At 45.0% G+C, this 144,179-nt stretch overlaps 1 protein-coding gene across 3 annotated transcripts; it reads right to left on the bottom strand.

Moving 5' to 3' along the window:
- Positions 1–49,429: 49,429 nt before the first annotated feature.
- On the bottom strand, positions 49,430–143,100 carry LOC145342365 (beta-arrestin-1-like). 3 transcript variants are annotated; one of them, XM_080187888.1, is made up of 16 exons: positions 143,023–143,100; positions 121,051–121,084; positions 117,095–117,125; positions 116,777–116,837; positions 114,551–114,595; positions 111,142–111,338; positions 106,019–106,078; positions 97,883–97,950; positions 92,541–92,676; positions 88,773–88,857; positions 87,263–87,335; positions 83,696–83,833; positions 81,742–81,825; positions 79,619–79,642; positions 77,033–77,085; positions 49,430–54,042 (listed from the first exon to the last, which is right to left on the bottom strand). In XM_080187888.1, exons 2-16 carry the CDS (start codon positions 121,068–121,070, stop codon positions 54,026–54,028), a joined length of 1,092 nt encoding a protein of 363 aa, XP_080044014.1. In that variant the 5' UTR covers positions 121,071–121,084; positions 143,023–143,100; the 3' UTR covers positions 49,430–54,025. The 3 variants fall into 3 exon arrangements, with proteins under 3 accessions (XP_080044014.1, XP_080044012.1, XP_080044015.1); XM_080187886.1 differs by lacking the exon at positions 143,023–143,100 and adding an exon at positions 126,083–126,165; XM_080187889.1 differs by lacking the exons at positions 79,619–79,642; positions 143,023–143,100 and adding an exon at positions 126,083–126,165.
- Positions 143,101–144,179: the final 1,079 nt, after the last annotated feature.

Here is a 144,179-nt window from a genome sequence, read left to right as displayed (position 1 = left end):
TCTCCAGCAGGAATAGAGCCCACCCACTGATTTTCATCGCGATTCACACTGAGGCATTCTGCAGAGTGTGGGAGATTCATTTTGAAAATCCCACTGAAAAAAAAACAGTGGGATTTACTCCAGTTTTTATGCAAATTCGACACTTGGAATTTTTTGGGGAGAATCGACCCTGTTTTTTTCTGTTCCTTTCTTTGAACTTTCTCCGTACTAAAATATTGAAAATGTGTGCTGGTGTCGGGGGGATGCGGGGAGGTTGTTTGGCCGAGGTTCAAACATCATCCAGTTGAGCCATGAACCATTTTGCTTTCCGATTGGCTCAGGAAGACAGTACATCACAAGGATGGATGACCAATGGCAGGAGCGTGGGGGCCAGTCATGTGATGAACTCTCCAGGGATGCATTTAATCACAGTTGGAAACCCTTTATCACCAAATCCATATACGCGGCTACCTATGTGAACACAGGAAGGTTGGTCGATTAGACGACCATCGCAAGAAAATCCTGTTAAGCCCTTGTTTAACATTCAAGCATTTTTTCCTGTGAGACACTGGAGAATAATATGATGCCAATTATTGTCACCTTTCTCCAGTCTAGGGAGGCTGAGGCAAGTCGCATTCTTTCTATTGCCAGCCTTGCTACGAGTGGCAAGCCTGACACAGATTGGATATTGATCCCGTGTCCTTCTTAATTCTGAGACTCAGTCCTGCACTGGGCAGTTGTTTCAAGAACTGAGTTGTGCGTGTGCTTTCAATACAGATGGACTCCAATTAGCTCTGGATGTTAGGCAGGATTTTATTTTTACTAAGCCACAGGGAGCAGGATGCTGTTGGAAGAGGTGGGGGTGCAGTTATTGGTAGAATGCGGGGAAACCAGGGTGTCCATAAGACCACAAGATATAGAAGCAGAATTAGGCCATTTGGCCCATCAAATCTGATCCACCGTCAATCAGGGCTGACATGATTCTCTTCGTGTGGCGATGCTGGCGTTGGACTGGGGTAAACGCAGTAAGAAGTCTGACAACACCAGGTTTAAATCCAACCAATTTATTTGATAGTAAACTCACAAGCTTTTGGGGTTTGCCCCTTCGTCAGGTGAATGGAGAGTTCTGGCCTCAGACAGAGTATATAACAGAGCTCTTTCCACTCACATTGTTGGCCTCTTTAAGACTTGAATAGCAGTTTAGTTGTAAAGACTCGCATTCTAATCAGTAATCTGTAAACTGTCTGTGCTGTTATATACTCTGTCTGAGGCCAGAACTCTCCATTCACCTGATGAAGGGGCAAACCCTGAAAGCTTGCGAGTTTACTATCAAATAAATTGGTTGGACTTAAACCTGGTGTTGTCAGACTTCTTACTGTGATTCTCTTCCCCATTCTCCTGCCTTTTCCCCATAACTCTTGATCCCTTTATTGATTGAGAGCCTATCTATCTCTGTCTTAAAGACACTCAATGTAGTCTGTTAACATTGTGGACTTTTAATTCTGATAAATTCCCCTCCTGGAGGCCATTCGCTAATAGGGAATGCTAGAGTTACAACTGGAAACAGTTGGGTTGAGCATTGAAAGCAAGTTGGTGTTGGGATTCAGAGTTTTAGCACTTTAATCCCGCCACACGAGTGTAGCCCGTTGTTTGCTGGTTAAACATCCCTTCAATAAGCCTAGGAGATGGCATGGTGGCACAGTGATTCGCACTGCTGCCTCACAGCGCCAGAGACTCGAATTCAATACCAGACTTGAGTCGCTGTCTGTGTGGAGTTTGCACGTTCTCCCCCTGTGTCTGCGTGGGTTTCCTCCGGGTGCTCCGGTTTCCACCAACAGTCCAAAGGTATGTGGGTCAGGTTGATTGGCCATGTTAAATTGCCCTTTAGTGTCAGGGGAACTAGCTAAGATATATGCCTGGGATTATGGAGTTACGGCCTGGGTGGGATTGTGGTCGGTGCAGACTCAATGGGCCTCCTGCTTCACTGTAGGATTCTATGAATTGATCCCTGAAAGAATAAATCCTGTGCCAAGTCCAGCTTATCCGAGGCAGTGCGTGCATCACATTCCTCCCTGCTCCTTCAGCTTAAACAGGTCCTTGAGGGAAATCTGACAAGCACATTGATGATCTCCTGTGGATGGAATATTCATACCTGGATACATCCCTAATGTAACTGCTGCTGGTTACTCTTGTTTCAATTGATATGTGAACAGTTTTCCTACTCCATGCCACACTTTGTGAAAATGTTGACTCATTCCGAAAAGGGCAATCTCTGCTTGATCCATCATTAAAGCATTTAGAGTGTATACATTCTCCTCCCTTGTCATCATATGCTCCTTTTCAACAGTAATTATCTCAGCAGTTAGTCTTTTTCCCTTCCTCTTGCATTACTAATTATGGACCCCCTTGGTATTGCTTTAAGTGCTTCCCACTTTGTTGTCTTGGAGTACAATGTACTGCTGTTAACAGTTATGAAATATCCATGCCTCTCGCTATCACTGCAAGTACTGCTCTGACTCCAGTCGCTGCTGTAAAGTGGCACCACCCAGCAGCATGCAGTTAGGCTGCCCACTGCGCGCCAAGTCTCTCTCTCTCCAGTCAGGGGAAGGGGAGATTCGAACGCGTGCTCTCACTCGCATTTTGAGGCATTCAAAAATGTTTGTGGCATTTGTAATGCCAGCTGAGGGCGAATAGGACAGTCAGGTTCTTGGAGTCAAGCACACTTTATAATAGTGTGATTTAATTTGATTTGATTTAATTTATTATTGTCACATGTGTATTAGTGTACAGTGAAAAGTACTGTTTCTTGTGCAGACAAAACATGCCGTCCATAGAGAAGGAAAGGAGAGAGTGCAGAATGTAGTGTTACAGTCGTAGCTAGGGTGTGGAGAAAGATCAGCTTAATGCGAGGTAGGTCCATTCAAAAGTCTGACGCCAGCAGGGAAGAAGCTGTTCTTCTCCAGGGAAATTCTTAAACTTTGGTTCCGCTGTTGAAAAAGTTTATTTTGTACCAGTTGCAGTCATGCGACAGCTGGTGTGAAGTTGAAGTTATGCGTGCGATTATCACCTCAAAGTTGGCTCATGCTACTTCTATTAAACTATAATGAAAGGAATCGACTTTGCTATAATGTGGATCCTTTGTCGGTCTGACTTTTTACACTGAATCAATGCAAAAGCCCGCAGTGTAACTCACTGAGTTAGCTCCTATTGATGTTGTTTGTGATCATTCTCCCTGGCTAACACACTCTTTATTACATGGCAAGTTGCAGTTAATGGAACGAAAAGACATGCAAACGAATGCTCTGTCCGGCGTGTCCAGCTCAGTGTGTTCTCTCAAGGTGGCTGTGCATGCACATGGTGATTATATGGGTACGGCTCTAGTTCATAACTCAGCCTTACACTGGCTGCTCATTTAAGAAAACTGCATGCATTCAACAATTATCGCAAGAGATTTAGTGGTGATTTTAGAGGTGCTTCCCCTACTGGGATAATTAGTACTTCCACTGTGAGGAGTATGCCTTGAATCACAATATAAATCTATATACGAATACCATTTGAGACAAGGGAAGTAAAAGGATCTGTAGTCTGCCTTATCCTTACGTTGGTGTTACTGCTAAAACTTTTAACTTGGCCCCATAAATCCTGTTGTAATCAAAGAATGAAGCAGAAATTGACATGGGAGATTTTCCTTCTGTCTTCAACCTTGAGATGCACAGTTGCAAGGTGTGTTGACGTATTATAGGTGGACATCTATTTGGCCTGGTCTACATCCACACAAGGTTGCCTTGCGATTTCCTGGATTACCCCAAAATGATACTACAGACTCTTCATTACCTCTCAGTCAAACTGCCATTTCCCTCTCATTCCCCATATTTTTCATAACTAATGAAAATATGTTTGCTGTTTATCAATTGGTGATGTGGAGAATAAGACCGTTTGACTGATTTATCAAATTGAGCAATGAAGGCTGTGTTTACTTTCCAAAGGTTGAAGGGAAGCAGTGGACCATTAGGAAGGGCATGACAGGGCAGGAGTATGGTCCTGGGTGGTTGGAGTTAAGATGTCATGTGATTAGGAAAATGACCAATTAAAATGTATTATTATTTATTTATTAGTCACATGTAGGCTTACATTAACACTGCAGTGAAACTACTGTGAAAATACCCTAGTCGCCACACTCTGGCACCTGTTCGAGCACACTGAGGGAGAATTTAGTACGGCCAATACACGTAACCAGCACATCTTTGGACCACGGGAGGAAACTGGAGCACCCGGAGAAAACCCATACAAAACACGGGAGAACCTACAAAGACCACACGGACAGTGACCAAAACCAGGAAGTGAACCCAAGTGCCACCCCTGGTATTCAAAATTATAACTGGGCACTTAAGCTGGGACTTACCACAGATCAAAGGTTCCGCGGCAATCCTGGTGCTAAGCTGAAGCAAAATAGTCAAGACATGTTCAGTGTTTCCCTCCATGCTTCAGATGAACCATTGGCCTCAATGTCTGCAGGCTGCTGCTCTCAAAGAACAGGCAGAAGATCCAGTTGCCACTGATCAGCAGTAGAGATATAGTCCCCTTAAACCCAAAGTGACATTTGTGTGTCTGTTACACTTTCCCTACAAATGATTTCAGCACAAAACTCTGCCTTCAAATTTGTATCCCTGGGGAGGTAGTGGTCAGTCACCTTCTAGTAACCACCGGCAGCAGAATAACAGGGAGCCTCAGAGGGTATCTCTGGTGTGAAGCCGGAATCACAGAAAGACCAGGGCAGGGCATTATTGAACCATTTGGGATATTATAACAATCAATACAAAAGACCTGAAGCCAGAAACTTGTAGTAATCTATCCATTTACAGGCTTGGTGCACTTCCAATAGCCTAGTGGGAGTCCAATGGAGGTCTGGAGAAGAGAATGAGCCTTTATTAAACATTCATTTATAATTCTGGCTCCTATCAACTTGAAAGGTTTCTAGCAGCAGAAATCATTTTAATTATATATCATAAACTGTCACTAATGGGTCATCATAATATACTATTAGCTCTCATGTGATGTTCAATCATATATTTGTGGTATCAATAAAACCAGTCACTTACCCCTCTCTAACCCATTCTGTCCCTGTTTCAACTCTTCTGTTGATACCTACATTAATGTCTTTGCAACAGCTGTACAAAACTCAAAGCCATCTACGCTCCTCTCGTCCTGACCCCTTGATCATTTCCGATTTCAATCTCACCTGTCATGCCTCAGTGAATCGGCTTGGGATATATTATTACACTAAAATTGCTATATAAATACAAGTTGTTTTTGCTGTTGTAACTGTATCCAACCCAAATCAATGGAGACTGTCGTCAAGAAGCATTCAGCCTCAGTGTTGCTCTCCCTTAGCCTCCCTTTTTCTCACTCATTCCCAGGACGTGGGCATTTCCCTACAAGGCTGACCAAACCCAAGAAGGGGATTTCTCGAGTACAATAAGAGATCATAGTTTAGAAAGTCCAACGCTGATGGGCAGGATCGATAGTGTATGAGATTGTAGTAGGCAAGGAGTAATCTTCCTAAAGAACCTAAGAACTAAATGAATGTACACCAATGAAGATGATCCATGCCTCCAGAGCAAGATTAACGTGGAATTCCAAGATCCCCAACCATCTTTAGGGCCTGGTATCTGAAACATAGAAAATAGAAGCAGGAGAAGGCCATTTGGCCCTTCAAGCCTGCTCTGCCATTCATTCCGATCCCAATGCAGAGTGGTACTGGGAACCCCCCCACCCTCCCCCACCAATCGCCCCTTGGCCCCATCCACAATATGCCCCACCCCATTGGCACTGTCCAATGCTTGGTGGGCAGTGCCAAGGTGCCCTCCTGGGCATGAGTTTATCCCTTGGGCAGGGCAAGGGGGCACAGGTTGGCACTTGCGGGGGGGCTCCCATGCCCAGGGGGCACCACCTCACTGCCCCCCCCCCCCACTTCATTCTCCCGCTAGTTCCCCAAACGCGCGGAGCTACTCTAAACCCCGCCAGAATGAGGTACTCCTGGCAGGGTGGGTTATTCAATCGGGCCAGGCCAGTTCCCGATAATGACATGCAAAACATATTTAAACGACATTAAAAAAGATTCAAATCACTTACCTCTTTTCCCCCTGGTTTCTAGCGTGGTCTGGACTCTGACTGTTCTCCTGCTCTGGGAGATGTGGTTCTGGTGTATGTGCAAATCCCAGTAAAAGGCCGATGACGCGAATCTCCCGACCAGACCCATCAGAAAAGTTACGGGTTGCGATGGGCCCACTTTTTTCTGATTTGACCCTGTTTAACCCTGTTAGAATTTTATAAGTTTCTTTGACAATCCCTCCCTCCCTCACTTTTCAAAACGCCAATAAATACAATCCTAACTGAGATAATCTCTCCTCCAATGACAGACCTACCATCTACAGCCTGTTAAACCTTTGCTGCGTTGCCTCGAAAGCAAGGACACCCTTCCTCGGATAAGGACACCAAGGAGAGAGAGATAGAGAGATTATCTGTATCCCTGAGAAGATGGTGGTCAGACACCTTCTGGTAGCGGAGCAGCAAGGAGCCTCCGAGTGTTTCTTAGTGTTGGCGTGAAGCTGGGGTCAGATATAGACCAGTGCAGGACATTATTGAACCACTATTTTATGCCAATCCGAACACCCCACTGACACCGCTTATACTAATTCTCGGAATTACCGTGGTGGGATCTCAACTTCCGTTCTGTGGATTAGTAATCCAGACCTCTGGATTATTACTCCTGTAACATGGTCAAATCCATTGACTGAGATGTGTTTCATTATTAGCATTAGTTCTGTGTGAAAGGTTTTGTTTTTTAGCATGGCAGTGCACAGAATCTCCACCTGTCGACACCAGTGACAGGTGTAAAACCACGCGTTGAGTTTAACCAGTTTCTGCTCTGTTGCTAATCATTATGAATCCTTTTCTTGACATGCCCTTTATTTTTATTTGAATTTGAGATTTTTTTTTAAGCACATGGGGGATTTTAATCACAGCAGACAAGCCTGAGTGGTTTCTAATGTTGCATAAAAGCAGGTGAATCAAGCGTGCTAATGCAAGGTCTGGTTTCAGCTAACTCGCTCTCTGTATAACCAGAGGGGAAGGGAGTGGGAGCCCATGTGGCAGACTATAGTTCAAATGTGTGAAGGGAAATAGATCAAGCTGAAAAACATTACCACTAATGGCCATTGGCTCTCATCCATTTTATATTGAACAAAAGTGCGGAAGGTGCTCTCATTCTTTTATTGCTTGTATTAGGGGTCAGGACTTCTTTTTTTCTCCATTTTACTAATTGTGGGTTCCATTTCATAAGCTGCCAATGACTCAGTTGTTTGGTAAAAGATTTTTATTGCATTAAATACAGGGTCGCAATTGTTTAGTGTCAGTGAGGCATTGATAAGCAGTGCCACATTCAAACACAAATTATACATATCATAACACCCCTGACGTACTTACCATCGGGTGCCAAAACCACCACTTCCAGGATCCCAGCCCTGAGGAAATATGATACTCATAGAGGAACACAGCAATTACAAAACCATTTAAAGACATGCTGAACTCTGTTTTGCATGGGTCAAAATTAGCACGGCAATTTTCTTCCCTCCTTATCTTCAATCTTTTAAATTGTGTTGAGAGGCACAGTGGCGAGCCTTGCTGCCTCACAGCACCAGCGATCCATGTTCTATTCGGTCTTGGGTCACTGCCTGTGTGGAGCCTGCATGTTCTCCCCGTGTCTGCGTGGGTTGTACCCGGGTGGTCCGATTCCCTCCCACAGTCCAAAGATGTTTGGTTCAGGTGATTTGCCATGCTAAATTGCCTCTAAGAATTGGGGGATTAACAGGGAGAATATAAGGGGTTACAGGGATAGGGCCTTTGTGGGATTGGTGTTGGTGCAGGCTCAATGGGCCTCCTTCTACACTGTTGGGATTCTATGATTCTATGAGATAGTTCCTTGTAATTTTAACACCATTGGATTTGGTGATGAATGAGGCATCCATCAGATTTTGGCAGAAACCAATGTGAGTCGGAGCTTGTGGCAAACATTATAACTGACTCGTGAGTTAAGAACATATCTCCAACCTCTAAGAAGGCAACTGAGGATAAGTTTGAAAAATACATTATTAAAGTGCCTAGAACATGATGTTATCCCATGCTCACAGGAGCATGATAAGACAAAATATGACACCAAGCCACATAAGGAGGTATTCAAGCAGGTGCCTAATGGGCAAAGTATGTTTCAAGGACAGTCGAAAAGAAGAAAAGTGAGGTTGAGAGACAGAGAGGTTTAGGGAGAGGATTCCAGAACCTGGCGTTTAGGCTACTAAGGGCAGGGCCATTGATGGTGGAATAATTAAAGTCAATTTGGTGTAAAGGATGTTCACCTGGATTGGGTGGCATGCCTTATGAGGATAGGTTGCGAGAGCTTGGTCTTTTCTCCTTGGAGAGACGAAGGTTGAAAGGTGACCTGATAGAGGTGTATAAGATGTTGAGAGGTATAGATAGGGTGGATTCTCAGAGGCTTTTTCCCAGGGCTGAAATGGCTGCCACAAGAGGACACAGGTTTCGGGTGCTGAGGAGTAGGTACAGAGGAGATATCAGGGGTAAGCTTTTCACTCAGAGGGTGGTGGGTGAGTGGAATCGGCTGCCGTCGGGGGTGGGGGAGGCAAATCGATAGGGTCTTTCAAGAGAGTTCTGGATGAGTACATGGGACTCATGGGTTATAGGTAAGCCTAGTAAGCAGAGATACGATCGGCGCAACTTGTGGGCTGAAGGGCCTGTTTGTGCTGTAGTTTTTCTATTATTCTATGATTCTATGTAAACATTTGCAAGAGTATGCTTCGGATGTAGAATTAGGGAAGCCCAGATATCTCATAAGGTCAAAGCTTTGAGGTCAAAACATTATGTGATTCCCAGGAGAAATTAGATACAGCTTTTGCGGCTAAAGGGAACAGGGAACATGAGAGGAAGTGGGGGGATCAGGATATTGAATTTGATGATCAGCCATGATTATAGTGAATAGCAGCGCAGGTCGAAGGGCTGAAAGGCCTCATCCTGCTTCTAATTTCAATGTTTCTATGTTTCTATCACAGAGGGATTTCTAAAAATTATTTAATGGGATGTTGGCATCATGGACTAATCCAAAATTGCCCTTGAGAAGGTGGTAGTGATCAGCCTTCTTGAACCTCCACATCTGTGTAGGTACACCCACAATGATGTTAGGAAAGAAATGTCACAACACCAGGTTAAAGTCCAACAGATTTATCCGGAATCATGAGCTTTTGGAGCACTGCTCCTTCATCAGGTGAATGGCGAAATAGGTTTCATAAATGTGGCATATATATAGACAAAGACACAAAGGCACAATTATCTTCCATTATCTTGCAATCAGGACTCACCTGATGAAGGAAAAGTGCTTTGAAAGCTTGTGCTACCAAATAAACCTATTGGGCTTTAACCTGGTTTTGTGAGACTTCTTACTGTGCTCATCACAGTTCAATGTCGACATCTCCACGTCATGGCAACCAACTCCTGACCTGTGCCTTTAAGATAGTGGACAGGGTTTGGGGAGTCAGAAGGTGAGTTATTCACAGTCGAATTTTCAGCCTCTGTCATGCTCTTTTATTTATGAGACTGGTTCAATTAATTTTCTGGTTAATGTTAATGCCCAGGATGTAAATATTTGGGATTCAAGCTTGGTGATACTTTGTCTGTCAAGGGGTGATGATCGGGTTCTCTTTTGTAGAAGAAGCTCATTGCCTGGCACTTGTGTGACGCAAATGTTACTTACCACTAAAGTCTAAATGTTGCCCAAGTCTTGCTATGTATGGACATGGATCTCCTCACTATCTGAGGAGTCATAAATGGTGCTGAACACTGCAATCATCAGCGACCATCTCCACTTCTGACCTTATAAGAATATAAGAACATAAGAAATAGGAGCAGGAGTAGGCCATCCAGCCCTTCGAGCCTGCCCCGCCATTCAATAAGATCATGGCTGATCTGTTGTGTCTCAGTTCCACATTCCCGCCCTCTCCCCATAACCCTTAATCCCCTCGCTTATCAAAAACCCATCAACCCGTGTCTTAAAAATATTTAGCGAGGCAGCCTCCACCACCTCAATGGGCAGAGAATTCCAGAGATTCACCACCCTTTGAGTGAAGAAGTTCCTCCTCAACTCCATTCTAAACTGCCCCCCCTTTATCTTGAGGCTGTGCCCCCTAGTCCTACTGCCCTTTCTGAGCGGGAAGAGCCTCTCCACCTCTACCCTATCCAACCCATTCATCATCTTATACGTCTCAATGAGATCTCCCCTCATTCCTCTAAACTCTAACGAGTACAAGCCTAGTTTATTCAGCCTCTCCTCATAGCTCAACCCCCTCAACTCCGGTATCAGCCTAGTAAACCTCCTCTGCACTCCCTCCAAGGCCAAAATATCCTTGCGTAAGTGTGGCGACCAAACCTGCACACAGTACTCCAGCTGCGGCCTCACCAATGCCCTATACAGCCGCAGCAAGACCTCCCTACTTTTATATTCAATCCCCCTCGCTATGAAGGCCAGCATCCCATTCGCCTTCCTGACCACCTGCTGCACCTGCAGGCTGGGTTTTTGCGACTCATGCACAAGGACCCCGAGGTCCCTCTGCACCGTCGCCTGCTGCAGTTTTTCGCCCCGTAAGTAATAGTCCTTCCTACCATTCTTCCTACCAAAGTGGACCACCTCGCACTTGCCAACATTAAATTCCATTTGCCATTTCCTGGCCCATTCGCCCAGCCTATCTAGATCCTTCTGCAGACTCTCCACATCCTCCGCACAATTTGCCGTTCCACCAATCTTGGTGTCATCAGCAAATTTCGACACCATACACTCGGTTCCCTCCTTCAGATCATCTATATAAATGGTAAATAGCTGAGGCCCCAGAACCGACCCCTGGGGCACTCCACTAGTCACCAACCGCCAATCCGAATAGCACCCATTAACCCCCACTCTCTGCCTCCTATTTGACAACCAATCCTCTATCCACACTAACACCCTACCCCCAACTCCATGCCCCCTTACCTTCTGCAATAACCTCTTGTGAGGTACCTTGTCAAACGCCTTCTGAAAATCAAGAAAGACCACATCCACCGGCTCTCCTCTATCCACCGCCCTAGACACATCCTCATAGAACTCCAATAAATTTGTCAGACACGACTTCCCCTTAACGAAACCGTGCTGCGTCTGCTTTATCAAACAACTCCCCTCAAGATGCCTCGCTATTTCCTCCTTGATGACGGATTCTAACATTTTACCTAAAACAGACATTAAACTAACCAGCCTATAATTCCCTGTCTTTTGCCTGGCACCCTTCTTAAACAACAGCGTTAACATTAGCCGCTTTCCAATCTTCCGGCACTTCCCCGGAATCCAGCGAAGTCTGGAAAATAACCACCAAGGCATCCACTATCACCTCCGCCATTTCTTTCAGAACCCTTGGATGCATTCCATCCGGTCCTGGTGACTTGTCCACAATCAGTCCCTCCAGTCTGTCGAGCACCACGTCTCTAGTAACAATAATGTCATTGAGACCCTCCAGTCCTACCACCTTTCCATCGCTAACACCCGGCAAATTATTCACGTCTTCCTTCGTGAAGACAGAAACAAAAAAGTTATTCAAGACCTCAGCCATTTCCCCATCCCCTACCACTAAGTCCCCCCTCTCATCCTCTAAGGGTCCAACGTTCACCCTAGCCAGCCTCTTCCTTTCTATATATTTATAAAAACGCTTGCTATCCTTTTTTATATTAAGCGCTAGCCCAGCTTCATAGTTTCTCCTACCCTTCTTTATCAACTTCTTTGTCAATCTTTGTTGACATTTAAACCTCTCCCAATCCTCTTCTCGCCCACTACTCTTAGCTACTCTAAATGCCTCCGCTTTTAACTTAACACTTTCCTTCACCTCCTTCGTTATCCACGGCTTATTACCTCTCCTCCTACGGTCCTTTTTAACCATCGGAATAAATTTCTGCTGAGCACCAAGAAAGATCTCCTTAAAGATCCTCCACTGCTCCTCAGTAGACCTACCTTCCAACGCGCTCCCCCAGTCAACATTCTCCAATTCTTCTCTCATCCTACCGTACTCCCCTCTATTCAAACAAAGTACGCGTGTCCGGGAACCCACTTTCTCCTCCTCCATCTGCACCAGAAAATCCACCATACAATGATCGCTCTCCCCAAGAGGATCCTTCACCACAAGGTCCCTAATTCTACCCGCCTCATTACATAGCACCAGATCCAAGATAGCTCGCTCCCTCGTCGGCTCCAACACACTGTTCAAGGAAACTATCCCGGCAGCATTCCAAGAACTCCTCCTCGAGCCCACCGCGTCCAACATGGGTCGACCAATCAATATGCAGATTGAAATCTCCCATAATTATGCCTGTTCCATTCCTGCACGCCGCACTTATTTGCGCGTTAACAGCCCGCCCCACCTCCAGATCATTATTCGGGGGCCTATAGACGACACCCACCAGTGTCTTCCTCCCTTTGCTGTTCCTAATCTCCACCCACAACGATTCCACTTTCTGCTCTTTGGTTCCTATATCATCCCTTGCTACCACCCTGATGCTATCCTTAATCAGCAGAGCTACGCCCCCCCGCTTTTTCCTCTCGCCTATCCTTCCTAAACACTTGACACCCCTGGACATTCAGCTCCCAGTCCCTGTCACCCTGCAGCCACGTCTCTGTAATGGCCACCAGATCATATCCATTTGTGCTGATCTGCGCCACCAGCTCATCCACTTTATTCCGAATGCTTCGTGCATTCAGATAAAGTGCCTTCATCCCAGCCTTCACCTAGGCCCTATTTGCCAGAACACCACCAACCATACTCACACCCCCTACTCCCTTTATTATTGGGACATCCTCGGCCTCTTCCCTTACCTGTACCGTCTCCTTAACTGTAACCCCTGTAATGTCACCTACCCTCGCACCCTCCCCCCCACCAATTAGTTTAAAGCCCTGTCTACGGTCCTCTTTACACGATTCGCCAGGACTCTGGTCCCAGCACGGTTCAGACCAACCCCATCCCGCCCGAACAGGTCCCACCTACCCCAATACTGATGCCAATGCCCCATAAATTCAAACCCATTCCTCCCACACCAATCCCTGAGCCACCCATTCACTTCCTTAATCTTATCAACCTTACGCCCGTCTGCACTCGGTTCAGGCAGTAGCCCAGAGATAACCACCTTGTCGGTTCTACTCTTTAATTCCATTCCCAGCTTCTCATACTCCCTCCCCAGATCCTCAGTTCGCATTTTGCCTACGTCGTTGGCACCCACATGTACCACAGCGACCGGATTCTCACCCTCCCATTCCAGGTTCCTCTGCAGCCCAGATGTGACATCCTGGATCCGAGCACCAGGCAGACAACACACCCTTCTGTGCACTTTGTCATTGTGACAAAGGACAGTGTCAATACCCTTAACCCCACTATCCCCAATTACTACCACGTTCCTTTTCACCTTCTCTTTGCCTATGTCCTGCTGCATCACTGTACCGTGTGCAGTTTGCTCACCAACCTCACCTCCCTCGTTCTCGTCCAGACTGGAAGCAAGAACCTCAAACCTGTTGAGCAGCTTGAGAGGCTGAGGCTCCCCACCCTCCTTCCTCCGCTCCCCACCCCCCTTCCTCCGCTCCCCACCCCCCTTCCTCCGCTCAACAGCCCCCTCTTGTTCCTGACCCTTAGAGTTAGCCAGTCTAGGGGGGGTGGATGTCACTTGCACCCCATTGACAATGGCACCCTCTCTCCCCCTGATGAGCCTCAGTGTCTGTAGCTCAGAGGCCAGCTCATCTACCTTGAGCTGGAGCTCCTCCAGCAACCTGCACTTACTGCAGACATGGTCACTGGAAGGAAAGTCAGTTGATGAAGTAGCTGAAGATAGCTGGGCGGCACGGTAGCACAGTGGTTAGCACTGTTGCTTCACAGCTCCAGGGTCCTGGTTTCGATTCCCGGCTCGGGTCATTGTCTGTGTGGAGTTTGCATGTTCTCCTCGTGTCTGCGTGGGTTTCCTCCAGGTACTCCAGTTTCCTCCCGCCGTCCAAAGATGTGCAGGTTAAGCTGATTGGCCATGTTAAGAAATTGCTCCTTAGTGTCCAGGGATGCATAGGTTCGAGGGATTAGTGGGTATAATATGCAGGGATATGGAAGTAGGGCCTGGGTGGGATTGTGTTCGCTGCAGACTCAATGGGCTGAAAGGCCTCTTTCTGCACTGTAGGTTTCTATGAGAACACTATTCTGGGGAAGGGGGAAGTGATGGTCTAGTGGTATTATCAGTACTCTATTAAGCCAGAAACTCAGCTGATGCTCTGGGGACCCGGATTTGAATTCCATTATGACAGATGGTGGAATTTGAATTCAATAAAAAGATATCTGGGAATTAGGAATCTACTGATGACCACTAAACCATTGTTGAATGTCAGGAAAACCCATCTGGTTCGCTAATGTCCTTCAGGAAAGGAAATCTGCCACCTTACTGGTCTGGCCTACATGTGACTCCAGAGCCACAGCAATGTGGCAAACTCTCAACTGCCCTCCAAGGGAAACTAGGCAGGGGTAATAAATGCTGGCCAGCCAGTGATGCCCATGTCCCATAAATGAGTTAAAAAAATGGGTTTGAATTTATGGGGCATTGGCACCAGTATTGGGGTAGGTGGGACCTGTTCGGGCGGGATGGGGTTGGTCTGAACCATGCTGGGACCAGAGTGCTGGCGAATCGAGTAAAGAGGACTGTAGACAGGGCTTTAAACTAATTAGGGGGGGGGAGGGTGCGAGGGTAGGTGATGTTACGAGGTCTAAAGTTAAGGAGAGGGTACAGGTAAGGGAAGAGGCCGAGGATATCCCAATAATAGAGGGAGTAGGGGGCGTGAGTATAGTTGGTGGCATTACGGCAAATACGGTCCAGGTGAAGGCTGGGATGAAAGCGCTTTATCTGAATGCACGAAGCATTCGGAATAAAGTGGATGAGTTGGTGGCGCAGATCGACACAAATGGATACGATCTGGTGGCCATTACAGAGACATGGCTGCAGGGTGACAGGGACTGGGAGCTGAATGTACAGGGCTATCAAGTGTTTAGGAAGGATAGGCGAGAGGGAAAAGGGGGGTGCGTAGCTCTGCTGATTAAGGATAGCATCACGGTGGTAGCAAGGGATGATATTGGAGCCAAGGAGCAGAGGGTGGAATCGTTGTGGGTGGAGATTAGGAACAGCAAAGGGAGGAAGACGCTGGTGGGTGTCGTCTATAGGCCCCCGAATAGTGATCTGGAGGTGGGGCGGGCTGTTAACGCGCAAATAAGTGCGGCGTGCAGGAATGGGACGGCCGTAGTTATGGGGGATTTCAATCTGCATATTGATTGGTCGACCCATGTTGGACGCGGGGGGCTCGAGGAGGAGTTCTTGGAATGCTGCCGGGATAGTTTCCTCGAACAGTGTGTGTTGGAGCCGACGAGGGAGCAAGCTATCTTGGATCTGGTGTTATGTAATGAGGCGGGTAGAATTAGGGACCTTGTGGTGAAGGATCCTCTTGGGGAGAGTGATCATTGTATGGTGGAGTTTCTGGTGCAGATGGAGGAGGAGAAAGTGGGTTCCCGGACACGCGTCCTCTGTTTGAATAGAGGGGAGTACGGTAGGATGAGAGAAGAATTGGCGAATGTGGACTGGGGGAGTGCGTTGGAGGGAGGGTCTGTTGAGGAGCAGTGGAGGATCTTTAAGGAGATCTTTCTTGGTGCTCAGCGGAAATTTATTCCGATGGTCAAAAAGGATAGTAGGAAGAGAGGTAATAAGCCGTGGATAACAAAGGAGGTGAAGGAAAGTGTTAAATTAAAAGCGGAGGAATTTAGAGTAGCTAAGAGTAGTGGGCGAGAAGAGGATTGGGAGAGGTTTAAATGTCAACAAAGATTGACAAAGAAGTTGATAAAGAAGGGTAGGAGAAACTATGAAGCTGGACTAGCGCTTAATATAAAAAAGGATAGCAAGAGTTTTTATAAATATATAAAAAGGAAGAGGCTGGCTAGGGTGAATGTTGGTCCTTTAGAGGATGAGAAAGGGGACCTAGTGGTAGGGGATGAGGATATGGCTAAGGTATTGAATAACTTTTTTGTTTCTGTCTTCACGGAGGAGGACGTGAATAATTTGCCGGGTATTAGAGATGGAAAGGTGGTAGGACTGGAGGGTCTTAATGACATTACTGTTACTAGAGAGGTGGTGCTCGACAGACTGGAGGGGCTGACTGCGGACAAGTCCCCAGGACCGGATGGAATGCATCCGAGGGTTCTGAAAGAAATGGCGGAGGTGATAGTGGATGCCTTGGTGGTTATTTTCCAGACGTCGCTGGATTCTGGGGAAGTGCCGGATGATTGGAAAACGGCTAATGTTACGCCGTTGTTTAAGAAGGGTGCCAGGCAAAAGGCGGGGAATTATAGGCCGGTTAGTTTAACGTCTGTGGTAGGTAAAATGTTAGAATCTGTCATTAAGGAGGAAATTGCGAGGCATCTTGAAGGGAATTGCTTGATAGAGCAGACGCAGCACGGTTTCATTAAAGGGAAGTCGTGTCTGACAAATTTATTGGAGTTCTATGAGGATGTGTCAAGGGCGGTGGATAGAGGAGAGCCGGTGGATGTGGTCTTTCTAGATTTTCAGAAGGCGTTTGACAAAGTACCTCACAAGAGGTTATTGCAGAAGGTCGAGGGACATGGAGTTGGGGGTAGGGTGTTAGCGTGGATAGAGGATTGGTTGTCAAATAGGAGGCAGAGAGTGGGGGTCAACGGGTGCTATTCAGATTGGCGGATGGTGACTAGTGGAGTGCCCCAGGGGTCGGTGCTGGGGCCTTAGCTTTTTACCATTTATATAGATGATCTGGAGGAGGGAACCGAGTGTATGGTGTCGAAATTTGCTGATTACACCAAGATTGGTGGAACGGCAAATTGTGCGGAGGGTGTGGAGAGTCTGCAGAAGGATCTAGATAGGCTGGGCGAATGGGCCAGGAAATGGCAAATGGAATTTAATGTTGGCAAGTGCGAGGTGGTCCACTTTGGTAGGAAGAATGGTAGGAAGGACTATTACTTACGGGGCGAAAAACTGCAGCAGGCGATGGTGCAGAGGGACCTCGGGGTCCTTGTGCATGAGTCGCAAAAACCCAGCTTGCAGGTGCAGCAGGTGGTCAGGAAGGCGAATGGGATGCTGGCCTTCATAGCGAGGGGGATTGAATATAAAAGTAGGGAGGTCTTGCTGCGGCTGTATAGGGCATTGGTGAGGCCGCAGCTGGAGTACTGTGTGCAGTTTTGGGTGCCGCACCTGCGCAAAGATATTTTGGCCTTGGAGGGAGTGCAGAGGAGGTTTACTAGGCTGATACCGGAGTTGAGGGGGTTGAGCTATGAGGAGAGGCTGAATAAACTAGGCTTGTACTCGTTAGAGTTTAGAAGAATGAGGGGAGATCTCATTGAGACGTATAAGATGATGAATGGGATGGATAGGATAGAGGTGGAGAGACTCTTCCCGCTCAAAAAAGACAGTAGGACTAGGGGGCACAGCCTCAAGATAAAGGGGGGGCGGTTTAGAACGGAGTTGAGGAGGAACTTCTTCACTCAAAGGGTGGTGAATCTCTGGAATTCTCTGCCTGTTGAAGTGGTGGAGGCTGCCTCGCTAAATATTTTTAAGACGCGGGTTGATGGGTTTTTGATAAGAGAGGGGATTAAGGGTTATGGGGAGAAAGCGGGAAAGTGGAACTGAGCAGCGACAGATCAGCCATGATCTTATTGAATGGCGGGGCAGGCTCGAAGGGCTAGATGGCCTACTCCTGCTCCTATTTCTTATGTTCTTATGTTCTTAAAAAACTCCAGCACTGATGTCATGGGGCTGAGATTATTGTCATCCAACAACCACAATCATCTTTCTTTCTGTAGATATGAGTCCATGATGTGGGAATGTGGGAATATGAGTCCAACCAGTGGAGAGCTTTCCCGATTCCCATCGACTTTGATTTTTTTAGGATTCCTTGATACTGCACTTGGCCAATTGCTGCCTTGATATGAAGGGAAGTCATTCTCAGTCCATCTCTTGGATTCAGCTGTGTTGCCCATATTTGGATCGAGGCTGCAAGGACATCGGGAGCTGAGTGACTCTGGCGGAGCCCAAATTAAGCATCGATAAGACGGTTATTGCTGTGTAAGTGCTGCTTGATAGCCTTGTCGACAAACCTTCCATCACTTTACTGATAATTGAGTGTAGACTGATGGGGTGATAATTGGCTAGATTGGATTTGTCCTGCTTGCTGTGTACAGGATGTATCCGGGCAATTTTCCACGCTGCCATGTAGATGCCGATGTTATCGCCGCATTGAAACCGCTTGGCTAGGCGCACGGCAAACTCTTGAGCAGCGGCCCCCTAAAGTCTAAAGTTTATTTATTGGTCACAAGCGAGGCTTACATTTACACTGCAATTGAAGTTACTCTGAAATTTCCCTAATCGCCAAACTCTGGCGCCCGTCCGGGTCAATGCACCCTGACCAGCACGTCTTTCAGATTGTGGGAGGAAACTGGAGCACCCTGAGGGAACCCATGCAGACACGGGGGAGAACGTGCAAACTCCACACAGACAGTGACCCAAGCTGGGAATCGAACCAAGGTCCCTGGAGCTGCGAGGCAGCAGTGCTAACCACTGTGCCACCGTTCCGCACCTCAGTATTTCTGCCAGGATATTGTCAGGACACATAATCTTTGCTGCATCCAGTGTCTTCAGGATTGTTTATATATCGTGTGGCTGTGGGGCTGGAGGAGATTACAGAGATAGTAGGTCAGAAGGGACAGGAGTCTTCATCTAGGGTCCTCTGTGCCCCACAAAGATAGTTTGATTGTAGCACAGAGATTGTCCCCCACTCCACTACCTAGAGCAGTGAGACCCTTGGGAAAACAACTCCCATCTCTCTTAACAACTCCTGGCCTTTATCGATAACAATGAGTGATATCTGGGCTTCCTGATCTTTGTTTCTGCGAGTACCATGGGCACCCCGCACCCCCCCCCCCCCCCCCGCCCCCCCCCCCCCCCCCCCCCACCCTATCTCTCCCCAATCGTTTCTCGACAAACTGCTGTTTTCTCTCAGGAATAGTGAGCAGCTCAATTTAAGTTTAGTTTAGTTATTAGCATCACAAGTAGTTACTGTGGAAAATCTCCCAGTTGCCATATTCTGGCACCTGTTTGGGTACACTGAGGGAGAATTTAGCATGGCCAATGCACCTAACCAACATGTCTTCTGGACTGTGGGAGAAAACCGGAGCACCCAGAGGAAACACACGCAAACATGTTGTGGGGGGGGGGAATGTGCAGACTCCGCGCATGCAGTGACCCAGGCCGGGAATCGAACCTGGATCTCTGATGCTGTGAGGCAGCAGTGCAGACCACTGTGCTGAGACTTGGAGTTCACCACTCGTCTCTGGCATTCCAGCCCACTTGCCATGAAGTCAAATCATACTGATGAGATTACCCATCATTGTTAGACATGGAGGACAGTGGAGGGAGGGAGAGGAGAGAGATTGGGGCAGAGGGAGTGGTTGGCATGGATAGAGAGAATGGGAGGTGGAGATGGCATGGAAGGATTTGAACGAGGAATGGAATTGGGTGGATAGGACAGAGATGAAAGGAATGGGATATGCATGGCACGAAAGGATGAATGGGAATTGTGGAATGATGTGGGATGTGGTTTTTACAAAGTGCTATCGCAATAAATACATGATTTCACTGCACATATTCTGTGGGTACTTCTAGTTTATTGCAAAAAGACCTCTTTATGGGAACTGAAAATGTTATTCCAAAAGAACAGTAATTATACTAATAAATTAGTAAAAAGTAATCTTTATTTGACATATAATTGATTGGGTCAGAGCTGCTCGATGTTTGACAGCAGTATTGGAGTGACTAAATACTCTTGTAAATGGGTAAAAACTGCACTCAAAATCTTTGTACTTTCCATGATGTATATCTGCAAACAGAAATTAATCAAAATGTGGGTTTATGTCTGGCATGGTTGGGTGATGATTAATTGGGCCATTGAGGTTTCCTACAGCCCTATCAGAAAGACCCCGCCACAATTCAGCTGCTGGTACTCAGCACAAATGCCTTTGCTTCACTCCAACATGCCAGGAAGGTTTGTTGACGCTCTTCGCCTATCTCCACAACTACTGGGAGTGCAGTGCGGGTTGGGGAGGGGGCGCGGGGTTCACTCTGTAGGAGCTCCCGGACACCAGGGAGGATACTTTAATATCCTGCTAATAACTATTCTCCGACATGACTTGTATCATTGCCAAGGGGCGGTGGTTAGCTCTGGTCACACAGTGGTTGCTGCTCACGGCGCCAGCAACCCGGGTTCAATTCTGGCCTCGGGTGACTGTACGGAGTTTGCACGTTCTCCCTGTGTCTGCGTGGGTTTCCTCCGGGAGTTCCGGTTTCCTCTCACAGCCCAAAATGTGCAGGTTATGTTGACTGGCCATGCTAAATTGTCCCCTAGTGTCAGGGGGATTAGCATATGTGGGGTTACGGGGATAGGGCTGAGTGGGTTTGAGATTGATGGGCTGAATGGCCTCCTCCTGCACTGTAAGGATGCTATGACCTATGATCTTTTGCCTGTCATCATCATCCTTTTAAATCGTTTCCTCCTTCTATTGCAGAACTTCCCTTTTCTCTCCCTGCTTCCCATGCCCACCCACAATACCCCCCATCAAGTGGTTGCAAGCTGTTGAATGTCATTATTGCAAATGCATCCATGGCTTGGTTTTGGGAATGACAATGGGAGGGCACTCACTGGGGGGAATAATAATGGGAGGACACTCGGTGCATTCACTGTTGAACAGAAGAACATAAATTTCATAATACTACCTTAGCTGCTTCAACTTAATATGATTTAACAGTAACATTCAATTTCAAGATTAAAGTAAATTTTTTATAAAGCATAACCTTTGGAACAGGTATAAATTGTATGCTTCTGCCATCAAGTCTATAATTTAGTGACTTTAGTATAAAGCACACAGGCCCTGAACTCCAGCCTGCTGCAATTGAAGACATGAATGAGCTCAAACAAAATCTGAAAGTGGTTCTTCAGCAAATAGCAGGTATCAAAATACCCTTTCCATTAAACCATCCATTGTTTAACAGCAGGTTCTAAAGGACTAAAATTCTGTCGCTGCCCACTGCTGCAACTTCAACAGAACAACCTAGTGGAGCTGGAAAAATCAACTGAGAGTGTGTGGAAGGTAGAGTTAAATTTTAGTGGGTGGGATTGTGAAGTGAAAGCTTCCTTCTGCACTGTGTCATAGAGTCGTAGAGGTTTACAGCATTCGAAGGAATAGTGCTGGATGCCTCAAACTTCCTGAGAACTACTGTGTTGGTGAAAATTGAAATGGCTAAAATGAAAATCAGGGACCCCGAATGTCAAGGAAAAGTTGAACAGTTGGAAGAGAAAGTAAAACATCTCTCAGTGGAGCTTGAAGACTCTCAGAAAGAATCGGCAGACATGAAATTAAAGAATGACATCTTGTAGGATAGCACACAGCAATTAGGCTCTATTAAGGAAAACCTGTTCAGTGTAGAGTGTAAGGAATGGGTTAACTGCAACCTCCCACTTTACACCTAATTTGTATGTTAATTGTTTAATAATACTCATTGGAATATATAAATGGGTTACAGGTAACACTGGGCATTGGGTGTGTATATGGATTGTAAAAGAGAATAAAATAAGTTCATGAGGAAGCTGGGTTTGCACCATCTCTTATTACCGGACTGCAACTGAGAGGCTTAACATAGTGAACTAACTTCCACAAATAGAGGATCAGCTTGCAAGTGGAAGTTCAGATATCGGAAGGGATCCTGAGCCCGCATTTGCTGTCTGTAGGAAGCGTGGTGTGAGCTCAAAATGAGGAGAGTTCAGAAAAATTGTGATTCTTGCCAGTGAGATCGCATTTTCCGTTTTGAGCTAACCTCGTCATTGGAATGATGTGGAATATACCAGAGAAGAATGGGAAGCTGATTTGAATGTAACAGCGTACCATGAGTAAGCACTCATGCCAGATATCGAGCCTGTGCTGAACATTCAACTGGAGCCTGTGTGACACGTCAGGACCACTTACAACAGCTCTACGTAAGGGCGAAGATGGTGCTGTCACTGCCAAGAGGGACTTCGGAGGTGAGTGCTCAGGTGGCCAATACTTCTGTTGGGCAGTGCAACACTCAACAAACATCAGGGAGAGTGCTGGGGGCACACACAAGTGCAGCCTGGGGTTGGAAGGTGATGGTCACTTTGGCCAAAGGGGTTGGGGTTTTGGGGTGGGGCGTGTGTATGTCGCTCAGAGGTCTTACCTCGCCTTCATATTGGGTCGCCCTTGTTCCAAGGGGATGTGCTGGCTGTTGTGCTGGGTTATTGTTCAGACAGTATCTGAGTTGGTGGAGTTGCAAAACTGGGTGGGAGGTGACCACGAGAGAGAGGCAGTACTGGGTGAGATTATCACCCAGTGAGACTGGGTGAGATTATGGCCACAAAAGGTTTTGTTAATGAGGCTCCAGGTTCGATCAGTAGATAGTATTCACTCAATTTTTCTTGCTGGAACCAACACTCTGCCAAATTCTGGTAAGATCACCCCTCCCGTGAGTCTCAGCAAACTGCCTGGAACTGGTAAAGGAATTGTGGATGAGTCGGAATAGTTGATCGAATTAACAATTGAAACTGATGAAATGTTGCTACTTCATCATAAAAAGAGCAATGAAATTCATGAACTTTGACCCAATCTGAAGGACATGAAAGATGCAATGTGGAAGAGCAACAGAGCAGGAAAATTCTAAGAAACAGATTGAGGATCTAATGAATGAATTGAGTGAGTCTAAAGTGCAGTCAGTGACCGTGGAACAAAGACTTCAAAAGGAGCTGAATTTCCATCTGAGGTTGTTCAGCTTTTATAAGGGATTCCGTAGATTACTCTGAAACAAAGGCAAGTGAACTCACCAGAAATGTTGCTGAGCTGAATGAACAAAAATCACAAGTTTGAAGAAGAATTAGGAGAGTAAATAAGTATTTGATTAAAAGGGCGACATAGTGTCACAGTGGTTAGCACTGCTGCCTCACAGCACTAGGGATCTGGGTTTGATTCCCAGCTAGGGGCACTGTCTGTGCGGAATCTGCATGTTCTCCCCATGTCTGCGTGGGTTTCCTCCAGGAACTCCGGTTTCCTCCCACTGTTCAAAAGGTGGGGTGGGCAAGTAGGTACATTGGCCGAGCTAAATTCCTGGTGGGTAATGCTGACACTCGAAGGAGAATGAAAGAGACAGATTCCAAATCATTTAGGGAAGTTAAGGAAGAACATATTCTGACTCATTATGAGCAACTGAATGAGAGCTCTGCTATTCCTGAAAATTCTGTTTTTTGGCCTCACAAGAATGTAGAAATGTCCAATTGCTGATGTGGAGCAGACCAAGGGCCAATGTTTAAGTGGGGACTGGAATAGTTTGGCTAGAAGTGCAACATGCGATTTTATTGAAATGCTCTGTGTCTAAAACTCACCAATAGAAGTTTAAAGCTTGTTTTATCATCAATTTGTTTGAGAAAATAGCTTCAATTTTATGCCAGCAACACCAAAAATCCTGATTTTGTCCACATTTGTTTTTGATTAAAAAAAAACAAAAGTAGGCTCACACTAACACTGCAATGAAGTTACTGTGAAAATTCCTTTGAACATTCAGGCACCTGTTTGGGTACACTGAGGCAGAATTTAGCATGGCCAATGCACCCAACCCTGGCGCTGTGAGGCAGCAGTGTTAACCATTGTGCCACCGTGCTGCCCTTCGTGATCTTAATCTTAGACGTGCTGGTTAGGTGCATTAATCCAAACAGGCACTGGAGTGAGGCAACTAGGGGAATTTCACAGTAACTTCATTGCAGTGTTAATGTAAGCCTTACTTGTGGCGAATAAATAAACTTTACTCACTTTACTTTAGATGTGCTAAAGACTTGCATTAACACAAAGAGCAGTCAGTGACCATGGAACAAAGACTCCAAAAAGAATTGAATGCCCATCTGGAGTGGGGCTGGAAGCTACAAGCAGATAGTGGAGCACAAAATCTAGACTGGCCCTTCAGTTCAGGGCTGATTGGGGTTCAGATTACTGATGGAGTGCTGCTAGGGGTCTTGTCTTTACGGTAAGGTGTTACCCCCATCTGCCACTTGAGTGATCTAACCAACCCTCAGCACTGTTTCAGTGAGGAGTTTGGGAGTTCTCCGCAGGGTCCTGGCCAGTATTTATCCCTCAATCATCATCGCAAGAGCAGATCATTCAGTCACTTTTGTTTGAGGCAGCTGGTTGTGCGTAAACTGGCTGGTGTGTTTCCCACAATGAAACAGTGACTACAATTCAAAAGCACCTTAATTGGGCATAAAGTGCTTTGGGACATGATGAGAATTTCAGGCCACTGGCTACATTAGCGAGTGAGTCAGATGGTTGGCTGGGGAGAGATCCGACAGTTACAAGAGACAGGAGGGTGGGGAACAGGGGGAGGATTGAGAAGACACAAGTACTTGGGGTACTTTAATTGGGTACCAGATGACAAGTAGGAGAGAGAAGGCGTTTGAGCCATGCATTGAATGAGACACGTTGAAGAGTAACATATGATTTTAGCTACTGGGCAAAATTTATCATCAATTTGTTTCAGGCAATATCTTAAATTTCACAAACCAAAAAATGAATTTTGTCCAGATTTGTTTTTAATAAAAAGCAGCCTGTACTATCCGACATAGGTAAACAACACGATTAAAAATATTTCCTAAAATACTAGCACAGACCTCTGCTTTCCGCAAGTTTGACATTTCATGTAAAATAGAACCTGGGTTAATCCTAAACCATATTCAATAAAATGTCATGTCTGCTGACAGCTGTAACCTATTGCTTGTATCAAAGGGAAGCAACAGGCCTTTTTGCCCAAGTACGTTTCAGTAAAAAGGCAGCCTTTGATCTGCGTGCCAAACTGCAACTGCAAGGCCTGAGTCAGGTCAGAATGTACATCAGTGGAAAGAGCTTGAGGAGTTACATTTATAGTAAAAGGCAGGCTCAGCTTTTCCCTTTGGTAACGTTTTACAGCCTAATAGGAGATCTCTTTGTAGTCCCTGATGTGTTATCTGCCTCGTGGAACCTTTTTGCTCACTTTTTCCTTTTTATCAATACTTTATGATGTGAAGGGGTTTCGGGTTTCCTGCCTGCTGCCTTGTCTGGCACTCCCCTGCCAGTGTGAGTGGCACCCCCTGAGTTCCAGCTGCACAGTGCACTAGATTGTCCAGAGAGGAAACCCGGCTGCGAGCTACACCCCCGTTTTCTTGCCTCAGCCAGCAGCCTATGTGGAACGTTCTGATCTTCGGGTAAGCGTTCTCCAAGGCAGCCTTCATGTGACAACGCAGAATTGCTGAGCAGAGGCTGATAGCCAAGTTCCACACACATGAGGACAGCCTCAACCGGGATCTTGGGTTCATGTCACACTATCTGCAACCATGACTTGCCTAGGCTTGCAAAACCTCACTAACAGTCCTGGTTGGAGACAATATACATCTCTTTAACGTGTGCTTAACTCTCTCTCCACTCACATTGTCCGTACCTTTAAGACTTGATTACCTGTAAAGAATCACATTCCAACCATTATCTTGTAAATTGAGTTTGTGTCTTTATATGCCCTGTTTGTGAACAGAACTCCCACTCACTTGAAGAAGGGGCAGTGCTCTGAAAGCTAGTGGTTTGTGCTATCAAACAAACCTGTTGGACTTTAACCTGGTGTTCTGAGGCTTCTTACTGTGCTTACCCCAGTCCAATGCTATCTTCTCCACATCATGGAACATTCCACCCATTGTCCTCAGACTTGCCACAAATCCCATTTCCAAGCTGCCGACTGAATTCTCTCCCTGGCCACTGTCTGGGACGTTAAACCTTGCAACATTGGTGTTTGTTACAATCCAGGTCAGAAACTCCAAGGTATTTTATGAAGTCAGCCCAGGTCATAGGTTTTGTGATTTGTATTTGATTAGGGTAAGCATGAGGTGCTTCATTTCAGGTTTGATTCAAATGACCCACTGGGGAGCTTTTATCAAACAAAGTTAACATATAGAAAGACAATTAGCAATAACTTTTACCAATTACAAACAAAAAAAAAATGATATTGTCTAAACCTTAATCAACTAAATGCACTGTCCCAACACAGCATATACCTAGACTCATAGAATCAAAGAATCGTAGAATCCCTACAAGTGCAGAAGGAGGCCATTTGGCCCATTGAGTCTGCACTGACCACAATTCCACATAATAAGAACATAAGAAGTAGGAGCAGGAGTAGGCCATCTAGCCCTTCGAGCCTGCCCCGCCATTCAATAAGATCATGGCTGATCTGAAGTGGCTCAGTTCCACTTTCCCGCTTTCCCCCCATAACCCTTAATTCCTTTTGCTCCTAATCCCCTGACACAAGGGTCAATTTAGCATGGCCGATCAACCTAACCTGCACATCTTTGGACTATGGGAGGAAACTGGAGCACCCGGAGGAAACCCACACAGGCATGGGGAGAACATGCAAAATCTACACAGACAGTGACCCAAGGCTGGAATTGGACCAAGGTTCCTGGCGCTGTGAAACAGCAATGTTGACCACTGTGTCACCGTGCTGCCCTCCCAGAAAATAAGAATGCTCATGTGATGCTGGATTTTTGAGCACTGTAACATTTGCTGTGAGTTAGTCCTTTGGATGAAGAATTGAAACTCTGACTTCCTGGCCTGTAGCAACAGCCAACCTTGAGGTAGAAATAGAGCCACTGCCGGCCCTTAGCTAGCAAGCTGCCAACAACAAAATTATCACTCCAAAGAAGTAAGAAAGACTGCTTCCAAATTAGCCAGCAGCATTTCCAATACCAGAGAGACACACAGAAACACTTGTCAGTCTGGATGCTATATACCTTCTAACTAACCAGCAACCAAGGCTGAAATATCTCTTGTGAGAGAAAACAAACTGTCCCACCGAATCCGACAATCAATCTTCCCACAACTCTTCAAAAAGGATTGTAAAGTACCAGTAAGTGCATTAGGGCGAGATTTAAAAAATAAACAAAATCCCATTTAAGCAGCAGTAAAAAGACACCTAATCAGGCAGCTGGTGCCACACTGAAACAAAAGACCCAAAGCTGCTTATAACCGCAGAGAACATGATTAAAAAAATACATTCCTTAATGGCACTGTCGCATCAGCATTTGATCCTGAAACCAGCTTTCAACCCCATATGTTGTCCAGCACCTAGAGTGCCCACTTGTATCTCCACAACATTGTCTAGCTCTGCCCCACTGGCACCCATTTGCTGATAAATCTCTCCTCCAAACCTTTGCTATCTCCTAACTCAACTATTCCAATGTTCTCCTGGTCGGTCTCTCACTTTCCACTACCTAAACCTGAGCTCAAAATCTCTTCTGTCCGCATCCTAACCCACTCTGAGCCCTTCATAATTAAATACGCTTTCACCAATTCCATTCCAAGCATTCAGTTTGGCTACAGACTCAATTTTGAGACTTATTTACTGCATTTCTTAAGTCATTTCACATTCAGGGGCAAGTAACAACCATCCTAACCATAGGGAAACTTATTGGGGTGGGATCTTCTGGTCCTACAAAGTCACCCCAAATATTGATCATTCTTTGAGTAAAAATGCCCTCTAAAACAGCCAGTGAGCTATTCAGTTTAAGGGCAATTAGGGACGGACAATAAATGCTGGCCCAGCTACCGACGCCTAAGTGAATGAATAAAAAATAAAGTTGAAAAGGGGCCTTTGCAATTTCACATGTAATATTCACCATTCATAAATAAGTCACCATTTTATTAAAGATGTTAATTCTATGAAAACAAAGCCCTTCCTTTAAATAGTAAGCAGAGCTGGCATTTGAACATCTGAAGGATCCAAACTCACGCAAGAGCAGCTTCTTCCCTGCTTTCAAATTGGACCTACCTTATATTAAGCTGATCTTTCTCTGCACTCCAGCTATGACTGTAACCCTGTGTTCTGTACCCTCTCCTTTCCTTCTCCCCCTTCTCTATGAACAGTATATTTTGCCTTAAAGTGCACAAGAAAAAAAACTCTTCACTGTACCCCCAATGCTTGTGACAATAATAAATCAAATGGAAATCAAATCAGTTCAGGCTGGTCTGATAATATTTCTACATTTTCATTTCACTCTTTTCCCGCGGGAAGCTGCAAATCAGCTCATGATGCTGGCATTTAAGCCAGAGCTCTCTGGGTGGAAGTTTGCAGGCGCGTCTCTCATCGTTTCCCAACATTGTAAGATGCCTGAGGATGACCCTGAAGCAAGCTATCAGTTGGCACTGAGCCCGCCCTTCCCCCCCCTTTCCCATGCCACTACTGCCCTGTAAAATGTCCTGGAGCAAAACTATTCCAAAGGGAAGTTGGCGGAGCGCAGCACTCTGCACAAACACCTCGAGGAAATCTGTCTGGCAGAGACTTCGCAGCATCTGCGACCACTTCCAGATTCAGAAAAAAAAAGCATGACACATCATCTGGCAGGGAGCTTGTGTTTGGGATCAAATAATATGTTGCCTAAGTCTCGGGTTTCCCTGGTATTTTCTTGCTGTTTTCATCTTTGACGGTGGCCTCGATCTTGCCTCCAATGTTCCATAGTGCTCACGTATTTGTATCCTTCTGTGGTCAGTAATGCTTCTGCTGAGGTTTTATGACATGCTGATGAGAGACACAAAGCATTGCCACGTGAAGCAACACCCATTGCGCCTGCCAATGCACAGAGCTGGGCGTTGTCCCTTTGATTGGTTATTTAGATTCAAAAGGCAACTTTTATTGCCCTGGTTTGCATTCCTCCAATCCTGCAAGCAATTAGATAAACTGTTCCATTTATCTAAGTGCCGACTGATCTATACAGCATTTGTTGTTGTTAATTGAAATCTAGATGATCTTCTGATAGGAATAAGCACATTATAGCGATTCTACTCCAAGGTCAGTCTTGTAATGCTTCTGTCACTTTTTGATAGGAATATTTTAATGGCTCTGAAAATAAAAGCAACTAGAAATTACTGCATTAATTTGAAGCTTTTCAAACATATCATTGACCTGAATCACTTATCTCACCCCAGTGGCCATTCTTTACACGTGAATGCAGGCAGCCCACGCCAGGATGCTAATTGGACCATTGCGGATGACACACATAGCAAGTTTAAGCTTAAGTTTGTTAATTAGTGTCACAAGTAAGCTTATATTGACACAGCAATGAAGCTACTGTGAAAATCCCCGAGTCGCCACACACCTGCGCCTGTTCGGGTTACACTAAGGAAGGATTTATCACGGCCAATGCACCTAACCAGCATATCTTTCAGACTGTGGAAGGAAACCAGAGGCCCCAGAGGAGACCCACGCAGACACGGGGAGAATGTACAAACTCCACACAGACAGTGACCCAAGCTGGGAATTGCACCCAGGTCCCAGGCGCTGTGAGGCAGTCGTGCTAACCACTGTGTCACCCGGCTGCCCATAATTCTGAATTTTATTTTTAAAGCAAATTACATCCTGAGCTTAGTATTCCCCAATTAGATCGCTGGTGAACTACTTCATTGTTAAAATGAGGACAGAAGGGCACTGTTTTGTCAGGGAATGCTGACTACATAGGCTAAAAGATGACATCACTGTGCATATTGTGTGCATCCATTCAAGAATCACACATCTGTTGCGTGTGTATGTCATACACTTTGGTTGTCTGTGGGACATGGATGCCGTGAACACAGCCATCAATCTGTACTCATCTGAGATCTGAAACAAGTGCCTGTTCTATTACTGGTACAATCACTGTGTGCCAACTTCTGCGTTAGAGCAAGCATGCACTTATTGACTTCACAATATACACGTGAACCAGCTGGTACTCAAAGCTTATATCAGATGCATAACACTGGAGATAGTAATGGTGTTAGCCTTTGCCTACTGGGCAATATGTATGTATAGGAATGGACAGAAACAAACCCAGGGCCATCTGTGTCTGAGATTTGGTTTATTCTTACAAAAGCAAAGCACTGAGACATCTGAAAATAAATCAGATTTATTTTTATTTATTAAATGCTGGCCAGCATTTATTGCCCACCCTTTGTTGCCCAAGGGCAGTTACAGCCAGTCACATTGCTCTGGCTCTGGAGTCACATGTAGGTCAAACCAGGTAAGGATGGCAGATTTCCTTCCCTCAAGGACATTAGTGAACCAGATGGGTTTTTCCAACAATCAACAATGGTTTCACAGCCACTAGTAGATTCTTAATTCCAGACATTTTTATTGAATTTAAATTCAACCATCTGCTGTAGGAGGATTCGAAACCAGGTCCTCAGAACATTAGTTGAGTTTCTGGATTAACTGTCTAACGATAATATCACTAAGCCAGCATCTCTCCACGTGTTGGAATGTTCCGTAAGTCTAGCAGTGTCTGAACAGAAAGGAATGGCGTTATTAGCCTGTCATTTTGGAACTCTGGTGTCATAACAGAGGGTTGGGGTGGTGGGGGCGGGTACGGTACCCCAAAGATGTGCCATAGAACCATTTACAGACGTTCCCAGGTAAGGGTTTCAGTGCAGTTGTCCGAGAAGTTCAAACTTCACTTAATCTATGATGGGAATCCTCTGAAAGTACCAACCTTTGGATGGTTTGACTGCCTCACAGCAGCAGTTACCCAGAATAAGTTAGAAGAATTAAAACCACTTCTAATGTCTGGGTAACATTTTAGAGAGAATATGACTTCCTCCTTGAACCCACTTAGGATCTTTCCCATCCCCTGACTCCTGCATGGGACCCTGGACTACTCCTACTCCTACTCCTCCTCTATAACGTTGCCTGATTTCAAGAAGAAATTATATAAAGTTCTCGGGGCTAATGGGGTCAAGGGATATGGAGGAAGGGGGAACCAGGATATTGAATTCAATGGTTAGCCATGATCATAATGAATTGTGGAGCAGGCTCGAAGGGTCTTGCTTCTAATTTCTATGTTTCTCCACTAATACACACCCCACCTACCCAACTAATCCATCACTGGATTTCCCCCCCCCCCCCCCTCCGGAGCCCCCCACCCACCTCAGTCCCCCATGGAACCTCCGGCTCCCCTTTCCATGGGATACTCCCCCACTCCCTTGAGCCCCACTGTAGGACCACCCAAACTAGCCCCTCCCGCCACAATCGAACCCCCACAAGACTCACCCTATACCCTAACCCTAAATCCTAAATCCGCACTGGACTCCAATCAACCTTGCTTCCCGACCCCCCACCCCACCCCCCATCACTGACCACCCCACTGAGTGTCCAGCACCCATTCCCCCACGAACCACCTTACTGGTGGGAGGCACTGTGGCACAGTGGTTAGCGCTGCTGCTTCACAGCTCCAGGGACCTGGGTTTGACTCCCGGCTTGATCACTGTCTGTGTGGAGTTTGCACATTCTCCTCATGTCAGCGTGGGTTTCCTCCAGGTGCTCCGGTTTCCTCCCACAGTCCAAAGATGTGCGGTTAGGTTGATTGGCCATGCTAAATTGTCCCTTAGTGTCCAAAGATGTGTAGGTTAGGTGGATTGGCCATGCTAAAAATTGCCCCTAGTGTAATGAGATGCGTAGGTTAGAGGGATTAGTGGGTAAATATGTAGGGATATGAGGTTAGGGCCTGGGTGAGATTGTGGTCAGTACAGACTCGATGGGCCAAATGGCCCATTTCTGTACTATAGGGTTTCTATGATTCTATGATTTCACACGGCATCAGGGATTTGGGTTCGATTCTGTCCCGGGTGACTGTCCGTGTGGGGTTTGCACATTCTTGCGTGGGTTTCCTCAGGGTGCTCCGGTTTCCTCCCACAGACCAAAGGGTTAGGTGGATTGGCCATGATAAATTGCCCCTCAGTGTCAGGGGGATTAGCAACGTAAATACATGGGGTTACGGGGGGAATTGTTGATGCAGACTCGATGGGCCGAATGGCCTCCTTCTGCGCTGCTGGGATTTTGTGATTCTTATCCACCCCACGCATCATCCCCACTCCACCTGAGCACTCCAATGGCCATCCTTCACTGATCACCCAACACCCCACAGGTCACCCCTCTCACTGATCACCCCTCTCACTGATCAGCACCCACTCATAACCACACCCTACAGGGGCAAAAAGCTACAACTATAAAGGAGGCACCATCTGGAGGATACTGCAGTGCTCCTCCTTGATCCGCCCAGGTATCTGAAGCACATCTTGGGCAGCCTGATGGTGCTCTCCATCACTGCCCTTGTGGAGGCATGACCCACTGTTGTCTCTCTCCTCTGCCTCTGCTCTTGGCTGTCAGAATGGGGTCATGAGCCAACTCTTCAAGGGATAGCCCTTGTCACCCAGGGTCCAGCTGTCCACTCATGCAGGAGCCGCAAACAGCCTTGGTACCTGTGTGTGCCACAAGATGTAAGCAGGGTAACAGGTACAGAATTGCAGAATCTGTGTCCTGTGATCGCAGACAATCTGAATATTCATTGAGTGGAACTCCTTTTGCTTAACAGAAGCTCCTGGTTCATCTGCTAGCACCTTGATAGCCACGTGAGTGCAATCTATTACACCCTGGATGTGGGGGAATCATGGCGTGGCCTCTGCCCACTCCATATTGATGGTGTCGCCCATCCTTTGAAGAGATTGAATAGACTGGATCTATACTTGTTAGAGTTTAGAAGGCTGAGGGGGGATCTTGTAGAGACATGTAAGATAATGAAGGAGCTAGATAGGATAGAGGTAGAGAGATCCTTCCCGCTTAGAAAGGAAACCAGAACTAGAAGGCACAGCCTCAAAATAAGGGGGTGGGGGCAGTTTAGATCAGAGTTGAGGAGGAACTTCTTCACTCAAAGGGTGGTGAGTCTCTGGAATTCTCTGCCCATTGAAGTGGTGGAGGCTACCTCGCTGAATATATTTAAGTCACGGGTAGATAGGTTTCTGATAGACAAGGGAATTAGGGGTTATGGGGAGAAAGCGGGAAAGTGGAACTGATCCACTTCAGATCAGCCATGATCTTATTGAATGGCGGGGCAGGCTCGAAGGGCTAGATGGCCAACTCCTGCTCCTATTTCTTATGTCCTTATGTTCCTGTAATCAATAAACATGTAGACGTGTCTGAAGATTGCTTCAATCATGAGCTTGACACAATGGTGTGTAGCTGATTGAGACATGCTGAGATGTTGCCAGCACTCATCCAGCCTCCTCTCCCTCCAGCCCAGCTTTTCCTCTTCACAGGGAGCTCACCAGCTGAGTATATACTCTCGCTGTTAGATGAAATGCAGAGGACCAGTGCCTTGCAAATGATGGAGCGCTGTGCTGCACTCCTGAGGGAAACCATTCAGGGAAGATTTGGTCCTGAAGTGAAGAAAGGCGGGCTTCAAATGGGACCAAAATCAAAAATAAACTCTGGTCAACTCTGCACTCACACAGCAATTAACTCGCAACGACAGAGAAAATATTTGTGCTCTGGGACCTTATATCCCACCCTTGGATGAGAAAATAATAAACTACGCATCTTCTAAAAAAGTTTATTTATTTCTGTCACAAGTAGGCTTATATTAACGCCGCAATGAAGTTACTGTGAAAATCCCCTAGTTGCCACACGCCTGTTTGGGTACACCGAGGAAGAATTTAGCATGGCCAATGTACCTCACCTGCACATCTTTCAGACTGTGGGAGGAAACTGGAGCACCCAGAAGGAAATCCACTCAGACACAGGGAGAACGTGCAGACTCCGCTCAGGCAGTGACTCAAGCTGGGAATCGAATCCGGATCCCTAGTGCTGTGAGGCAGCAGTGCTAACCACTGTGCCTGTCTATCAATGAGCTGGAAATTGCAAGGGCTGTGAAAAATCACTGTCTGCCTTGTTAATTGACCCTTTTATTGTTGGTGGGTGTGTAACCCACACACGCGTGCACCTGCTGACCTCAAAAATGCACGCGTGTGCAGTGACATGGGCTGTACGCCTGACCTCATTTGATGCTATTTTGTATCCGGTCGGGTGATGCACGTGCTCAACTTCTGAATGTGAAATTGTGGCCCTTGTACTCTTTGTATATAACATGTTACGAGAGCTTTATTGGATAGCCGTGTTCTTGAAACGTAACTTTAGACAATTTATAAATTGAGCTGCTTAAAACGCACAAATCCGGGGTGGAATTTTATGATTTGTTTTCAAAGTGTCGTCTTCGTTGTGAAAAGTGGAGGCAGCCGGGAGTTTCAACCAGGGATTCAAATCCTGATTGTTGCCCAGTGACTCCTGTTACTCATTTAAAGGATTCAAGTTAAGGGAGAGGATCAGTCTCAGCCCCTGTAGTTAATGTGGCGGCATGTGTCTCAGTGCCATGTTCCGAAGAAGTGTTGCAAACTCTGGATAAGATTATCGACTCTGTACAGGATCTAACACTGACACACTCATAAGCTGTACAGCATCAAACAGGAGTGAGTTATCCTCTCTCCCTAGTCTGCGTTGCATAGGCGTGAATTGATGCCAAGTTGCACTAGTCATATGGAACCAGATGGACCTTTAATGAATCATGCACTATAATCTGTAGGTCCTTCTCATGCTTAAAAGCCTTTTGCACATACGGCAGCAAGATTGAAGATGTCAAATATTAAGTGCATTTTGCTACACATGTCTGTACTAACAGTCATCTCGCAATCATGGGCCCATCACCCCATCTAGATCTACCCATAAACTATTTTTATGTCCTCACGTTCGTGCATAGATTTACAGATATTTCCCCTGTGTCTCCATCTGATGAAAATGAAGAGTAATGGCTCTAATATAAAACATACAGGGTGGAATCTTAACATCAGCCAGCAAGCCTGCAATTCCTCCCCCCCCACCAATGGACACACAACACACAATGTACACACATACACACCCACACACACACACACCCACACACACCTACACATATACACACACACACACCCACACACACCTACATACATACACACACACCCACACACACATATACGCACCCACACACACGCATACACACTTCCACACACACACACACACACACAAAACACACCCACACACATACACACACGCAAACACATACACACACATACAAACATATACACACACATACACGCACCCACCCACCCACACACACAAACACATACACACACCCACACGCACCCACCCCCACACACACACTCACACCCACACACAAACACATACACACACACACAAACACATACACACACACCCACACACACACACTAGCGTGATTTTGCAACCCTGGCCAATGTCCTGTGACAGATCTGGAAATTTCTGCCTGCAATATTCAACCAGTAACCAGACCTCGCAAAAACTATCATTGACAGCTACTTTCAGTCTCCACAAACACAACTCATTCCTTTCCTATTTGCTCATCAACCCCACAGGTACAAGGTGGCATAGTGACACAGTGATTAGCCCTGCTGCCTCACAGCGCCAGAGAACAAAGAACAGAGAACAAAGAACAAAGAACAAAAACAGCCCGGGAAACAGGCCCTTCGGCCCAACGAGCCCGCGCCGCCATTTTAACATTACCAGTCCCCCCTCCACCCATGACCCTTATCTATGCTTATGGCATTCCACATTGTGGGAAAACTAATTTAGGGACAATTTATTACCTCCAATGAGCCGAATAGTACATCCATTGGATGTGGGAGGAAACCAGAGCACCCGGAGAAAACCCACGCAAGCACGGGGAGAATGTGCAAACTCCCACAGACACCGGCCCAAATCCATGTGTCTGCACAGCAAACAGTGATATTCACTGAGCTGTTGTGTTGCCCAGCATCTGGTCCAGTTTAAGCACACACTAACGACATGAAGTACTAGGCTATTCTCGAACATCCAAGAGCAGCCCTAGTACGACCCGTCGTGTGTATGCCCCTTATTGGACAACAAGGCGGACCAACTTAAAACCTGTGAATTAAAAGAGAAAAACATCAGTATCATTCCACATCCTTATACATTACCAGGGGTGTCCCAAGGCTACTGAACCTTATTTAAAACAGTCTCCTATATCCCTCCATCTCCAACCCACTCACGTGCCTGTCTAAGTAACTCTTAAGCAACTCCAGCATGCCACCTTGCTTGGCAGAGCATTCCATACCCCCACTACCCTCTGTGTGAAAAACCTCCCTCTAACGTCTGTGTTATACCTCGCCCCCTCACCCTAAGCCCGTGGCCCCTCGTGCTGTGCGTTTCTAGCATGGGAAAAAGCTTACCACTGTTTACTCTATCTGTACCCTTCATAATCTTATATACCTCTATTAGATCTCCCCTCAGTTAGAGACCTGGGTTTGATTCTCAGTTTGGGTCATTGTTTGTGTGGAGTCTGTATGTTCTCCTTGTATCTGCGTGGGTTTCCTCTGGATGCTCTGGTCTCCTCTCACACAGCAGGTGGGATTGTAGTCGGTGCAGACTTGATGGGTCGAATGGCCTCCTTCTGCACTGTACGATTCTATGATTCTACTGCTCTTTATGCAGTGTTTTATCAAAGGCTACTTAAAAGCCGAGGTATCAAATGGCCAGAATTCCATGCTCCCTTCTCCCCCACTATCCTCCCCAGTTGGTGGAGAGTATTGTGAAATTCCATGGTCGAGATATCTTCTGGATTTTTGACACCAGGATCCGATTACAATCCTGGGACACACAGGCCTATGGATGGGAAGGGAAGCCTGTTCTTGTCCTCAACAAAGCCCTTAATTGCCACTTAAGGGGCCTTTCCTGCCCAACCTCCATCTTTAGACTGGCCGGGAAGTGACTGTTCAGTTGGGGAACGTCCAGGAAAAGTTCCGATCTCGGACATGAAGGAAAGGGGAAGGGGAAGGGGGTGGGGATTTGAATCTCTGGCTGAAACCTCCGCCAGCTCCCTTCTGAATGAAGCCAATTGTAACACCCGCCAGCAGAATTCGGCCAATCAAAACAGATCTGGGACCGTGCCAGGGATGCTTCTGGAAGTGGGGTGGGTGCCAAACATTATTAACTGCCGTAGACATTTTATGCAGTGTCATTTCATTTATCCTTCTTAAAACACCAATGTGGGAGGGTGGGACTTCCATCAGATGGCTTCTTCAGACTGGGGGTGCCCTCCCCTTAAGACCTAGTGACCTCCATACCTCCTTCCGCCGGCCTATCCCCTGACACACCAGTCTGCCACCTTGCATAAGAACATAAGAAATAGGTGCAGGAGTAGGCCATCTAGCCCTTCGAGCCTGCCCCGCCATTCAATAAGATCATGGCTGATCTGTCGTGGCTCAGTTCCACATTCCCGCCCTCTCCCCATAACCCTTAATCCTCTTGCCTATCAAAAACCTATCAACCCGCATCCTAAAAATATTTAGCGAGGCAGCCTCCACCACTTCAACAGGCAGAGAATTCCAGAGATTCACCACCCTTTGAGTGAAGAAGTTCCTCCTCAACTCTGTTCTAAACCGCCCCCCTTTATCTTGAGGCTGTGCCCCCTAGTCCTACTATCCTTTCTGAGTGGGAAGAGCCTCTCCACCTCTATCCTATCCATCCCATTCATCATCTTATACGTCTCAGTGAGATCTCCCCTCATTCTTCTAAACTCTAACGAGCACAAGCCTCGTTTATTCAGCCTCTCCTCATAGCTCAACCCCCTCAACTCCGGCATCAGCCTAGTAAACCTCCTCTGCACTCCCTCCAAGGCCAAAATATCCTTGCGTAAGTGCGGCGACCAAAACTGCACACAGTACTCCAGCTGCGGCCTCACCAGTGCCCTATACAGCTGCAGCAAGACCTCCCTACTTTTATATTCAATCCCCCTCGCTATGAAGGCCAGCATCCCATTTGCCTTCCTGACCACCTGCTGCACCTGCAAGCTGGGTTTTTGCGACTCATGCACAAGGACGCCGAGGTCCCTCTGCACCGTCGCCTGCTGCAGTTTTTCGCCATGTTGCGACACCCCCCTCCAGACATTCCCTACCCTGGAGCATCTGTACACTTACCTACCTCCCCACATCCAGGAGTTAGTTCCAGGCTGAACCCTCACAGTGCTGTTCTAAAAGTTTCTGCCAGCCTAAAAATTCAGGCCAATATGTGCCAGGATGTCATCATCTACTGTCTGCTTGTCTGTGTCTACTGTCATCATCTTAGCTTTTATTGGTAGAGGGATTGAATTTCGGAGCCGTAAGATCATGTTGCAACTGTACAAAACTCTGGTGTGGCCGCACTTGGAGTATTGCGTACAGTTCTGGTTGCCGCATTATAAGATAAATGTGGAAGCATTGGAAAGGGTGCAGAGGAGGTTTACCAGGATGTTGCCTGGTATGGTGGGAAGGTCTTATGAGGAAAGGCTGAGGGACTTGAGGTTGTTTTTGTTAGAGAGAAGAAGGTTAAGAGGTGACCTGATTGAGGCATACAAGATGATCAGAGGGTTAGATAGGGTGGACAGTGAGAGCCTTTCTCCTCGGATGGTGATGGCTGACACGAGGGGACATAGCTTCAAACTGAGGGGTGATAATCATAGGATGGATGTCAGAGGTAGGTTCTTTACTCAGAGGGTAGTAAGGGCGTGGAATGTCCTGCCTGCAGCAGTTGTGGACTCGCCAACTTTAAGGGCATTCAAATGGTCAGTGGACAGGCATATGGATAATATTGGAATAGTTTAGGTTGGAGGGTCATTAGATTAGTTCCACTGGTCGGCGCAACATCGAGGGCCAAAGGGCCTGTACTGCGCTGTAATGTTCTATGTTCTACTGGCATCGTAACTTCCTCAAAACTAATCAGTGATCTTGGTGAGACAGGCTTTTCTTTTCCAGAAACCATATTGAAATTCTTTGATACGTTTCTCTGCTTTTCAAATTATCATTCAGAGCATATTTAGTTACCCTTTCAAACAACTTAAACCATCCCAGAGTCCCGAGAGACGTGAATGGAGCGATCTCTGAGATGCGGACAATCTAAGTGGGATTGAATGGGCGTTTATATAGAAGAGGGTTACTATCATTCTTGTGTTCAATCAGGGTGATACATCAAAGGATATTACAGATCATAGAATCACAGAATCCCTACAGAGTAGAAGGAGGCCATTTGGTCCATTGAGCCTGTACCGACACCAACTCCACTCAGGCCCTATCCCCATAGCCCCACGTATTTACCCTGTTGGTCTCTCTGTCAAGAAGGGTCAATTTAGCATGGTCAATCAACCTCACCCACACATCTTTCGGACTGCGGGAGGAAACCCACGCAGGCAAGGAGAGAACGTGCAAACTCCATACAGACAGTGATCCAAGCCGGGCATCGAACCCGGTGCTGAGAGGCCATGCCATCCATGTGTAGAATCTGATTGAATCAATTATTGATCAGAATCTTTGGGATTATCTGTTCAATGACTACCTTGTAAACAGTAGTCAACATCGTTTACCCTAACCATAGAATCCCTATAGTGCAGGAAAAGGCCATCTGGCCCATTGAGTCTGCACTGAGTCTCAGAAAGAGCATCCCACCCAGGCCCTCCCCTACACTCTACACCCGTAACCGCCCACATGGTTACCCTGGTTAATTCACCTACCCTACACACCTTTGGATACTAAGGGGCAATTTAGCATGGCCAAACCAGCTAACCTGCACGCCTTTGGCGTGTGGGAGGAAACCAGAGCGCTCGAAGGAAACCCAGGCAGACACAGGGAGAACGTGCAGACTCCACAAGCTTACACATTGTGGTGTTCTCCTGCTTGCTGTACGATATTGTAACAAAGAAGAGTGGAATAGAATGAAACCTAGAAGAGGGGAATGGGGGAGATGTGTCGCTTTAGAAGGGTGAATTACGACAGGCTAAATGTACAAATCTTGTAACCTTGAGAACAATATAGCCTTTAAAATACATCCCTTCTCGCCTGAAGCTTTGGCATCACTCTGAATGGAGTTACCGACAGGAAAGGCTGATCTGTTATCTGTTTTTTTTCTCGACTCCACTTAGGAGCTTTGCTTGGTAGATTGATTTGCTCAATGAATTTCTTGATGATGAAATCGACATTAGTGGCATCTAACAGCCGTGGCAATCCATTTAAAATGAAGTTGTCTCTGTCGGCTGCTCTCATTAGGCAAGGCTTCCTTCCCTGAGGTCTTGATTCCAGCAGAAGGCTGGCCTCCCCACTGCCTGAACGGTTCGGCAGGTCCCCTGAAAATAAAGGCAGCAAAGGGCTCTCGATGGCTGTCCAGATATCAGTCCAGATCCCCCTCACCCCCGTCACACCCGTCACCGACACGTCAACAAGATTCTGCCCAGCAAGTGTAATAATTGCGGTGCTGCAACCCAGGGTTCAGTCGACATCAGAGAAAATAATGCAGCTGAATGCAATAAAAGCCCAAGTAGTTTATTTCTGTATCAGCGTCGCAAGTGGGCTTGTGTTAACACTGCAATGAAGTTACTGTGAAAGTCCCCTAGTCACCACACTCCGGCACCTGTTCGGATACACTGAGGGAGAATTTAGCATGGCCAATAAACCAGAACGTCTTTCTGACTGTGGGAGGAAACCCATTCAGACTCGCACAGGCAATGACCCAAGCCAGGAATCAAACCCGAGTCCCTGGAGCTGTGAGGCAGCAATACTAACTGCCGTGTCACTGTGCCGCCCGCAGTTTTTGGGCTGGCAGGAAAAGAATGGTTAAGAGACCTGTCAGATTGTCATCAAGACCCAACAGCTTTATTCGTGGCCATAAGACCAGACAATGTAGGAGCAGAAGTAGACCATTCAACCAATCTAGTCTGTTCTGGTATTCGATAGATCATGACTGATCTAATATGATACTAATCTAATACTCCACTTTCCCATCTCAGCCCCATAACTCTTGATTCCTCAACCAATTAACAACCTATTTCAGCTTTGAACATGTTTAACAATCCAGTCTCTCCATCCTTCCGTGATAAAAAAATTCCACAGATTCACTACCCTCAGAGAAGAAATTCCTCCTCATTTCTGTCTTAAATGGGCCACTCTGAGGCTATGCCTGCTGTTCATGGACCCTCCCACAAGGAGAAGCCACTTCCTACCCACTCTTCCAAGCCCCCTGAGAATCCCTATATGTCTCAATAAAGTCACCCCTCACTCTTCTAACTTCCAATGAGTATGGGTCTAACCTTTCCTCCTAAGAGTGTCCCTCCATATATAGGATCAACTGTGTGAACCTTCTCTGCGCTGCCTCTAATGCCAGCTTATCTTTCCCTAGGTAAGGGGGCCAAAACTGTTCAGAGTTTTCCAGGTGTGGTCTAACTAGTGCCTTGCATAGTTTCTTAACAAAACTTCCCTGTTTTTAGACTCCATTTCCTTTGGAATAAAGGCCAACGTTCTACTTGCCTTCCCAATGAGCTGCTGAAGCTGAACGGTAGCTTTCTTTGACTTATGCATGAGGACCCTCAAACTCCTGTGTGCTGCACTGGGCCCTCCCAGCCACACCCGGAAGGCCCAAGTGTGACTCTAATCCATATCAGGTGGTTGAGTTTTAATGTCCCTTGATGTGGCTAACAGTTGGACATTCATGGCTTCGAAGAATATCCGCCACTGGACAACAAGTGTGGCACTGCCCATATCCTCAAACCTATAGCTAAGGAAGTTGCGGGGGGTGGGCGGGGAGCATGAGGGATACAATGAGTTCCGTAGGTTTGGATTCTTGGGCAAGAATGTTGGAAAAGTTAAAGACTGGGACAAGTACATAACGGGTAGCAGATTAATTGCTCGTTAGGCACCCACCCAATTTTCTCTTCTGTGCCAATGATATTGGATTTCTAAACATTAAAGATGTAGCGACAAGCAAGATTAGGAGTGTAACTGGACGGCTAAAGGAAAGCTTGAAGGAACAAAGGCAATCACAATATTGGCAAAATAAAGAAGGGCATAAAAGATGATGAAACGGAAAAATAAGGAGTTAATTATCTGACCCCATGCTTTAACTCTTTCATTACAATCCTACGGTGCAGAAGGAGGCCATTCAGCCCATTGGGTCTGCATCGAACACCCGGACCCTATCCCTGTAACCCCATATATTTGCACTGCTAGTCCTTGTGACACCAAGGGGCAATTTAGCATGGGCAATCCACCTAACCCGCACATCTTTGGAGTGTGGGAGGAAACGGGAGCACCCGGAGGAAACCCACACAGACACGGGGAGAATGTGCAATCTCCACACAGATAGCAAACAGAGGCTGGAACTGAACTTGGATCCCTGGCGCTGGGAGGCAGCAGTGCTAACCACTGTGCCACCATGTCGCCTCTCCACTGTGCTACAGTGCCACCCCTTTTCTTGCCCAGGAGTGCAGACGATTACCTATTTTCTTTGGGGAATAAATACAGATGCCAACACTGGATATTTTGATATAATTCTTGCCAAGTATGGCCCAGGTGGAGGAGATCCATTGAAAACCTGACAACTCTTCTTTCCATCAGGGGACTAACCAGTCACCTTCAACTGGGGAGGGAAGAAATCCTCAAACAGGGTCAAAACCTTTGTGAAAAAGATCATTATTTATACACTTGATACGTAAGCACCTCTGTAACAGAGCCGTACGCAGTCCTGACTAATCAGCACTGTTTAAATTCTTTATTATTTAACTGTTTGGTAAATGATATTGGTAGGCAGATAAAAAAACTTCCTGGAAATTGATACTCAATGATTGAAGTATTGATGGTTTTGTGAAGGGGTTCATGTGCCAGACCACTTGAAGAACATGGACCATATTTTACCATTGCATCACGCCCATTTTCAAGTGCGAAAACATGGTAAGGTCGGGTGTGGAGCCATTAACACGATCCGTGCCCGAGTCCGCGCAGATGGCCACTTTACCGAGGCCCGGGAATGGCCGCAATCTGATTCTCACCCGAAACGGACGCAGCGGCGATTTAAATGTATTTGGGTGCATTTAAATTGAATTAATGAACTGCCCGCCCAACTTTATCAGCAGCTCCCCCTTCGTCGCCTCGTGCGCCGACCCGGAACCGCACCGTAATGAGCCCTGCTGAACAAAAAGTCTGAATCGGGCGCTCCAGCTGCTGAAGGGGTGAGTTCCGAGCTTCCGACGGCTCCCTGACCCAGATCAGGACGGAGGAGTGGGGAAAGGTTGGGGGGGGGGGCGGGGGGGGAGAGAGAGTCGGGTCAGATCATTCTCTGCCGGGGGGGGAGTGCGAGACTGAGGCCAACTCATTCTCTGGAGGAGGCAGGGTTGCGGGTGGTGGGGGTGGGGGTGTGCGGTGGTGGAGTGAGGCCAGATCGTTCTCTGGGGAGGGGGGTGGCGGGGTGGGGGAGGAGCGAGGCACGTAAGATGTATCTCTGGTGGGGGTTGGGGGCAGATAGATCTCCGGTGAGGGGGTGGGAAGGTCCACCGCCACTCTGCAGGCTATCGGTGGGGGAGTGGGGGAGTGGGGGTGGGTGGGGGGGGGGTGGGGGGGGGGGGGGGTGTGTGGAGGGGGCAAGGGATTACGATCGGTCTGGATAGCGGGGGGTGGGATGGGTGGGGGGGTGCAGCGAGGTGGGTGGATAAGGGGGGGCAGTGATGCCAGTGGGGCCATTGCTCCCGCTCGTCGCTCCTGGGCCGCTCTCTGCAGCCCGGGAGAGATCCGACACCGGCGCGCTTTTTCAAATTGATTTCCAACTGCGCGTGTGCAGTTCAAAGCTCAGATCGTTTCGGCCGTGCTAAGCCCCGCCCACAGCCCGAATGGGACTGGCTGCATACTTTTTCAGGCTGGGTGCGTATGGGAGCAGATTCCCAAGTCGGATCTGCATTACGCTCAGATTCAGCACTTAGGATGAAAATGGTAAAAATCAGGCCCAATGTCAAACGTGAGAATCTGTGGCCACCTTGTGGGGATCAGCATGAACTGCAGGTTTATTGCTTCTCGCTTCTGAAGGTGCAAGTTACATGAGATATAGAAGCCTGCCTTTCACTTTCACAAATTGGTCTCCCCAGTGGCGCCGGGAGTACTACACTGTGGAACAATGAACCACACGGATAGTTGTAGCCCTAGGTTTCGTCTGGAGTTGTGAATCAGCTGAATTCAGTTTGGGTGCCGTGTGATGGTGGCAGGAGTTGAGCAGGAGGAGGGAGAATGGGAAAAAGGTGTGCTAATTGGGGTTCAGTTTTGATTTAATTTGATTTGTTATTGTCACACGCAGGGGATACAGTGAAAAGTATTGTTATTGCGCATTATACAAATAAAATATGCCATTGATAGAGTACATAGGGGACAAGGAAAGGAGAGGGTGCAGAATGCAGTGTTACAGTCATAGCTAGGGTGTAGAAAAAGATCAGTTTAATGCTAGATAAAATCTGGTGGCAGCAGGGAAGAAGCTGTTCTTATTGTGTTCCCAGACTTTTTCCCAACAGAAGAAGGTGGAAGAGAGAATGTCCGGGGTGTATGGAGTCCTAGGTTATGCTGGCTGCTTTGCCGAGGCAGTGGAAATGTAGACAGAGTCAATGGATGGGAGGCTGGTTTGCCTGATAAACTGGGCTACATTCATGACCCTTTGTAATTTATTGCGGTCTTGGTCTTGCGGTCTTACATTCACCTGAGAATTCAGATGGGCCCTTGTTTAACATCTCATGTGAGAGGTGACATGTCCAATGGTGCAATCTCCAGAGACATGAGAAAAGAAACACCCAGGGATTCTAAATTTGACGACTACCCTATGATCACTGATGGAAACTGTGTGTTGCGCACGTGCGTGTGTGTGTGTGTGTGTGTATATATGTGTGCATGTGTCTATGCATTTGCGTGTCTATGTGTGTGTGAGCATTTCTGTATGGGTGTGTGTGTGCAAGCGTGTGTGTGTATGTGTGTCATGTTTGTATGTGTGTGCATGTGCATGTGGTGTGTGTGCATCTGTGTGCATATGTGCGCATGTGTGTGTATGTGTGTTTGTGTGTGTGTGTACATGTGTGGGTGCATTTGTGTGTGTGTATGCATGTGTGTGTATGTGTGTGCGTCTGTGTGTGAGTGTGTGTCTGTGTGTATGTGCACATGTGTGTGCATGTATGTGTATGTGTGAGTGTGTGTGTGTGTGCATGTGTGTGTATGTGTGTGCATGTATGTGTGTGTTGCATGTGTCTGTGCATGTGTGTGTGTATGTATGTGTGTGCATGTGTGAGTGTATGCGCATGTGTGTGTGTATGTGTGAGTGTGTTTGCATGTGTGTGAGTGTGTGTGCATGTGTATATGTGCGTATGTGTGTGTGCATGTGTGAATGAGAAGTGTGTGTGTATGTGTGTAAATTAGGCTGAATCACAGGAAAAAAGAATATTGAAGAGAAACTCTCCAAGGGAAATTGACATCAAATTTGCAGCTTTAGCTAAATCATCTTGATGTAAGATCACATTTAGTCATTTAATTATTAACATAGACTAATGGGAAGGTGGTATTTATTTCATTTTATCATTTACCGTCAAACACAAACTCGATCACATGTACATATAGTTTAAATTGACCAGCTGTGGCAAATCTTTCCAATTGAAATCATTATCTTTTCAAGTACATTTGATACGATAAATCACCCAAATCATACCGTCCTATAAACATTTCCCATGTAATAACTAATCCATGTCACCTCATTTATAATAATCATCTTTGATTAATTCTACCTTGTGTCAAAAGAGCAAAATGTTCATGTCTAAGATAAAGTTTTCGGCTGGGGTTCTCCGGTTGTTCACGCCGGCAAGACTCTCTTCTCCTGCTGACAGCACACCCCCAGCCCTGAGCTTCCCGGCAGCGTGCGGTGGCTTCAATGAGAATCCCCATTGACACCATGGAATGGTGCGCTGCTTCCCATCACCAAGAAAAACACTGAAGGGAGGCCAGAGAATTTCAACCTAGGGGCTGCAGCTCTACCACCCCACTTGCCATGGAGTCGGAGTGGGCGAGGGTCCAACAGTAGGAATCTCCATTGACCTCGGACAGGGATTTTTGGTCTCACCTGAGTGAGGTCATCAAATCCCACCTTAAAGATCTAAAAGGTTATTAAGTGGGTGCACAAGCACTGGGAGAGATCATGTCCTGAGTGAGACACGGTCCAGGTCAGTATTTGTTGCTGAGGGCAAGAGGTTCTCTTTTGCCTTTTAACTTTTTCATCTTCAGAAAGAAATCTTACCCTGTTAGAGGTGTAGAGGCTGCTTAGCTGGTGGGTATTTCAGCTGCTACGAGGAATCAATGGAAATAAAGATATCACTGGGAACTGATAATTGGATTGGTCAGTAAGTGCTCAGTATAAGGAGCAGTGCGTGTAAAGCTGATGTTTTCAACAAGGGAAAGTTAATGCCTACATTGTAAGGTAATACAAGTAATCCAAAATAGAACAGAGTTAACACAGGAGAAGCAAAGTTAAGACATGGCAGGGCAGCTCAGTCAAGCGGAATGTGTATCTTGTAATATTAATGAAGTCATGGATCTAACGAGTGTCCTTGATGACCATATGCACAAGAAGTGCTGCCAGCTGCAGAAACTTGAGCTCAGAATTTCAGAGTTTGAGTGGTGGCTGGATTTACTGTGGTGCATCTGACAGGCGGAGAGTTACCTGGATAGCACGTTCAGACAGGTAGTCACACTGCAGCTGAAGGATCTGGAGGAAGAAAGGTGACCACCAGGCAGTCCGAGAGAACTGGGCAGGTGGGACAGGAGTCACCTGGAGTCCCACTCAGAAAACAGTTTTCCATTTTGGAAGGTGGTGTGAGATATATCATACAATCCTACAGTGCAGAAAGAGGCCATTCTCTCATCAAATTTGCACCCACAACAATCCTACCCAGGCCCTATCCCCCTCCCCCTACATATTTGCCCCACTAATCTCTCTAACCTACACATCCCAGGACACTAAAGGGCAATTTAGCACAGTCAATCAACCTACCCCGCAAATTTTTGGACTGTGGGAGGAAACCGGAGCACCTGGAGGAAACCCACGCGGATACAGGGAGGACGTGCAAACTCCGCACAGACAGTGACCCAAGCCAGGAATCGGACCCAGGTCCCTGGAGCTGTGAGACTGCAGCGCTAACCACTTGTGCCACCGTGCTGCCCGCATCGGTTCCTCAGAGGTGTGCAGTCAGGGCACCATAAGTCGCTCAGCTGTACAGGAGGGAGGATGAAGAAGGGAAGGGCAATAGTGATCGGGGATTCCTTAGTTAGGGGAACAGACAGGTAATTCTGTGACTGTAGACGTGACTCCAGGATGTGACTCTGGGAGAGGATGAACAGCCAGAGGTCGTGGTCCGCGATGGTACCGTGACTTAGTAGGGAGGGCGTGGGGTCTTGCAATCAGAATTTAGGGAGCTAGGCAGAAAGTTAACAAGTGCAGCCTCAAAGGTAGTAATCTCTGGATTACTCCCCGCAGCTGGAGTACTGTGTGCAGTTTTGGGCGCCGCACCTGCGCAAGGATATTTTGGCCTTGGAGGGAGTGCAGAGGAGGTTTACTAGGCTGATACCGGAGTTGAGGGGGTTGAGCTATGAGGAGAGGCTGAATAAACTAGGCTTGTACTCGTTAGAGTTTAGAAGAATGAGGGGAGATCTCATTGAGACGTATAAGATGATGAATGGGATGGATAGGATAGAGGTGGAAAGACTCTTCCCGCTCAAAAAAGACAGTAGGACTAGGGGGCACAGCCTCAAGATAAAGGGGGGGCAGTTCAGAACGGAGTTGAGGAGGAACTTCTTCACTCAAAGGGTGGTGAATCTCTGGAATTCTCTGCCCGTTGAAGTGGTGGAGGCTGCCTCGCTAAATATTTTTAAGAAGCGGGTTGATAGGTTTTTGATAAGAGAGGGGATTAAGGGTTATGGGGAGAGGGCGGGAAAGTGGAACTGAGCCACGACAGATCAGCCATGATCTTATTGAATGGCGGGGCAGGCTCGAAGGGCCAGATGGCCTACTCCTGCTCCTATTTCTTATGTTCTTATGTTCTTATGTTCTTATGTGTAAGTGAATACAGAAACAGGAGGATAAGGCAGATGAATGTGTGGCCGGAAGGATCGGAAGGAATGGAGGGATGGTGTTAAATTCGTGGGACACTGGGACTAGCTCTGGGGAGATGACACCTGTGCAAGCTGAGTGGGTTGCACCTGAATAGAGTTGGGTCTGAGTTTCTTGTGGGGTTTTTTTGCTGTTGGGAGGGCTTTAAATGAACTCAGCAGAGAGTGTGGACACCAAGGGGAAATATTACAGAAGAATACCAGGATGCACCAAATATTGGGAGAGGTTATAAAGCATTAGTATAGAGAATGGTGAGTTAATAAGTGAAGATGAAGCAAGGGCGAAAATAATGATGGACAGCACAGTGGCACAGTTGTTAGCACTGCTGCCTCACAGATCTTCCAATCTTCTTTAAACTCATTGCCAAACGACTGGAGAATTGCAAATGTAATGTCCTTGTTCAGAAAAGGTTGTAAGGACAGCACCTGCAATTATAGAGCAGTTAGTTTAACTTCACTGGTGTATAAGCTTCTAGGAACAATTATTCAGGATAGAATTAGTAGGCACATGGAAAAATGTGAGCGAATTAGGCCTCTTTTAAGGTGGCTAATTAGGAAGAGGCAGCATGACTTTCTAAAGGGGAAGTCAAGTTTAACTAACTTGTTGGAATCCTTTGAGGAGGTAACAGGAAGGGTCGATGAGGGTAATGCAGTCGATGTGGTGTATGTGGACTTTCAGGAGGCGTTCGATACAGTACCATCAACAGACTTGTGAGAAAAGTTACAGCTCATGAAATAAAAGGGACAGTAGCAACAGGAATACAAAACTGGCTGAATGAAAGAAAGCAGGAAGATTTTTTGGGCTGTATGTTTATCGTGATGTTCCCCAATATGATACCCAGAACTGCTCACAATGTTCCAAGTGAGGCCTAATTAGTATCTTGTATAAGTTCAGCATAATTCCCTTGCTCAGGGGCCTGTATTGAAACCCTTGCTTTTCCTGATATATATTAATGATCTAGATCTTGGTGTGTAGGGGGTAATTTCAATGTTTATGGATAATGTACAAAGCTGGAAGCATTGTAAATTTTGAGGAGGATAGTGTACAACTTTAAAAGGACACGGACAAATTGGTGGAGTGGCAGACCAGTGGCAGATGAAGTTCAATGTGAAGAAGTGTCAGGTGATGCAGTTTGGCAGGAAGTACACGGAGAGCCAACATAAAATAAGGGATAAAATTCTTAAAGGGGGTGCAGGAGCAGAAAGACCTGGGTGTATATGTGTATCGATCATTAAAAGCAGCAGGACAGGTGGAGAGAATAGTTAATAAAGCATAGATTATTCTGAACTTTGTTAATAGGGGCATAAAGTACAAGAACAAGGGGATTATGCTGAACTTATACTAAGATACTAATTAGGCCTCACTTGGGACATTGTGAGCAGTTCTGGGTATCACACGATAGGAAGGATGTGAGCACATTGGAGAGAGTGCAGAAGAAGTTTACAAGATAGTTCCAGGGATTTGAAACTTCAGTGAACTAATGCATTTTGGAAGGTCTAATATAGATAGGAAATATACAGTAAATGGCAGAACTCTAAGAATATTGATAGGCAAAGGGATCTGAGTGTACTGGTACACAGTTCTCTGAAAGTAGCAATGCAGGTGGAGAAGGTAGTCAAGAAGGTGTGCGGCATGCTTGCCTTCATCGGCCAGGGTATTGAGTTTAAAAATTGGCAAGTCATGTTGTAGCTTTATAGGACCTTAGTTAGGCCGCCCTTGGAATATAGTGTTCAATTCTGGTCACCACACTACTAGAAAGATATGGAGGCTTTGGAGAGGGTACAGAAAAGATCTACCAGGGTGTTCCCTGGTGTGGAGGGCATTACCTATGAGAAGAGGTTGGAGAAACTTAGTTTGTTCTCACCGGAACAATAGAGGTTGAGGGGTGATCTTTTAGGAGTCTACACAGTTATGAGGGGCATGGACAGAGTGGATAATCAGAAGCTTTTTCCCAGGGGAGAAGAGTCAATTACTAGGTTTAAGGTGCGAGGGGCAAGGTTTAAAGGAGATATACAAGGCAGGTGTTTTACACAGAGGATGGTGAATGCCTGGAACTCATTGCCGGGGGAAGGTAGTGGAAACAGATACAGTAGTGATTTTAAGGGGTGTCTTGACAAATACATGAATTGGATGGGAATAGAGGGATATGGTCCCCAGAAGTGTGGGGGTTTTTTGTGAAGGCGGGCAGCATGGTCGGTGCAGGCTTGGAGGGCCGAAGGGCCTGTTCCTGTGCTGTAATTTTCTTGGTTCTTTGTTCTTTTATGGGGAGGGATTGGAGAGATTGGAACTGTTCTCCTTGGAGAGAAGAAGGTTGAGGGGGGATTTGATAGGAATGTTTAAGATCATAAGGGGGCTGGCTGGTGTCGATAGGGAGAAACTGTTCCCACTTGGAAAAGGATCAGGAATGAAAGGGCACAGATTTATAGTGATCTGCAACAGAAACAAATGTGATGTGAGAAATTATTTTTCACACAAAGAGTACTTTGGATTTGGAATGCACTCTCTGGAAGTGTGGTGGAGGCAGGTTCAATTGTGAAATTCAAGATGGGCAACAGAAGATTATTTGAATAGAAACAATGTGCAGGATACAGGAAAAGGAAGTGGAATGGTACTTCATCACAAACTTATTTGGGGAGCCAGTGCAGACACGATGGGGCAAATGGCCTCCTTCTGCACCATAACAGCTCTGTGGTTGCACCCAATCCATGTCCATAGCTGCACTTTTCTTGGAGCCAACTGCATTCCAATCTGATTTAAAAGCTCCAGTGAGCTTAAACAATCCATTTGGATATTATCAGGGGAGCCAATTTTAAAGCTAAAATTAACGTTTATTTATTAGTCACGGGTAAACTTACATTAACACTGCAATGAAGCGAAATTCCCCGAGTCACCACACTTTGGCGCCTGCTCGGGTCAATGCACCTACCCAGCACGTCTTTCAGACTGTTGGGAGGAAACAGGAGCACCCGGAGGAAGCCCTCACAGACATGGGGAGAATGTGCAGACTCCGCAGGGACAGTGACCCAAGACGGGAATCAAATCCGGGTCGCTGGCGCTGTGAGACAGCAGTGTTAACCGCTGCGATGAAGCTATCACGCACTGACTCCAATTAGTGTCAGCATCGCATGGACTAAATGGCTAGTGGTCCGCCCACCAGCTCCAGTATTTACGGAGGAGCAGGGCAGTTTAATAACGTTTACCAAATCTACAAACTCATTTAGTTTTTCATTTCGGGAACAGGAGACATGGAAATTAGCTACTGATATTGCACTTCTTTTTTTCAAACGACAGACTGAATTTAATATAATGTTGTTGAAAAATGGACATTGTATGTAAATTCATTTAGTGCAGCACAGCTTAGAAAGAGACCTTATAATAGGAGGCATCAGAGGAGACTTATCATTTTCCAATGTCTATGCAAAGTGGTGAAGTAATTTTAAAAAATCACACAGAATGCAGGGATCTATATCTGGGATAGGAGAGTGCAAATCTGCACAAATTAGTTTGAGGTTTTACAGTACAGTCTATTAAATTATTAAACTCAGAATACCATAAAATATTATGTGTGCGCTACAGGGATGAGCAACGGAACTGATCTGAAATATTAGGGAGCTGACTTACGGCAAGCAATTGGAGAAAACGAGGGTCAACAAAGGTCAATGCATGGGTCAGTCATGTTTAAATATTGAATGTACAGACTAATAGAATCATAGAATCCCTACAGTGCAGAAGGAGGCCATTCAGCCCATTAATTCTGCACCATCAACAATCCCACCTATCCCCGCTTCCACACGTATTTAACTTGCTTGTCCCCCTAACACTAAGGGGCAATTTACCCCATAATTAATCAACCGAACCTTGCGCATCTTTGGACTGTGGGAGGAAACCAGAATACCTGGAGGAAACCCCACCCAGACACGGGGAGAACGTGCAGATTCCGCAAAGACTGTCACCCGAGGCCGAAATTGAACCCAGGTCCCGGACGCTGGGAGGGAGCAGTGCTAACCACTGTGCCACCGTGTTTCCCCAGGTTACTCGGAGCAAGCATGCAAGGTGGAACAAAGGAACATAAATTTAGTGAAAGGTCATTTTAAACCAAACTGGTGATAAGTTTGGGCTGTTCAGCCATGTGGGGCAAGGCAGTCTCAGAAAGTAGGAACATTCAGTAAGCTGCTAAAACTGGAGAGTGATGGAATTAGAGGGACAAGGGGCAGAAGTTATTTTTTACATCTATCACTCTTATTATCTTCATATCACTGAGATGGTATGAAGGGAAAGACCATCTGGAATGCTTGCTTGACATTAAACATTTCTTGTGAACCTTAGATAGAACCTTAGTTAGGCTGCACTTGGAATACAGTGTTCAATTCTGGTCGCCCACACTACCAGAAGGATGTAGAGGTTTTGGAGAGGGTACAGAAGAGATTTACCAGGATGTTGCCTGGTAGGGAGAGCATTAGATATAAGGAGAGGTTGGAGAAACCTTGGTTTGTCCTCACGGGAATGACAGAGGTTGATGGGTGACCCGATAAAGGTCTACAAGATTATGAGGGGCATGGACAGAGTGGATAGTCGGAAGCTTTTTCCCAGGGTGGAGGAGACAATTAGTAAGGGGCACAGGTTTAAGATGTGAGGGGCAAGGTTTAAAGGGGATGCACGAGGCAGGTTTTTTACAGTGCCTAGTTTTTTCTAGACGCCTAGAACTCACTGCCGGGGAGATAGTGAAAGCAGATACAATAGTGACTTTTAAGGGGCGCCTTGACAAGTACATGAATAGGATGGAAGTAGAGGGATATGGCCCCCGGAAGGATAGGGGTTTTTAGTTAAATTGGGCAGTATGGTCGGTGCAGGCTTGGAGGGCCGAAGTGCCCGTTCCTGTGTTGTAATTTTCTTTGTTCTTTATTTCTCACTTTGAAAGTGTTAATGTTTACTATCTATTGCTGATTGGAAAATGTACCTTTTGGTTAATGGTCCTTCGGCCACTAGTCATTTAAGGTGTACGAGGGCCATTCACTTTCTTCAAACCCAAAGTAGGCAGGGAATAGGATCAGGCCAGATAGCTGGGACCAAATTTGAATTCCCGTTCCTTCCTTGTTGATCACAATTTACTGAAAATTTGAGTAACTCATACCTCCAAATCTCACACCTCTTCACAGGAAAGGAAAATGGAAATCTGGAACTCTCACCAAAAAAGCTATTGAGGCTTGGACAATTGAAAATTTCAAAATGGTTTGCATTGCACAAATGTATTAAAAGAGATGGAACCAATGGAGTCAACGTACAGATCTGCCATAATTTAATTGGTGGAACAAGATTGAAGGGTCGCTCCTGATAGGATGTTAAAGTTTAAATTATATTTATTAGTGTCACAAGTAGGCTTGCATTAACACAGCAATGAAGTTACTTGAAAGTTTCTCCATGCTTGTTTAAGTACACAGAGGGAGAATTTAGCACGGTCAATGTACCTAGCCAGCATGTCTTTTGGACATGTGGGAGGAAACCGGAGCACTGGGAGGAAACCTGGGCAGGCATGGGGAAAATGTGCAGACTCTGCACAACAGTGATCCAAGCCAGGTCCCTGGCACTGTGAAGTAGCATTGCTGGCCACTGTGCCACTGTGTCGCTAGTATGTGTTCTTAGCAAGTGTTGTAGGATGCCTGCTGTATGCTTCAGAAATCTCCCAATAGCTTAGCCAATTTAAAATTAAATTTTTCATCAATTTAGCTTAAAGGTAGTTGGATGACAGCCCTGAAATGATGACATCCTTGGATGGGAAGGAAAAATTTTGCTGCTTTTTTCTAATAGCCTGATTTAGCATCCCACAACTATGTATGTTTCTACGGCCTTCTCTCTGCTGTCCAGTAGTTTTCCTGCGCTTATTTTTCCCCTTCCGTGGCTGCTTTTCCTTCATCTTCATCATCTTGTTCTCCATCAATCTTTTGACGATTGAACTCCTTAATCACAATGTCTTCAGCACTAGGAAAGGAGGAAAGAGATTGTCAGAAAACATGTATTTTGCTTCTTGCTTTAAATGCACCGTAGCTGACAATATGACTTTTCACCCCTGTTGCAACGTCGCTTCAAAATTGATTTTCGTGGTTGCTACTGGCACCTAATAAAAATTTGACGTTGCTCCATATATTTGAGTTTAGAAGGCTGAGGGGGGATCTTGTACGGACTTACAAGATAATGAAGGGGCTAGATAGGGTAGAGGTAGAGAGCTTCTTTTCACTTAGAAAGGAAACCAGAACTAGAGGGCACAGCCTCAAAATAAAAGGGGTGGGGGGGGGGTGCAATTTAGAACGGAGTTGAGGAAGAACTTCTTCACTCAAAGGGTGGTGAATCTCTGGAATTCTCTGCCCGTTGAAGTGGTGGAGGCTACCTCGCTGAATATATTTAAGTCACGGGTAGATAGGTTTCTGATAGACAAGGGAATTAAGGGTTATGGGGAGAAAGCGGGAAAGTGGAACTGATCCACTTCAGATCAGCCATGATCTTATTGAATGGCGGGGCAGGCTCGAAGGGCTAGATGGCCTACTCCTGCTCCTATTTCTTATGTTCTTATATGGGACCAGGTCTGGATAAGGCCCAATTTTGGTAAGACATGTTCAAAGTAGAATAACTTATTCCTTCTATGCCGAACAAGTGGGTTTTTTTTTTGCCCTGTCTTAAAAGAGCAAAATGCCAGGATTTTACGACCTCTTCCACATCCTCAGAATTACTTGTTTGAAAGTAACATTTATTTTACCTTCTCTCAGCAAAAGTTATTTTTTAAGTTTAAAAGTTAAAAATGCACCATCACATGTTTTCTGACATTAGTTACCAACTGCCATTGATTTGGCATGATTTGACTTAATTTATTATTGTGACATGTATTAGTATACAATGAAAAATATTGTTTCTTGTGCTATGCAGACAAAGCATACTGTTCATAGAGTACATAGGGGAGAAGGATTTGATTTGATTTATTATTGTCACATGTATTAGTATACAATGAAAAATATTGTTTCTTGCGTGCTATGCAGACAAGGCATAGAGAAGGAAAGGAGAGAGTGCAGAATGTTGTGTTATAGTCACAGCTAAAGTCTGACGGCAGCAGGGAAGAAACTGTTCTTGAATCGGTTGGTATGTGATCTCAGCCATTATTGTTCTGCCATATCCCCCGACAATAACTGTCTCTCCTGGGAAGAATTTATTGTGCTTTCCATTTCAGTCTTGTCTGCAGATTTTAACACCCTTTATCGCTCTAACCAAAGCATTGAACACAAGGGGTTCCTTAACAAAACCCCATGGGAGCAGCCATTGAGTTCAAATCACTCTGAATGAGAGCCCTTCACTCCTACTCTCTGCTTACCCTTTCTACTCAATTCATAATCCAGCTACTCTTCATCTAATTTCCACTCATTTCCTGTCATATTTTGTCAAAACGTTTTCTCTACGGCCATGAACGGTGCAGACAACTGCATTTCCCCAACTGCACTCAGGTTCCAGTGTTTTGTGTCTTTGTTTCTTTATGTCCTTCTTTGAAGTGGGATACAGAAAATTGAAAGTGAGATTTAAGGTCTGACAAAGCTGAACGTGCCATTATTCTACAGTACTTTATTCTAGTAAACCCCCTGTGTGTTGCACATAAGAAGTCAAATGTAGTCTTCAGATAAAGCAAGGTCCCTGGATAATTGGGCTGGGTTGTGCAAAAGACCTTAAGTCCCTGGCTTTACATGCCTTCTTTCTGTACAGTATTTCCACTATCAATGTTCATATCTACATTTACCAGGCAATATAGCCTTGTCGTGCTGTAGCACACATTCCTCACAGTGGAGACAATGCAGCTATTTATCAGTGGTTCGGGTGTGGGGAGGTGGGAGGCAATGTAATTATAGGATCACGTGCTTACACGTGCGATTTCTGTTGCTCAATGCAAACATGAGAATTTATAATAAAGAAGAAGCGTAGCTTTTCAATATGTGGTTTAAAACAGGGATTCTTTCTTCCTATCCTCCAGAGTGTTTCACTTTCATTGCAGCTGTGAAATCTATCCCTGTGACTTTGTGTAAAAATGGGACAATTGTTGGCTGGAAAATAATATCACATTTCTATTGTGATGTCCTTTGTGTATATAGATGTCATCATAATTAAATTCTTTCTGCCTGATGTGCATCTACAGATCACACTTTCCAAGCCATCATACGCGAAAGGGTGGGATTAGAAATGTCACCTCTTTGGGGGCATCAAACTCCACACAATGCCAAACCTGTAACTGAAGTTGGTTCAGTTCAGCATTTATCCATTAAGTATCCAATGATTAAATGTAAACTAAGGAACAGCAGTGTAGAGAGGTCTTATGGGGCCTTGGGTAACATCCCTCCCTCTGCCAGAGGTTGCAGATTCCAGTCCCAGCCCAAGACTTGATGGACAAGGAAGGTGCATTCACAACATGGTCAAACAGGTTGGATGTCAACCTGAAATTCCTTCCAAACACACCACGGTAAGAGCAGGAGAGACTCCTGGCCAGCCACGCATGCTATCAGCTTGCCCCTCAAGCTATTAGTCCCTGGTGACAAATTAGCGACCTGTTCTGTGAATTACTAGCTATGGAAACAGACAAACAGATATAGATTGCAATCAGTAAGGATAGGCAACAACACCTCCTCCACGATTATCCTCAACAACATTGCTCCACAGGCTGTGTTCACAGGCCCCTACTATACTCCTTATACACCTATGACTGTGTGGCCAAATTTCCCTCCAACTCCATTTTCAGATTTGCTGATGACACCACCATAGCGGGTCGGATCTCAAACAATGACGAGACAGAGTACAGGAAAGAGATAGCGAATCTGGCAAATGAGGCAATGGCAATAATTTCTCCCTCGATGTCAGTAAAAGTAAGGAGCTAGTCATCAACTTCAGAAAACTTAGTGGAGGACATGCAGCTATGTCAATAGTGAAGAAGTGGGGATAGTCGACAGCTTCAAGTTTCTAGGTATCCAGGTCACCAACAATCTGCCCTGGTCTCTCCAAGCTGACATTATATTTATGAAAGTCCACCTCTATTTTCTCAGGAGGCTAAGGAAATTTGGCATGTCTGCGAGGACTCTCACCAATTTTAACAGATGCACCACAGAAAACATCCTATCTGGATGTATCACAGCTTGATAAGGTTCCTGCTCTGACCAAGACCACGAGGAACTAAAAGGGTTCTGAATATAGCCCAGTCCATCACCCAAACCAGCCTCCCAACAATTGACTCTGTCTATACTTCTCACTGCCTCAGGAAAGCAGCCAGCGTAATTAAGGACACCAAGCATTTAGGGCGTTCTCTCTTCCACCTTCTTCGATTGGGAAAAAGATACGAAGTCTGAAAACGTGCATCACCTGACTCAAGAACAGCTTCTTCCCTGCTGCCATCAGACTTTTGAATGGTCCAATCATATATTAAGCTGATCTTTCTCTTCGTCTTACCTGTAGCTGTAACATTATGTTCTTCTCTCTTATGAAATCTATGAACAGTATGTTTTGACTGTATAGCGCGCAAGAAACAATACTTTTCACTGTATCCCCAGTACATATGACAGTTGTAAATCAAATCAAATCAAATAAATCTGTCTTAGCGCACCACTAGATGCAGGAAGGGAATTGGAATGCAAAAAGTGCCAATTTGAAATGAGTGACAATTATTTATTTTTCGCAATCCAGCAAGTACCACAAAATTAACTGGACAAAATGTGTGGGCTGAAAGTTTGCACTGGAAAAAAGAATTTGCAGACATGCGGGACGGACCTTTCCCATTCTGCCCACCAAGGGAATCATATCAGGCAAGACACAGACCTCGGGTGGGATTTTCCGACTTTGGGGTGAGCAAGGCCAGAAAATCCCACCCATGGCATTAACCTCTTTTCCACGCTTGAGTAGCTCCCCTACGTGAATTTAAGGGTCTTGAGACATTTCAAAGGACAATCCTCTTCAGCACCCTCGCAACTGTTAAAATACAAAGTTAATAGCCTCTAGTCAGGGAGCAACACTAAGGACACGCCTTTACAAAACATTCAACTCTTGAAATTTAAAGAAGATAAACTGAGAGAGCAAGAAAGTTAGTCAAGGACAGGAAACCTTGTAGGGGAGAATATGTTTGACTGCCGCAAGTAGTTCTGATCCAAAGAGGGAAAATTCTGTTATAAATAAAAGATGTGAGCTGGATATAGAATTATAGTGCAGAAGGAGGCCAGTCAGCCTATCAATTCTGCACCGACCACAATCCCTCCCAGGCCCCATCCCCGTAACAGCACATATTTACCCTCCTAATTCCTGTGACACTAGGGTCAATTTAGCATGGCCAACCAACCCAACCCATACATCTTTGGACTGTGGGAGTAATCATGATGTGGATGTGCCGACGTTGGACTGGTGTAAACACAGTAAAAAGTCTGACAACACCAGGTTTTAGTCCAACCGATTTATTTGATAGTAAACGCACAAGCTTTCAAGGTTTCCCTCTTCGTCAGGTGAATGGAGAGTTCTGGCCTCAGACAGGGCATATAAAGCACGGACAGTTTAGAGATTACTGCTCTGTGCTTTATATGCCCTGTCTGAGGCCAGAACTCTCCATTCACCTGACGAAGAGGGAAACCTCGAAAGCTTGTGCGTTTACTATCAGATAAATCGGTTGGACCAAAACCTGGTGTTGTCAGACTTTTTACTGTGGGAGTAAACCAGAGCACCCAGAGAAAACCCACGCACACACAGGGAGGACGTGCAAACTCCACACAGACAATGACCTAGGGTGGCACGGTAGCACAGTGGTTAGCACTGCTGCTTCACAGCTCCAGGGACCTGGGTTCGATTCCTGGCTTGGGTCACTGTCTGTGTGGAGTTTGCACATTCTCCTCGTGTCTGCATGGGTTTCCTCCGGGTGTTCCGGTTTCCTCCCACAATCCAAAGATTTACAGGTTAGGTTGATTGGCCATGCTAAAATTATCCCTTAGTGCCCTGAGATGTGTAGGTTAGAGGGATTAGCAGGTAATTAGGTAGAGATATGTGGGTGGGGAATGGGTGGGGTTGTGGTTGATGCAGACTCAATGGGCCAGATGGCCTCTTTCTGCACTGTAGGGTTTCTGTGACCTAAGGCTGGAATCGAACCCAGGTCCCTGATGCTGTGAGGCTGCAGAGCTAACCCATGGTCTGGATTAGTTGTGTTCAATATGAGAACGTGTTCTGAATGTGGTGACAAAAATTTCATTAAACCACTTACAAGCCCAGGCTCAGAAAACTACAGCCACAGATGACAATATTTTCCCATTTGTACTCTGAGTTGATGGGGTGTGCACTTCAAATCTACCATTTTTATGTTTTGAATCAAAAACCTTTGCTTTTATTGCTGCACAGATGTGGGCTTGGCACATTATCCAATTCAGCACAATGCAGGAGTGGTGAAACAGAACAGAAACAAGCTCATATAAAATCACTGAGCTAAAATTGCCACAGATCTACTGGAATGGTGCAGCTACAAGGAAAAGTCATTGCAGCGTAATTGGAGTGGGTCCAAGCTATACATGGTAAGAGAAAAAGAGGCAATGTGCAGAGTGCTGTACAACTTCATAGAACCATAGAATCATCGAAAAGTTACAGGAGAGGTCATGTCTCACGAATTTGATGGAGTTTTTCGAGGAAATGACAGATGATTGATGAGGGTAGGGCAGTGGATGTTGTCTGCATGGACTTCAGTAAGGCCTTTGACAAGGTCCCTCATGGCAGACTGGTGCAGAAGGTGAAGTTGCATGGGATCAGAAGTGAGCTGGCGAGGTGGTTACAGAACTGGCTCTGTCAAAGGAGCGGGTAGCAATGGAAGGGTGCGTTTCTGAATGGAGGGCTGTGACAAGTGGTGTTCCTCAGGGATCAGTGCTGGGACCTTTGCTGTTTGCAATATATATAAATGATTTGGAGGAAAATGTAACTGGATTGATTAGTAAGTTAGTGGACGACACAAAGGTTCATGGATTTGCAGATAGCAATGAGGAACATCAAAGGATGCAGCAGGATATAGATCAATTGGAGACTTGGGTAGAGAAATGGCAGATGGAGTTCAATTCAGACAAATGTGAGATAATGCATTTTGGAAGGTCTAATACAGATAGGAAATATACAGTAAATGGCAGAACTCTTAAGATTATTGATAGGCAAAGGGATCTGGATGAACAGGTACACAGGTCACTGAAAGTGGCAATGCGGGTGGAGAAGGTGGACAAGAAGGCATACAGCATGCTTGCCTTCATTCGCTGGAGTATTGAGTTTAAAAATTGGCAAGTCATGTTGCATCTTTATAGAACCTCAGTTAGGCCACACTTGGAATATAGTGTTTAATTCGGGTCGCCACACTACCAGAAGGATGTGGAGGTTATGGAGAGGGTACAGAAAAGATTTACCAGGATGTTGCCTGGTATGGAGGACATTAGCTATGAGGAGAGGTTGGAGAAACTTGGTTTCTTCTCACTGGAGAGACAGAGGTTGAGGGGAGACTTGATAGAAGTCTACAAGATTATGAGAGGCATGGACAGAGTGGATAGTCAGAAGCTTTTTCCCAGGGTGGAAGAGTCAATTACTAGGAAGCATAGGTTTAAGGTGCAAGGGACAAGGTTTAAAGGAGATGTATGAGGCAGATTTTTTACACAGTGAGTAGTGGGTGCCTGGAACTCATTGTCGGGACAGGTAGTGGAAGCGGAAATGATAGTGACTTTTAAGGGGGGCCTTGACAAGTACATGAATAGGGTGGGAATAGAGGGATATGGTTCCCAGAAGGGTAGAGGGTTTTAGTTAAGTCGGGCAGCATGGTTGGTGAAGGCTTGGTGGGCCAAAGGGCTAGTTCCTGTGCTGTAATTTTCTTTGCTTTTTGTTCACAGAAGGAGGCCATTCAGCCCATCTTGTCCATGCAAGCCTGAGGTCACCCAAGTGCCCTTTCTAATCTAAAAGTTCAAAGTTTACTTATTCGTGTCACAAGTAGGCTTACTTTAACACTGCAATGAAGTTACTGTGAAAATACCATAGTTGCCACACTCCAGCACCTGTTCGGATATACTGAGGGAGAATTTAGCATGGACAATTCACCTAACCAGCATGTCTTTCAGACCGTGGGAGGAAACTGGAGCACCCAGAGGAAACCCACACAGACATGGGGAGAATGTGCAAACTCCACACAGACAATGACCCAAGCCGGGAATCAAACCTGGGTCCTTGACGCTGTGAGGCAGCAGTGCTAACCACTGTGCCACCGTGCCACCCAGCAGAGCAACTCTGATAAGGGGTCACCCTGACTCAAAACATTGGCTCTATTCTCTCTCCACAGATGCTGTCAAACCCAGTGAGATTTTCCAGCATTCACAGTAACTTCACTGCAGTGTTAATGTAAGCCTTATTTGTGACGAATAAATAAGCTTTATCTTTTCAACCTTAAATGTTTTGTTTCAGATTCCAGCACCCGCAGAATTTTGCCTTCATCTCAGTGGAGAAGGAGGCTACTCAGCCCAGTACATCTGTACAGGCTCTTTGAAAGAGTTATCTATTTAGTCCCATGACCTGTTCTTTCTTCATAACCCTGCATTTCCTTTCCTTGTCAAGTATTTATCCAAATTCTCTTGGAAAGTTACTAGTGAACCTGCTTGCTCCAGCTCTATAGGCAGTGTGAGCCACTTTGAAATAATTTGCCACATCAAAAAGCTCTCCCGGTCTCTCCTCTGGTTCTGTACCTCTAGCAATTGGCTATCATACTTGCAGATGTAAACAACTTTGAACTGATGTACGTTTCACTCTCTCCAAGAGCCTGCTACTCCACATAGCCCCCAGCTTGTGAACAAATCTGTTTGTCAAACAAGTCCAGGCTTTTTATATTTGCCTGAAGCTGCTATTCATTTCAAGAACCCAGGCCATTATATCTTGCAGCATTATAACTTGAGCACTTAATCTGGGCTGACAATTGAGTCCAGTACTTAGGGAATGCTGCATTGCCAAATGCACTGCCTTTCAGATAAATTGCCTGTCTCCTCAAATAGACCTGTGAGATACCCTGGCAGTATTTAAGGAAAAGCACAGACGTTCTCCCTGGTGTCCTGTCCGACATTTATCTCCCAATCTAAATCACTGAAAAAAAAGGGTTACTTGTTAATTATCTTATTGCTGTTTCTGGATCTTGCTGTGTGAAAATTGGCTGCCACACCTCCTAACTTACAACAGCGACCATCGTTCAGAAGTACTTAATTGACTATGTAGCATTTGGGATCCCCTGAGGTTCTGCCAAGTATATATTTGTACATATCTACCTTTTTAAAAGAGATATGCACCAACACTCTGGACGGAATTTTATGAAAAAAATTCTAATTGCTGAGCGAGCGAGAAAATGGGAGAGTTTCAGACGCATTTTTTGAGCAAGTTATAAAAAAGAAATCTTACGATACTCAGTCAAAAAAAAGGACAGGGTGCAATTCTTGCCAGTAGGGGGTGGGGCAGAGCCTAATTTCACCAGTGAGGCCGACTACTGATCCCAAAGGACACAATTGCAAAGGCATTCGGATCTCCCAGTGTGCTGGGAAATCTCCTGTCACTCACCCGCCACTCCCCCTCTCTCCATTGATATCAGGGCCCACTGCTGATTACTCCCTGTGCCAGTCCTCCCCCACCCCCAATAACTACTCTGGGCATTGACCCCTCCCACCCCCTGATCAATGGCCTGGCCATCACCCCCCCTCACTCACCCAATCGCTGGCCCAGATATAACCTCTCCCACCCCTGATTACTGCCACCATCGATCAATCCCCCTCCCCTCTGCAGAGTTTGCTCTTTCCTTCTCCCATTGATGACGTTCCTTCTGTCTCCCCCACAGTCATGGCACCATCCTTACTCAGGTCCCATCCCATCAGGTCCTGCCCCTTCTCAGACTCTTTTAGGCTCCATCCCTCAAACTCTGCCCCCTTGGTACTTTCCCTGGCACTCCCAGGGTGTGAGGTGGGCAGTGCCAAGGTGCCTGGTGGGCTGTGCTAGAGTCCGTGGTGGGCAGTGGCAGGATGCCAAGTGGTCACTGCACGGCCTTACCCCCGACCACTTGGGGTTTCAATGGTTTCCGGTCCCACTGGCAATGTCTGGTCTTGGTTGGTGAAGATCAGACATGATCCTCACCAATGAGAATCTCAGCTGGTGAGGGGTAAGTTCAAATGAGCCCAGACTATTGCATCCTGGACTCACTAATGGCATGCCAAGCACATCATGAATATTTGAATTGGATTTGCACCCTTTCTAAGCAAAATGCCGAATTCGCTGGGAAATCAGCGCTGGTAACATTGCAAGAGGCGAAAAACTGGGAGCAATCCTGATTTTTTTGTCTCTTGCTCAATCGTACCAGCTCTCCTCACCGATTGAGTGGCGGTATGAGCTGGTAAGATTGCGGTTTTTATTTATATGGAATGTTGAATGTTCATTTTCTTATGGAACAATACCTCCTCCTAATTAGTGTCAACTTTGGTGAAGTAGATTCAAACACAATGAGGTATAATTCGCTTTGGCATCTGGCAGGATGTACCACTCGTAAGCCTTGCCCTTGTAATCTTAGGTTTTTCAATTTTTTTGTGTAGCCAGTCACTGAAAGTGCAAGCTGATATCATTGCAGTGAGGGAAATGGTATCTGGAGCCTGAGTGAAGAGGATAACCAACTGTAAATCTCCGTAACTAATCAGATTGAAGGATTGTGGGATTAACACTGCAACTTCTAAGAAGGAAGAAAATAGAGTGGATTAATGTAATGACAAATTGGAAAGAGAAATGAAGAGTGGAAGAAAGTTTGGATTAAAACCAGTGGAGAAAACAAGCTGAAAAGAAAACTAAAGCAGTTCCTTCTCATTTAACTTCTACATTTTTAAAAATCTCAAACAACAATTAAAACCTGCAGCAGTGAGAACCCATAAAAAGGTTGACTGGTGGTAATGAAGAGATATACCATTGTTAAAAGTTTGCTCAGACTGAAATGGAAAAGACTTGACATTCAATGGTGGTTTTAATTCATATTTCCCATGCAAATATAGCAACTTCCCTCCATATTGTGTATTTTAATGGGAAGATGGACACTGCGATAGATTTCATCAAACTAATAGTCAACTTGGGACAGGAAATGTTGTGTATTAAGAACAAAAAAACAAAGAAAATTACAGCACAGGAACAGATCCTTTGGCCCTCCAAGCCTGCACTGACCAAAGTCCAAAGATGTGCAGGTTAGGTTGATTGGCTGTGTGAAATTGCCCCTTAGTGTCCTGAGTTGCACAGGGTGAATATGAGGGTAGGGCCTGGGTGAGATTGTGGTCGGTACAGACTCGATGGGCCAAATGGCCTCTTTCTGCACTGTAGGATTTCTTTAACTCTATGATTCTATGACCATGCTGCCCAACTGAACTAAAGCCCCCTCCCCTCCCGGGGATCATATCCTTCCATTCCCAGCCTAGTCATGTATTTGTCAAGACACCCCTTAAAAGTCACTATCATATCTGCTTCCCCAACTTCCCCCCGGCAGCGAGCTCCAGGCACCCACCACCCTCTGTGTGAAAAAATTTGCTTTGTACATCTCCTTTGAACCTTGTCCCTCACACCTTAAACAAATGCCCCCAAGTAATTGACTCTTCCACCCTGGGAAAAAGCTTCTGACTATCCATTCTGTCCATGCCTCTCATTCTTGTAGATTTCTATCAGGTCTCCCTTCAACCTCTGTCGTTCCAGTGAAAACAAACCACGTTTCTCCAACCTCTCGTCATAGTTAATGCCCTCCATACCAGGCAACATCCTGGTATATTTTTTCTGTACCATCTTCAAAGCCTCCACATTCTTCTGGTAGTGTGGCGACCAGAATTGAACACTGTATTCTAAGGTGGACTAACTAAATTCGATAAAGCTGCAACATGACTTGCTAATTTTTAAATTCAATGCCCCAGCCAATGAAGGCAAGTATGCCGTATGCATTCTTGACCACCTTCTCCGCCTGCATTGCCACTTTCAGTGACCTGTGTACCTGTGCATCCAGAACCCTTTGCCTATAAATACTCTTAAGGGTTCTGCCATTTACTGTATATTTCCTATCTGTATTAGGCCTTCCAAAATGCATACCTCACATTTGTCTGGATTAAATCTGTCATCTCTCCACCCAAGTCTCCAATCTATCTACATCCTGCTGCATCCTCTGATGATCCTCATTGCTATCTGCAAATCCACCAACCTTTTTGTCGTCCGCAAATTTACTAATCAAACCAGTTACATTTTCCTCCAAATCATTTATATATATTACAAACAGCAAAGGTCCCAGCACTGATCCCTGAGGAACACCACTTGTCACAGCCCTCCATTCAGAAATGCACCCTTCCACTGCTACCCTCCGTCTTCTATGACTGAGCCAGTTCTGTATCCACCTTGGCAGCTCACCTCTGATCCCATGCAACTTCACCTTCTACAGCTGTCTGTCATGAGGGACCTTGTCAAAGGCCTTACATAAGTTCATGTAGATAACATCCACTGTCCTACCCTCATCAATCATCTTTGTCATTTCCTCAAAAAAGTAGATCAAGTTAGAGTGGCACGACCTCCCCTTCACAAAACCATGTTGTGTCTCACTAAAACGGCCACTTATTTCCAAGTGGGAATACATCCTGTCTCAAAGAATCCTCTCCAATAATATTCCCACCACTGACGTAAGGCTCACCGGTCTGTAATTACCTGGATTATTCTTTCTACCCTTCTTAAACAAAGGAACAACATTGGCTATTCTCCAACCCTCTGGAACCACCACTGTAGCCAGTCAGGATACAAAGATTTCTCTCAAGGCCCTAGCAATCTTCTCCCTTGCCTCTCTCAGTATTCAAGTGTAATTTTGCTTCTTTCTCTAGTCTGAAGTTACTGTCACATTTACACATTTATAATGGTGAGTGCCATTAGCCTCACCATTATTCTGCCAGTATGTTATGCCACAATAGCTGTTCTTCAGTGAGTGTAGAATTGTTCTTCATGTTGTGTAATAGCAACTCTCCATTTCTGACTTACCTGACATTGTCTGGAATGTAATTGAAGCAGTGAAAGAAAGGAAAATGCAGAGGGTTAGTAAATGACAGACAGCTGGGCACTTTGTACACATCATAAACTGGGTCAGATTTACAACACACAGTTACTCAACACCAAACGTTTCTGAAGCAGAGGCATCAGCCAGTGACAACACCAAACACCAGGTGAGATATTTCTTCTAGCCTGAGTCTACTGGATCAGGGGCGATACCGCAACTGCATCAAGTTTTGGTTTAATTATTAGTGTCACAAGCAAGGCTTACATTAACACTGCAATGAAGTTACTGCAAAAATCCCTGAGTCGCCACACTCCGTGTCTATTCGGATACACTGAGGGAGAATTTAACATGGCCAATGCACCTAACCAGCATGTCTTTCGGACTGTGAGAGGAAACTGAGGCACCCGGAGGAAACCCTTGCAGACATGGGGGAAATGTGCTCAATCTGCACAGATAGTGACCCAAGCTGGGAATCAAACCCAGGTCCCTGGCGCTCTGAGGCAGCAGCTCTGACCACTGTGCCAAACTGCCGCCCAAGAGGATGGATCATTACAATTGACTTCAGTTCGCCACACATGCAGGGGAGACAGCTTTGCTACTGGTTATTATTCTGTAATTCCTGTGGTAATGTGGCGATACGTGGCTACTAAAGTAAAGATTGAACTGTGATACTCTGTCTAGGCTTATACCAGCTGTGAAAGCTACTCCCATTGCTTTCAAAAAGAAGAAATAAACTTGCATTTTGCCCAACTTCAATCAAGCTTTTCATCATTTATTCTTTGATGTGAGTGAACCAATCAGTGGGTTTTCAAAGGGCATTTCTGAGAGGCGAAAGACTGAATAAGATTCAAGATACTATACAATGGATCAATCCAAGATTCATTTGAATTCTTTACGGATGTAACATCATTAATTTAGAAATCTAGGTTTAGAATTAAGGTCCAATAATCCAGGCACCTCCTATTTTACAAAGAGTAGAAGGGTAAATTAAACAAGTGAAGGTGTTTAGGTCAATTGATGCTAAGCTGGAGTTTTAAAGTGTGGAACTTGTAAATCCTTAACACTATGACCATCCAAATTTGATGGTGAAATTGAAATCACCTAGCATAATTACTCGTTTATTATTGTCACACAGCTCAGTGAATTGCCTATTTCCTGCTGACTCTTTGGGGGTTACTTCCAGTAATGTGGCTGCCTCCTTTATATTCTTAACTTCTGTCCACAAATCCTCGTTTGAAGACCCTTCCAAGATATCATGTCTCCTTATTAGTTATTGACTCATTAATCAATAGTGCAATATCACCTACATTTTACACCATCCTCTGTCTTATCTAAAGATGCTATACCTCGGAATGTTGAGTTGTCACTCCTTCCCTTCCCTCAACAATGTTTCTGTGATGGCAACAGTATCACACTTCCGCCTCTCAATCCATGCCCTTAACTCACAAGTTTTACCTAATACAATCCTAACATTAAAGAAAAGACTATCCAGCCTTGCCTTACTCTCTTGACACTCAACACAGTTGAACTCACTCTGTCTTGCTTCCTTTATTATAACAGAATGTATCCCCATTTTGACACAGTCCACAACCTGGTCTTTATCTGGACTTTCAGATTAAGTAATAAAATAGCAACCTTCTCTATTTGGAATGTACTGTTTGGTTTTTAAGCAGTTATCCTGAAATATCTACACGCAAGTCGAAAATTTGAGGGTCAAAAATCCTATAAGTGATTTGGTCAAAAGATACTCAGCATGGTTGCATGGCATCCAAGTAACAGTCTAATAGATGGGCTCACTGCAGTATTTTTTACATGGCTTAATGCCTTGATTACTGTAATCTGTCAGGAAAAAAACATTCACCTGCTGCCCTTACCAATTTCTAGCCTCAGAAGATTGTGCCTTACTTCCCAAAGTTCCACAATGTGTGACAACATGAAGCCAGTGAAATTTCAGCGGAGGCAAAGATATTTCGGAACACAAGCCCTAATGCCAACTATTGCTGTGTCTGATCCTCAACCTTGCTCAGTTTCAAACTCGGCAAGACCATAATCTTGGGAAGATTTGTAGCTACGGAGAAATCCCCCAGAGGGGAAGGAAGGAAGGAGTAAAATCAGTAAGAAATTAGTTAAACAGTGCAAAGCCAAGGGCGCTGAGCAGTGTCAGTTAATCAAACTAGACATTTACGGTCAGCATGTAGCTTTGGATTCAGTCCTGCAACCTTTTCCAATTCATTAGAAAATGCAGGATTCTATCATGTCACAAGATGTTGGACTTGTAAGTAACTGGGTCAGTTTTGAAAGTATGTTAATAATTAGTGTTTTTATCCTGTCAGTCATTGCAAACAAATTATGTTAGCCAAAAGAAATACACATTACTGTTTGTGTTCACCATTGGAATTTCAAAAACCTTCCCAATTTCAGGGTCACTTGGATCACTTCACATTCGACCAGGTTGAATTCATTTGTATTTTAGATTCTAATTTGTACTTTTACAATGAGACTGGGCCTATGATTACGCCCAGAATCGAAATTAGGATCAGAACTGAGGTCAGGCTAATAATACAACGGGAAGATAGAAAGTTCAGAGAGATAAGGAAAAGGAAATGAGAGACACCAAGTGAGAAGATGAGAAGAGGTGGGCAACTAACATATTGGGGAATCCAAATGACTTCAATGTGCATATAACTAGTAAGTTATTATAACTAACAAGAGAAAAGGTGGGGCCCATTGGGGACTGAAAAGTGGATCCAAGCACGGAGGCGTAAGTTATTGCTGAGGTACTGAAAGAGTATTTAATAGAATCCTTATTGTACAAAAGGAGGCCATTTGACCCACTGAGTCTGCATTGATTTTCCAAAAGATCAACTCACCCAAGGTCAACAACCTAAGCCCACCCTATCCCCGTGACACCATGCATTTACTATGGCTAATCCCCTTAACCTACAAATCTATGGGTACTAAGGGGCAGTGTTGCTAATCCCCTGAACCTGGGCATCTTTTGACATTAAGAGGCAATTTAGTGTGGCCAGTCCAGCTAACCTGTATATCTTTGTTGTGTGGGAGGAAACCAGAGCACCCGGAGGAAATCTACACAGGCACAGAGAGAACGTGCAAACTTCAGACAGCCACCCAAGGTTGAAATAGAACCCAGGTGCTAACCACTGTGCCACCGTGCCACCTTCTCTACCTTTATCAAGGAAGAAGATTCTGCCAAACCCCGAGTGAAGGATGAGGTAACTGAGATGCTGGATAGGTTGAGAAAAAGATGAACAGGAGATATTAGAAAGGCTGGCTGTACTTAAGGTTGATAAACCACTGGGACTGGATAGGATGCATTCAGAGGGACGTGAATGCAGAAGAAGTGGTCATAATCTTTCAATTCTCCTCAGAAATGGGGGTGATTCCTAGGGGGCTGGGAATTGGCAATTTTGTACCTTTGCTCAAAACAAAATGTGCAAAGATAAATCCAGCAAGCACAGGCCAGTGACATTGGCTTCAGTGCTGGGAAAGCACTTAAAAATGATAATCTTGAACTGAATTACTTTGTACTTGGACAGATGTGGATTCATTAGAGAAATCTACCATGGATTTGTTGAAGGCAAATCATTTAACTAAGTTGATGATGCAACAGAGAGATGGGGTGAAAATGGACTTCCTAATGGTGTTGATAAAGTGCCACATAACAGACTTGTGAGCAAAGTCAAAACTCTTGGAATAAATTTAAAGTTTATTTGTTAGCGTCGCAAGTAGGCTTATATTAACTCTGCAAATAAGTTACTGTGAGACTCGCCTAGTTGCCACACTCTGGGTACACTGAGGGGCAATTTAGCATGGTCAAGCACGTCTTTTGGACTGTGGGAGGAAACCGGAGCATCTGGAGGAAACCCACGCAAACACGAGGAGAATGTGCAAACTCCACGCAGACAGTCACCCAAGCTGGGAATTGAACCTGGGTCCCTGGCACTGTGAGGCAGCAGTGCTAGCCACTGTGTCACTGTACACCCTAAATCAAAGCAAAGGATGTGGGCATCAATCCCAAGGGACAGTATGTGGCAGCATGGGCACAGAATCATAGAATCCCTACTGTACAGAAGGAGGCCATTTGGCCCATCGACCACAATCCTACTCAGACCCTGTTCCCGATAACCCTCATTTACCCTGCTAATCCCCCTGACACTAAGGGACAATTTAGCATGGCCAATCAACCTAACCCACACATCTTTGGACTGAGGGAAGAAACTACAGAGATGAGAAAGTGCAAGCTCCACACAGACAGTGAAGCAAGGCTGGAATTGAACCTGGGTCCCTGGCACTGTGAGGCAGCAGTGTTAACCACTGTGCCACCATGCTGAATGATAGTAAGTTGCAAGGAACAGTGAACAGTTGTTCTTCAGACAAGAGGGTGCACAGTGTTGTTCCTAAGAGTCAGTGCTGGGGCCATTGCTTTTCTTGAAATATGTCAGTGAGCTGGGGCTGGGTTAGACCAGTTAGCTGGGTGGCTAGTGTGTGGTTCCGATTCATGTTGCAGCTGTGTTAGACTTGGGACATCCTTCCTCACCCTCCTCCTGAGAGTACAATGGCAAATCACCAAACTGAGAAAGAACCCACCAAAAAACAGTTCAGGCTGAAGCGTCAGGAGACAATGAACCAAGGACCTGCCTTTGGCCAATGAGCTGAACTTGGAATGGAGAACACAATTTTTGACACACAGTTTGGAAGAGTGGTGAATTGCTAGTATAGTGTTTTGAAAATTGCAATGCATATTTTGCCCACCCGAAGCAAATGAGACAATTAATCAAAATTTCACTCATGGTTGCTACGGGAGGACACAGGTTTAAGGTGAGGGGGAGTAGATACAGAGGAGATGTCGGGGTAGGTTTTTCACTCAGAGGGAGGTAGGTGAGAGGAATCGGCTGCCGTCGGTGGTGGTGGAGACAAATTCGATAGGGTCTTTTAAGATAATTCTGGATGAGTACGTGGGACTTAATAGGATTGAGGGTTATAGGTAAGCCTAGTAGTTGGCGATATGATCGGCGCAACTTGTGGGCCGAAGGGCCTGTTTGTGCTGTAGTTTTTCAAAGTTCTATGTTCTATGAGACAGCTAAGGTGATATTGAAGATTTTGAACAGGTAATAAAAACACAAACAAGTGAAAGTTGTCTCTCTCGCCAGAAAAGAACTTGTAAAAGACAGAAGGCTGTCAGATCCATTACAGTTATCAAGATCATGAAAACTCAGTGGTGCAGTGTTTGGCACAGCTGTCTCACAGTGCCAGGGACCCGGCTTCAATTCCAGTCCTGGGTCACTGTATTTGTGGAGTCTGCACATTCTCACCGTGTCTGGGTGGGTTTCGTCTGGGTGCTCAAGTTTCCTCCCACAGTCCAAAAGACGTGCTTGGCCACGCTAAATTCTCCCTCAATGTACCCGAACAGGTGCCGGAGTCTGGCGACTCAGGGATTTTCACAGTAACTTCATTGCAGTATTAATGTAAGCCCACTTGTGTCACGAATAAATAAACTTTAAAACTGCTAAATTTGAGGCTTCCAGAAGCCCCTACAACCTTCCAAATTCAACTCTTGTATTACTACTCATTGCCACTGGGGGAGACAGTGGTAATGGTGGTAATGTTACTTGACTAACAACTTGGATAATATTTCAAATCTCACCATGGAAGCTGGTGGAATTTAAAATGAATTAATCGGCAAAAATCGGGAATTGAAAGTAAGGATGTCAAGGAGCGATCACCTGTTGTTGCTAAAATCCAGCAGGTTCTCTTTAGGGAAGAAATCTCTTGTCCCGACCTGGTCTGGCTGACGTAGAGTCATAGAGACACCGGATCCACATCAAAGTGATTCACTGCCCTCTAAAATAATCTAACCAGCCACTCAATTCAAGGGCAATTAGGGATGGGTAACAATTGCTAGCCTTTGCGATGAAAATGAAAAGGCTAGTGCCAGGAACCCACCTGCAAAGCAACAGTAACAGTCGCGCACACAGATTTGTGACTTATCAAAATGACTTTCCCACTGTGGTTGTCCGTACCCATGGCAGACAGAATGCTTTCCACTGGCAGAAGTGTTGAAAACTCAACCACTTAGCTCTTGTCAACTATCAAGACCAATACTGCTAGGTCAGTGAGAGAAACTAGAGACAAGTGACCCTGAATACATTTTTGTGCTGTCCTTTGAACCCAGCAACCTATCGTGTGTGGCAATGACCATTGACTCTCAGTCATAGATGCTCTTTATAGATACAAGGACATCTGTCAATGGTTTGGGAGACAAAAAAAATCAATAAACTCCTGGATTGTTCCATTCTCTGCAAACCAGGAAATTTGGAAAGTTCTTCCTTACAAATGCAACAAATCACGAGAATTCTTGGGACCTTTGGAATGCCACTCTCAAAGTCTCTAGAACAAATGCTGTACTTCATGCGATATCTGGGGAATGTGACACACTTATTAGTTTCCACACAGCGACAGATCCGTACATGATTTCCATCACAAATGTGATTCCTACGTATATCAACAGCATTCCCGAATTGTATGTGAACGCCTCACTGATATCGGTAAACTGAAAGGTGTTACGGGCTGGTTGTATGCAGTAAGTCATCTATTAGTGCATCAGCAGCAGCAAATATCCCTTTTATGTCAGGAAGCAACATGAGAAGGAACTTCAGGAATCTACTTGGCCTTGACATTATTGGGAAAACTGGGGATGAGCTGACCCCTGGGGACCCACCAATAGAAGTCTTCAAAAAACCCAAGAGTGAGAACCAGATTAGAATCTGTGTTGATATGCTGTCATCAAACCAAGACAGAGAACGAGAAAAACATTTGGTACAGCCAACTGTTGACATCATACAGAAAGTATATCATGCTCAACAGTTTGCTAAGCTTGACTTCAATACAGTCTATCAACAAATCAAGCTTGCAGGAGAATCTTTAGTGTTTTTCTATTCACACTGGATTTTTTTTGATACAAGAGGTTCAGATTTGGAGTCAAATTGTGAGCAGCTGAAGTATTTGAGAAATTGATTCCATCTAGACTTCAGGGACTGAAGGCACGTTGAACATCATTGATGACATTCTCATCCACAGTCACACTGAAAGTGAATTCAGGATTTTCCTTCGTGCATGCCTACAATGTCTTACAGAATGTAACCTCAACTTGAACAAAGACAAGCACTTATTCAATGAAAACAGAGTTAAATTCTTCATTGATGCTCAGTGATGAAGAACCCTCACATGATCCAGGGAAATTTGAAGCCTGGCAAATGCTGTGGATTCTACCGATGCAAGAAGTCGCAAATCTGTTAGGGCTCTTCATGTACTGTAGTTGCTTCTTTCCTGACCTCACTATGATGCCTGGCCCCCTATGCAAACTGACAGAAAGGACCACCAAATAGGAATGGACTGCATCACAAAACAAGCTGGACATCAGATCAAACAACGATTGTCAACACATTGTGCAAATACTTATTTTAATCCTGAGAAAATTACCCAGCTAGCCAGGGGTGCAAGCCTTCTTGGCTTCGGTGCAGTTCTGGATAGAGGACTGGTTGTCAAATAGGAGGCAGAGAGTGGGGGTCAATGGGTGCTATTCGGATTGGCGGATGGTGACTAGTGGAGTGCCCCAGGGGTCGGTGCTGGGGCCTCAGCTATTTACCATTTATATAGATGATCTGGAGGAGGGAACCGAGTGTAGGGTGTCGAAATTTGCTGATGACACCAAAATTGGTGGAAAGGCAAATTGTGCGGAGGGTGGGGAGAGTCTACAGAAGGATCTAGATAGGCTGGGCGAATGGGCCAGGAAATGGCAAATGGAATTTAATGTTGGCAAGTGCGAGGCGGTCCACTTTGGTAGGAATAATGGTAGGAAGGATTATTACTTACATGGAGAAAAACTGCAGCAGGCGACGGTGCAGAGGGACCTCGGGGTCCTTGTGCATGAGTCGCAAAAACCCAGCTTGCAGGTGCAGCAGGTGGTCAGGAAGGCAAATGGGATGCTGGCCTTCATCGCGAGGGGGATTGAATATAAAAGTAGGGAGGTCTTGCTGTGGCTGTATAGGGCATTGGTGAGGCCGCAGCTGGAGTACTGTGTGCAGTTTTGGGAGCCGTATTTACGCAAGGATATTTTGGCCTTGGAGGGAGTGCAGAGGAGGTTTACTAGGCTGATGCCGGAGTTGAGGGGGTTGAGCTATGAGGAGAGGCTGAATAGATTAGGCTTGTACTCGTTAGAGTTTAGAAGAATGAGGGGAGATCTCATTGAGACGTATAAGATGATGAATGGGATGGATAGGATAGAGGTGGAGAGACTCTTCCCGCTCAGAAAGGATAGGGGGCATAGCCTCAAGATAAAGGGGGGGCGGTTTAGAACAGAGTTGAGGAGGAACTTCTTCACTCAAAGGGTGGTGAATCTCTGGAATTCTCTGCCCGTTGAAGTGGTGGAGGCTACCTCGCTAAATATTTTTAAGACGCGGGTTGATGGGTTTTTGATGAGAGAGGGGCTTAAGGGTTATGGGGAGAGGGCGGGAATGTGGAACTGAGCCACGGCAGATCAGCCATGATCTTATTGAATGGCGGGGCAGGCTCGAAGGGCTAGTTGGCCTACTCCTGCTCCTATTTCTTATGTTCTTATGTTCTTATGTAAAAATACAAATCAGGAAACCCATCGATGCATGGTAATCCAATCACTAACACCTATAGAGTAACATTATTCACAATCCAAGAGAATAGTGTTCTCAATCACATGGGGTATCCTGCATTTTCATCTCCATCTGTATGGAAGCAAGTTTGAAGCCGTTACTGATCTCAGACCACTAGTAACCTTGTTCAACAATCCACATAGTAAATCTCTCAAGTCAAACAAAGCACTGGATACTCACACTGCAAGAGCATGTGTTCTAAGTTGCATATCAACCAGGCAAGACCAACCCAGCAGACCATCTTTTGCGGCATCCATTGCTAATAGCAATTTTCTCCAAGTCTTGAGGAAAATGTTGCCGGACAACATCTGATCTATCTACGTAAGCCTAAACACAATGTCGAAGCCAGTAAAATGAGCTGACACCAAAGTGGTAACGAAACAAGATGAAGATTTACGATGAAGCATAATGATGTAGGATCACAAAACTGGAAAGATGTAACCATCTACCAATAAAATTACTCACACAGTACAAGGTCGTCACAAGGTTGAAAACGAGCGCACTGTTGTAACCACACTTGATCTTGTTCAAGGCAGCTATTGTGTTATCATTCCACAACCACTGAGGGAATGTGTTGAGGATGTAGCACATGAAGGTCACCGGTAAATTGTCAAAAGCAAACAACTCCTGAGGGAGAAGGTCTAGTTCCCAGGAATTGAGTGCATGGTACAGCACAATATCAATCAGTACTTGACACCTTAAGTAAACACAATGTCAAATCTCACTGCTTCTCGAAACTACCTCCAGGAACATGGATTTTGTGGACTTGCCCACTGGTGAACAACTTGCTTGTTGTCACTGATGAGTACAACAGATTCTCCATAATTGGATGTCATTACGTCTACTGCAACATGAATAGTATCCTAAAACTTGATCGGATTTTCGTCTAGTTTGGAATGACTCAAACAGTGAGAAGTGACAATGGGCGCCCATTGAATGGCAATGAGTTTGGTAAATTTGCAACTACCGAGGCTTCCCTCATCGAAACTCACACCCCATTAGCCACGAACTAATGGAAAGGTTAAGACATTTATATATACCTTGAATAAAGTACAGCTAAAGCTGAGTGCAAAGTTAGTGTTCCAACACTTTCTTCACAATTACAGAGCAACTCCTCATTTGGCTACTGGAACAGCTCCAATCATATTCAACTTTGCATATCCAATGTGCACACGTCTTCCTGAGCTACCCCGGGGAGCTAATGATCGGCATGTACGAGAACACGACTGAGAACAGGAGGATTGATTGCAAGTAAATGCACAAAATTCAAAGCTGCCCTGCTAAAGCCAGGAGATAAAGTACTTGTGAAACATGATGGCTGTGTTGAAAAGCAAACATTATGACATCCAACATTTTCTTGTGACCATCACGAAAGGATCATAGATCACTGCTCAGTACAGTTCACAAATCATCAGACAAAACACATCATTCTTCAAAGTGCTGAAAGCATCATTTGTAAGCAGCAAATCTGATTCCAGCATCAACAGCTCAAATGAAGAACATAAGTTAAATGGGACCACAGCTGAGGTTACACGATGTCCCTTTTGTGAGAAATAAATCCACCATGTTTAAGTGATTATGTTGCGAAGCGAATCATTTTTAGTTGTGTGACGATGCTGCACCTTTAAGAAATGTATTTATTATCATGTTTCATGTGAGGGAATGTTTAAAATTCAGCTCTTTTTTACATGGTGCCAATTTGCCTAGGTACCAGGCAGCTAACATCTTGAGAATGTGGGCCAATGTTTGTTTTAGCTAGGAATGTGTTTGTTTTCATCTGAGTTAATGCATTTTTGTTTATTTGTTTTTTTCATCTGAGATTCTGCAATTGAGTTTTGGTTGGATTAAGGGGAGGAGCTAAATTTACATGGAAAAGCAGGCAGTTAGTCAATGGTTTCATAGTCATCATTAGATTCTTAATTCCAGACATTTTTTATTGAATTCAAATTACACCAGTGGCTGTGACAGGATTACGAACCCGGATCCCCGGAACATTAACTGAGCTTCTGGATTAATAGTCCAGTGATAATACCACGAGGCCATTGCCTCCCCTTAATATAAAGAAATGTGAACTGATACATTTCAGTAAAAAGAACAAAGAGAAGCAATAAAAAATGGAAGATACAATTCTAAAAAGGATGCAAATCGTTAATGGTGATAGGAAAGGTTCTGGTATTTAAACAGTACTTACCCTCAGAGGGTTTAGGGTGCATCAGATAGAAGGGGATTTCCACAGACACCTCACTAAGATAAAACAGAAACAAACTGCATCACATAAAAGCAAAATACATTATAACAATCAGAATTTTAAATGCTTGACAAGTGTCTGTTAACCAGCCAAATAAATATTCGGCCCAAATTTTCAATAGAAAAGAATCTCTACGGTGCAGAAAGTGGCCATTCAGCCCATTTACCCTCCATCAGCAAGCCAGAAGAGAATCTTACCCAGGCCTATCCCAGCGACTCATTTATCATGGCTAATTCACATAACCTACACACTTTGGACATTAAGGGGCCATTTGACATGGCCAACCTACCTAACCTACATTATTTTAGACTGTGGGAGGAAACTGGAGTACCCAAACGGAATCCATGCAGACACAAGGAGAACATGCAAACTCTACCCAGGCCAGAATCGAACCGGGATCCCTGGAATTGTGCTAACCACTGTGAGGCCATGCTGCCCTTCAATACATGGTGAGGCCTCCAATCGAACATACATTCCTCATGAGTCTCAGGACACTGAAGACGTCCTGGTATATACGATTTTGTGGTACTTATATGGGAAATCTAATCTTTCAATTGCCGATTTCACTCTGTCCAGACGGCTCCATGATTCCAATAACATTGGATCAGATAGTCAGAACTACAGATACGTGGGCTGCTTGCACACCTACCCTAGTTTTCACAAGGATTTGGCTATTCTTTTCACAGCAGGTTTAAAACCAATGTAACTCTTAAGTAAATCAGCTGGATTCTCAAAACACTCCAGAGTCCACAATAATGTTCACCCCCATCCCAGCAATGTTGACCCCCAATTCCTTCTGCACCCCAGATAGTGCTCACCCTCTCCTGCACCCTGCTGTACTCTCAGGCAGTGCTTGCCACTCACTCCCCCATCCCCACACCGCCCCATCTCCCACCGGCTTACCAGAGCTCACCCATTCCCACACCCCCCTCTCCTGACTCACCTTCCAGAATCCCTGGCTCCTGTCCGACTGATGTTGGAAGAGCCGGCATGGTTGGGGAGTGCAGGGCTGCTGGAGTGATTTCGAGAGGTGAATGGAACAAACACCACTGGTGGCGTAAGAGAGAGGTATACAATGATGGGGGGTGGGGGAGGCGAACAAGTTCATGTATGTGTGTGGGGGAGGGTAAAACCGGGCAAGAGTGCAAGGGGGGGCGGTTGTTAACATTGTCAATGGGAGCGAGGGGAGATGAACATTATCAGGTGTGGAAAGGGTAACACCCTTGGCAGGGTGAGTGTGGTTAACAGTGTTGGTGGGGGGAGGGGGATTACCAGTGTCAGTGGGGGTGAGGGGGTTAACACTGTCACTGGGGTGAGGGGTTAACACTGTCAGTGAGGTGGGGGAGGGGGTTAACATTTTTAGCACGGTGGGGCAGTTTCCGAAATTGACAGCTCCATTTAAAACAATATCAGTCAATGAAGTGAGGACAGACTTTAAGGGGCGTGTCTTCAGTTAATTTTGAGAAACAGGGCCATGGCTACCTCGAAATTAATTGCGTCCTCACTGTGTTTGCCCCTTGTCCCAGTCTCCTCGCTAACGCTCGCACCGCAAGCCGCCACAGCTCCGTTGTGAAATGATAAGCGGGCAGCTTGAATCGGAGTCGGTGTCAGACACCCCAACACTGACCGGATTATCTGGGCACCCCAGGTAGTGCTCACCATCTCCTGCACTCTGCTGCGCTCTCAGACGGTGCTCGCAACTTACACCCCCTCCCCACACCGCCCCAAGTCCCACCGGCTTACTCGTGCTCACCCATTCCCACACCCCCTCTCCTGACTCACCTTCCAGAATCCCTGGCTCCTGTCCGACTGATGTTGAAACAGCCAGCATAGTTGGAGAGTGCAGGGCTGCTGGGGTGTTTTTGCGGGCCTGAGGCTGGGAATTCTGTGCTGAATAACTCACCTCTTGATTCACCAAAGCCTGTCCACTGTCTACAAGGCACAAGTCAGGAGGATGGTGGAATACTCCCCACTTTCTTGGATGAGTGAGGTTCCTTCAACATTCAAGAAGCCCAACACTATCCGGGACAAAGCAACGCACCTCATCAACAACCCATTCACCACTTCAAACATTCACTTCTTTCACCACTGGAATAGGGAGGTGGCTGTGTGTATCATCTACAAGATACACTGCAATAATACCCTCAACAATTCGTTCCAAATCCACAGCTTCTACCACCTAGAAGACCAAGGGCAGCAGAAGCGTGGGCACACTGCCGATTGCAAGTTTCCCTCCAAGTCTCACACTTGGATGCATATCGCTATTCCTTCATTGTTGTAAAATCCTGGAATTTCCTTCTTAACAGCTCTGTAGGTATACCTTCATCACATGGACTGCAGTGTTTCAAGAAGATAGCTCACCAGCACCTTCTCAGGGGTAATTGGGGATGGATAACACGGTCACCTTGCCAATGATGGACATACATATCTCATGAGTGAATAAAAATAAAATCCAACAGTCAATTCAGCTGTGGCACTGTCACTGTGAAAAACAATGAGCAGAATTGAATGTGATAAACTCTTGCTGACCTTGAAGTGAGGTCTCCCAAGATCCTAAGGAAAGGAAATAAAAAGAGAAAGAGAAATAAGAACATACAAAAAAATTAAAGTTTAAATGTTTATGTATTAGTGTCACAAGTTGCTCTGGAATTCTCTGCCCGTTGAAGTGGTGGAGGCTACCTCGCTAAATATTTTTAAGACGCGGGTTGATGGGTTTTTGATAAGAGAGGGGATTAAGGGTTATGGGGAGAGGGCGGGAATGTGGAACTGAGCCACGACAGATCAGCCATGATCTTATTGAATGGCGGGGCAGGCTCGAAGGGCTAGATGGCCTACTCCTGCTCCTATTTCTTATGTTCTTACGTTCTTATGTTCTTACAAGTAGGCTTACATTCATACTGCAAGGAAGTTACTGTGAAAATCCTCCAGTCGCCACTCTCCAGCACCTATTCGGGTACATTGAGGGAGAATTTAGCATGGCCAATGCATCTAACCAGCACGTCTTTGGACTGTGGGAGGAAGCCGAAGCACCCAGAGGAAACCCATGCAGACACAGGTAGAATGTGCAGACTTGCACAGACAGTGACCCCAACCAAGAATCGAACTCGGATCCCTGGCACTGTGAGGCAGAAGTGCTAACCACAAAACAGACGGACAATATATGACTGATATGGGCGTTGAAATTGATCCACATGCCTCCCATTTTGCATGCATTGCTCAGATTAATGATTCCCCAGTGTCACAGGCAGTTAGTGTCATCCCAATTCCAATTGGAAATGTATTCCACCTGATAAGGTCAAACAGAAGAGGTGAAGCAAGCATCCAGTGCTTTACACATTCAAATAAGGAGGCTGTGTTCATGCCCTGTACAATTCCCCTCCAACTCGATTTACTTCATCAGTATAAACTTCTGTTCCTTTCTCCCTCATATCCTGACCAGTGAGGTCAGGCATCGCTCTGTTTCCATGCTACATTCATGCTGAACAATCTTCAGCTGGGACATAAAGTTAAGGAGTGTTACAATCGGGCATGGGGATGGGGATGAAGCTCATCATTTTTTCACTGCTGGAAATTTTTTTATGCACGCTTGTCAGGTGAAGGTGTTCGGTGGATTGACATGGTGCTCCAGTAGCTGAATGGACTGCTTTACTTTACAATGAATGAAGACTTGAAAGAGGTACCAGAGGGCCTGGAGCTGTAGCGAACATCAGTCTGTGCATTCAGGAGAAGAGGAGAGATAATTGAAAAAAGGGGAAGAAAAGTGCACATGAAAGGCTGCCATAGCATCCCTACAGTGCAGAAGAGGCCATTCAGCCCATTGAGTCAGCACCAACTCTCTGACAGAGTAAATTACCCAGGTCCTCTACCCCACCACCCTACTCATTTCCCATGGCCAGGGAGAAAGGAACAGAAGTTTATATTGATACGATAAGATGAAGTAAAGGACAAGGTGGCAGTGTGGTTAACACGGCTGCCTCACAGCACCAAGGACCTGGATTCAATTCCAGCCTCAGGTCACTGCCTTTGCAGAGTTTGTACATTTTCCCATGTCTGTGTGGGTTTCCTCCGGGCACTCTGGCTTCTTCCCACAGTCCAAAGATGTGCAGATTAGGTTGATTGGCCGTGGTAAATTGCTGTTTAGTGTCGGGGGATTAGCAGGTTACGGGAATAGGGCCTGGCTGGAATTATTGTCAGTGCAGGCTTGATGGGTCAAATGGTTTTCTTCTGCACTGTAGGGATTCTATGATCTAATGCACACATCTTTGAAGTCTAGGGGGGAAAATGGAGCACCCGGAGAAAACCCATGCAGACACAGGGAGAAGGTTCAAACTCCACACAGACATTGACCCAAGGCTGGAAAAGAACCCAGATCCCTGGAGCTGTGAAGCAGCAACGCTAACCACTGTTGCTGCCCTTGAGCGTCTGTTGGAAGTAGTAGGGCCACTCATATAGTGATCGGTAAGTAGCAAATGTGAAAATAAGGATTGCCAGCAACCTCTTTTCAAGGTTGTGTCCAGAAATGTTTAAAATCAAGTTCACAAATGATCTAACCCAATGACAGCTTTACTCTTAAGTAAATATCTTATTCCACCCCTTGTGGATTCAGCGTTGGTGAGAGGCAAGATATCACTGATTGAAGAAAGGTCACTTACCCTCCCCGGGAGACTGTCACCTTCACCTTCAGCAGATAAGACACAATCATTCCGAGGACCTCTTTATCCAAGCCTGCTCTGAGCCTATTAGGATACAAAACCAAAGGACAAGTGGGAAAGTGATTGAGATGGAACAGGAGGCCTGAAAAAAAACATAGAAAACAAGAACAGGACTGGCTATTCAGCCCCTTTGGGCCTGCCTGGCATTTCAATATGATCATGGCTGATCCTCTATCTCATACCATACTCCTGCTCCCTCTCCATACCACCTGACTCCTTTAGTGTCTACAGACTGTGCCAGAGTAGACAGAATGCAGGAGGATTTTACCAGACCCTTAGTGGTGGGTTTGCAAATTGATTTGATTGTGTGTCCGGCTGCTTTGCCAACACGCCCCTTCCTCCAGCCACATTTCCCAGGGACAGGCTAAGTCTGACATCAGCCACACACCCGGCAGTGACGGGAACCCAAGTGAGGTGGAAAAATACTTCTGACACAGCATCACACAGGCCTCACATGGTATCAGTTCCCCTACAACTTAGGAAAAGATGGACGAACAATGGGAAATTGGAACAGCCTGAGAGTTCAAGGCTTTTTAAAGCTTTGCTGGCACAACACGATGCGGGAGTCTGCATGTTCTCCCCGTGTCTGTATGGGTTTCCTCTGGGTGCTCCAGTTTCCTCCCACAGTCTGAAAGGTTAGGTGAATTGGCCATGCTAAATTTTCCCTCAGTGTACCCTAACAGGGGCCGCAGTGTGGTGACTAGGGGATTTTCACAGTAACTTCATTGCATTGTTAACGTAAACCCACTTGTGACATTAATAAATAATAAATAAACTTCAAGAAATTACATAGTATTCTAATCTAGAATACTGACCAACTACAGAGGGATTTTCACAGATTACAGTGCTAACGTAAGCCTACTTGTGACACTAATAAATACATTTTAACCTTTAACTTTAAAATGTCAAGCCTGCTGCCTTTTGTTGGCAGAAGGCTGCCATTATATGAGGATCTCCAGGAGCCTGGGGATTCTCACACCCTTCCGCCACTCTGATTGTAGCAGGTGGGTTGTGGGCAATGTAAAGGCCCATTGACAGTTTGGGGGGGGGGCGCGTGTGGAATCTCCAGCTTTTAGACCAACACAGCCAGAGTTTTCTGTCTTGATGTCTCTGATTGTGCTGGAGGTGATACAGTGGCACTCATTCCCCTCATGCCGAGGGTGATGGTGGACCACTGATTTTATGAAGGGGGGAAGGCATGAAGGAAATGATGCGAGTGGTCAGACTGTAGAATTGAAAGAAGGAGAATGACCCAGAATTTTAGCAAAGGGTTTCCATTGTTAATGAAAGAGTGCACATGAGGGAATGAAAAATAATTACTAATTACTCTGCTGATTTTTTAAAAACTTCATTCATGAGAAATGGATATTGTTGGCTGGGCCAGCATTTATTGCCCATCCCTAATTGCCCTTGAACTAGCTATGCCATTTCAGAGGGCATTTTTAATATTCAACTGTATCATTGTGGGTCTGGAGCCAGCAATCAGATATAGGCCAGACTGGTTAAGGGTGACTGGTTTCCTTTCCCAAAGGACATTGGTGAACCAGATGGGTTTTTACTACAACTGACAATGGTTTCAGGGTCACCATTAGATTTCTAATTTCAGGTTTTTTTAATTGAATTCAAGTTTCACCACCTGGAATGGTGGGATTCGAACCCAGTTCCCCAAAGCATTACCCAAAGTCTCGAAGATTACTAGCCCGATGATGATATCGCCACTGCCTCACCTAAATTCATTAGCATGTATTCATACGCTGTTGATCAGTATTCTGGATTAGAATACTATTTAATTTTAAAACCTAAATTGGATTCTGTGCCACCTTCTTGTGTGAATTAATGTTCAGTTTGCGCATGAAGAGGACAGCAGGAATAGGCTGTTAGCCATGACACTTACATGGTACTGGAGGCTAGGTTTGTGTCCTCATGTTTGAGCTTGCCATCCAAGGCCAGGCCTTGTTTCTGCCGGTTCCCTTCCAGAGTAGGGGTGAGGCTGTAAACTTTGGTGAAGGTAGAGTTGGGAGCCACAGTGTCGCTGGAATCACACACAATAAAATCCAAACAATGTTAAACAGGCTTGGATAAAAACTACCTTCAAAGTTTGGGTGGGCAATGATGCAATATGCTTCTTGTGTATTCAGTTTACTAGTCAGAGCTATAACATTCATATTTCACTTGAAGAGTGATCTCTAGTGTGCTACTTTTTCTAAAAAAAGGTATCAATCAATTTTTCCTTGTGTTGTTATTCATTCTAGCCTTGCGCTAGAACTGTTAAAATGTAGACTTTGCTGCATTGCAATCCAGGTGTATAACAAGTTACTGTTGACGTAGAGCATAATTAAACCACACCATCAATGCTTCTAGCAATTGCTCTATAGCCCATTGAACCTAGGCTGCTGTTCCAAGATACATGCGTGTCACTGGCCAGCCAGCATTTATTGCCCATCCCTCCTTGCCCTTGCAGGGCAGTTGAGAATCAATCACATTGCTGTGGCTCTGGAGTTACCTGTAGGCCAGATCAAGTAAGGATGGCAGATTTCCTTCCCGAGAGGGCATTAGTGAAGGAGATGGATTTTTCCGACAATCAACAATGGTTTCATGGTCATCAGTAGATTCTTAACTCCGGATATTTTTTAATTGAATTCAAATTCCACTATCTGCTGTGGTGGGATTTGAACCTGGGTCTCCCAGAACATTAGCTGAGCTTCTGGATTAATAGTCCAGAGATAATACCACTGGGCCATCACCTTCCCACCTCTAGCTGAAGGATAGGCAAAGGCCAACTCCCAATGCAACTCAATAACTCATTGCTGAGAGATATATTAATGTGACTCGAAGTGATCCTCTGATTTTCCTTTCATTTTCCTTCATGAAGGAGTGCTTATTTTCCATTATGGCTTCCTCTGTGGTACGGGTTATTTGTGTGAGTCATTACTTAGGGAACTGAAATGGCAGAGACTCAGATTTACAGCACGGAAAAGAAAGCCTGTGTTTACTGTACACACATACACACACAAACACACACACATGCATGCAGATCCACTCGCGTGTACATGTGCATGTGTGCACATTCACAGGTCTAAACATATTCAACCAAGTTCCATGATATTACTGGAATTGATGCACATCAGATTCCCATCCCTCTGGGCACAGGCTAAGAATGGGAGCTACACATCTGCCCCTCAGTCATTCAGAGGAATCAGCTAGGCAATCAAATCTATCCATTTCTTGATACCTTTCTTCAACTAACAGACTTTAAAGAAATCAGAATCTTGATGGTTGTGCTGGTGAAAAAAAATTAAAAGAAAATCTCCATTAGAATGAATGAAAAGTTTAATGGGAGACAAAGCTTATTTCATAAAGAATGAAGAATAATACAGCACAGGAACAGTCCATTTGGCTCATCAAGTCTTCACCAATATGCAGTTTCTACCCCTCTGTTTGCCTTCTGTCCATGTCTTTGAAAAGATACACCTTGAACATTGCTAATGTGCCTGCCGCCACCACCTCCACCAGCAGTGTATTCCAGGCACCCAGCACCCTCAGTGTGAAAAGCTTTCCCCACACATAGCTCCTAAATTTATCATCTCTCACCTTAAACCTGTGCCCTCTTGTAATTGGCCCTTCCACTTTGGGAAAAGCCCCTGACTATCCACCCTATCTATGCTTCTCATAATCATATAGACTTCTATTAGGTCACCCCTCCGTCTCTGTCTTTCCAGAGTGATGACCAGGTGCATGCAATATATCAAATACAGCCTAACCAAAGATTTTTTACACCTGTGACATAACTTGTCAACTTTTATACTCGATGTCCTGGCCGATGAAAACAATTATGTTGTATTCTTTCTTGACCATCTTATCTACCTGTATTGCCACTTTCAGGGATCTGTATGCCCAGATCTGTCTGTATGTCAACGCTTCTAAGGGTTCCGCCATTTACTATATAATTTGTATCTGAATTTGATCCCCCAAAAGGCATCACCTTGCATTTGTCTGGATTAAACTCCATCTACCATTTCTCTGCCTAAATGTGCAATCTATCTATATCCTGCTGTATACTTTGACAATCCCTGTCACTATCTGCAACTTTTCCAATATTTATGTAATCTACAAACTTACTAATCAGACCATCTACATTTTCTTCCAGAATATTTATATATATATATTGCAAATAACAAAGTTCCCTGCACTGATCCCTGTGGAACACCAGGAATTACTGATCTCCATTCTGAAAAGCGGTCTCCCACCACTGCTCTTTATCTTTTATGACCAAGCCAGTTCTGTATCCATCTAGCCAGCACACCCCAGGTCCCATCAGACTTTACCTTTTGTACCAGCCTGCCATGAGAGACCTTGTCAAATGTAGACACCATCCACTGCCTTTCCCTTATCATTTGCTCTTGTCACTTCCTCAAAAATCTCAATAAAAGTTGGTGAGACATGACCTATCCCATAGAAAACCATGCTGCCTATCACTGACAAGTCCATTCACTTCCAAAGACATTTTGTGTCTCAATCCCCTACAATGAATGCTGGGAATATCCTCCCCTTCTTCCACCAGATGGGGAGGCACAGTGGCAGAGTGGTTAGCACTGCTGCCTCACATCTCCAGGGACCTCGATTCAATTCCGGCCTTGGGTCACTGTCTGTCTGGAGTTTGTACATTCTCCCCGTGTCTGCGTGGGTTTCCTCTGGATGCTCCGATTTCCTCCAAAATGTGCTGGTTAGACGATTGGCTATGCTAAAGTGCCATTTAGTGTTCCGAGATGTGTAGGTTAGATGGAATTAGCCATGGTAAATATGTGGGATTACCAGGATAGGATTGGGAAGAGGGCCTGGGTAAGATACTCTGTTAGAAAGTCGGTGCAGACTCAATGGGCTGAATGGCCTCTTCTACACTATAGGGATCCTACGCATGAAACCAAGTGGAATCTCTGTTCACTTTCATGATAAGTTCAGCTGAATTCAACTCTGCTTCTCCTTCTTCTTTCCTCTTTTGCTTTGAGGGAATATATTTGTGCTCCGCCCATTACCCTTCTGTGCCCACATATCAGTCTGGAGAAAGCTGATAAAGTTCGGTGTAGCACATTGAGGTGAAAATCAAGTTGCTGCCACACCTCTCTCGATAATTCCCCTGCTGGAATCTCACACACTGATGCATTTAATTGCAATGCAATGCATGTGTACACCACACATACACACTCACACCCGTTCACATACACACACATACACACGTACACACTCACACACGTACACACTCACAGCCATGCACATACACACAAGTAGACATACACACACTCGCACGCACACACCCAAGCGCTCACACACACTCACAACTGTACACATACACACACACATACACACACTCACACACGCTCACTCACACACACTCATGTAAGACATGCAAAACCCCCCATAGAGCACACAAAGTGATTCATTTGCCAATGCAGACATAACTTACGTTGGTTCTTCTGAACAGATTGTCTTTGTATATTTGTCAAGTTGATAGAGGACTACATTCGTGGTCTGGTCGACTGATTGGACAAAAGGACAATGTCAGTCACTGCAGCTGGCAGGTAACACTCACAGTGCAACACCCTCTCTGATATGAAGCAGATAAGCAAATGTTGAAACCACACTTCCTCTACAGGGTTCCAGCTGATGCTGCCTGCATCCTGTCCCTGGCTCAATGTTTCACACTTCTGATCGTGCGAAAGTTCTAATTCCCCTGAATTATCTGGGAGAATGTTCTAGAGCACATAGTATAATTTACTGGCAAGTACAAACGGCTGCTCGTTAGTGGGACAAAATAATGGGCAACTTTATTGCAAAATGAATGGAATACAATTAGTGCAAACTGACTCAGGCAACTTAGCACTGACAAGGTGTGGGGAATGTGGCAAGACAATTAATAAAGATTACAAGTACAAGGATATATATAGCTCGGATAGTAAAAGACAGGCCTATTGAGGCTACATAATGAATTAACCAAAGAGCAGTCACTAAGGACTGTTTATATCCTCATTATCACAATATTAACATGACCAGGTTTGGGTTGGCAGTGTTGGGTAGGAGCACTTAGCTGGGACCAGGTGAGGACTAAATGACCAGTCCTGTCCCTCCTGACTCCCAGGACACCTAAAATAATAGTCATAGAGTCATACAACACAAAAACAGGCCCTTTGACTCACCATGTCTATGCCGACCACCAAGCACTAATCTATGCTAATTCTATTTGCCAGCACTTGAATCATGGCCTGCTATCCTTGGCTTAATGCCTTAAGTTACTTATCTAGCTGTGCCTGCCCTGGCCACACAGTCTGCCTCTGGCTTGAAGGAGAGGTCTTCATAGTTCAGGCTTCTAACTGTTATTGCTGTTTGAGTTTTGATGACAAAATTGGGAATCTATCTGCACATTTAAAGTAGGATATCGCAGCACAGTGGTTGGTGGCACATTAGCGCAGCGGTTAGCACTGCTGTCTCACACCTCCAGGGTTCAATTCCAGCCATGGGTGTCTGTTTGTGTGTAGTTTGTATTTTCTCCCAGTGTCTGCGTGGGTTTCCTCCGGGTGCTCCGGTTTCTTCACACAGTTTAAAAGATGTGCGGATTAGGCCGATTGGCCATGTTAAACTTGCCCCTTAGTGACAGAGGGACTAGGGTAATTATGTGGGGTTATGGGAGTAGGGCCTGGGTGCGATTGTTGTCAGCGCATGCTTGATGGGCTGAGTGGCCTCCTTCTGCACTGTAGGGATTCTCTGATGGCTTATTTCCAGTGCGTGTTCCTGCCTGCTCAAAAAAGCAGGTTAACATCTGGAAGCAGCGGGTTCACAGTGAGTGTCACTAACTTTATTCTAACTGGTTGGCCCCCGGTTAATGCCAGATGGGATGAGGTAAGGTGTGGCGCTTGTGTTTAACCATGCACTTGGCAGAAAAACAAACACAAGTGTGCAAATGGGCAGGTTGCACTTACCGCATAACTTAATCTTCTTCACCACCTTACTCGTGTTATTGTTGATGTGGACGGTGACTTCGATTGGTTCTCCATGGTAATAAGTCTGTAAACATAGGAACATAGAAACATAGAAGATAAGAGCGGGAGAAGGCCATTTGGCCCTTCGAGCCTGCTCCATCATTCATCACGATCATAAAAGAATCGCAGGAATCGTAGCGGGCAAGAGAGAAAACATTTAAAGGTCTGTTGAACTCAAGTGGGAAGTTCCTGTCTTGGGGTGCTCATGGCTGGAAAATCCCACCTGTACTCTCTTTAGCATCCCAGCATCTTTTAAGTTCAAAGCAAATGAATAGATCAGTAAGCTCATCACTAGTTTGAGCAGTAATTTCATTTATTACCAACTCCAAAACTCCGTGGTTACTGGGTGCACCATTGCTATATCCAATATAATTGCCTCTAAGGGAATAGTCCCAACATCATAACTGGCACAGTGGTCAGCACTGCTGCCTCACGGTGCCAAGGAGCCGGGTTCGATTCCCAGCTTGGGTCATTGTCTATGTGGAGTCTGCACATTCTCCTCGTCTCTGCGTGGGTTTCCTCCGGGTGCTCCGGTTTCCTCCCACAGTTTGAAAGACGCACTGGCTAGGTGCATTGGCCATGCTGAATTCACCCTCAGTGTACCCGAACAGGAGCCGGAGTATGGCAACTGGGGGATTTTCACAGGAACTTAATTGCAGTATTAATGTAAGCTTACTTGTGACACTGATGAATAAACTTTAAACTTTTAAGACAACCTCATCTTATTTCTTTTTGAAATTTCGACATTGGGGAGAGGTGGGCAGCACTGGCTAGGCCAACATTTGGTGTCCATTCTGAAATTGCCTTTGTCCAGTTTGCTAGCTGCCCAATTTCTGTTTGTTAGAAATTCTCAGTCGAGAATGACAACACATCTCTTAACAGTGCATTAGTTTGCAACCAGTGCTCACATTTTATGTAACATGTTAACAAATGTATTTTCATCAGGGCTTGGATATGTTTGGGATTAAATGGTATCTACTGTGGTTTGGATTGGGAATGTCAGACAAGGGAAAATCTGCAAATATCAGAGGGATTATTACTTAGCAAAGGATTATCCAGTACAGCTCTCCATCCACTGATTGGATTAAAAAGGTTTATTTTAGTGCTTTGCTTCAGGCTTTTTATAAACACAATAACATTTTCCAAAACATCAGACTGTGAAAGATTTTTTTTCTCTCTGTCTTTGTTTTCTTCCATTTGCACATTGTGGCAGCATTCCTGAGCCTGGGAGTGTGAAATATTGGAAGTGACATTAACTTGGGTTAAAATGCCAGTTAAGACAATGTTCAGAGCAAGGGTGGAGGGCAGGACATGGGCATTGAAACCCCTGAATATTGGATCCTTCCCTGCATTGTGGGTGGCACGGTGGCACGGTGGTTAGCACTGCTGCCTCACAGCACCAGGGACCCAGGGTTCAATTCCGGCCTCGTGTCACTATCTGTGTGGAGTTTGCACATTTTCCCCGTGTCTGTGTGGGTTTCCTCCGGGTGCTCTGGTTTCCTCCCAATCTCCAAAGATGTGTGGTTAGGTTGATTGCCCATGCTAAATTAACCCTAGTGTCAGGGGATTAACAGTAAATACACGGGGTTACGGGGTAGGGCTTGGGGGGGATTGTGGTCGGTGTAGACTCGATGGGCTGAGTGGCCTCCTTCAGCGCTGTACGGATTCTATGATAAGTTACTGCCTCCCCTTCTGAATGACAATGGGGAAGAATCCGATATAGCAATGGTGCACCCAGTAACTGGCTTGGCACTCCACTCTCATCACAGCTACTGACTCGATCATCAATTTTAGTAATTATTTTCTTGAGGGTCATTAGCTGGAAAATCCGCTTGTTCTTTTTTGAAGTAGTCATAGAATCATAGAATCCCTACAGTGCTGAAGGAGGCCATTCAGCCCATCAAGCCTGTACCAACCACAATCCCACCCATAGCCCCACGTACCCTGCTAGAACCCCCGACACTAAGGGGCAATTTAGCATGACCAATCCACTTAACCCGCACATCTTTAGACTGTGGGAGGAAACCCATGCAGACATGGGGAGAATGTGCAGACTCTGCACAGACGGTGACCCAAGCCGGGAATCGAACCCGGATCCCTGGTGCTGTGAGGCAGCACTGCTAACTACTGTGCCGCCCAGTGCCAGGACTTACTATACTTCTCCCTATGAGCAAAGGTAGAGCCTCAGGTTGAACATCTCATCTGAAAAACCACACCCTCCAACTGTGCAGCCTTCCCTCAGTTCTGCTCTAAAATGTCATTGAGACTGGTGTTCAAGTCTCTGGAGTGGGATACTCAAAACACCAACCTTTTGAATCACAGGCGTGAGTGCTACAAACTGCAACACACTACAGGAGCCACTCAGAGGTGTAATCGAGATGATTTTGGTGCCATGCAGTCTGCTGACTTTACCTCTGTCTGATTGGAACTGTCGGGAACACTTCAGCAGTCAAGGGCGTTCAGCCCCCAATCTTCAGATAATCATTTCCCAAGGTGGATTTTAAGATACATGACAAGGCAGAATCGCCAAGCAGAAACCGATAGCCAAGTTCCACACACATGAGGATGGCCTCTACCGAAATCTTGGGTTCATGTCTCACTATGTGTAACTCCCACCATTTGGCCTGGGCTTGCAAAATCCTACTAACTGTCCTGGCTTGAGACAACTCACACCTCTTTAACCTGTGATTATCCCTCTCTCCACTCACGTTGTCTGTACTTGTGAAGGCTTGATTACCTGAAAAGGCTCACATTCCAACCAGTATCTTGCAATTGTGCCTATGTCTATATATGCCGTGTTTGTCAACCCAACTCTCCACTCACTTGATGAAGGAGCAGCGCTCTGAAAGCTCATGATACCAAATAAACCTCATAGAATCATCGAGTCATAGAGGTTTACAGCACAGAAACAGGCCATTTGGCTCAACTTGTCCACTCTGCCCTTTTTATTTAAACCCCGAAGCTGGTCCCAATTGTCCGCATTTGGCCCATATCCCTCTATACCCATCTTACCAATGTAACTGTTTAAATGCTTTTTAAAAGACAAAATTGTACTCGCCTCTAATACTAACTCTGACAGCTTGTTCCAGACACTCACTACTCTCTGTGAGAAAAAATTGTCCTTCTGGACCTTTTTATATCTCTCCCCTCTCACCTTAAACTTATACCCTCTAGTTTTAAACTCCCTTACCTTTGGGAAAAGGTATTGACTTTTTAGCTGATCAATGCCCTTCATTATTTTATAGACCTCTATAAGATCACCCCTCAGCCTTCAATGCTCCAGAGAAAAAAGTCCCAGTCTATCCAGCCTCTCCTAATAACTCAAACCATCAAGTCCTGGCTGCATCCTAATAAATCTTTTCTGCATTCTTTCTAGTTTAATAATATCCTTTCAATTGTAGGGTGACCAGAACTGTACACAGTATTCCAAGTGTGGCCTTACCAATGTCTTGTACAACTTCAACAAGATGTCCAACTCCTGTATTCAATGCTCTGACCAATGAAATCAAGCATGCTGAATGTCTTCTTCACCACTGTGTCGAACTGTGACTCCACTTTCAAGGAGTTATGAACATGTACCCCTAGATCTCTTTGTTCTGTAACTCTTCCCAATGCCCTACCATTGACTGATATACCATATTAACTGATACCATAAACCTGTTGGACTTTAACTTGATGTTGTCAGACTTCTCACTGATCGGAACTGACCTCTTTACCCAGCGATGCCTCCAGTTGCAGGGGTTTATCTGACATGAGGAACTGTCGAGTGGTTTCTGCTTTGGGCTTCACTGTGCTTTTCTCCGGTGCGTACTGTACCTTGCGGATAATCAGCTTCACTGAATTCCTGCCACATAAAAAAAGCCTCATAAATTTCACCACGCCATAGAGAAATAACATTAAGCTTCATCCACACTCACTGAGGTGAATAAAACATATAGCACTGAGAACCACGCTTTGATTATTATCATTTAGTTTATAAAGTTTCACCCAACCTATAATTTTCTCCATGCCTTTTCAAAGATAACTGCTGGTAGAATGCTTCGCTCTTATTCTTAATGTTTAAGTTGAGACAGGAGAGGGCTAGAGATCATGTGGCACGATGGATGGTGTCCGTGCCTCTGAGCCAGAAGCCCTACCAGGACTTGATGGTCAAGGAAGGTGCATTCATAATGTGGTTAAAGAGGGTGAGTGTCAATTTGTAAATTCTCCTGCCAATTTTTACAGTTGCATGATTAAAAAAAAACATCCTTTCTGGTTGTATCACAGGTTGGTATGGATCCTGCTCTGTCCAAAACTGTAAGAAACTACAAAGGGTCACAAACAAAGCCTAGTCCATCACGCAAACCAGCCTCCCATCCATTGACTCTATCTACACTTCCCACTACTTCGGAAAAGCAGAAGGCATGATCAAAGGAACCCATACACCCCTCTCTTCTCTACAGCCTCTCTTCCACCTTCTTCTGTCAGGAGAAAGATATAAAAGTAAGTGGCACGGTGGTTAGCACTGCTGCCTCACACCACCAGGGACAGGGTTCAATTCCTGGCTTGGGTTACTGTCTGTGTGGAATTTGTATGTTCTCCCCATGTCTGCATGGGTTTCCTCTGGTTTGCTTTCACACACCAAAAATGTGCAGGTTGGATGGATTGGCCATGCTAAATTGCCCCTTAGTATCAGGGAGACTAGCTAGGGTAAATACATGGGGTTATTGGGATGGGGCCTGGATGAGATTGTTGTCAGTGCAGACTCATGGGCTGAATAGCCTCCTACTGCACTGTAGGATTCTATGTCAATGTAAAAGTCTAAGATCATGTACTTAAGAACAGCTTTTTCTCTGCTGCCATCAGACTTTCAAATGGACCTACCAGATATAAGGTTGATCTTTCTTTATATCCTAGCTATGACAGTAACACTATATTCTGCACCCTCTCCTTTCCTTCTCCCTTACATACTCTATGAATGGTATGTTTTGTCTCTGTAGTCCACAGGAAACAATATTTTTCAGTGTATTCCAATGCACTTGACAATAATAAATTAAATCAAATCATTTGGCAATGGCAGGTAGTAAGAGCAGGAGAAATTGCTGGTCAGCCATGGGATGGAAGGAAAATTGAGCCTGGAACCCCAGAGAATGGTCTAGGTTTGTGGGCTACCACTTCAGTGACTTATAACACTTGGCCACAGGAGTAACACTGACTCTTTAACAGCAGTTCATGCCTGCCAGCACAACTCTGTAAATTTTCACAATACCCCACAGTGGGAAAGTGAAACCCAGACTCCTGCGTGACAAGCAGGGACACTAACCACGATACTAACGAGAAACCCAAATAGGACTGTAGGTGCACAATTGATTGCGCTGCGCCTGTACAGGAATCAAACACACGACCATAGCACTATTAGGACCACAGTCAAATCATCCTATCTAACCGGCCAACTCAAATTACAGTGGGTGAAGGAACAGGGAGAACTGGGGCAACCTCAGAAGATGATAAGGCAAGTTAAGAGGGTTGTTAAAAAGAAAAGGATAACTTTGGGATGGATAGTAAGTGGTTTGGGGTGGGGGTGGGGGAGGAGATGGATCACAAACCTTCCAATTTAAAAGTCAGTCAGCACCTCACCAATGTGAAATCTTGGTTGGACCAGTGAGGAACTTCCAACCTTTGCTAACAAGACATTTCAGCCGAAAGAGCCAACAGCGCCAGAAAATAATGGCCACTGTTGGGACCATAAGCAACCCCAAGGAAGAAGCGTCTGGAGATTTTGTGGGAAGTATGGTGGGACACCCCAGCAAATGGGAAAGGAGGTGGTTTGTTGAGTTAGGGAGGCTGGCGGTGAGGGGGGAGGGGGAGAAAAAGAGGGCACCATCTTGAGACGAGGTATTTTCCCCGATGGGTATAGAGGTCTCCCCAAATGTGGGCACTTCCCCACATAGTTAAGATGATCGGCAAAAGGGCCAGTGGGAGATATTTTCATTCACTGAGTTGTGTAACGTGTTCCCTGCAAGAATGGTGGCCGCAAACTCAATATTAATTTGCAAAAGGGAGTAAAAAAAAACTTGAAGGGGGTCATAAGCCTGCGGAGACCGAAGACCCTTCACCAAACTCTCTTGCTTTACAAAGTCTGTACTGACCACAGTCCCACCTAGGCCCTATTCCCACAACCCCACACATTTACTCTGCTAATCTCCTGACATGTGGGTCAATTTAGCATGGCCAATCAACCTGACCTGCACATCTTTGGAGTGTGGGAGGAAACAAGAGCACCTGAAGGAAACCCATGCCTACGCAGGGGGAATGTGCAAACTCCACACGGACAGTGATTGAGGGCAGAATTGAACCTGGTCCCTGGTGCTGTGAGGCAGCAGTGCTATCCATTGTGTCGCCTGTTTTTTTTAAAGTAAAGTTTACCTATTAGTCACAAGTAAGGCTTACATTAACAGTGCAATGAAGTTACTGTGAAATTCCACTAATTGGCACACTCGGGTGCCTGTTCAGGTCTCTCATGTCTTAATTTTTAATCCCACCACATTATTATCTCGCAGTCTGTGTTTGTAGTGCCCCGGTGCGCTGTATCGATTCTGTGATTCTGCGGCGCAGCCTGTTTCAGAAGAGAAGCCTTCACTAACATGACTTGCCAAAGTCAGCCCCATGCAGCTGCCTCTCACTACAGAGGTTTTTAGATGAGGTGGCACAAAACCTCTCGTCATGCTGCCCATCGTAGATTGGACAGGAAGTCTGGCACAACTGCAGGCACTGGTGGAAAACGAACTCTGACTTTGTGCACTAAAGACTCTTCTAATTGTATCTTCCTGCACGTAGCCCATTGCCCTGCAACTTCCAGTACTTAGCATACAAATGTAAGTATTTCTTAAAAGTCTTTAAGTTCTCTACCTCCAACACCAATTCAGGCAGTGAATTCCAGACACCCACCGGCCTCTGTGTAAAAATATTTTTTCTCATGTTTCCTCTAATCCTTTTGTATTTTTTTCCCGATGGAAGAAGGTGCAAGACAATATGTGAGGGGTGCATGGTGTCCTTGATTATGTTGGCTGCTTGAATCTAAAACCCCTGGTTTTTGAACCCTCTGCCAAGGGAAACAAGTTTCTCCTATCTACACTATCTCTATCCCTCATGATCTTGCACACATCAATGTTATCCCTCAGCCTTCTTTGTTCCAAGGAAAAGAACTCCAACCTCGCCAATCTCCCGTTGTGGCTACAATTCTCTAGCCCTAGTATCGTTCGAGTAAATATTCGCACTCTCTCCAGACCAATTATGTTCTTATTATGATGTGGTGACCAGAACTGCGCACGTATCCCAGTTATGGCCTCACTAGTGTCTGACACAGTTTCATCAGTATATCCCTACTTTTGTATTCTATATCTCTGCCAATGAAGGAGAGCATTCCATATGCCTTGTCTGCAATCTTACCTAGCTGCACTGCAGCCTTTAGGCATGTGTGCGCTTACACGCCAAGATCTCTCTCTTCACCTTTCACCTAACCTTCTCTGTACAAATCTCCCATTTATTATATATTTTCTTTTACTGTTTGACCTCCCTTATTATCTCACACTTATCAGAATTATACTCTTTCTGACATTTTCCTGCCCACTCCACCAACCCATCTATATCATTTTGAAGCTTATGGCGATCCTCTACACTACGCACTACACAGCCACTTTTTGTTTCACCTGCAACTTTCCCAACTGTGCTCCCGCCCACCCTCCCCACATTCAAGGTCAAATTGTTAGTGTGCAAAAAGCAGGGTCCCAACACTGAGCCCAATGGAACACCACTGGAAGCAGCTTTCCATTTGCAAGAACAGCCATGGTCCATGATCCTGTGTTTCCTGTTACTCAAGCACTTTTGGATCCAATTTGCCACATTACCCTGTATCACACAAACCAGCCTCCTGTCCATTGACTCTATCCATACTTCCCGCTGCCTCAGAAAAGCAGCCAACATAATCAAGGACCCCACGCATCCCTGATACATTCTCTTGCACCTTCTTCCATCGGGAAAAAAATACAAAAGTCGAAAACAAACCCCAGTATATTCAAGAATAGCTTCTTCCCTGCTGCCATCAGACATTTCAGTGGTTCTATCATATATTAAGCTGATCTTTCCCTTCACTCTATCTGTAACTGCAATACTATTTTCTGCACCTTCTCCTTTCCTTCTCCCCTATGTACTCTATGAATGGTATGTTTTGCCTGTATGGCACACAAGAAACAATACTTTACACTGTATCCCAATACATGTGACAATAATGAATCAAATCATATATCCCAGGGCCTGTACTTCTTTGAGCTGTCTGCCATGTGGGTCCTTGTCAAATGCCTTACTAACATCCTTGTAGACAATATCCATCAATGGTGGTGAGAATGGGAGAAATCTCTGTGATGGAAAGAAATTGGAGCTTCAACAATCACTACTCATATATCCAGGCTACAACATGCATGTCAACATGTATGTGTATGTTGTCATAGCAACTCAGACTCCTTAGGGAGAGGCGGGATAGTTGATTTATTTGGTTAGATGGCTGGTAGAGATCAGACTAGTGCCAACAGCAGAGAAAGGGTCACCCCAACCTGAAATGTTGGCTCTATTAGACTCATAGAGGTTTACAGCATGGCAACAGGCCCTTCAGCCCAACCTCTCCATGCCGCTCTTTTTTTACTGCTAAGCTAGCTCCAGTTGCCCACATTTGGCCCTTATCCCTCTATACTCATCTTACCAATGTAACTGTCTAAATGTTTTTTAAAAGACAAAATTGTACCCGACTCTACTACATTATGGCACTGTTGGTTCTACCTGTATGCGGGCAGCGAGCTAACAGAGTCCAGCTACAAGAGGCTGTGGAAGAGATCAAAGTAAAGCAAGGGAGTCGCTGAGAGGTTAGTGGATTACACAGACAACTGAAACGGACAAGAAATGGATGAAGAGAGTGATTGTGTGAGAAGATAGCTGAGATTAATGAAAAAGAGATGGGATATTTAGAGCAAGCAACTAATCCTGATCTAATGGTGATAATTGTTAGAAGGTGAAGGTGCCTTTTATGAATCTTCTCCTCCAGGTTCTCCGCACAGAATGCTTTCACCTCAAAGTCCACACCACACGTCTGGAACAGAAACAGACATTTTAATTAAAGCTACTTTGGAGGAGGATAAATCACCAAAACCATATTCAATGTTTTAAAGGGAGCATTACAAATTGCTACAGCGATTGTAACTTACACAAGTTGCACACAAGATGTAAGTTATCAACCATAATATCACCTGCACCAAAAATGCCAATCAATTACTTTGATGTTCTGTGGGTCTTTCATTTGTCCTCAATTCACAGAATCACAGACACACTACAGTGCAGGAGGCCCTTTGGCCCATTGAGTCCACACTGACGCATGAAAGGCCTTGACTTGTCCATTTAATCCCACTTGCCAACACTTGGCCCATAGCTTTGAATGTTGTGATGTGCCAAGTGCTCATCCAGGTACTTTTTAAAGGATGTGAGGAATCCCGCCTCCACCAGTCTCCCAGTGCATTCCAAACCGTCACCAATTGGGTTGGAAATTACACTGGAACATTCTGAAGTGTGGTTAGTGGAGATGGGATGGTGACACAGTAGTTAGCACTGCTGCCCACAGCCCTGTGGACCCAGGTTTGATTCCCGCTTTGGGTAACTGTCTGTGTGGAGTTTGCACGTTCTTCCCATATCTGCGTGGGTTTCTTCCGGGTGCTCTAGTTCCCTCCCACAGTCCAAAAAATACACTGGATTAGGTGAATTGGCCATGCTCAATTCTCCCTCGAACAGGTGCTGGAGTGTAGCCATTTTTAGGGGATTTTCACAGTAACTTCATCGCAGTATTAATGTAAGCTGACTTGTGACACTAATAAAATAACTTTCAAACTTTAAAAAAAGTTCCATCCCCCTTTCCCAACCCCGAGTCTTTAAAGAAATGTCAAAAATTACCAGAAAAACAGCTCTGTACCTGGAATGTGACAGTATAAAAATGGTGCAGGCATGTTGGAGATCATCTCCCCCGATCTTTCTTTTATTTTCAGGGAGTACTTTGAAGGAATTCAGCAGAGATGGAAGATGGGTTGGCAACCCACAGTTGCACAAAGTCAAAATTGACCCCAATTTCTCGTTTGCTTACTCCCTCCCCCAGCCCAACCTGTATAGGAACTTTGCCATCGTTCAAACTCCAAATGATTTTTAATTTTGGACCCGTGTTTCTGTGATGTTGATGTTGTAACTCCCTTGTTCTTGTTTGTAGCTATTTGGGTAAATTGCACACCGTGTAATTGAGTGTATTCCTGAGGGAGTCTGCTGTCACAATGTAAACTCTGCTGAGATTTGAGGAGTATTTTGGATTATTGTGCATTGCAGTGCATTTAGCCGCTTCAGAAGTAGTCACAAGCACCAGAGGTGATGGCACAGCGGAATTATTACTGGATTAGTAAATAGTGTAATTTGAATCAAATTTTTAAAAAATCTGGAATTAAACTGACGTCGATTGTCATAAAAACCCATCTGGTTCACTGGTGCCCTTTAGGGAAGGAAATCTGCCATCCTAACCTGGTCTGGCCTACACTAGCATGGCACAGTGGTGAGCTCTGCTGCCTCACAGCACCATGGTCCTGGCTTCACTTCCGGCCTTTGATGACTAACTATGTGGTGTTTGTACTTAACATTGTGGGTTTCCTCCAGGTACTCCGGTTTCCTCTCACATGGGCTATGTGGGAGGAAACCGACTGGGAGTAGAGGGATACAAAGGCCTAGTTAGGAACACATGATCAGTACAGGCTTGGAGGGCTGAAGGGCCTGCTACTGTGCTGTATTGTTCTTTGTTCTTTGTTCACAGTCTAAAGATGTGCTGGTTAGATGGATTGGCCGTGCTAAGTTGCTCCTTAGTATCACGGGGATTAGCAGGGTAAATTCGTGGGGTTACAGGGATAGGGTCTGAGTGGAATTATAGTTGGTGCAGTCTCAATGGGCTGTCGGGCCTCCCTCTGCATTGTAAGGACTCTATGATACATGTGGCACCAGACCCACCGCCATTTGGTTGACTCTTAAATTCCTTCTGAAGTGGCCCAGCAAGCCCTTCAGTTCAAGGGCAAAGAAGGAAGGGCAGCATATGCTGGCCCAGCTGGTGACATCCACAACCCTTAACTTAAGAAACAACTTTAAATGATGCTTGGTGTGCTTTTGCACTTGCCTGAATTTTAGAGAAATCTTGACGAGAGGGTCCATGACACAGGACCACGTTTCCGACAGACAGGGAAATTAAGGGTTATGGGGAGAAAGCGGGAAAGTGGGACTGATCCACTTCAGATCAGCCATGATCTTATTGAATAGCGGGGCAGGCTCGAAGGGCTAGATGGCCTACTCCTGCTCCTATTTCTTATGTTCTGATATTTCTGACACATTAGCTATTATAGATACCTGCTGGCAATAGGTTCTATGTGTTAGTGACAGGAATCCTTCATGTGATTAGCACTGCTGCCTCACAGTGCCAGAGAACTGGGTTCAATTCTGGCCTTAGCTCACTGTCTGTGCCGAGTCTGCACATTCTCCCCGTGTCTGCGTGGGTTTCCTCTGCGTGGTCCAGCTTCCTCCCACAGTCCAAAGATGTGCAGGTTAGGTGGATTGGCCATGCTAAATTGCCTCTTAGTGTCAGGGGGGCTAGTAGGGTAAATACATGGGGTTATGGGAACAGACAGATGCCATGATATGGGAAACACAGTGCCTCACAGCGTCAGGGACCTGGGTTCAATTCCAGCATCAGGTCATTGCCTGTGTGGAGTTTGCACATTCTCCCCGTGTTTGTGTGGGTTTCCTCTGGGTGCTCCGGTTTCCTCCCACAGTCCAAAGATGTGCAGGTTAGCTGGATTTGCCATATTAAATTGCCCCTTGGTGTCCCAAGGATGTGTAGGTTAGGGAGAATTAGCTGTGGTAAATGTGTGGGGTTACTGGGATAGGGCTTGGATGGGATGCTCTGCTTAGGGTTGGTACAGACCTGAAGGGGTGAATGGCTTCTTTCTGCATTGTAGGGATTCTACAGTGGACTATATTAGCGTGCTTCCTGCCAGCACACTTCATAAAATAGGAGCTGGAATTAGCTCTTCACTTTACTTTGCAGCAGCAAAAAAAATCCCTGGTGGGTAGAATGTATTCTGCAGACATCCTTTCAATTGTAAAACAGGCAGACCATGCCGAATGTTACCGGATAGTAAAGACTAGATGTTCTCAAGACTGCCACCATTCTGTCACTCAAACCCAGAGATAAGCCTACTTCAAAGCAGAAGAATAAATGCAAGGGATTAATGCTCGCTCCCTTTAAAGGGGAATCATCCTCTTTTTCTCTCACCCACACAGGACAGAATTGTTACTTTTCTGCCTGATCAGTAGGTGGTGGTGTTGCCCTTTGTGCAGCGCTGCTGAGCTGTTCACTGCAAAGGATCACACTCCGAGGAAAGATGCCTAATTCCTTCCTAACGGCAGACATGTCTCCCCCATTTTCAATAGAGTTATATTCAGCGGCATGGTGGCGTGGTGGTTAGCACTGCTGCCTCCCAGCACCAGGGACCCAGGTTCAATTCCCAGCTTGGGTTACTGACTGTGTGGAGCTTGCATGTCCTCCCTGTGTCTGTGTGGGCTTTTTTTATTCATCCGTGGGACGTGGGTATCAATGGCTGGCCAGCATTTAATGCTCATCCCGAGGGTTTCCTCCAGTTGCTCGGGTTTCCTCTCGCAGTCCAAAAGATGTGCTGGTTGGGCGCATTGGCCGTGCTAAATTCTCCCTCAGTGTACCCGAACAGGTGCCAGAGTGTGGCGATTTGGGGATTTTCACAGTAACTTCATTGCAGTGTTAATGTAAGCCTACTTGTGACATGAAAACTTTGCATTTCCTCATGGACACATTTTATGGTGGAAGGGTCAAGAATTGGAAGAGATGAATTGAAGGTGCCTGGTGACACCAGGAGAAGGTTTTTTTTTTACCCATTGGATATGGAATGCGTTGCTGAGAATATGGTGCCGGCAGATTCAAAGTTTCCGAAAGGAGTATTGGTTCAGGACCTGAAGAGAAAATAACTGCAGGTTAAAGGGAGAGTGTGAGGGTGAAGGAGAGCTGAGTTGCTTTTGAGGCCTGCCAGCACAGACAGAGTGGGCCGAATGGCCTGCGTTTGCACTGTAACCATTTTATGATTCTATGTCCCTGGGCGTATCTCTGGTCCCACCCGCCCCACAGGCAGGAAAAGGCTGGCTTGGTGTCAGAGGTTGTATGTAACTCGGACAGTATATTTGGTGACTGATTAGTGCTCTTAGAACTGAAACCCAGGATAACACCAGAAGGACAGGGGAATATTGGAATGGGAAAATGAAGGAAAGAGAAAGCATGCATTTCTGACAGTTGTTCCACCACAGTATGCTGTTTACATGGTTCACCCAGGTCTCTTTGATTGCTCTGTGGTTTCCTTGGGAAAGCTCATGCATAATTTTCACGGACATTCCCAACAAAGAAAACTAGCTAACAGTTGAGGCCGACACTCTCTGGAATTTAGAAGAATGAGGGGAGATCAAATTGAGGTATACAAGATGATAAAAGACCTGGATAAAGTAAATGTGGAGCAGATGATTCCTCTTGTGGGGCATTCTAGGACGAAAGGGGTATAAGGGGATAGGATAAGGGGTAGCAAATTTAAAACAGAGTTGAGGAGAAACTACTTCTCCCAAAGGGTTATGAATCCGTGGAACGCGCTAGTCCAAAGTGCAGTAGATGCTGGGACAATGCAGCACGGTAACACAGTGGTTAGCACTGCTGCCTCACAGCTCCAGGGACCTGGGTTTGATTCCTGGCTCGGGTCACTGTCTGTGTGGAGTTTGCACATTCTCTTTGTGTCTGCGTGGGTTGCCTCCGGGTGCTCCGGTTTCCTCCCACAGTCCAAAGATGTGCGGGTTAGGTTGATTGGCCATGCTAAAATTGCCACTTAGTGCCCTGAGATGCATAAGTTAGAGGGATTAGTGGATAAATGTGTGGGGATATGGGGGTGAGGCCTAGGTGGGATTGTGGTCGGTGCTGACTTGATGGGCCAGATGGCCTCTTTCTGCACTGTAGAGATTCTATGAGTAAATTTAAGGAGGAGTTAGAGAGCTTTTTAATTGGTAACGGTTTGAAGGGTGATGGGGAGAAGGCAGGAAAATGGAGATGAGGAGCATATCAGGCATGCTCGAATGGCAGAGTGGACTCAAGGGGCTGAATGGCCTAATTCCACTCCTATAGCTTATAAATTTATGAAAATGGATCAGAGACTTCCAGTGTCTGAAACAACCCCACCACAAATAAAGTGATAGTTCAAAAACTGTCCGGAATATGTGGCTTGCTGGAAATATTCATGGGACAAAGGCTTGCCGTAGCTTCAGGTTGTGGGCACAGGCAATGATCTCTCCATCGAATGACCGAGGCTTGTAACAACACTGGCAATGATTTTCCCTGGTTTACGGTGGACACAAAGGCTGAAGACTTAAGCCATGATGGCAATGTGAGTGCAAAATCCAGCAAGAAATGGAAAATGAGATACTAGTCAGCAAATTCCTCATTGTACGATTTTCCCTGGCCTCTTGCTGCTGACTAACTGAGCTTCCCACCCTTGATACATTTGAGTAAATTTCAGTAAGATCAGTGGGATTCCCTGCCACATGGTCCCGCACGCTTACAATCAGTAAGCAGTTTACAACAGCTTTTCAAAAACATGAAGCTATCAAGGGGAGACTGTCGGGGGTGCACTGGCCCAGTGTAGCTCCCAGGGTTGGGTGGGGTGGGGGGACTGTGTGGCAGGGGTAGGTGGGGGAGTGGCGAGGGATGGGGGAGACTGAAAGGAAATGCCTGGGCTGTGCTCTGCCCAATGTCTGCCTGATGGAACTTTCCTTCAGGGTTAAAACTGGGGGAACAATTTGTCTGCCGGAACTGGGGTGGGGAGGGGTGGCTGCTGCTGCTTCATTAGGCAAGTTTGGGGCCAGTTTTCAGGAACGATGAGGTGGTGACAGTGCTGCGCAAAGTCCATCAGTTTGTGACCCGTAAGGGAACAGCTCGAGGCTGCTCTGGAATGGTTCAGGGAAATTTTCACTTGGACCAGGAAAATCCTCAGTCCAAAATCAACACCCTCACCCTCATCATATCACTCCCCTTCCCCACCCTCACCCATTGCCCCAGACCCAACTTCACCATCATCTCCCTTTTCCAGCCCCCACCCTAATCCACTGCCCCAGACCCAACTTCACCATCATCTCCCTTCTCCCATCCTCACCCAGTGCCCTAGACCTGACCTCACCTTCATCTCCCCTCTAACCCCCTCATCCTCACCTGCTTCCTCAGACCCGACCTGACGCTTATCTCCCTTCTCCTCCTCCCCGCCGTCACCCACTGCCCCAGGCCTGACCTCACCCTCATCTCTCTCAACCTTTTCTCCTCCCCTCCCAACAACCCCCCCAGACCCCCAGACTTGACCTCGCACTCTTTGGCTTCACATAAGAACATAAGAAATAGGAGCAGGAGTAGGCCAACTAGCCCTTCGAGCCTGCCCCGCCATTCAATAAGATCATGGCTGATCTGTCGTGGCTCAGTTCCACATTCCCGCCCTCTCCCCATAACCCTTAATCCCCTCTCTTATCAAAAACCCATCAACCCGCGTCTTAAAAATATTTAGCGAGGCAGCCTCCACCACTTCAACGGGCAGAGAATTCCAGAGACTCACCACCCTTTGAGTGAAGAAGTTCCTCCTCAACTCCGTTCTAAACCGCCCCCCCCTTTATCTTGAGGCTGTGCCCCCTAGTCCTACTGTCCTTTCTGAGCGGGAAGAGTCTCTCCACCTCTATCCTATCCATCCCATTCATCATCTTATACGTCTCAATGAGATCTCCCCTCATTCTTCTAAGCTCTAACGAGTACAAGCCTAATTTATTCAGCCTCTCCTCATAGCTCAACCCCCTCAACTCCGGCATCAGCCTAGTAAACCTCCTCTGCACTCCCTCCAAGGCCAAAATATCCTTGCGCAAGTACGGCGCCCAAAACTGCACACAGTACTCCAGCTGCGGCCTCACCAATGCCCTATACAGCCGCAGAAAGACCTCCCTACTTTTATATTCAATCCCCCTCGCGATGAAGGCCAGCATCCCATTCGCTCATCACACTCATCCCCCTCCTGCTCCACCACACCCGTATTTCCAGACCCAACCTGCCGACCAGTTTGGTATGCCATCTGACCAATATGCTGGAGCTATGGTGGAGCCTCTCTACGGAATTTACAGTCAAACGATAACAAAGAACAAACAAAGAACAACACAGCACGGGAAACAGGCCCTTCGGCCCAATAAGCCCACGCCATCATTTAACATTATGAGTTCCCTCCTCTACCCATGACATTTGTCTACACCTATTGGGGAAGATTGAGGGGGGACTAATTTAGGGACAATTTGTTACACCAATCAGCCTAAGAGCACGTTTTTTGGGGTGTGGGAGGAAACCGGAGCACCCGGAGAAAACCCACGCAATCACGGGGAGAATGTGCAAACTCCCGCAGACACCGGCCCAAATCCACGTATCTGCACAGCAAACAGTGATAGTCACTGAGCTGTCGTGTTGCCCACCTGATGGTTCAATGATAATGGTTAAGACTTTTTGATGCTGACATTAAGAAGGAGGTGCAGCCACTACAGCAGATGGAAGTTAAAAACTTCCCCAATTTGCATCCTCGTCCCACAATCTCTAATTTTTTTTTATTCATTCGTGGAGCATTGGTATTGCTGGCTGGCCAACATTTATTACCCATCTGCAGTTGCCCGAGGGCAATTGAGAGTCAAGCATGTCAAGAGTCACATGTAGACCAGACCAGGTAAGGACAGCAGATTTCCTTCCCTAAAGGACATCAGTGAACCAGATGGGTTTTCCTGACAATCAACAATGGTTTCACGGTCATCAGTAGATTCTTAATTCCAGATTTTTTTTTAAATCAAATTCTACCATATGCCATGGCAGGATTCGAACCCGGGTCTCCCAGAATATTAGTTGAGTTTCTGGATTAATAATCTAATGAAAATACTACTAGGCCTACGCCTCCCCTTATTATCAATAGGAATGCTCTATTTTCATCCAACCTAAGTTCCCAGGAGAGAAAATGTATGTTTACCTTCCGGTGATCTTCTGCTCCTGGCTGCAGACTGACTGAACAGGGCAGGTTCGCAGGAATCTACGGAGATATTAATTATTGCAAAGCAACACACATATCAATATGATGTTGGTGCTATAGAATAACGTCTAGCTCATTTTAATTGGCACTATCTTGTGACAACAAGGCTATTTTTGAAAATGAAAACCCTCACCAGCTATAATAGACAGGGTAGATTCAGAAACAATGTTCCTGATGGTGGGGGAGTCCAGAACTAAGGGTCATAGTTTGAGGGTGAAAGATAAACCATTTAGAACTGAGGCACGGAGAAATTTCTTCACTCAGTGGGTGGTGAATGTGTGGAATTCACTCCCACCGAAGGTAGTCGAGGCCAAAACATTGTCGGATTTCAAGAAGAAATTAGACGTAGCTCTTGAGGCTAAAGGAATCAAGGGATATGGGGAGAAGGGTATTGAATTTGATGATCAGCTGTGATCAAAATGAATGGCAGAGCAGGCTCAAAGAGCCAAATGGTCTACTCCTGCTTGTAGTTTCTATGTATCTGTAAGTGGAGGATTACAGAGTTAAACTTGTCTTAACCAAAGAAGGGAAGATTAAAATGCTTAGGGACATAGATAAGGTGGATGTAAATATTCATTTTGCTCAGATTTTAACAGGCCTTGAGTACAATAATGAGTGACAAGGTACCAGTTCCCACACAAAGTAGAAGACATGTTGCAATGACTTCAGTGAGGCCCATGATGTGAACCTCTTAGAATATGAGCTCCCTGATTATGGCAGTTAGGACTTGTTCAATCAGGGAACCCTACAAGTGTACATAATGTGAGTGTCAGACTTACTGCCACTCGGGGTTTATACTCTGGACGAGGAAGTACTTCTCTGAGTGTTACTCACTATGTAAATAAATCTAAATTTGGTGAAGTTACACCAATCTCTGAGTTATTTCAGATGTGGTAAGAGGAAGTTGAAGCAATTTACTCCTTTAAAAATGTGCTTATCTAGTTGTAACACGTTATAGATATTGTGATGTGTCATGTTCTTACAATGATATAAAGGCACAAGTCACTCATACAGGATGAGGAGAACATGTTGTGCATTCATTTATTTAAACTAGGCACATGAGAATGGATATACATGGTTAGAGAGCTTGAAGACATCAACAGCAGAGCTGTATGTGCTGTGTTCTGCTTACAGATCAAAGTGAAACTGAGACTTGATTGCATGACATGCTTCCCTTCAAGTGCTATCATGCTGCTCAATGGCATATGACAACAGGATGTGGTTAATGTTTACTGTGACAAATGGAAAGACTTTAATAAATGTGCACAGCAGGCTTGTGAATGGCAAATGAACGTTAAGTGTGAGGCAGTACATTTTGGTAGGAAGACCAAAAGTGACCAAAGAGGTGGATGGGGGTAAGGCAGTTGACGTGGTATATATGGATTTTAGTAAGGCGTTTGATAAGGTCCACCATGGTAGGCTTCTGCAGAAAATGCAGATGTATGGGATTGAGGGTAATCTAGGAAATTGGATCAGGAATTGGCTAGCAGATAGGAGACAGAGGGTGGTGGTTGATGGTAAATATTCGTCATGGAGTTCGGTTACGAGTGGTGTGCCTCAGGGATCTGTTTTGGGGCCACTGCTGTTTGTAATTTTTATTAATGATCTGGATGAGGGTATAGTTGGGTGAATTAGTAAATTTGCTGATGACACCAAAGTCGGAGGTGTGGTAGATTGTGAGGAAGGGTGTCATAGTTTGCAGGGAGACTTAGACAGGTTGCAGAGCTGGGCCGAGAGGTGGCGGACGGAGTTTTATGCGGAGAAGTGTGAGGTAATTCACTTTGGCAGGAATAACAGATGTGTCGAGTATAGGGCTAACGGGAGGACTCTGAATAGTGTGGATGAACAGAGGGATCTAGGTGTATGTGTACATAGATCCCTGAAAGTTGGGAATCAAGTAGATAAGGTTGTTAAGAAGGCATACGGTGTCTTGGCGTTTATTGGTAGGGGGATTGAATTTAGGAGTCGCAGCGTCATGTTGCAACTGTACACAACTCTGGTGCGGCCGCACTTGGAGTACTGTGTGCAGTTCTGGTCCCCACATTACAGGAAGGACGTGGAGGCTTTGGAGAGGGTGCAGAGGAGGTTTACCAGGATGTTGCCTGGTATGGAGGGGAGGTCCTATGAGGAGAGACTGAGGGATTTGGGGTTGTTTTCGCTAGAAAGAAGGCGGCTAAGAGGGGATCTTATTGAAACATATAAGATGATTAGAGGTTTAGATAGGGTGGACAGTGATAGCCTTTTTCCTCGGATGGAGAAAGCTAGCACGAGGGGGCATGGCTTTAAATTAAGGGGGGGTAGTTATAGGACGGATGTCAGGGGTAGGTTCTTTACCCAGAGGGTGGTGAGGGATTGGAATGCCCTGCCTGCTGCAGTTGTAAATGCGTCTAGTTTGGGGGCGTTTAAGAGATCTGTGGATAGCTTTATGGACGAAAAGGGATTGGTTTAGGTTAGTGGGTCATTGTTTTTTTTTAACTGGTCGGCGCAACATCGTGGGCCGAAGGGCCTGTTCTGCTCTGTAGTGTTCTATGTTCTATGTTCTATGAATACAAAACGCACTTTGGGCTGAATGGCCTCCTCCTATATCATAACCATTATATGATTCTATATACCCCTCAGAAAACATTGGCTGAGTCTTATGCTCTCAGTGACAGGCTGGGCTGGGGTCAGGCCCACATTAAAATGTAGAAAACCTGGAAAAGACACTGAACTCATCCTGAAACCACCCAATTCTTGTTTCAACTGAGGCAGGATAAGAATCAGAGACAACCCTCTGGCAGGGAGAGGGTTAGTATTTAAATATTAGAATAAAGCCTGACATTCCTTCTACTTTTATTCGCTGGGCAGTTTAGCGGGATAATGTCCACAAATCCCACCCCTGCCCCCTCAACACAGGCCCATGGATAAGCATCTGATCTGCCACAATCCGGAATCCCCTCGTCATCTGATTCCTCCCCGAGGTTTCTTTCATTGTTATCACCCGCTCTCAGAGAAATTCAACACCAGATTCCTCTACCCTGTCAGATTCTCCTGCCTGTGGGTAGGACGCCCACTGAAAGCAGGCATATCCTGTCTCAGTGACCAACGCCACCCTCAATGCACAAGACTCACTTCCAGGCTAAGACCCAGATCAAAGAGTTTAAATGGTGCAGAGGGACAGAGGGAACTTGTGCAGATTCACAGAGATGGTGCAGTACCATTTACTAAAGCTATAAAATTAACAAAGCACTGGGGTTGATTTCCTGAAGCATAGAATCGAGGTTGTGCTAAACTTGTCTAAAATCTTGCCAAATCGTACTTGGATCACAATTGTGGTGTCCATATCATAAAATGACGTAGAGGCATTAGAAAAGGTGCTAAAGAAAAGATTTACTTGAATTATCCCAGCACTGAAAGGTTATAAGCGTGATTCTTCCAACTTGCTGTGCTGCTTGAGTAGTGAGCTGGCCAGGAAATATCAACGGGGAACATTAATGGAAGTTGCGACCAGCATCCATTTGACCACGGCTCTCCCAGGCTCTTCTTTTCAATGTATTCAGTCTCGCACCAGAAATCAGGTGAGGCTGATTGCTATATGGATATCATCATTTTCACATCATTAACAAGCCTGAGATGGTATGGCCCCTGGCAGTGCCAGCCTGGCACCCTGACATTGCACACTGGGCATCAGGCAGTGCCAAAGGGGTGGGACCTACTCGGGGGACAATCGATGGTGGTGGTTGTGGGGGGGAGAGAGGTGGGGGTTGTGTGACAGCTGCACACTCTACATTAGAGATTGGTGAGAGAGGGAGGGAGGAGTGCGATCTGAGGTTCCCTTGGTTGCGGGGCAAGGATCATGTGGGCCACGCAGGGATGAGGGGGTCAAAACTGGCAATGGGGAGCTGCCCCAGGCTTGGGGGGGGTGGGGAGGGGGAGGTGGGGAAGTCATCGGGAAGTCGGAGAGCGGGAAACCAATGATTGGGAGCCTGTGATGTGGGGGAGGTGGACATTGCAGTGGCCCTGGCAGGTCAGGGCATAAGAACATAAGAAATAGGAGCAGGAGTAGGCCATCTAGCCCCTCGAGCCTGCCCCGCCATTCAATAAGATCATGGCTGATCTGTCGTGGCTCAGTTCCACATTCCCGCCCTCTCCCCATAACCCTTAATCCCCTTGCCTATCAAAAACCTATCAACACGTGTCTTAAAAATATTTAGCGAGGCAGCCTCCACCACTTCAACGGGCAGAGAATTCCAGAGATTCACCACCCTTTGAGTGAAGAAGTTCCTCCTCAACTCCGTTCTAAACCACCCCCCCTTTATCTTGAGGCTGTGCCCTCTAGTCCTACTGTCCTTTCTGAGCGGGAAGAGTCTCTCCACCTCTATCCTATCCATCCCATTCAACATCTTATACGTCTCAATGAGATCTCCCCTCATTCTTCTAAACTCTAACGAGTACAAGCCTAGTTTATTCAGCCTCTCCTCATAGTTCAATCCCCTCAACTCCGGAATCAGCCTAGTAAACCTCCTCTGCACTCCCTCCAAGGCCAAAATATCCTTGCGTAAGTGCAGCGACCAAAACTGCACACAGTACTCCAGCTGCGGCCTCACCAGTGCCCTATACAGCCGCAGCAAGACCTCCCTACTTTTATATTCAATCCCCCTCGCTATGAAGGCCAGCAACCCATTCGCCTTCCTGACCACCTGCTGCACCTGCAGGCTGGGTTTTTGCAACTCATGCACAAGGCATGTACAGTGGCCCACTCAGCATGCTAATTCAGGCCTCTCATGCGGGATTAGCCACCTCCCCCTCCCCCCACACCATACCACGTGAATCCATCCCACTAAAAATGTCCAAAATTCTCCCGTTTTCCCACCCCTTGGGCAATTAGTATTTTGGGGAAAATCTCTCCCCATTCTTCTCAGCAAACAGGTAAAAGATGTCCCACGACTAATTCCAGCTGGACATCTGGGACCCCAGTAATTATAGGCATCTTGTCTCCCCTCCTCTCTCCCCACCTCAAGAGCTATTATTGGAACCCGCGTTTCCCTGTGTTTGATAGCAAGAGGGAATCATTACAGTCACACCTGGAAGATGAAAGGGTAGCAGTTCTCTTTCAGTTTGTTAGCCAGTCTCTCCTGCAGTGGAGTCAGTGGCTTCTTGTTGTCTGCGACGGGTGGATAGACCTGGATCGTTTCACAATAAATATCCTTTCGGAAACTAAGGCCCATGACGTCCAAATCTTCATGCCCATATCGGAATGCACATGCCAATGTCACATAAGCTATTGAAATAGGGAAAAAGAGAATTTGGAAACAAGTGAATTAAGAATACTTTACCTTATTGGGAGTTACACTTGTGGGATTGATGGCTTTTGTATATATAGCCTCTTTACCAAAATAGATCTAACTCAAGTCATTAACAGACATGGTGCAACATCAAACCACATGAAGGGATACCAACAAACTTGATCAAACATGCAGGTTTTAAGGTGTATTCTTCTACAATATAGATAAGAACTGATTTTATCAAGTAGAAATCAAAGACAGTTCTGGTCATAGAGATTAACATTGACAACAAACCTAGGGCTGGCTCAATACTTGACCAATACAAACTGGCAGGTTGCAGAACAATTTACAACGTAAATGGGGATTCGTTGCTTTAGTATTAAGTCTACAGTTGAACCTGCTTGAGATTTGCAATTGCTCAGGTTACGACACAGAAGGTAGAATTTTACCTTACCCAGCTGGCAGGTTTTCAGATTGGCTGAAGGAGTTCAGGAGCTAACAGATCAGTTCTAAGCTCTGCAGTGGTGCCACATCCAGTCATGAATGATGGCGGACAGTTAAGAAACTTACTGGTGGAAGAGGCTCCACAAATATCCCTGTTCTCAACGATAGGGGAGCCCAGCACATCAGTGTTAAAGATAAGGCTGAAGGGCTCGCAAAAATCTGCAGCCAGAAATGTTAAGTGGATGACCCATCTCGGCCTCCTCCGGAGGTCCCCAGCATTACAGATGTCAGTCTTCAGCCAGTTCGATTCACTCCACATGATCTCAAGAAACAGCTGAAGGCATTGGATATTTCCAAGGCTATGGGCCTTGACAAAATTCTGACAATAGTACTGAAGACTTGTGCTCCAGAACTTGCTGAGCCCTCAGCCAAGCTGTTCAGGACAGCTATAACATTGGCATCCACCTGGCAATGTGGAAAATTGCCCAAGTATGTCCTGTACACAAAAAACAGGACAAACTCAACCCGGTCAATTACTACCCCATAAGTCTACTCTCGATCATCATTATAGATTTGGTTCAAGCACAGACTAAAGATCTGAACTTCAGAGGTGACTATCCTTGACTTCAAGGCAGCATATGGTATCAAGGAGCCCTAGCAAAACTGGAGTCAATGGAAATCAAGAGGAAAGCTTACCAATGCACCAATGTTTGGAGTCATACCTGGGACAAAGAATGATGGTTGTCGTCATTGGAGGTCAATAATCTCAGCTCCATGACATTTTTGCAGGAGATTTCCATGGTAATGTCCTACGCCCTGCCACCTTCAGCTGCTTCATCAATATAGGGTGTTTTTCAGAGGTTATTACAAAGACCCATGACCACAATATCCCAGTAAAAGACATTCTTTACTGATGAATGCACGCTGGGAGAGAAGGATTGGGTGATCCAACACTTCTCTGAAGTTACATCATAATGGTATTACGATTATACATTTTCCAAAAGATATTTTACCCACCCTCACCATGAGCAAATCATCATTACTGCAGGTCAATAATCATTAGTAAATGTCATATACCTTGCCTAATTACAGATATTCTCTGACAATATGGGGACAGGAAGTTCTAGTTATTTCTGTCTGACTTTCCCATGGCTACCTATTGCCAGTTCTAGACTATCTTATCTAATTGAAGACTCTGCCTATTCATTGAGCTATCTGGAACCACTAGCTTGTCCTTGCTGACTGAATGCCTCATTCAATGAACTGCCTGGTATCCATGCTGTTGAAAGTTATGTTTCTGTGGGTATATTGTCATTAGGAATGTGGTTCACTTTAATGACGTATTTCCCATGATGCCTTAGATCCCTGTGCCATTAGCCAAGATGTATGCCTGTTCAATAATATGCTTTGAAAAATATACGTCTAACTCCTCTAACTGTGGTTATATGTGTTTCTATACCGACAATACCTTTGTGAAATATATCTGTAAGGCAGTCTGAAATTCGCATCCTAAGTTAATCCACTCTGTCACTCCTTTTTAATAGTTTTTGTTAGTGTTTTAAATCCCAGGATTCTAATAGTCTTTATCTGTGTTTAAATCCCAGGGTATTTCAAATTCCTCTAACAATCAATGACCTTCCTTCCATCATAAGGTCAGACATGGGGATGTTCGCTTGTGACTGCACAATGTTCAACACCATCCGTGACTCGGCAGACAATTAAGTATGTCCATATCCATGTCCAAATGCAGCAAGACGTGGACAATATCCAGGCTTGAGCTCACAAGTGGCAAGTAACATTAGTGTCACATAAGTGCCAGGTAATGACCATGTCCAACAGGAGAGGATCTAACCATCACCCCTTGACATTCAATGGCATCACCATTGCTGAAACCCCCACGATCAATATCCTGGGGGTTACCATTTACCAGAAATGGAACTGGAAAGCCATGTAAATACTGTGGCTGTGAGAGCAGGTCTCCTGACTCTTGAAAGCCTATCCACCATCTAGAAGGTATAAGTCAGGACTGTGATGGGATATTGTCCACTTGCCTGGATGAGTGAAGCTTCAACAACGCTTCAGAAGTTTGACACCATCCAGAAAAAAGCAGCCCCTTTGATTGGCACCCTTTTCATAAACATCCACTCCTTCCATCACCAATGACAGTGGCAGCCACATGTACTCTTTGAAGATGCAATGGAGGAACTTACCAAGGCTCCATAGATAGCGCTTTCCAAATGCATGACCACTATAATCTAGAAGGACAAAGGCAGAAGGTATCTGGGGACATCACCACCTGGAATTTCCCCTAGAGTCACTCAGCATCCTGATTTCCTTCTCTGTCATGGGGTTAGAATCCTGGAACTCCCACACTAACAGCGCCGTGGGTGCACCTACACCTCAGGGACTACAGTGGTTCAAAAAGGCGGCTCACCACCACCTTCTCAAGGGCAACTAGAGGATGGGCAATAAGTGCCGGCCTAGCCAGTGGCGTCCACATTCCGTAAATGACTAGGAAAATAATTTACCTTGATGGCAGCCGCCGTGACTGACCAAAATCACATAAGCGTTTAGCCATTTTTCATCAATATTTTGCCACCACTGGGTCACAGAGTGGCAACAAAACACTGGATTTAGCAGGAGAAACAATATGAAGGAAGAAGGTAATGCTGAGGCCAGTGGCAACATGTTCTTTGGAGGTATTGCAGAACCAGCTGATTAGTCAAAACATGGAAAGTAAAACATGCCAACACAGTCTCTTTACCTTTCCTGTCCTTAAGATACTCCGGATCAAGCAGCAACATGCCATCTGAAAGAAATAAATCAGTACAACTTTTAAAATACCAAGTTAATTACAATCTATTCGCTAAAACTTCATCAATCATCATGGAGTCCCTACAGTGCAGAATGAGGCCATTCAGTCCATTGACTCCGCACCAATCACAATCGCACCCAGGCCCTAATCCTGCAACCCCACATATTTACCCTGCTAATCCCCTGACACTATGATCAATTTACCATGGCCAATCAGTCTAACCTTTTATCTTATTCATTCATGGATATGGGCATCGCTGACTGGCCAGCATTTATTGCCCATCCCTAGTTGCCTGAGAGTCAACCCCTTTGCTGCGGCTCTGGAGTCACATGTAGGCCAGACCGGGTAAGGACGGCAGATTTCCTTCCCTCAAGGACATTAGTGAACCAGATGGGTTTCTCTGACAATTGACAATGGTTTCACGGTCATCAGTAGGTTCATAATTCCAGATATCTTTTATTTATTGAATTCAAATTCCACCAACCGCCATGGCGGGATTCGAATCCACGTCCCCAAAACAATAACTCAATTTCTGGATTAATAGTTTAGTGATAATAACACTAGGTCATCACCTCCCTTAAACTTGCACATCTTTGGACTGTAAGAGGAAACTGGACTACGCAGAGGAAACCCACACCGACATGGGGGGAACATGCAAATTCCACACAGATCCGGCCACCCGAGGCTGGAATTGAACCCAGGTCCCTGGTGCTGTGAACCAGCAGTGTTTACCACTGTGCCACCATGCCACCCCTTACTCCTTGCTGCAATTAGGATCAGGCCAACTTTGGATGATATTTTGCCGAAAGCTTTCAAAATAAATGTATTTCAATCAATTTATTGTCCTCGCTGTGATACAGAAATTAAAATATTTAATTTCCCAAAACATTTGCAAGAATTACCCATTGTTTCTTTACTATTGTCTAACTCATCAAAGTGTTTACCAACAGTTGGGTCCACAGGCACTGAGGACGCTGGGAACATTGCCCAATTAACCATTCTCAGTGTGTGTGATTTTAGTGCAGGCTGATTGATTTCCATCACAACATAGCCCAACCAGCATCAGCACGCATATATTTTGCAGCTGGTTACATAGTGCTGATGGCAAGGTTGTCCTGTCTGCCTGGACTCTGCCAAGATGAATTGTAGCAGCCCGCAAGTGCATTAGCTGGATGAGCGCAGCTCCTACAACACTCAAAAAACTTGACACCATGCAGGACAAAGAGCCCACTTGATTGGCATTCCTTCCACAAACATTTACTCCCTCTACCACTGGTGCAGAATGGCAGCAGTGTGTGCCATCCATAGGATGTACTGCAGGAACTCACCAAGGCCTCTTAAGCAGCACCTTCTAGACTCACCACCATTATTTTGGTGGAAGGTTAAGATCATTGCAAGCTCCAAACGTGGCATGGATCCTAAAGAAGCTTACAGTTATAGACCAATTTATTTTCAATCCATGTGTTATAGTCACAAGTAGGTTTACAGTAATATAACACAGCCCTTGATAGCAAAAAAACGCAAAAGTTTTGAAATTATTTAAATTTGCACCACTTTAAAAATGCAGAAAAGCCTGTATGCATCTTTAAGAGGTTAAAGTTTATTTATTCATGTCACATGTAGGCTTACATTAAGTTACTGTGAAAATCCCCTAGTGGCCATACTTCAGTGCCTGTTCAGGTACACTGATGGAGAATTTAGCACGGCCAATGCACCTTAACCCACACATCTTTTGGATTGTGAGAGGACACCAGAGAAAACCCACACAGACACAGGGAGAACATACAGACTCCGCACAGACAGTGACACACGCTGGGAATCGAACCCAGGTCCCTTGCACTGTGAGAGAGTACTACTGTGTGACCGTGCTGCTCCCTAAGCTGCCAGAGAGAAGCACCTTGCACTGTATCCAACCAACTGTGCTGGATACGCAATCCATAGGCCAAGCTGGATTACGAACGGAGTATAGTACAGAAGACAGATACTTCCCCTTATCACCCACATCAAAAATGGTTTTCAAATTCAAGATTGAGTGGAAATTTGTTTGATTAAGTTGAATTTTATAAGTGTGATGTCAAGTTTCCTTAGCGATTGCTTGTGTATGTTGACATTGTGCAGCGGAATGCATGCACATAGTAAGCAATCATTGTGATTTATAAATGCTACGCTACTCACCAACTGGGTCCACAGTGTCAACATGATCCACAAAATCCCGCTTTCCCAGATATAGTGAGATCTGTTGATAATGGAAATAAGTGTTATTTTATACAGCACTGTAAATCACTATACAATCCTATACTTTAGTAGGCACTATAGCGAAAGTCAAAACTACCCCAGACCTTCTTCCTGGGAGAGGGATAAGAGAATTAAAGTAGTCAGCAATGCAAACTACAAATGGGAGCAGTGTAGTTCAGAAACCGACAGCAACATCATGTTAAAAGAAGAAGTGAAAATGTCAATCAAATCCTCAGACAAGGGCCTGAAGATACTAACCTTCTCATTTGGGCTTGTCTTTTTGAAGACTCTGGAAATTGAAAAGAAAATAATTACAAGCTCAGCACATACTTTCCAGCTATACTCTTACAGTGTCATTTCTGCTATTGCACCGAAAGAAAAAGCCACTGTGTAATGATCCCATAAGACGAAGATGTCACTTAGCAAATGGACTATCAATTCTCTGCATGATGTTCCCTCAAAATCTTTCCTCCAAAGTAAATAGACCAGGCTATTTGATCTTTCTGTGCAACTTAAACTTTGCCAGCTAAAATTATGTCATGGATGTGCGGCATGGTGGCACGGCGGTTAACACTGCTACCTCACAACGCCAGGGACCCGGTTTCGATTCTAGCCTTAGGCCACTATCTGTCTGTGTGGAGTTTGCACGTTCTCCCTGTGTCTGCATGGATTTCTTCTGGGTGCTCTGGTTTCTTCCCACAGTTGAAAGACATGCAGGGGATGTTGATTTGCCATTCTAAATTACCTCTTAGCATCCCAGGCAGTGTAGGTTAGGGGAATTAGCCACGTGAAATGGGTAAGGATAAGGAGGGGGCAGGGGGATAGTAGGACCTGAGCAAGGTACTTTGTCAGAGAGTCATTGGAGATTTGATGGGTTGAATGGCCTCTTCTGCACTGTAGGGATTATATAATTCTATGGTTCTATGTATGTCTGTTATTTACCTCTGGATCTTCCCAGAGGGATCAATAATCTTCCAATGATTTGATGATCAGAGTCATCACATTCCTCTCCATAGGCTGATGCAACCTGATTATACTTGCACTTGCTACAGCTGAATTTGAACAGTATTGCATTATGAATTATGAGGAACTTAGTGTAGAACGTTGGAAAGTCAGAGACAAGGTGGTGGAATGGCTGGACAATGTAGCAGATGAGATTCTAAAAGGGTGCGGAAGCAGAGGGACCTGAATGTATGTGTGTGTAACTCATTGAATATAGCAAGTCAGCTTAATCATCATAGAAACCCTACAGCACTGAAAGAGGCCATTTAGCCCATTGAGTCTGCACCAACCACAATTCCACCCAGGCCCTACTCCCATATGTAAATGCGCCTAGTTTGGGGGTGTTTAAGAGATCCGTGGATAGGTTTACGGATGGAAAGGGATTGGTTTAGGTTAGAGGGTCATCGCTTTTTAACTGGTCGGCGCAACATCGTGGGCCGAAGGGCCTGTTCTGCGCTGTAAAGGGGGGGTTAAGGGGGGGTAGCTACAGGACGGATGTCAGGGGTAGGTTCTTTACCCAGCGGGTGGTGAAGGATTGGAATGCCCTGCCTGCTGCAGTTGTAAATGCGTCTAGTTTGGGGGCGTTTAAGAGATCTCTGGATAGGTTTATGGACGAAAAGGGATTGGTATAGGCTAGTGGGTCATTGTTTTTGTAACTGGTCGGCGCAACATCGTGGGCCGAAGGGCCTGTTCTGCGCTGTAATGTTCTATGTTCTATGTAATGTTCTATGTTCTATATCCCTACATATTTACCCACTAATCCTTCTAACCTGCACATCTCAAGACACTAAGGGGCAATTTTTTAGCATAGCCAATCAACCTAACCTGCATATCTTTGGACTGTGGGAGGAAACCGGAGCACCCGGAGGAAACCCACGCAGGCACGAGGAGAATGTGCAAACTCCACACAGACAGTGACCCAAGCCGGGAATCGAACTCAGGTCCCTGGAGCTGTGAAGCAGCAGTGCTAACCACTGTGCTATCGTGCCACCTTAAGAGAGCAGTTAATAATGTAAACAATATCCTTGGCTTTATTTGGCTAAATTCTAAAATTGGACAATTACTTTTAAAGATGGCTAAAGTCAGGTCTGGCTATGACCCTTAAAACAACAGAGCAATTTGGTAGTATTATAGGAAACTGTATCTCATCATCACTGAGGGTTCGCTAACAGTCCCCGTGAGCTGCAGAAACCAAATTCAAAATGGAATTATACAAAGGCCGTCTACATAGCATAAGCCAAAGCTGGTCAACTGGAACCAATTTGGCTGCTTGGATAAACAAACTTCCAACCTCACACTGAGACTTAATCTTGGATCATTAACAATCTCAGTAACACAGGCAAAGGAATGGCTATACAGTCTTTGTCAAAGCCAGAGCAGAGAGGTGGGAATCATGTGATCTGGTGGGACCTGTCATACTGCCTCAGTTGCAAAACTCTGTCTGTTCATCTTTTCATCCATCAAGCAGCTGCACACAAAATAAGTTGTTCCCATGTTTAAATGCCTGGCCCTCATTGACACTGTTTCTACATGAACCTTTGAACTTCTGTACCATCATCTCCAAGAGTAATTTATTTCTGTGCACCTATCTCATCGTGGAGGTTAGCTCCACTGGAGAAGTCAATTTTCAACCTACTGACCTCTGTGAAAGAATACATAAGTAGAATTTGCTTCTGGACTTTAGACACACCATCATGGCTAATTGAACTAACCTTCACATCTTTGGACTGCGGGAGAAAACTGAAGCACTTGGAAGAAACTCATGCAGACACGAGGAGAACATGCAGAGTCTGCGCAGACAATGATCTGAGGGTGGAATTGAACCCAGGTTTCTGGCACTGTGGGACAGCAGTGCCACCGTGCCACCCAGGTTCATGAGAATGGTTCCAGGGGTGAGGAACTTCAGGCAGGAAGATGGATTGGAGAAATTCGAGCTGTTTCCTTGAAGAAACAAAGGCGGAGAGAGAATTTGACAGGGAGATTCAAAATCATGAGGGGGTTTGGAGAAACTGTTGTCCTTGGTGGAAGAATTGAGAATGACGGGGTGTTGATCTAAAGTAATGAGCAAAAGAAGCAATAGTGAAATGAGAAAATGAAGTTTTTCCATGCAGCGAGTGGTTAAAGTCTGGAATGTAGTGCCTGAGCATGTGGTAAAGGCAGATTCACTTCAAGTGTTGAAAAGGGAATTAGCCTGTTATCTAAAATGGAAAAATCTGCAGGATTATGGGGAGAAGGCTGGAAAATGACCTTAAGTGAATTATTTATTCAGAGATACAGTGCCAACATGATGGGCCAAGAGGGCTTCTTCTCTGCTGTAAAATTCTGTGATTCTGTGTATTGCTGGTCCATAGAACAAAAGGATATAGTTGCTGGATGCCCCCCATTAGAATGGTATATCCAGAACTGATGCTAAAAACAGCTGAAATGTGTTGTGCCATTATGCCACTGTGGAGGGCACCCTTGCGGGAGTCAGCATATGCCATTGTATACAATTTGGTGAATTGCTGAGAGGAATTTGGCTTGTCAGTGCCAATTTTAACTTGGGATAGGTGGTGTCTTGGGAGGGGAGGAAGGAGAATGTCAGAAGCTCTATAATCAATATCATTTTAACTGCTGGTCCTCATTTGAGTAGTTCAATCCCTTTGTCAAAAACAGCAGGGGTGATGTCATAGTTATCAGGTGAGAACAAGAATTGATGAGGGGGAAATGCCATCAGTTTGTTGTTCTGTATTCATAGAACCCCTACAGTGCAGAAAGAGGCCAAATGGCCCATTGATGGCACTGACCATAATCCCACCCAGGCCCTATCCCCTTAACCTCACCCATGTACCCTGCTCGTCCCTCTGACACTAAGGGGCAATTTACCATGGCCAATCAACCTAACCAGCACATCTTTGGACTGTGGGAGGAAACTGGAGCACCCAGAAGAAATCCAGGCAGACGTGTAGAAAACATGTATTGGTGTCAACATACTAAACCATGATGTTAAATCTGAAAGACGTGCTGGTTAGGTGCATTGGCCATGTTAAATTCTCTCTCACTATACCCGAACAGGCACCTGAGTGTGGCGACTGGGGAATTTTCACATTAACTTTGTTGCAGTGTTAATGTAAGCCTACTTGTGACACTAATAAATGAACTTAATAAATAAACTTAAACTTAAGAAGGTGAAGTCTCAAGACAATTTTCAAAGTAAGAGAATTCCTACTCACTGGCCTGGTTTCTGAGCCATGCTGATTTGATGTTCTGTAAAAGAGAATAATATTCATAACACACAATTAATGTGGGCAATAGTACTAATAAAGAATTACAAGTAGATAAACACTAGCAAGTCTCTACAGCATTAACAATGATGTTTTCACTGGGTGTCTACTTTCACATTAGTACCTCAGGTGCACCTCAGTGAGAATATCCTGTGGTGCAGTGGGTAGCATTCCTGCATCTACACCAGAAGCTCTGAGCTCAGGACTTGATGGCCACGAAAGGTATGTTCACAACTTAGCCAAACAGTTTGGTTATCAGCCTGTAAATCCTTAAAATATGCCTGCTGGCAGACGCAAAGAGTTTTGGGGTCAGAATACTGTTGCTTAAAGACAGGTCTTTCTCTGGAGGCCGTTGTCTGAGAGTCAGAAGACAGGTGCCTCCCTATATCTCTGTCCAGGGGTGTTCAAAAGCTGAAGGACTGGCACCAAGTAAAAACCATATAAGCTACATATTTTCTAACTGATTTTGAGTTTACTGAAATTGGTATTGCTCAAATTGGAACGAATAGCGATAGACTAGCAGTTAAGAATTGTATCTTGTTATGTTTAGTGTCTCAATTGTTCAAAGTAAGCTAATTCATTCATTATATTTAAAATGTGTTGTTAAAAATAAAGTTAGTTTTGATAAAAGCTTCCAGGTAAGTCAATATAATCACGCTGGAGTGAAAAACCAAAATCATAAATAGTTGGGGTCTAGGCTAACTTCATAATATGCCTTCGAGTTTTTGAACTTGTCGCGAACAAATAAAGACTTAAAAGGGCTTCATAAAGTATCAAATTTCTCTGCAAAAGGGCAAACGGATGGTTTATATTTTAAAAGAAGGATTCATCACACATTACAAACATATAAATTAGGAGCAGAAGTTGGCCACTCAGCCTCTCGAGCCTCAACCCCACATTCCAGCCTATCCCTGATAACCTGTTATCTCCTTGTTAATCAAGAATCTATATAGCTCTGCCTTAAAAATATTTAAAGTCTCTGCTTCCATTTTTGAGGAAGAGAGTTCCGAGGAGTCATAAACTTCGAAGAGAAAACATTTCTCTTTATCTTCAACTTAAATGAACGACCCTTTATTTTTAAATAGTGACCCTTAGTTCTATGTCCCCCCACAAGAGGAAACACCCACTACACATCCACACTGCCAAGACCCCTCAGGTCTTATACATTTCAATCAAGTCACCTCTTATCCTTCGAAACTCCATTGATTACGAGCTCAACCTGTCCAACCTTTTCTTCAGCTGTGAGGAGAGGTTGGTTAGGTTGGTGTTGTTTTCCTTTGAGCAGTGACGGCTGGAAAGGAACCTGTTTGAGGTAATGAAGGACAAAGGTGGGGAGAAACTCTTCCCCTTTGTCAATAAACAAAGGTGTAGATTTAAGAAAAGGGGCAGGAAATTTAGGGTGGATTTAAGGAAAGACTTCTTCACCCAGATGGTAGTCAGAATCTGGAACTCACTGCCTGAAAGGATGGTGAGGTTGGAACCTTCATAACATTTAAGAAGCATTTAGATGAGCACTTGAAATGCCATAGCATACTAGGCTACGGGGCAACTGTTGGAAGATGTGATTAGAACAGATAAGTGCTTGATGGACAGCGTAGACATGTTGGACCAAAAGGCCTCTTTCTGTGCTGCAAAACTCCATGACTCGTAAGACAAGCCACCCATTCCTGTTCGACTCTCACCAACTTTTACAAATGCATCACAGAAAGCATCCTTTCTGAAACTATTACGGCTTGGTATGTCCCCTGCTCTCACCAAGACTGCAAAAGTCGTGAACGAAGCCCAGCCCATCGTGCAAACCAGCCTCCCATCCACTGATGCTGTCTACACTTTCTGCTTCCTCAGAAAAGCAACCAGCAAAGTCAAGAACCCTGTGCACCATGGACATTCTGGAACATAGAACATTACAGCGCAGTACAGGCCCTTCGGCCCTCGATGTTGCGCCGACCAGTGGAACCAATCTAATGACCCTCTAACCTAGACTATTCCAATATTATCCATATGCCTATCCACTGACCATTTAAACGCCCTTAAAGTTGGCGAGTCTACAACTGCTGCAGGCAGGGCATTCCACGCCCTTACTACCCTCTGAGTAAAGAACCTACCTCTGACATCCGTCCTCTAATTATCACCCCTCAATTTAAAGCTATGTCCCCTCATCTAGGTCATTTATAAAAATGACAAAAAGCAGTGGCCCCAAAACAGATCCCTGTGGTACACCACTAGTAACTAATCTCTTCCACCTTCTTTCATCGGGAAAAAAATACAAAATTGTGAGATCATGTTCTCAAGAACAGCTTCTTCCCTGTTGTCATCAGGCCTTCAAATGGACCTACCATATATTAAGTTGATCTTTCTCCACACACTAGAAATGACTGTAACACTATATTCTGCACTCTCTCCTTTCTTTCTCCCCTATGTGCTCTATGAATGGAAACAATATTTTTCAGTGTTTTCCAGTACATGTAACGATAATCAATTAAATCAAATCATATGGCAATGGCAAGCAGTAAAAGCAAGAGAAACTAACTCCAGAACAGCTTCTTCCTTGCTGCCATCAGATTTTTGAATGGACCTATCGTATATTGAGTTGATCTTTCTCTTCGCCCTAGCGATGACTTGTAACACTACATTCTGCACCCTCTCCTTTCCTTCTCTATGAACAGTATACTTTTTCAGTATAGTGCACAAGAAACAATACTTTTCACTGTATACCGATACATGTGACAATAATAAATCAAATCAAATATCGGTCTACTAAACCTTCTTGAACTGTTTCCAACACATTTACTCCTTAAATAAGGAGACCAATACTGCACACAATACTCCAGACATGATCTACCCAGTGCCTGTAGAAATGGAGCTTGATCTCCGTACTTTTGGAATCAATTTCCCTCACAGTGCTCTTTTGTGAGTTATTGGTTCTAGATGGTACAGAGTACCAACTCGAATCATTATGAATTAATTTAAAGTCATTCATCAACTTAACAGGAATATTGCACATCACTTTTACAAGCTTCAACTTTCGCTGAACTGAAAGAAAGAAAAATATTTTGACCTTTTGATGGCCTAACCATGGACAAAGAATTCGGAGCTGAACATTCTGTAAAGTTTTTAAGATTGGAACACTTTTTTATAGAACACGGGTTGTGAGAATAAGGAACAAGTAACAGTCAGTTCAGGTCAGCATTAGAAAGATTTATTGATCAAATAAACAGTCACAATGTTCACATAATATAGCAATCCTTGACAATTAAGTAATAATCAATAACAGGTATGATATGTTATATTCAAATTCTTTGTCCATGGTTGGGTCATCAAAAGGTCAAAATATTTCCCTTTCTTTCAGTTCAGCAAAAGTCTAAGCTTGTAAAAGTGATGCGCAATATTCCCGTTAAGTTGATGAATTACTTTAAATTAATTGATAATGATTCAAGGAGATACTCTGTGTCATCTAGAACCAATGACTCACAAAAGAGCGCTATTGTTTCCTGTGAGGGAAATTGATTACAAAAGTATAGAGATCAAGCTTCAGTTCTACAGGCACTGGGTAGATCATGTCTGGAGTATTGTGTGCAGTATTGGTCTCCTTATTTAAGGAGTAAATGCATCACAAACAGTTCAGAGAAGGTTAAGTAGACTGATACTTGATTTGATTTACTATTGTCACATGTATCGGTATACAGGCAAAGCATACCAAAAAAAGACAGTAGGACTAGGGGGCACAGCCTCAAGATAAAGGGGGGGCGGTTTAGAACGGAGTTGAGGAGGAACTTCTTCACTCAAAGGGTGGTGAATCTCTGGAATTCTCTGCCCGTTGAAGTGGTGGAGGCTGCCTCGCTAAATATTTTTAAGAAGCGGGTTGATGGGTTTTTGATAAGAGAGGGGATTAAGGGTTATGGGGAGAGGGCGGGAAAGTGGAACTGAGCCACGACAGATCAGCCATGATCTTATTGAATGGTGGGGCAGGCTCGAAGGGCCAGATGGCCTACTCCTGCTCCTATTTCTTATGTTCTTATGTTCTATTTATTTGATAATATACTCACAAGCTTTCGGGTTAGTCCCTTCGTCAGGTGAATGGAGAGTTCTGGCCTCAGACAGAGCATATAAAGCACAGACAGTTTAGAGATTACTGATTAGAATGCGAATCCTTACACCTAACCTGCTGTTCAAGACCTGAAGTGGCTGATAATGTGAGTGGAAGGAGCACTGGGGCGGTTTAGAACGGAGTTGAGGAGGAACTTCTTCACTCAAAGGGTGGTGAATCTCTGGAATTCTCTGCCCGTTGAAGTGGTGGAGGCTACCTCGCTAAATATTTTTAAGACGCGGGTTGATGGGTTTTTGATAAGAGAGGGGATTAAGGGTTATGGGGAGAGGGCGGGAATGTGGAACTGAGCCACGACAGATCAGCCATGATCTTATTGAATGGCGGGGCAGGCTCGAAGGGCTAGATGGCCTACTCCTGCTCCTATTTCTTATGTTCTTATGTTCTTATTACATCTTATGAAAAGGGAAGGGTTTACACGTGGAGGTAACACCCACAACTGCTCAAGATGATGCAGTTTAATCCAATGGACTATAAAATCGAAGCTTTTTGTCAGCCAAGAGTTTGAATAGAAATCTTTAGGTTAACACTGCTCAGGCTGCTGGAGAGCTGGACATTTTAAAGTGAGTTTCCTTCTCTATGAACGGTATGCTTTGCCTGTATCGTGTGCAAGAAACAATACTTTTCACTGTATGTTAATACATGTGACAGTAATAAATGAAATCAAATCAAAAATCAAATTAAAAAAAACTGTCCACAGGAAGTGGCTTTTTTAAACTCAAGTGAAGAGAGTGGAAAGGCTCCAAAGGGGTTAGGGTCAGTGGAACTCAAACCTACACATTGTGGCTCAGAGGCAGTAGAACCACCCAATGTGCCACAAACTTCCCTATAAAGGGACTGCTGAAAGAAAATGTTTTTATTTGTGTTTGAACTTACCGTTTTACCTTTCGTGTGGGCAGCACAGTGGTCCAGTGGTTAGCACCACTCCTCACAGGCCAGGGACCCAGGTTCAATTCCGGTCTCTGTCTGTGTGAAGTTTGCACTTCCTTCCTGTGTCTGTGCTGGTTTCTTCCGGGTGCTCTGGTTTCCTCCCACAGTCCAAAGATGTGCGGGTTAGGTTGATTGGCCATGGCAAATTGATCCTAGTGTCAGCGGGGTTAGAAGGGTAAATGTGTGGGATTACAGGAATAGGGTCAGGGTGTTATGTGGTTGGTGCAGACTCGACGGGCTGAATGGCCTCCTGTACTGCAGGTATTCTATATACGTTTGTAAAAATGTAAACATCTACATTTATTTTGACGAGATAACTTAGTATGCTAATTCAGGGTGAGTGAACTATGTTGGACACATATTGTGGAAAGTTATGTTTATGGTTGGCACGGTGTGTCTGGCAGGTACAGTTAATCCTGTTCAGCAGGTTGAGCCCGGCGATTACTGTTTGATGGGGAAATGGGTTCTAAAACTATTCTTGGTGACATGTTTTGCAAAATGAGTTACATGTTTTCCTGTGCAGCATTGATTGTGCTGCTGTGTCTATTCATAGTGTTTCCAAGCTGGACGGCGTTTTGTTATGATTCAATAATGGAACTGGCTGCATCTAACTTGACAGAAGTAGGTCACTTGCGTGGCTTTACATTGATACATGCACGTGGTGGGTGGTTTTCCTCCTTGAGCAATCATTTTTCCCATTTCCCTTATATTATCATTTCATTGCTCCATTTGTGAATGGTTTCGGCAGGCTGGGTGCGTGTGAATATGATGGTTATTCCATCTTACGTGGGAATTCAATCAACTTTTAAATTTGGACCTGGTGAGCTCTGAATGAATGCCACAGCAGACCGTACTGGTCATTGGGTCTGTGATGGCTGTTGAGTGGACTGATTGAGAAGTTACCTTGAGATTAGTGTTTGTGGAGTAGAATCATCAAATCCTGACAGTGCAGCAGGAGCCCACTGTGTCTGCACCAACCAACAACCCTACCCAGACCCTATCCCGTAACTCCACGTACTTACCCTACTAGTCTCCTTAACACTAAGGGGCAACTTTAGCATGGCCAATCAACCTAACCCGCACATCTTTGGACTGTGGGAGGAAAGTGGAGCTCCTGGGGGAAACCCATGCAGACATGGGGAGAACATGCAGACTTCATCCAGACAGTCACCCATGGCAGATTTGAACCTGGGTCCCTAGCACCATAAGGCAATAATGCTAACAACAGTGCCACTGTGAGGCAGCAGTGCCAACCACTATGCCACGAGCCATGACTTTTCTGATTTTTTTTGTAGGATCATAGAACTTTACAGCACAGAAGGAGGCCATTCAGCCCTACATGTTACCACCTATTGACAAATAGCCATCCAGTTTGATTCCACTTTCCAGCTCCTGGTATGTAGCCTTGTGGGTTACAGCATATCCAAATAGGAGGGTTCTGCTTCTATCACTCTTTCAGGCAGTGAGTTCCAGAGTCCCACAACCTTCCTGGTGAAAACACTTCTTTTAATCCTCTCTCAACCTCCTGCTTCTTATCCTAAATCGAAGTACGCTAGTTAGGGATTCTTCAACCGGATGTGCGGAGGGAGGTGGGGGGACCACCAATCTGCTCAATCTTGGGCTCTCGTAAGTTTCTACACTTCAATTAGCCCCCTCCATTTCAAAGAAAACAAACTTAACCTGTCCAACTTTTCATCGTGACCAAAATTCTTCAGTCTAGGTAATATCATCGTAAATCCCTCTGTACCATCTTTCATGCAATCACTTTTTTCCTACGCTAGTATTTTATACACTTGCAGCATAAAATTTAATGTTCTTATGTTTTGGCTAATTACTGCGAGGTGATCTCCTGGAAACATATAAGACTTGGTAGGGTGGATAACCGGAGGATGTTTTCCCCTTGTTTAAGATTTTTCGGGGGATGTGGGTGTCACTGACTGGGCCAACATTTGTTGTCCATCCCCAATTGCCCTTGAGGTGAAAGACTTGCTCAACCATTCCAGAGGGTCATTTGAGAGTCAACCCACATTGTTGCGGTCCTGGAGTCACATGTAGGCCAGACCAGGTAAATTTCCTACCTCAAAGGACATTAGTGAGCTAGATGGCGAGGAGAAACTTTATTTATCAAAAGGCTGTTTGTCAGTGTGTGGAATTCTCTTCCCCAGAAAGTAGTGGAGGCCAGATCACTGAACTTGTTTCAGGCAGGGTTAGACAGAGTTTTGTTAGGCAAAGGAGTCAAAGGTTACTGGGGAGAGAGGGGGTGGCAGTAAGGAAAATAAAGCTATGAGCACAATGACATCAACCCTCATCTCACTAAATAGTAGAGCAGGCTTGATGGACTGAATGATCCTCTCCTACTCCTAAGTTTACGTTTCCCTATCAAAGAAAATAAATTGTATGTTTCTTGACCACATTATCTGTCTGTTCATCCACTTCACAAAGTGTGGACATGCACTCCGAGGCCCCTCTGTTCTTCCACACTCCGAACATTTATTGTGCATTTTCTTGGACAGTTAGCTTTCCCAAATGCGTTACATTACACTTCTCTGGATTGAACTCCATTTGCCAATGTTCTTCATACCTAACTAGTCCAATGACATCTTCCGGGATGACACAGTGGCACAGTGGTTAACACTGCTGCTTCACAGCGCCAGGGACCCGGGTTCAATTCCCGACTTGGGTCACTGTCTGTGCGGAGTCTGCAGGTCCTCTCCGTGTCTGCATGGATTTCCTCCAGGTACTCCCACATTCCGAAAGATGTACTGGTTCCATTGCATTGGCCATGCTAAGTTCTCCCTCAGTGTATCCGAACAGCTGCTGGAGTGTGGCGACAAGGGGATTTTCACAGTAGCTTCATGTAAGCTTCAGCTTGTGACACTAATAAATAATTTTAAATTCCTTCTTCAGTAATCAGCTGTGTACTGGTGTTTGCTGCAACAGGTACTTGTGAGATCCAGCTTTGTTATATATAGGGTTGTGCTCACTTTGTTGTGAGATGTCGCTATTATTAAATTTGAGGCTTTAGTTACAGACATGTTGGACTAGATTTTACAGGCCACACAAAAACAGGGAGACAGGTGGGTGAAACTGTAATAGGGCACAGTAGCACTGGAGATGTGTTTGCTGCTAACCTGCCTACCCTGCACCACCTCGGTTTTACATGTTGTGGCAAAGGCATTGATGGGCTGTTTACCTATGGTCCATATAAGGACATTAAATGGGCAATTAATGCCCACTTCGAGGTCCCCCTCTAGCCCTTAGATTAAGTATTCAGCCTGGCAGGTTTGTCCCTGTGGTCACTGAGGAATTGGGGTCAGGGGTGATTTTCTGCCTTTTGTGGGTCCCCCATGAATTGGAAGCACCCCCCCCCAACACCTAACCCCACCTACAACCCTCACCGCGTCTACTGCCGTTCCCCCCACCCCCACACTTCCCTCCCCCCCCCCACCACCTCTCATCTTCCCAACACGCCCAACACCACCCTTGCCAAGGCCGATCCCAAATGTATTTCTGATTGGCCAACAGCCCCATGGGATGGGACTTCCTCCAGGGGAGGGTAAAAACGTTTCCTCATAATAACCAAAGGCCACAAAAATTAGCTAAAAGCTCAAAGCAGGGACAGCGAGCTGAGTGGAACAGGGTTCATGCCCGACATTTACACTGAGGTGCAGAGGACCAACCCTCGGTGTGTAATCTAACCCATTTATTTGTTGATGAAACTGTTGAATCATGGAATCCTGACTGTGTAGAAAGAGGCCATTCAGCCCATTGAGGCTGCATCAACTCTCCAACAGAACACCTTTCCTGGGTTGTATCTCCATAGTCCATATACTTATCTCGCTAATCCCGTGAATCTACACCTTGGGACACTAAGAGGCAATTTGGCATGGCCAATCCACCTAACCTGCACATTTTTGGACTATGGGAGGAAACTGGAGCACCTGGAGCAATTATAGAAGGATTCCATGCTATGAAGAATTCCATTCGGCCCATTGAGTCTGTACTGAGCACAATCCCACCTAGGCCCTGTTCCTGTAACCCCATACATTTACCCTGACAATCCCCTTGACACTAGGGTCAATTTAGCATGGCCAATGAACCAAACACATCTTTGTACTGTGGGAGGAAGCCTGAACACCCAGAGGAAACCCACGCTGACACGGGGAGAACTTGCAGACTCCATGCAGACAGTTCCCCAAGCCAGGAATTGAACTCAGATCCCTGGTGCTGTGAGACAGCAGTGCTAACCACTGTGCCAAAAACATGGTGTGATTTCAGAATATGCATTTAAATATTAAACTTTGCTTATATCAAAATATATTCTGTGACTTTGAAATGGGGAACGAATTGTGTAAGTTTATTTATTACTCACAAGTTGGTTTACATTCACACTGCAATGAAGTTACTGTGAAAATCCCCCAGTCGCCACACTCCGGCGCCTGTTTGGGTACTCTGAGGGAAAACTTAGCATGGTCAATGCACCTAACCTGCACACGTTTGGACTGTGGGAGGTAACCAGAACACTCAGAGGAAACCAATGCAGATACAAGTAGAACATGCAATCTCCACACAGACAGTGACCCAAGCCAGGAATCGAACCCAAGTCCCTCATGCTCTGAGTCTGCAGTATTAACCACAGTGCCACCGTGCCATATGTAAGCTGTGTTGCAATTATCCCCTGCCCTCAGTCCCTATATTGGTATTTGGGGGATTGAACATTCATTACAAGTACTGGCAGTACTTGTTATTTCGATAGGTGGTGCTGTAAAAAATATTTTCAATGCTAAATGTGTCATAACGGTTGCTATTTCCTGGTGAGGCTTTATTCAACTGAGATGGCTCAATTTGGTTACTGGTTTATAAAATTGCTCAAATTTCTCATTAAATTTTTTTCAACCATCATTTTGAAAATTCCACAGTCCGAAGAGTGTTTGAACAATGCCAAGAGTGACCAGATATGAGTGTGAATATGACAAGCTCGCTGGTGAGGGACGGTGAAAATCAGGAATTGCGAATTTCGCTCTGGGTTTCACCGGATATTTAATCCCTACCAGCATTCCCGCTGACAGCGATTATGGGCTGAGGACCCTACCCTATATTCCATCTGAGGTCTAATTAGTGTCTTGTATATGAGGGTGGCATTGCGGCACAGTGGTTAGCACTGCTCCCTCACAGCTTCAGGCACCTGGGTTCAGTTCCTGGTTTGGGTCACTGTCTGTGTGGAGTTTGCACATTCTCCCCGTGCCTGCGTGGGTTTCCTCCGGGTGCTCCAGTTTCCTCCCACAGTCCAAAGACGTGCTGGTTAGGTGCATTGGCCATGCTAAATTCTCCCTCAGTGGATCTGAACAGGTGCCGGAGTATGGTGACTAGGGGATTTTCTCAGCAACTTATTATATTGTTAGTGTACGCCTTACTTGTGACACTAATAAATAAAAACTTAAAAAAAGTTAAAACTATGGCCGGAATTTTACTGCCCCACCCACTACAGGAATCGGAGAGGGTGGGGGGCCGTTAACCTCAGGTGGGATTTTACGGTTTTGGGAAGAACAAAGCCATCATATCCCACCCTATATGTTCAACATAAGATTCTTGCTCTGGTACTCTATGCCCCTATTAATAAAACCCAGAATACTATACGCTCTATTAACTGCTCCTTCCACCTGTTTTGCCACCTTGAATGATGAAATGTGCCAGTTTTCCTCATTAGTTAGCCAGGTGGTTTTTACAACAATTGCTTCATGGTCCGATTACTGAGACAAGCTGTTCATTCTAGATTATTAATTGATTTTAAACTCACATTCCTCCCACTGCCATTGTGGGGCTAGAACCCCGGTGCCCAGGGCATTAAGCTGCTGGTTCTGGATTAGTAGCCCATTGTGTTTACCACGATGCCACCAATGCCCCCTTAGATTCTGGTGGCATTTTGGTGGGGTGCGGGGGGGTGGTGGCGGTGAGGGGTGGCATTTCATTGGTTGGGGAGCAAGTAGAGACACCACCACATTCCCACCTCCACCCCAATTAATTCCTTGGTGGGCAGATCCATGGACATCTTCCCTACCTTGCCACCAATTGCTGCCAACGTTACAGCAGCGACTACACCTCAAAAGTACTTGAATATCCGTGAAACGCTTGGAGACTTGCTGAGGCTATATAAGTGCAAGCATTTTTTTCTTCTTTCAATCTATTTTTCCACCGTGCCAACCAAGGGAAATGCTTTCAACAGCAGGTTAGCACTTTAACAGCACTGGGTTTAAAAATAAAAGCTGAAGATTTAACCCTTTGGAAATGGCGCAAATCTGGCTACATTTGGCATCTAACAGTTTTAATGCATTCTGTTAATCTTCTTAAAAAAGAAAATAAATCTGTTCACAGCACATTTCTATCCGAGAGCCCACAGTGAGATGTAAACATTGAAAGGTTTATTGTTAAGCAGCTAATGGAAATAAACCCTTCAAGCTGATTATTGTAAACACACTAAAACAGCATTTAACATCTGAGCTAATGAAATGACTTGATCAAGAAATGTCTTACATTGACTTACACAATGCAGGTTAGCGATAGGGCAGGAAAGACATAGTGGATAAGGACAAATAAGTTGAAGACTCTAGAACCAGGGGCTATTATCTAAAAAACTGGGACCAAGCTGTTCAGGAAAGATGTGAGAAAACACTTCTAGACACAGAGGTTTGGGGCTTCCTTCCTCATACAGTGGTGGATACTGGTTCATTGTTCTAAGACTGAGATCGACAAGTTTTCATTGAGCAGGGGGTATCAAGGGATATGGGCCTAGGGAAGGTAGATGGAATTAGGCCACAGATCAGCCATGATCTTGTTGAGTGGCGGAGGGGGCTCGAGGGGCTGAATGGCCTATTCCTGTTCCTTAGTTCATGGGATACGAACCACATAGAATTGTGAACTAAATTCACTAATGTCTATCTGGGGTTCAGTATAAGTTCCACTGACTTTACAAAGCAAAGGTCATCAGGGAATCATCGTGATTCCCAGAGTAAAGAGGTAGAATGCTGAGAGAGTTGGAGTGGCACAGTGGTTAGCACTGCTGCCTCTCAGTGTCAGGGAACCTGGGTTCAATTCTGGCCTCAGTGGCTGTCTGTGTGGAGTTTGCACATTTTCCCTGTGTCTGTATGGGTAGCCTCTGGGGTGCTCTGCTTTCATCCCACAGTCCAATGATCTGTGAGTCAGGATGATTGGCCATGTTAAATTGCTCCTTATTGTCAGGGGGACTAGTAGGGTAAATAAGTGGAGTTAAGGGGATTGGGCCTGGGTGGGATTGTAGTCAGTGCAAACTTGATGGGCCAAACGACCTCCTTCTGCACTGTAGGGATTCTATTTGATGATTCTAGATAAGGCTTCAGATGGATGATAATGCACTGCACTTACAGTTACCAGAACAGGGGCAAACTGCCCCATTTGTCGGGTTTTCCCTACATGTGTTGAAATCATGAGTGTCTTTTACTAAATCTGTGCTGTGGCCCCCACACCCATGTCTTCTTTTCTGATAGATTCTTCTTACAACCAACAGGCTTTTATCAAACAAACAAAGTGTCACTTAACCAATACTTAATTCATCTTATCTTCTATCTTGTTGCTTCCCACCTTTAGAAAGAGTATGCATTTCTTTGGGGTCAGGTTGGCTGAATTTACACATGGCATGAGTCAGAACTATGATGAGAGTAAATAACAATGCAATGTCATAGAATATGGAACAATAGAAATATAATTACAGGATAATGCACTCAGAAATCTCGCAGCAATATGTTATTTTGCAGTCATAGATCTACTATATTTGAGTGATTACATTCTGGTGATGTGAACAATTTGTATTGTTGGTAAATTTTTGAATTAATTTAAGTAAACGTCGATCTTTGCAGAATGGAAACTTTTTAAAAAGTTATTCCATGGATGTAAGAACATTGGCTAGGCTAGCATTTAAAATTTATTTATTAGTGTCATAAGTAGTCTTACGTTAATACTGCAATGAAGTTACTGTGGAAATCTCCTAGCTACTATACTTCAGCACCTGTTTGGATACATTGAGAGAGAATTTAGCCTGGCCAATGCACTTAACCAGCATGTCTTTTGGACTGTGGGAGGAATCCAAAGCATCTGGAGGGAACCCACACAGACATGGTGCGAATATATAAACTCCACACAGGCAGTCACTCAAGCCAGGAATTGAACTCAGGCCCCTGGTGCTGTGAGGCAGCAGCGCTAACTAAACACTCATTAGAGGGCGGTGTTGAGCTGCCTTCTTGAGCTGCTGCAGTCCATGTGTTGTAGGCACACCACGCTCACAGTGTTATTGGGGAAGGAGTTCCAGAACTTTGACATAGCATTAGGGAAGAACACCGATAGAGTTACAAGTTAGAATGGTGTGTGACTTGGAGGGGAACTTGGGTGGTGTTCCCACACATCAGCTGTCCACGTTCTTCTCGGTGGTCGATGTAGCAGCTTTGGAAGTAGGAGGCTTGATGAGTTGTAGGTAGTGAACTCTGCTGCCATTGTGTGTCAGTGGTGGAGGGCGTAAATGTTGAAGGGGATAGATGGAGTTTCAGTCAAGCTGGCTGCTTTGCCCTGGATGGTTTTGAGGTCCCCAAGTGCTTTTGTAGTTGCACTCATCCAGGCAAGTAGAAAGTATTCCATCACACTTCTGATTTACACCTTGTAGGTGGTGGGCAAACTTTGGGAAATCAGGAACTGAGTTACTTTCCACAGAGCTCCCAGCCTCTGATCTTCTCTGGTAGCCACAGTATTTATGTGGTTGGTCAGTTGGGTTTCTGATCAAGGGCAACTTCTAGGATGCTGCTGATGGGGATTCAATTATAATAATGCCATTGAATGTCGAGGGGCGATGTTTGGACTCACTTGTTGGAGATGGTCATTGCCTGACACTTGTGTGGTGGAAATGTTACTTATCACTTATCAGCCCATGATTAAATTTTGTGAACTTCTTGCTGCATGTGGGTATGGGCTAATTCAATATTGGATGAGCCGTGAATGATATTGAATTCATGGCTCATCCAATATTGACAATTTAGTGCAATCATTATCAAACGGCCCTACTTCTAAGCCGACGATGGAAGGAAGGTCATTAATGAAATAGTTGAATGTGGTTGGGTCGAGGATACAACACTAAGGAACTCTTGCAGCAACATTCTGGAGCTGATTTGATGGTCTCCAACAACTATAACCATCTTCCTTTGTGATAGGCATGACTTCAACCAATGGAGAATTTCTCCTCTGATTCCCATTGGTTTCAAGTATGTCTGGACTTCTGGAGGCCACGCTTGGTCCAATGCTGCCTTGGTGTTGAGGTTACTCACTCTAACTTCAGCTCTTTTATCCATGCCTCTCTCAAAGGTGTGATGTCAACATCAAGTCTTCCCAAGTCAGGTATTGGAAGATCAGGGGCATGATGAAGGTTCCAGTTCTGACTGTGTCTTCATGAAAACACCAGAAGACTACTCTTCATTTCCAAAATATGAATCTTTCCATTTATTTTGTCAGCTTAGCTCAATGATAGCTGTCTTTTTCTTAATCAAGGAAACTTGAGTTCACCCCCTACTGAAGACCTATAAAAACCATAGGACATGAAGAAGGGAATGTGAAGAAGGATAGGATACTAAGAAGGGAATGCTACATTGTTAGAAATGTTGGACAAAGTCTTCCATTTTATTGACTAAGTGCCAACTCAGGTGGGAAAAGCAATGTGTAGCCATTGCCGGCTTTTCCAGCCATATATTTTGGCACTTGGTTGAAAATAATCTGGGAGGTGGATCCCACTGCTGGGGTAGGCTGTGCATGGGTGCCCCAATCTAAACATGATAAAAAGCCTTTGCATACCAATAAATTATTTTTAAAATTGACTTCTGATTTAGTGATCTAATCTGCTCTAATCTGCTGACAAAGTGTTCCGAATCAGAAATCCCTCAGTTGAATGGTATTTAAGTAGTCACCTGATTTTATCTCCATTTCCACCTCAACTATTTGATATTCACCATCTGTCCTCCAGATTAAAGAGCTGAATTTCAGATGTGAAGTTAGAGTGAGCAACCTCAACACCGAGGCAGCATTGGACCAAGCGTGGCCTTGAGACGTTCTGACATATTTGAAGCCAATGGGGATCAGAGGTGAAATTTTCCATTGGTTGAAGTCATGCCTAGCACGAAGGAAGACGGTTATAGTTGTTGGAGACCATCACATCAGCTCCAGGGCATTGCTGCAAGAGTTCCTCAGTGTTGTATCCTAGGCCCAACCATAACATCAATTAATGGGCAATCAATTAATGACCTTCCTTCCACTGTAAGATTAGAGATAGGGATGTTTGCTGATGATAGCATGATGTTCAATATCATTCATGGCTCATCCAACCTTGAAGCAGTCCATACCCAGAAGCAGCAAGAGCTTCACAAAATTTAATTGTGGACTGATACGCATCATAGAGTCATAGAGATTTACAGCATGGAAACAGGTTCTTCGGCCCAACTTGTCCATGCCATCCTTTCTTTTAAACCCCTAAGTTAATCCCAGTTGCCTGCATTTGGCCCAAATCCCTCTATACCCATTTTACCCATGTAACTGCCTCAATGCTTTTTAAAAGATAAAATTGTACTCACCTCTACTACTATCCCTGGCAGCTTGTGCCAGACACTCACCCCTCTCGGTGTGAAAAAATGCCCCTCTGGACCCTTTTGTATCTTCTCCCCTCTCAGCTTAAACCTTTGTCTCCTAGTTTTAGACTCCCCTATCTTTGAGAAAAGATATTGACTATCTAGCTGATCTGCGCCCCTCATTATTTTATAGACTTCTATAAGATCACCCTTAAGCCACTCTCTAGAAAAAAAAATCCCAGTCTCTCCTTATATTTCAAACCATCAAGTCCCGGTAGCATCCTAGTAACTGTTACTTGCACTTTTTCTAGCTTAATAATATCCTTTCTATAATAGAGTGACCAGAACTGTACACAGTATTCCAAGTGTGGACTTACTAATGTCTTGTACAACTTCAACAAGACATCCAATATTCAATGTTCTGTCCAATGAAAGTGGTAAATAACATTTCCACCACAGAAGTGCCAGGCAATAACCATTTCCAACAACAGAGTCCAAACATCACTCTTTGACATTCAATAGCATTCTCCCTCTGCCTGTCCCATCCACTGCACCACCATCACCCTGGTCCCCAGTAGCACAGGAGCATTTGTTTCCCACAGAGTATTTGGTTTGCTCTGTCTAAACCTGCTATAGGCTGCACCAAACCAAATATTTAACCAGTTATTTTGAAACGAATCCATTTCCTGGGAATCTTTTTCACAGTTGCTTCAGTGGCATTGTGCCACAAAGCAAACTAATGTAATTCCTGTTTAGCCTGAGAGCTGTCAAATCTGAACACATGGCTTTAGCTTTATGCTAAGTAGCTTGTTTATCTATTCAAGATAAACAAGATTTAAAACATCTGAATCCGACTTCCCCTTCAACCTTGCTTTCCCCTAGTTCATTTGTAAGGTCTAGAAGGCTTAGGACAGATGAAGCCCTTAAAGAATACAAAAAACGTAGGGAGGAACTTAAGGAAGGGGTTAGGAGGGCTAAAAGAGGTCATGAAAAGTCCTTGGCAAAGAGGATTAAGGAAATTTCTAAGGCATTTTATACATATGCAAAGAGCAATAGGGTAGCTGGGAAAGGGTTAGTCCACTCAAGGATAGTGGAGGGAATCTTTGCATGGAACTCAGAGGAAATAGGCGAGATATTAAATGAATACCTTGCCTCAGTATTCACCAAAGAGAGGGACTTGATGGATGAGGTGCTAGGGTAGGCTGTGGAGATATTCTGGATCATGTCATTGTCAAAAAGGAGGAGATATTGGGCATCTTCAAAAGCATTAAAGTAGAAAAGTCCTCAGGGCCTGATGGTATTTACCCCAGTAGAGAGAGGGAGGCAAGGGTGGAAATTGCTGGGGCCTTGACAGAAATTTTTGTATCCTAATTGGTTACAGGTTAAGCTCCAGAGGACTAGAGGACAGCCAATGTTGTTCCATTGTTTTAGAAGGGCAGCAGGGATAATCCATGAAATTAGAGGATGGTGAGCCTTACATCTGTGGTAGGAAAATTATTGGAAAAGGTTCTTAGCGATAGGAATTATACATGAAAAGAAATGGACTTAACGATGATAGACAGCATGGTTTTGTAAAGGGAATGTTGTGGGGGTGGGGCAATCTGTGTGGGGGCCAGGGGGAGGCATTATACTGCCCGGATGGATGTGGCAGGGGAGTTGCATTCTATTATCTTTTATCTAACTTGGATGGATGTGGCAGGGGAGTTGCATTCTATTATCTATTATCTAACTTGATCAAGTTTTTTTGAAGAAGTGACGAAGACGATAGTTGAGGGAAATGCAGTGGATATTGTACATATGGACTTCAGTAAAGTCTTTGACAAGGTACCTCAAAGTAGACTGGTGCGAAAGATGAAGTCACACGGGATCAGAGGAGAACTGGCAAGATGGATACAGGGCTGGCTTGGCCATAGAAGACAGAGGGTAGCAGTAAAGGGATGTTTTTTTGAATGGAAGGCTGTGACTACCGGTGTAATCACAACCCAGGCCTAAACCTGTTGGACTTTAAACTGGTGTTCTGAGACTTCTTACTGCGCTTACCCCAGTCCAACATTGGCATCTCCACTACATGACTGGCAGTGTTCCACAGGGATCAGTTTTGGGACCTTTGTTGTTTGTAATACATATAGATGACTTGGAGGAAAATGTGGCTGATCTGATTAGTAAGTTCACAGATGACAGAAAAATTGGTAGAGTCGGAATAGAGAAGAGAATTGTCAAAGGATACAACAAGACATAAACCAGTTGGAGACTTGGGTGGAGAAATGACAGGTGAAGTTTAATCCGGACAAGTATGAGGTGACCCAATTTGGAAGATCCATTACATGTAGGAATTATACAGTAAGTAGTAGAATCTTTAGGAATATTGACATGCAGGGAGATCTGGGTGTACATGCCCACCAATCACTGAAAGTGACAACACAAGTAGATAAAAGTATGGCATATGGCATGCTTACCTTCATTGGTCAGGCTGTTGAATATAAAAATTCTTAGGTCATACTGCAGCTGTACAAAACCTTAGTTAGGCATCATTTGGAATATTGGGCCCGATTTTACCACTTTGGTTCTAAGTGCTGGGCGGACTTGAAACTGGGAGTGTTTCAGATCTGACTCAGGCACCTCATACACACTCTGCCTTCAAAAATATCAGCGATTCTGAATTACGCTGCACAACCCTTGAGCGGGGCTTAACACGCCCGAAACCCTGCAGCTCTGATTGGCGCTTCCAACTGCTCATGCGCAGAAAAAAAGATAATAGAATGCAACTCCCCTGCCACATCCATCCGGGCAGTATAATGCCTCCCCCTGGCCCCCACACAGATTGCCCCACCCCCACAACATTACTGACCCCCCCCTTTACGTCCCATCTCGCCATTACCTAGACTGATTGTGGGCCCCTCCCACCACCACCACCACCACCACCACCCCCCCCCCCCCTCCCCCAACCAATCTCAGGCAGAGTAGCAGCAGAACCCCCTCCGCTCCCCGAGCTGTCGGACGCTTGGCGCTTATCTCTTCAAAAATTGGTTCGCTTGAATCAGATTTTTGTGGAGCATGTCTGTTTTGCACTGATTCTGGATGAGCGAACACGGTGATAAAGGGGAAAGTGCCAATAAGGCAGGTTGTGCAGCTCATTAAGTCAATTTAAATGCATGCATATGACTTTACCAAGTTTTTGAGCCTGCAACTTTATGGTAAAATTGGCTTCATTGTGTAAATTCTGGTCACCGCACTAGGTGGAAATCTGACTATCCACTCTGTCCATGCCACTCATAATCTTGTAAACCTCTATGCCTCTAACATACCACTAGACTATCGCCTTCCTATTATGATGAAAGACTCCTTGAACCGAACAAAGAGCAAAGAAAAGTAGGATGTGGATGCTTTAGAGAGGGTACAGAAGAGGTTTACCAGGATGTTGCCTGGTCTGGAGGGTATTAACTATGAGGAGAGATTGGATAAACTCGGTTTGTTCTCACTGGAATGATGGAGGTTGAGGGGTGACCTGATGGAGGTTTACAAGATTATGAATAGTATGGACAGAGTGGATAGTCAGATTTTCTTTCTCAGGGTAGAAAAGTGAAGTACTAGGGGACATGGGTTTCAGGTACATGCAGAAAAGTTCAGAGAAGATGGGCGAGGCAAGTTTTTTACATAGAGGGTCGTGAATGCCTGGAACGCGGTGCCCGGGGAGGTGGTGGGAGCATGGAAGGTTACAACATTTAAGGGGCAACTAGATAAATACATGAATAGGATGGGAATGGAAGGACATGGACTCCGTAAGTGCATACTGTTTTAGCTTAAGCAGGTATCATGATTGGCGCAGGCTTTCAGGGCCGGAAGCCTGTTCCTATGCTGTACTGATCTTTGTTCAATTCAAGGAGTCTTCCATTATAATGGGGAGGCAATAGCGTAGTGGTATTATCACTTGACTATTAATCCAGAAACTCTGCTAATGTTCTGGAGACCTGAGTTCGAATCCCACCACAGCAGATGGTGGAATTTGAATTCAATAAGAAAAAAACAATCTGGAACCAAAAAATCTGCTGATGACCATGAAACCATTGTTGAGCTTCAGGAAGAACCCATCTGGTTCACTCATGTCCTTTAGGAAAAGGTCATCCTTACCTGGTCTGACCTACATGTGACCCCAGAACCACAGCAATGTGGTTGATTCTCAACTGCTCTCTGAGGTGGTCTAGCAAGACACTCAGTTAAAGGGCAACTAGGGATGGGCAATAAACACTGGTCAGCCAATGACACCCACGAACGAATATCCTGGAATCCATCTTTGCAGTTTTTCTCAAAATTATCCCCAATGCATAAAGCTCTTTTCAAGTTGGAAGCTCAGAATTGCACCTGAATTAATTAATCCTTATTTAGTGATCCACGTCACGATTGAATTATATGTTTTAACTTGCGCAGTCAAATGCCTTTGAAATGTGTCCAAGCGTTTGACCTACTTGATTTATAACTTTACCTAATATATGCTAATAGCATATTTTTAATTTAGAATTGAGCAGTTGATTTGAGACTACAATAAAATAATGAGTGAACATCTGTAACTGGCCTTTTTTCTGTAGTATTGTTTTCATATATTAATTGTGACTGTAATTGTGATCATTTCACAATTTCTTTCTTCTGGAAAGAAGTGATTATGGTGGGTACAACTTTCCATTAGAGAGCTTTTTTAAGTCATCTGGGATGAAAGCCCCTTAGATATCAATCCAATATTACAGCTCACATGATTGAACGTTGACTGATTAGATTTCACACTCCATCTCTCCCTTTAGTCCCATTCAGACTGGAGCTATCGTATACCACAAGTGTTTTTGATCATCTGCCTATGTTTATCCCCATGGTCTTGAGTTAGTTTCATAATTGGATGTTACCCAAGTTTGGTACTTGTGCAGAATATATATATATATATACACACTAATCATTATGGCAACAAGAAGCAGCCTCAGATAACTGTAACAAGAATACATGCCTCATACACTTGAATCCTGTCTTTGTCAGAAAATGGAAGCAGTTGGCAATGTTGGAAATAAATTACAAACCACAAGATCTGATTTGAAAAGGTTCGGAAACATAAAGGAAATCAGCCTTCACTTAAAGGAAAGAATAAGGCAGGATAAAGAAATAAATTATGAACATATTTGGAGTACATTACTCAGCAGTGTCCACAGAGCATGGTCCTCATCAAGGATTTGAAGCTTACCCGCCATTGAGCCCCGGATCTCCTTTCAATTATTTGGGTGAACTGCTGGCAGAGAGATTTGCCCATTGCCAATTTCAATTTATGCCAATGATGGGCATAGCAAAACCTAATTTGATTTGATTTCTTATTGTCATATGTATTAGCAAACAGTGAAAAGTAATGTTTCTCGCACACCACATGGATAAAGCACACCGTTCATAGAGAAGGAAAAGAGAGAGTGCAGAATGCAGTGTTACAGTCATAGCTACGGCGTAGGGAAAGATCAACTTAGTGCACACTAGGTTTATTCAAAAGTTTGACATCAGCAGGAAAGAAGCTGTTCTTGAGTCCTATGGTATGTGACCACAGACTTCAGTATCTTTTTCCCGATGGAAGAGAGAAGGTCCGGGGTGCGTGGGGTCCTTAATTTTACTGGCTGCTTTTCCAAGGCAGCGGTAAGTGTAGACAGAGTCAATGGATGGGAGGTGGATTTGCATGATGAACTGGGCTTCGTTCATGACCTTTTGTGGTTTTGTAATTTATACCCTGCTAATCATTTTAGTGGGACTTATTATCAGAGCTGAAATGGTTAGCTAGGATTTTGTGAGACCGACCAGAACAAGGAGGGAAAATAACAGGCAGGGGATGAGTTCAAGCATAATTGTTACTTCCATGGAGGGTTTACATTTACTTATTAGGATCACAAGTCGGCTTACATTCACACCGCAATGACGTTACTATGAAAATCCCCAATTCACCACGCTCTGGCGCCTGTTTGGATACACCGAAGGAGAATTTAGCATGGCTAATGCACCTAACCAGCAAGAATTTCAGACTGTGGGAGGAAACTGGAGCAGCTGGAGGAAACCTGTGCAGACACGGGAGGAATGTGCAGACTCCACATAGATGGTGACCCAAGCCAGAATTGAACCTGGGTCCCCGGCGCTTTGAGGCAGCACTATTAGCCACAGGTAATGGGTCCACTTGCTGCTAAAGTGATTCGTATGGAGAACAACATGCAGTTTCAATAAATACATATATAAATCATACAGAATTACCTTGTCTCGTATTTGACTTCAGGTGTGGATAATGCCGTGTCGATTTATTCTGACTGTAATGATTCCAACGTTTGTGTGTCCGCAACTGTCACGTTTAGTCTCATCTTTATATTCTTGACCTCCCACTCAGCAGCACAGTTTGCCTCGACAGTTCTTTTGTTCGAATCCGATTAATCTATTAACTGGATAAAGTTTGTGTTATAAATAACTGCCTATTTCAGAGCCACTGGCGAGTTTTGAACTGGCTGAGGAGATACAGAGATTATCCTGGCACTTTGCGAAATGACTGAGGACAATCCCCCGGTGTTAATCAAGCACATTACCCTATTGCAAAGTTATGTCACACAAGTGTGAGAAACCTGGAAAGGTTTCAGTAACAGTGCAGAAAGAGAGATTAATATCGAGAACACATTGCCCTTTGCCTGAACTGGACAAGGACATATATTTAAAAACACATGTTAAATTTTTACTGGGCGGATAAATCACTTTAAGATCTTGCATCTTTCATATTGAACATGTGTTCCATTTATTGGCCTGCACTGTTAGAGTTTGCTCTTCCAGATGATGCATTAAACCCAATGAGACGTTAAACCAAGGCAACATGAAGTGATGGTGAAAGATTCCATGATAGTGTTTTAACAGAGAGCGGGGGAGTTCTCCTCTGTGTCTTGGTAATTATTTATCCCTGAATCAACATTACTAAATAAAAACGGATTATCTGTTCATGATCACATCATTGTTCCTGAATTGGTTGCTGCCTTCCTTATATGACAGCATTTCAAAAGTTCTAATTAGCTGTAAGGTGTTTTGGGATATTCTGAGGCCACAAAATGCATTAGGTAAATGCAAGCCCTTTCTGTCACTGGTCAAGTTGCCCATGTGTGATACAGGGACGAGTAATACTGGCTGCTCCATCGTCAACGCCATATGCTCTAGCCTTGAGTAGGCATGCTGAAGCAGATGGATTGCAATAATACATACGCAACACTGTTTGACAGCCCTCAGAGGAGCAATGTAAGTTGTAATTGGGGGAATGATGTACCTGGGTATGGACCATTGAATTCTGCAATTTTATTTGACAAATAAACAAATCTAGATTCACCAGCTGAGTGTAGATGTTGATGTATTTTAAAAATAAATCTCTCCTCTTGGGCAAC

The sequence above is a fragment of the Carcharhinus amblyrhynchos genome, chromosome 4, assembly GCF_965287045.1.
Source record: "Carcharhinus amblyrhynchos chromosome 4, sCarAmb.v2.hapA, whole genome shotgun sequence".
NCBI classification, from domain to species: Eukaryota; Metazoa; Chordata; class Chondrichthyes; order Carcharhiniformes; family Carcharhinidae; genus Carcharhinus; species Carcharhinus amblyrhynchos.
This window is presented reverse-complemented; position numbering and strand designations above follow the sequence as displayed.

Coding starts and splice junctions, on each gene's coding strand:
- LOC145342365 (XM_080187888.1), bottom strand. CDS start 121,070: ATGGCTCAGAAACCAGGCCA. Junction 97,951..106,018: donor GAGCAGAAGATCACCGGAAG/GTAAACATACAT, acceptor TTTCTGTTCCAG/ACGTGTGGTGTGGACTTTGA. Junction 77,086..79,618: donor TTGGGAGACCTCACTTCAAG/GTCAGCAAGAGT, acceptor GTTTTATCTTAG/TGAGGTGTCTGTGGAAATCC.